Source organism: Sciurus vulgaris (genome assembly GCF_902686455.1).
Source record: "Sciurus vulgaris genome assembly, chromosome: 3".
Classification (NCBI taxonomy): domain Eukaryota; kingdom Metazoa; phylum Chordata; class Mammalia; order Rodentia; family Sciuridae; genus Sciurus; species Sciurus vulgaris.
The window spans coordinates 155,484,453-155,603,275 of NC_136463.1; the positions used below are offsets into that span (position 1 = coordinate 155,484,453).

At 34.5% G+C, this 118,823-nt stretch overlaps 2 protein-coding genes and 1 pseudogene across 5 annotated transcripts; 1 reads left to right on the forward strand and 2 right to left on the reverse strand.

Annotated features, from left to right (window-relative positions):
* Positions 1 to 1,297: 1,297 nt before the first annotated feature.
* On the reverse strand, positions 1,298 to 30,487 carry WDR12 (WD repeat domain 12). 3 transcript variants are annotated; one of them, XM_079130684.1, is made up of 15 exons: positions 30,197 to 30,487; positions 29,519 to 29,775; positions 28,846 to 28,969; positions 25,345 to 25,439; positions 22,172 to 22,266; positions 21,253 to 21,359; positions 19,900 to 20,015; positions 19,215 to 19,369; positions 17,854 to 17,899; positions 10,997 to 11,082; positions 5,400 to 5,540; positions 5,182 to 5,287; positions 4,936 to 5,068; positions 2,908 to 2,980; positions 1,298 to 1,603 (listed from the first exon to the last, which is right to left on the reverse strand). In XM_079130684.1, the coding sequence occupies exons 3-15, from the start codon at positions 28,884 to 28,886 to the stop codon at positions 1,526 to 1,528; spliced, it is 1,272 nt and encodes a 423-aa protein (XP_078986810.1). In that variant the 5' UTR covers positions 28,887 to 28,969; positions 29,519 to 29,775; positions 30,197 to 30,487; the 3' UTR covers positions 1,298 to 1,525. The 3 variants fall into 3 exon arrangements, with proteins under 3 accessions (XP_078986810.1, XP_078986809.1, XP_078986808.1); XM_079130683.1 differs by having other exon boundaries at positions 29,519 to 30,487; XM_079130682.1 differs by lacking the exons at positions 29,519 to 29,775; positions 30,197 to 30,487 and adding an exon at positions 29,210 to 29,510.
* Positions 5,567 to 91,464, forward strand: CARF (calcium responsive transcription factor). Its single transcript, XM_079130596.1, is given in 18 exon segments — positions 5,567 to 6,443; positions 33,197 to 33,363; positions 46,156 to 46,274; positions 51,986 to 52,106; positions 52,601 to 52,828; positions 56,823 to 56,943; positions 57,964 to 58,093; positions 58,981 to 59,065; positions 66,968 to 67,157; positions 71,921 to 72,041; positions 75,063 to 75,206; positions 77,095 to 77,328; positions 79,916 to 80,078; positions 81,054 to 81,117; positions 85,587 to 85,717; positions 86,086 to 86,455; positions 88,157 to 88,238; positions 88,240 to 91,464. Coding segments are annotated over 15 exon segments (2,175 nt in total). The 5' UTR covers positions 5,567 to 6,443; positions 33,197 to 33,363; positions 46,156 to 46,274; positions 51,986 to 52,028; the 3' UTR covers positions 88,274 to 91,464.
* A 23,711-nt stretch (positions 91,465 to 115,175) lies between these two features.
* On the reverse strand, positions 115,176 to 118,460 carry LOC306658146 (pre-mRNA-splicing regulator WTAP-like; annotated as a pseudogene). The gene is made up of 2 exons: positions 118,007 to 118,460; positions 115,176 to 116,321 (listed from the first exon to the last, which is right to left on the reverse strand). The product of its transcript is annotated as a pre-mRNA-splicing regulator WTAP-like (transcript).
* Between the last annotated feature and the right edge of the window lie 363 nt (positions 118,461 to 118,823).

The following is a 118,823-nucleotide window of genomic DNA, read 5'->3' on the forward strand; positions in this document are numbered from 1 at the left end:
AGTTATATAAATGCCATTTCCTTTTCCATTATGTCTGATAAACAGGCCTCTTTACCTATATTTTAACCACCGAGTATAAACATACTACATTTGATCAGCCCAGGTTGGGTGAATTAAGACAGACATGTAGAGTAACTGCCCCTTAAGGCTCAGAGACCATCGAAAATAGAACTATGAATTAATTTTTGTCTTCTCACAAAAATTATACATAGCTTAGAGACTGCAGATAAGAATGAGAAAAATGATGACTTTGTATGTGAATTTTCTGGCTGCCTTTATTCAGTCCCCCCCCCCCCCCGCCCCCATTAAAATACACAGTAAGAAATGATGTGATAACTGGAGCTCTAGCTCTTGGTCTGTATGAAATGAGGACCATATTCTAAGGGTGAAGGGAGCTAGGGTCCCTAAGGAAGGCGGAACAAAACCACTATTAAAAGCCCTGCACGGGCTGCAGATATAGCTCACCTGGCAGAGTGCTTGCCTCAAAAGCACAAGGCCCTGGTTCAAATCCCCAGCACTACCAAAAAAAAAAAAAAAAAAAAAAAAGCCCTGCACTTCCTCTGGACTTCAACATAGAAGAAAATCAAACACCTAACTAGTTCAATCCACTATTAATTTGGCTCTCAACTGCAGCCAAATACACCTGTTGTTTCCCAGGTTTCATTTGAAATACACTGAATTACAGTCTGATAATGAGACCAAACTGATTTTCCATACACTAAAAGGTTGTAAGTTTGAGGTCTCTGTTCGAGGAATGCCAATCCATTAAAGACTGAAGTCATATTTTAAAAAGACATTTGTATCTGATATATAACATATGCATAAAGATAAATGCTAATGTTATAAAGTTTGCAGAATGTTTATGTAATACCAACCAAAAGACTTTGTCTGGAGAACATATTCTTATTTTTACCTGAAGATAGGTTAGGGAAAGAAGAGATTCCTGGTTACCCTGAAATCTGTATGCAATTTCTAAAGGATCTGACATATCTTTAATATGAAGTACTTCATCTAAAATAACTCAATGAATTCTTAATAAATTGGCAACATCTACATTTTTTAATGTTCCAAATACATAGTCTTATTTTCTTATAGACACTACTTGTTTTACCAAAAGGAAATTGAATTTCCATTTCTCTTCCTGTAACATTTTCTATTAGTCTTTCTAGATGCTTTTTAAAAAAAAAAATCTAAAGAACCCAAGCTTCACCAACAGAAATAAAAGTACTCTACTTCTAATATATTCTTTTATAGTATTTTAAAAGCAAATATTAATTCAAATCAATGCCTTTAAAAAGAAGTTTAAAAATCTCAGTTTAATTTCTATAGTCTGTAGGGTAGAGAATACAAGTCACATTTTATTTTATACACACAAAATGAAAACAAAGTAATCTGTTAGCTTTTATGAAGGGTAGAAATCTTGTGTAAACCTTAATTTAAAAGACTGCATCTTCATCAACATAATCTGATGGTTCTCTACCGACTTCATTTATAGAAAGTCTCTATATCAAGTCATCATTCACTTTCATGCCCCCACGTGGGAAGAGGTAGGGGAATATCTGTAGGAATACAATTTATTGTCTGCACCTCCACTTAGAAGTAGCTGTATAGAGAGAGAGAGACAGAGAGATACATAAGTAAACACAATTATTTCATTAATAGCTAAGCTTAAATACTAATAATTTGATTACAAAAGGAATTACAGATGAGCAGTTAACTTACATTGAACATTAGCACTTATGGAGACCAATTACAGAATATTTCACTACAGTTTGGGTTGAGCACCCCTAATCCAAAATAGGGCTGGGGAGGTACTTCAGAGAAGAGTGTATATAGGAGGCCCTGGGTTCAGTCCCCAGTACTAAAGCAAAAATCTACACTTCAAAATACTCTAAAATTCTTGTTTTGAGCATCAAAATGATGCCACAGGTGGAAAATTCTACACCTGATCTCATGTGATGGGTCAGGACAAAGCAGATATACCAAAAAACATTATATAAAATTATCTTCAGGCAACATGTATGATTAATGTATACATGAAATAAAAAGGAATTCTGTGTTTAGACTGTGTCCCATCTCCAGGATACCTCAGTTGTGTGTTAATATCCCAAAATCTGAAAAAAATCTGAACTCTGAAATGCTTTTGATCCCAGGAATTTCAGATAAGTGATACTCAACCACAATTACAAGACATTAAAACATCAAAAGTGATAATTTGAATTTGTTGAGGCATATTGTACTTTCTATGAAGTTTTTTCTAAGATATATAATAAAACAGTTTTAAGACTGATATAGCTTTCCTTTCTTAAGAAAACCAAAAGTTTTTAAAGGACAGTGCATTTATTGTTTGCAAATGAATATTGCAAATTATTCAAGTTGCCCTAGGACCTGTATTTAGAAAGAATTCTTAGGCAATAAGAGTTTATGTATATACATACAAAAAAAAAATGGTAATTCTTCAAACATTTTATAGTTCATATTTATTACATATGATTTTTGTGACTGGGAAATACTGTGATCCAATCAGTCTAAAGTAGTGAATTTACAGATTTAAAATCTTTCATTAAGATAGCTCAGTGGTAGAGCACTTGGCTAGCCTGTGTGAGGCACTGGGTTCCATCGTCAGCACCACATAAAAATAAATAAATAAAATGAAGGTACTGTGTCTATCTACAACCAAAAAAATATAAAAGATACTCATGAGAGAAAAATAATTGCTTCAAAATTTCAAATTTTACTATACTATTATCAGAAGACAAATTAGATTCTTGAGATGTGAGATTTTTATTATAGAGCAGAGATTATAAAAATGATACACATTGAAACTAATAACTTTTATAAACACAAATACCATGTTTATTCTATTAATATATTTTCCTCTTCACCAAGTAACTAATAAATTCTTACCCCTGTGTCTGTCCAGTCTACACTTAGAACCTTATCTTCATGAGCAGCCAGATCATAGAGAGGAGCCTTACAACTAAAAGATGAAAATATTAACATGTTATATAAATATTCACAAGATCAAAACAAACATTTATGAATAATCATTTACACTTTTCTGAAAATTTTATAGGATTTACCATCTTTGCCCTAAAAACCATTTAATCTTAAAATTCTGAGTCTTTTTTTTTAAATATTTTTTTTTTAGTTGTTGATGGACCTTTATTTATTTTATGTAGTGCTGAGGATGGAACCCATTGCCTCACACATGCTAGTCAAGCGCGCTACCACTGAGCCACAAGCCCAGCCCCAAATTCTGAGTCTTGACTCAACCATTTCTACTATTTTTCCTATATCATCAGCAGACTACAGATTTATTACAACAAATACATTCAGGAAAATCTTATTTAGTTTTAAAGATTTACTCATAATTAGGCCATTTTTGCACTTCTTTTCTTTTATCCCCAAATCATGGCTTTGTATATACCCTTTATCTAATCTTTTCTACCCCAATAACTATATTTATATTTTTAGCCCAAACTTTTCCCTGGAACTACATATGTTTATCCAATTGCCTGACAGCTGGATGGGCACAAGAAATTTAAAACAACAAATCAAAACTTCTGATTTTCCCTCACAAATCAGTTTTCTATCCTTTCCCACCATGGTGAAGTGGCACCATCAATCACCTAGGCAGAATCCTGATTCCAGTCTCCATATTGAATCTGTAAGATAATACAACATATACCTAGTACCCAGTTATTTATCTGTAATGTTGCCGCCACAGTCCAAGTCACAATTACCTGTGTTTTGAATTACAATAGCTTCTCTGTTTTCATTCTTGCTCCCGTGCTCAAAACCCTCCAAAGCCTTCCAATCACATTTAGAATAAAACCCAAACTCATTACCATGTTTTACTAGGTCCTGTTTGATGTAACCATTAGCTGCTTCATGTCCTGCCACTCTCCTCTTTGCTCACTCTATTCCATCAACACTGGCCTTCTTGCTATTTTGCCAACATGCCAAGATTCTTCCACCTTATCTGTTGTTCCCTCTGCTGTGATGTGTGCATGGTTCATACCTTCCCACTATATGTTCACTACTGCAGTATCACATAGGGGCCTTCCCCCACGAAGTGTTCCTTTACTCAGCTTCACTTTCTTCGTAGTACTTACTACTATTACCAGAAATTATGTTACTGGGGTTGGGGCTGTAGCCCAGTGGCAGAGCCTTGTTTAGCATGTGTGAGACACTGGGTTTGATCCTTAGCACCACGTAAAAATAAACAAAATAAAGCCATTCTGTCATCTACAACTACAAAAAAAAATTTTTAAAAAAGAAAAGAATTTATGCTGTTATATAAAATGTCAATTAAAATGAATATAATATCTTCTGAATATTAATATGTCATGTACCATAAGATCATATTACAGTATATTACAAAGCAGATTTAAGGTCAACAACAACACACGAACAGGTATTTAGTTAATGCATCTTTTCTACTTGTAAATATATGTAAATGAGTCCTGTATGCATTTTGGGGGGGCACTGAATATACATTATTATAACAACACTAGCCTATAAGTAAAGAAATATATCTTTAATATATAATTATCTTTATATTTTAATTTAATTTTCTATTAACATAATTTATATTAAGGTTAAAGATCATCTTCTGAACTATTTTTTCCTGTTTTATAACAAAGTCAGATAGATTTTATAAACTCTGATTTTTGTTTGCTTATTTGATAAAAGATAAAGTAACATGGCATTAGTTTTTTTCAGAATGTAAAAAACAACATACTAACATGAATAAAATTCCTTTGATTCTGCTTTTTTGAAATATCAGTATTTTTGAATATTAGGTAGTATAACCAAGAACATTTTTGTAACCCTTCCAACTTTGGATAATCATTTCAGTATTCACTCAGTGTTTTTTATTTTATAACAGTAATTGATATCTTTGTTTTATAGAGCATAAAGAGGATTTACCTTCTTGTATCCCACAGCTTGACAATGTTATCTAAAGAGCCTGAAATCAGTTGCTGTTCATGAGTAGGAGACCACTTTACTGCTGTGACCCAGCCTGTATGTGAGGTCAAGGACAGCAACACCAAGGAACCATCTGAACCAAGAAAAAAGATAACAAATACTAGAGAAGTAGGCAGAAAAAAACCTAAAAAATATTTGGAGAATTTTTTTTTTTTTAAACACCTCCCAGTAGTTTATACAACTCACCTTTAGTTCGGGGATCCCACAGTCTGATATGCCTATCTGTGCTTCCAGAAGCTAAACGTTTACAAAGTGGAGAATAGGAAATACAGTTAAACACTTTATTTCCTGTCTGAAAAGGAAAAAGAAAAGAACATTTAACTATGGTAGGTTAAAAGTAATCATTTCTATAAGTTTATCACTTAGAAGATCAAAGTTAATCAGGGAAGTACTGAAATTCTTACCAAAGTTGACTTAAGACTGCCAGACTCAACATCCCATATTCTAATTGTGTGGTCCCAAGATGCACTGCAGATTTCTTCAGCATCTGACCAGAGTACTGAGGAAATTGCTTCTGTATGGCCAGAGAGGGTCACCATGGGAGTCTAGAAATGGAAAACCCCCCCCCACAAAAAAGGGAAAAGCATTTTCATTTCAGAGTAATCAGAACAATAATAGTAGTTATTAACTTCCAATGGTATATGCTAGGTATTTTTGCCAGGAGTTTTAGCTTTGATATCCTGCTCTATTTCTTCTTATAACAATCCTCTAAAATGGATATATCTATTTTTATCTTATACATGAACACACTGAAGCTGAGAGAACTTGCCCAACATTATACAGTTTATAAGTGGTGGACTTGAGTTTAAATCCAAATATCACTCCTAAGTTTCTTGTCTTTCTACTATATTCTGACTCTTTTTAAAAAATTTTTTTAGATGTTGACAGACTTTTATTTTATTCATTTATTTATATGTGTGCTGAGAATCAAACCCAGTGCCTCATACATGCTAGGCAAGTGCTCTACCACTGAGCCACAACCCCAACCCTATATTCTGACTCTTCCTCATCTGTTCTACTTTTCATTTTAATCAGTAGTAATATTAACACTAATTTAACTTTCCCAATGGATAAACATCATATTAAAGTCCAGTCCCCAGATGGCCTTGGACTGACCCAGTCTCTTTCCTCTCTTCTACGCGTGTAGTTCTCAGAATAACTGTAGAATATGCTGGGAATGTAACATCCTGAGATAGGGATGGACTGACCGGAACAGCCTGGGCTCAGTTCCAGCCCCCCCAGAAACAGGATGTCCTTCAAAGCATTGCCCAGTAGGTCTCATGACCTGTGGGTATAAACCCCAAGTGTTGCTGCTTTTTGGGATTCCTCAGCTGTGGTGAAAGTGGTGCATATAGTCAAGACTCCATTCACCCCAGGCAGCTTTCTTGAGCCTTGGGAGATTGACTTGCAGTGGATTGTAGGCTTCTGTTGGCCCTTGCTGCTTCTCTGTAAGTGATAAAATCTATTTCATGTAACTTGTTGCATGTGAATCTGTTCTGTATCACTGGACTCATGCAATCAGTAAAACAGCAGTGGATAGAAGCGTTTAGACTCTTATTCCCTGCAGTTAGCATAGTGATGATCTTTACTGTCCTCCATGCAGTGTGTGAGGGGGATTCTCTGTTGGGATCAGTTATTAGTGAACCTGCTTCAGTTAATGAAATAAGTTTTCAGGCCAGACAGATCTAGGTTTGAGTTGAGGTGCTACCAATTTCTACATGACTTCTCTAGATAAATTAATCTCAAAACATTCTTGGCACTCCATTTCCTCAGCATCTTTAATTTTGTTTGTTTGTTTGTTTGTTTTGCTTGTTTGGTAGCAGGGACTGAACCCAGGTCTGCTTAACCACTGAGCCAAATCCCCATCCCTTTTTATTTTTTATTTTGAGACAGGGTCTCGCTAAGTTGCTTAGAACCTTACTAAATTGCTGAGGCTGGCCTTGAACTTGCGATTCTACTGCCTCAGCCTGGGATTAGAGGCATGCACACCATACCCGGAATTCCTATTGTTTAATCTTTAAAAAATGTCTGTCCACAACTCATTTATTAGTATTCCAAAATCTCTAATGTCTTTTCCAAATTAAAACCCCCAAACTACGTATAGTGCCTATAAGGAACATGTAAGAGAGAGAAAAAGAATTCTGGAGTAGGAGGCAGTCAGTCGACTTTTGTCACTGTCACAGTTAAATTTCTTAAATATAACCTCATCTAAAACTGGAAAGGTTACGCTAGATCAGGGAATAGACTTTATAAGTAACGTGCCAGCAAGTAAATATTTTAGACTTTGCCAGCCACATGCAATTTCTACTGCCTATTTTTATTTGTTTTTATAATCCCTTAAAATTATAAAACCACTTTTATAGTCTATAATATAAAATGAAGTATTCATGATGTAAAAAATAAGCCCAAATTGGTTGTTTGGCTGTGTTTGTCAATTCCTGAACCAATGATACAAATATTGCTTTTCTGCCTCTAAAATTTTCCTGAATGAAGTAAAGAAACCTGATAAGGAAGTAGGAATAGAACAACTTCTGATGTGATTTTTCAAACAAACAAAAAGGTAGAAGAGAGGTAATCAGAAGCTTATAGAATAGAAAATGACAAGGTAGAAAGAAACAACAGGTAAACTTATATGAATAAACTCCCATTTTTAGGTGGTAACTCAAGAGAAAGGAAAACTTACGTTCACATAGAAAACTGAACATAAAAAATATCATATTATGTTTTATTCATAACTGCCTACCTGGAAAACAACCCAACTATCCTTCAACTTGGGAATGATTAAAACAACTATGGTATATCCATACAACAGAATCCTACTCCACATCTAAAAGGGACAACCCACTGATACCTTCAACAATATGGGCGAGTCTCATATACTAAATGGGGAAAAGGGTTGATGTATTACACTGTTATTCTACTTATGTGACATTCTGGAAAAATAAAATTGTAAGAACAGAGAACAGATCAATGGTTGTGAGGGTATGGAGGTGAGAACTACAAAGGGACAACATGAATTCTGCTGGATGAGAAACCCTTCTGTATCTTGGTTACATGCATTGCTCAAAAGCCAAGAGCTGGGTTAGGGTTGTAGCTCAGTGGTAGAGCACTTGCCTAGCACGTGTGAAGCACTGGGTTCAATCGTCAGCACTATAGAGAAAAAAAGCCAAGAGGTATAACCAAAAAGAGCACATTTTCTTTTCTCTCTGTAATTTTTTTAAAGAAGAAAAGTCAATATTGGCATTATTATTATAAACAAACTTAAGTGGAACAGTACAAGAGGAAAAGCTATTTTGAGAATTATAAAGGAAGAAACTTTATGTTAATATATGAAACAAATGACAGGTAAATGACTGGCAGCATTCATATTAATATAAGTCAGGTACTGGAACAGAATGCAGAGAGAAGGCGACTTCAATATATGTTGTATTCCCTTTTTTTAAAATCCAAACTTTTCTATAATTTCTAATTACAGCAACATTTTCACTGTAGTTAGCACTTCGAGCTTTTCTGGAATGACTTTGAGCAATAAATAATGCATGTATTTAAGCCCTATATAAAGCTAAATGAGAAATTGAATATACTATTGTTTCTCTCAAATGAACAATGGAAGCAATTTCATAAATGCATTCCCCTAAAAATAAAAGGCACTGAGTGATTAAAAATTCATGTAATACATACATTCAGCAAAGAACACGAATCTAGAATATATAAAGAACTCTTGCAAATTAAGAAAAGGATAGGCAATATACTTTTAAATGGGCCAAAATATGAATAGACATTTCACAATTAAATATCAAAGGGTTGGGGTTTAAATTAAGTTCAAATAGACACCACAAAAAATGGGTAAAATAATACACTTTTCAAAAAGTAAGTTAATGTGTAGCCAAGTGTAGAGGGTTGCACCTGGAGTCCTAGCTACTTTTAAAAAGTTAGTTAATGTATGTATATGTTACATGGTAAAATAGTCACGGCATTGACCATATCAAGTGCTAGCAGGGATGTAGAGTAACTTGAACTTTTATTTACTGCTAAATGAAGTGAAAAATTGATATAGCCCAACTTTTGACAGTATCTAACATTCAGAAAGCAAAACCTGTACATACCCTGTGTGACCCAGCAATTCTACTTCTGCAGAATGACCACACATGTAATCCTAAAGCCAAGTCTTAAAAACTTTCTCAGCAGACTTATTCATGGTAGTCCAAAACTGGAAACTAACTAAATGCCCATCAAAAGAAGATTTTAAAAATTGTGGTATATGAAATTTAAAAATAGGTAAAACTAAGATGGTATAGGTCAGAAGATTACCTTTGGGGGTCTACTGACTGTGAAGTAGACTAGAGGGAATTTTCTAGGTGCTTGGTAATTCTCCATATTTTGATTTGAGTAGTGATTACTTGGGTATATATCTTTGTAAAAATTAATTGAGGTGTACATTTAAACTATACACTTTACTATATGAATTGCAAACTTTAAAAAGAAAGGAAAAAAACCTACCTTTTCAATAAAGAATTTGTATAACTTAAGAAATCTTTAAAAAAAAATAAGAAATCTTTTTCTGCTCAGATACATTCTTTAGAGGTTTGATCAGAGAAATACATCAATAGAAATTACCACTGAATACACTATTTAATTGGTATGGCATTTCCAGCTTTAATTTGTCCTACAAGAGTAAGGAAGCTGAGTACTTGCCAGATCTTTCCTTTTGCAATTCAGCAGTGTACGTTTAAACGTATTAAGAAGTTCTTTATCACTACTTTCAATTGGAACCAGTGAGTTCATTGTTTATTGCATCTTAAGTGAGTTCGATGAATCATTTATGATCAACTTGATTCTCATTTTCAACAATTTTTAAAAATATTTTTTAGATGTTGATAGACTTTTATTTTATTCATTTATTTACATGTGGTGCTGAGAGTCGAACCAGTGCCTCATACATGCTAGTCAAGTGCTCTACCACTGAGTACAACCCCAGCCCCTCAACGGTTTTTTAAGGTATCTTATTAGTGACTACAGAACTAATGTGCAAATATGTGCTTGATTACTGCACATTCACTAAAACTGTTAGAAAATAAATGAAAAATGTTTTCCTAAGCCTTGCTCAGTATTTTCCTACTCGTTAAGCATATAAAAACAGATTAGGTCACACTGTGACAAATATCTTCATAATAAAATAAGATGAATTAAGAATCTGGATGAATAGTCAAACTCATGGAAGCAAGAGTAGACCTGTGACTGTCAGGGGCTGAAGTATAGGGGAAATTGGGAAAAGTTGGTCAAATGGTAAAAATGTTTAGTTATGAGGTGAACAAGTTCTACAGATCTAATGTACAGCAAGAGTGGTGATGGATGTGTTAATTTGATCATGATAATTATTACCCAGTGTGTGTGTATATATATTATATCTAATCATCATGTTATAGACCCTGAATATAGTCAATCTTTATTTTTCATTTAAATTTTCTTTTAAGTGAAACAAAATCTGGGTGAACTTTCTCAGTTCAATTTAATGGGATCTAAAAACTAAATGATAGAAGCAATTTCCAAATTAAACTCCTGGTTTCTAGTGAATTAGGAAATATGACTAGCAACCCTATTAAGAATTATATCCATAATATATTAAACAAATAATATTGAAGTCAGGTAATTAGTTGCTTCACTTAACTCTAGTGCAAGATTTAAAATCAAAAGATCCTAATTCAGAATGCACGATGAGATCAATTACAATAGCTCTACCAACCTGTAAGTCTAACTCAATGCTACAAAATTCCAAGATTCAGATAAATGTAGCATTAGTACAAGGTTTACAAAGAAAAATTTACAAATTTACTAAAAGAAAGCATAATTTTTTCGCCTACTGAAAGTAATCTCTTTTTTTCAGAAGGTCTGTAAATTGAAGAAGGTAAGACAAAAACAAATACAAATAAGAAAGACTATTAAATTTCCACATACTCATTAATACAAATCCAAGAAAGTACTGTCAAGTTCTAATACTTACCCTTGTTAGTCCCAATTGTTCTGTTTTCTGTTTCTTTCTTGGTCTATTTGTGGATTCCTCCATTTCATCTTCTTCATCTGTAAGGACTACATCAGAGAGAGTAAAATTTAATATTGGAAAAACTTTGTCAATATTAATTGCAAGCTGTCTGAAAGAATTTCTTGCATCTCTGAGTTTAGTTTTTGTATTATCTCAGTTCATTAGGAAAAGGATTTTTTATCATTTTGTGTTAACAGAAAATTATACATAAAAAACAATACCTAGATTACTAATATTCAAAAATAAGAAAGCAAAAAGTATATTAAAAAATGAAATTCTGCTATATCTTTTCCTTTTTTTTTTTTTTTTAATGTGGTGCTGGGAATTGAACCCAGGGCCTTGTGCACACAAGGCAAGCACTCTACCAGCTGAGCTATATCCCCAGCCCTCTGCTATATCTTTAAGATCACTATTATTAAAATAGATCACTTTACAATAGCTATGAAAAAGTGCTTACTATTAGTTCTAGGAGTTACAACTAGATTGTATTTACATTACATAGGGGGTACTAAGGTAAACAATGTTAAAATAGATACATTTCAACTATAATACACCAATTAAAAAAAATGTGGGGAAAAGGAAATACATTTCAGTCATGTTTATTCTCCTTGAATATTTCATTTTTTTAACAAAGAAAAATGATTCAGTTTTTTGTTTTTGTGGTGCTGGGGTCAAGCCCAGGGACTCACATGTGCTAGGAAAGTGCTCTACTACTGTGATACATTCCTAGCCCCAGACTTCTGTTGTTGTTTCAGTATATGTTATCTATTTATTTTTATTAGCGTATTATACATTACAGTTGGGTTCATCCAGATAAAATCATTCATGCATGCAATCTGATTTCATAATACCTTGTTTTACCTCCCATCCTCACTCCCTTCCTCTACATATTTATTTATTTATTTTGGTACCAGGGAATTGAACTCAGGGTGCTTAACCACTGAGCCATGTCATTAGTCCTTTTTATATTTTAGTGTGAGACAGGGTCTCACTGAGTTGCTTAGGGTCTCACTAAGTTGCTGAGGCTGGCTTTGAACTTGTGATCCTCCTGCCTCACCCTCCTGAGCCACTGGGATTACAAGCGTGTACCACCAAACCCAGCTTATTTTTGATTGGTTCTTTTTACTTACACATGAAATCTCCTGTGGTATATTTATATATGCACATAACCAGTTTCTAAGGAAGTCATTCTGCATTGCCTTCCATTTGCCATCCTTCCACTCTGCCTCTCAAACTCCTTCTACCTCACTACTGGTCTTCCTTATATCTTTATCATATTCTATCCTTCTCTCCTTCTTTCCTTTATTTTACTCTAGCTTCCATATATGAAAGAAAACATTTGACCTTTGAGTTTCTGAGTCTGGCTTATTTCACATAGTATGATGTTCTCCATTTCCATCCATTTACCAGCAAATGCCATTATTTCATTCTTCTTTATGGCTGAATAGAGCTCCATTCTATGTATATACCACAATTTCTTAATCCATTCATCTTTGATGGACATCTGGGTTGATTCCACAATTTAGCTACTGTGAACTGTGCTGGTATAAATATCAAGGTGGCTTTATCACTATAGTAAGCTGATTTTAGTTTTTGTTTGTTTTTATTTTGTTTTTTGGTACCAGAGATTGAACCCAGGAGCACTTAGCCACAACCTCAGCCCTTTTTATTTTGAGACAGGGTCTTGCCAAGTTGCTTAGGACCTCCCTAAATTGCTGAGGCTGGCCTCAAACTTGCAATCCTCCTGCCTCAGCCTCCGGAGTTGCTGGAATTACAGGCATGCACTACTGTACCCAGCTGATTTTAGTTTTGTTAGAAAAATATCAAGGAGTGGCAATATTTGGGTCATATGATGGTTGCATCCTAGTTTTTTTGAGGAATCTCCATACTGCTTTCCAGAGTGATTTACTAATCTGCAGCCCCACCAAGAAAGTACAGGTGTAAATTTTCCCCTTCCTTGCCAGCAGTTATTATTGTTTGTATTCTTGATCATTGCCATTCTGTGTAGAGTAAGATTAAATTTTAGTGGTTTTGATTTGCATTTCCCTGAATGCTAGAGATGTTGAACATAAATTTTTATTTGTTGGCCATTTGTTTTTATCTTTTGACAAGTTTCTGATGAGCTTTTTTTTTTTTTATGTTGATAAGACTTTTCTTTTATCCATCTATATACGGTGCTGAGAATTGAACCCAGTGCCTCACACATGCTAGGCCAGCGTTCTACCACTGAGCTACACACAATCCCAGCCCCTCTGATGAGTTCTTTCCCCCATTTATATTTTGGGTTATTTTTTTAAATTTTTTTTTTTTTTTGGTGTTGTTTCTTGTTGTTGTTTTTTTTTTTTTTTTTTAACATTCTGCATATTAATCCCCTGTTAGAAGAATAGCTGCCAAAGATTTTTCTCCCATTCTGTAGGCTCTTTATGCTCTTAATCATTTCCTTTGCTAAGCTAAGCAGAAACTTCTTAATTTGATGTCATCCCACTTATTGATTCCTGATTTCTTACACTTTGGGGGTCTTATTGAGGAAGTCAGTACCAGCACCTATAAGACAGAGTGTTGACCCTGTTTTCATTTAGCAGTTGTGAGATTTCTTAAATAATTCCTGAGTCTTTGATCCATTTTGATTTGACTTTTGTGCAGAGTGAGGAATAGGGATATAGTTTTATGTTTCAACACAGAACTATTCAGTTTTCCCAGCACCATTTGTTAAAAAGGCTGTCTTTTGGGGGTGATGGGAAGGAAAGACAATAGAATGAGACAAACATCACTACCCTATGTACATGTATGATTACACAAATGGTGTGACTCTACTTCATGTACAACCAGAGAAATGAAAGTTGTACTCCATTTGTGTACAATAAATCAAAAAATAATAATAAAAAGGCTGTCTTTTCTTCAATATATATTTTAGGCATCTTTGTCAATCATAAGATGGCTGTAAGTATGTGGGTTTGTCTCTATGCCTTCTATTCTGTTCCATTAGTATTCATGTCTAATTTGATGCAAATACCAGGCTATTTTTCAGGATTTTTTTCTACTTTGGTTGAGTCATTTATTATTCAAATATCATTGCTTGATATTATTTTTTCTACTGTTTTATTGGTGCATTATAGTTGCACATATTGCTGGTATTTGTTGTTACATATTCGTACATACATACAACAATTTGGTCAATATCACCATATACATATATACACACCATTTTTTCTTTATCCATTCAACTGCTGGACACCTAAGCTGGTTTCATAGTTTGGCTACTGTGAATTGTGCTGCTATAAACATGGGTATACATGTATCACTGTAGTAAGATGATTACAATTCTTCAGAATAATACCAAGGAGTATTTATCCTGGGTCATATGGTGGTTCCATTCCTAGTCTTTTGAGGAATCTCCATGCTTATTTCCATAGTGGTTATACTAATTTACAATCCCACCAACAGTGCAAAAGTATTTCTTTTTCTCCACATCCTCTGTAGTATTTATTATTGTTTGTATTTTTGATGACTGTCATTCTAACTGGTGTGAAATTTCACTGTAGTACTTATTTGTATTTCCTTAATTGCTAATAATGTTGAACATTTTTTCATGTATTTGTTGGCCATATGTATTTCTTTTTGAGAAGTGTCTGTTTAATCACTTGCCCATTTATTACGTGATGTTCTTTGGGGGGGTACAAAGTTTTTTGAGCTCTTCATATGTTATAGATATTAATCCTGTCAAAAGAGTAGCTAACAAGGCTGGAATCATGCCTCAGTGGTAGAGCACTTGCCTAGCGCATGTGAGGCACTGGGTTTGATTTTCAGCATGACATATAAATTAATTTTAAAAAAATATCTATCAACATCTAAAAAAATTTTTAAAAAGAATAGCTAGCAAAGATTTTCTCCCATTTTATAGGTTCTTTCTTCACATTCCTAATTGTTTCCTTTGCTGTGCAGAAACTTTTTAATTTGATGCTGTCCCATTTATTAACTATTGGCATTATTTGCTGAGTTTTAGGGGTCCTACTGAGAAAAGCACTGCCAGTGCCTAAAAGCTGGAGTGTTGAACCTACGTTTTCTTCTACGAATTACATAGACAGTCTAATTCCGAGCTCTCTGATCCATTTTGAGTTGATTTTTGTGCAGGGCAAGAGATAAGGGTCTAGTTTCATTCTTCTACATAGGGACCAGTTGTCCCAGCTCCATTTGTTAAAAAGGCTATCTTTTCTCCAGTGTATGTTTTTGGCATCTTTGTCAAGGATCAGATGACTGTAGATGTGTAGATGTGTGGGTTTGTCTGTCTTCTATTCTGTACCATGAGTCTGTTTTTGACAGTACCGTGCAGTTTTTGTTACTATAGCTCTGTAGTATAATTTGAAATCAGGTATTATGATGTCTCCAGCATTGCTTTTTTGGTTTAAAATTGCTTTGGCTCTTCGGAGTCTTCCATTCTTCCAAATGAATTTTTGGACTGTTTTTTTCTAGTTCTGTGAAGAATGTCAATCGTATTTTGATGGGGATTGCATTGAACATGTATATATATATATATATATTTAATATTTTAGCTGTAAATGGACATGATACCTTTGTTATTTATTTATTCATTTTTATGTGGTGCTGAGAACCCAGTGCCTCACACGTGCTAAGCAAGTGCTCTACCACTGAGCTACAACCCCAGCCCCCTGAATGTGTATATTGTATGCCATTTTAACAATATTAATTCTGTTTATCCACGAACATGGGAGGTCTTTCCATCTTCTGAGATTTTCTTCAATTTCTTTCTTCAGTGTTCTGTACTTGTCATTGCAGAGGTCTTTAACCTCCTCGGTTAGATTTATTCCTAGTTTTTGTTTTGTTTTGTTTTGAGGCTATCGTTCATGGAATTGTTTTCCTGATTTCTTTCTGAGGACATTTGTTGTTGGTATATAAGAAAGCTGTTAATATTGGTATGCTGTTTTTTTTAACCTGCTACTTTGCCAAGTTTATTTATTAACTATGGAAGTCTTTTGGTGGAATGTTTTGTATCTGCATAGGATCATATATGCAGAGTGATAATTTGACTTCTTCCTTTCCTATTTTTATCCCTTTTATCTCCTTCTATTGGGTAATTGCTCTGTCTAGAATTCCTAGCAATATAGTAAATAGGAGTGGTGAGAGTGGACACTCTTGTCCTAGATTTTAAAGGAAATACTTTTAGTTTTTCCTCCATTTACTATGAGGTTGACTTTGAGTTTTTCACACAGAGCCTTTCTGATGATTAGGTAGGTTTCTTCTATCCCTCGTTTCTTCAATGGTTTTATCATGAATGGGTGCTGAATTTTGTCAAAGGCTTCTGCATCTACTGAGATAACTGGTTTTTGTCCTTAATTCTGTTTATGTGATGAATTAGAGTTATTGAATTGTGTGTATTAAACCATCCTTGCATCTCTGGAATAAAATCAACTTGGTCGTGATGTACAGTCTTCTTAATATGGTGCTGAACATGATTTAACATATTTTATTAAGGAATTTTTGCATCTGAGTTCATCAGGGATATGTTTTCTTTCCTTCATGTTTCCTCATCTGATTTTGGAATGAGTCACTGGCTTCATCAAATGAATCTGGAAGTCCATCCCTTTATATTTCATGGAGTAATTTGTTGAGTACTGGCATTAGTTCCTCTTTAAAAGTTTGAGAGAATTCAGCTGAGAATCCATCTGGTCCTGGGCTTTTTTTGTTGGACACATATTTTTTGGTTTTTAAAAATCTTTATTATATATCATTTGGTTAGGTAGCACACCCAGATTGAAAACTACAGATTTTATTGTTGGTACTTTTATGAATATTAATTTGCTTTCCATAATGAGATTATAAACCCCTTAAAAGTAACACCTAACATATATCTCATTTATCTTGCTCTATCAAAAAATACTACAATGGGAAAAATTTCTAAACTAAACTGCTTTTCTCCTCAAATTTGTTTTCTTTAATCATTTTTATAAAATCAACTAAAATGGATTACCGCCTACTTATCTTATGCATAATTATTTCAAACTGGTTAAGTTTTTCTTGATTCCCTTCAACCCTGCTTTCTGGCCTGTAAGGAGGATATTGTACTGTAAAACATTAATTCCCTCAGAAGTAACAGATGTATTCTGGTACTTTGACCTGTGCAATTAATAGTTCTAACTACTAGGTTTTAAAATCCAAATATTTGTATATATGCTTTCTCCTTTTTCCTTCCCACCAGTATCTCTTATTACTATGAAGGCATCTTCTTCTAAGAGTCCTTCCTCCTCCTCCAATTGTTTCTTTTTATTTGTTTTCCAAGTAAGAATATTAACTGTGGTAAAATTTCATTGAAAAAAATTTGATAAAAAGTAAAACAGTTTAATTTCCTGTAACAGTAAAATGAGTCCAAAATCACTATTTTTTTTTTCTTCTTTTTTTGAAGTTCTGGAGATTAAACCCAAAGTCTTGCACATCGTAAGCAACACTCTATCAGAGCTACATCCCCAGCCCAGAAGTCTTTTGTAAATGACTCAAAGTCAGTCAAATTACTCAAAAGATATTTTTGTTTATTTGCAGGTTTCTGAACTATGAGAAGTAAGGTGATTATGTTCCCCTGCATCGTTGTTGATGCTTGGAGCAATTCAATCTCATCCAATAAATAAGGGTTAAAAAAAAAAAGGTCTTAAAACACAAAAGACATGTGTCACTATAATACACTCTTTTATACATATCCTAAAAAGCTCTGGTCTATGTTTAATGCAAAACATGGGTTTAAAAAGTCCTCCCACTGGAATTCTTAAAACATTTTTAATAAGTCAAAGTAATAGGAATATTTAATTTACCTGCAGACCAGATCTTTAGCATCTTATCCCAGGAGCCACTGCAAAACTGAACAGATAGATATGAGGGGGAAAAGCATGTGATAAAACTCATATTTACCCTGTTTTTTTCTGCTATTTAACTTTAAAACCTTTACTTTGCTTATCTAATCTCTGTAGTGCAGAAGCTTTGAAATCCTTTACCACCATGGTATCATTTGCCCAGTTTCCTAGTCTCCTGGGACCTGTATTCTCAATCTACACAGCAATCAAGGAAGCTGCCATTCTTATATGGCCCTGTGCTCTGGCAGTGTTTACTTAGATCAAGGTGAGCAACTGACCTACACTGTACCAGTTATTGTTCTTCCCTATTTAGAACCTTTAAAAACCCCTATGTTCCAAGAATAGAAGTTATTATTTCTCCACAGACAGACAGTATTTAGGATTACAAGACCTCAGAAATATTTACTGTCATGTGGAGAAAGCAATCTGACATAAGAGAAAATAAAGAATAAAGTTGACTTAAGAAGACAAGAGGGTGAGGGTGTGCTGGCCACATTCAGGCCTCCATTCCTGAGGCCGAAATGCATCATCACCCTCCCTACAATATGGTGGTTCATCTTTTGTTGGATGTAATAGTACAATACATCTTCTTTTAAGCCTACACTAGTTCAAGATGAGTTTCTGCCTCTTCTGGTCAAAAGTCAGTGTCTGATTAATTCACTTAAATTTCAACTCCACAACATGTAAACTTTCTGTATGGCTCAAAGGAAAAATCCAATCTTTACTTTTGAATATATCAAATTCCTCTGTTACTCTAACTGGCAAACATGGAAATACTCTTAAATCCAGAATACTTCAATGTGGCTTAGGAAAACTTTCAAATTTTAAAATGGTTTTTAAACCCTCATAAGTCAATAAAGTATTGCTTTCAGGTTTGTGTCCTTTTAAATAACATTTACCATTTTGCCATAATAAAGAGTACATCAGCATTAATAGTAAAACAAACTCTCTTAACATTAACCTTAATGTATGCTAAAGGACAGATTATCATTTTAGGAATTTTAAACTGATGACAGCATTTAGAGTAGTGACTAAAAATAAGCCAATTACTATGATTTAAAAATGTTAGATAAAGAAATTACTTGTTTACCTGATTTCTTTAGTATTTCACAGTTTATTTAAGGTTCTAACCCACAGCTACCCAGACTGGGGAAGAAATCTTTTATTGCATGCATATTTCCTTTGGGTTTAAAATCATATTCTTTAGCCACTGATTATTAGGAAAGTGTAACAATCGCAAGGAATTTATGTAGAGAAAAAAAGTTTAATAAGATGCTTAAATTCTACTTTAACAAAGTCCTAATAACATACTAGCTACTTACTTTAGTTCCTGAGCTATCAACATCTATAGAATCCACACTTCCAGCATGACCTCTGCAGCAGTGTAAGGCTTTCACTTTGTTTCTCTCTACATTCCACTCCCACAAGAGAATAGTCTGATCCATAGAGGCACTCAGTAGTAAGCAAGACAAACTATCTGAAGAAAAGAGAACACAAGAACAAGAAGCCAATTAGCACAAAATTTATACACATCATGTTCTTAAACTGAAAAATTCAAATTTTTTTGTGGATTTAAAAAATAAAAGCACAGGAGGCTTTTAAAAGAAAGTTAACAGGGTGCACACCTGTAATCCTAGTGACTTGGGAGACTAAGGCAGGAAGATAGCAAATTTGAGGCCAGTTTCAACAACTTAGTGAGACCCTGTCTCAAAATAAAAAATTGAAGGGGCTGGGAAGATAGCTGAGAGGTAAAGCACCTGGGTTTAATCCCTAGTACTGCAAAAATTAAAAAATAAATAAATAAATAAATTTTAAAAAAAAAGAAATCTAACATGGTGTAAAAGGAAAGAATCTTCAAAATTATAAGATCTGCAATTAACACACTCAATAAACGTGAAAATATACATTACCTAATATAATTTTAGAAAAGATTCACTGCCATCAATTTATGGTTTAAAATGTCCTTTTCTATCTAGTATTCTTCTTAGTTTAAGCAAAAATTCCTACCTTTTTTCACCCAGGCCACATCTTTTACAACGTCTGTATGTCCCACAATTGTCATTAATGACTTTCCTTCCAAGGACCAGATTCTAGAAGTCTTATCATAAGAACCAGTCAAGATCCTATGAAGAGGAAAAAGATCTGTGAAGCAAATAAAGAGGTTTTTTCAAGCCCTGAAAATAAATTATGTTTCTATGGCAACTACAAAGTAAACCATGGAGATTATACTTTTAAATGTTCTTTTAATATGAAGATTTCAAAATATATCAGATGTTACACTTGAGTTTTTCTGATCTACTAAAATAGTAACTGACTGGGCTGGGGTTGTGGCTCAGTGGTACAATGCTTGCCTAGCACACATGAGGCATTGGGTTCAATCACCAGCACATTAAAAAAAAAAAAAAAACTAAATAAAATAAAGGTATTGTGTCCATCTACAACTAAAAATAGTATATATATAGATTTTATATATATATATATATATATATATATATAATCTCATCTATATATATATGGTAACTGATGAACCGTAGATTTCACTTTTACTATTGTTGTAAATACTACAAATCCCAAGGAAACTATGCAAATTGCTTATAAAGCCTAATAATGCTCTGTAATTAACCACTGAAAACCATTAAAAAGAAAAACAGGGCTGGAGATGTAACTCAGTGGGAGAACATTTGCCTATCATGTATGAGGCCCTGGATTCAATTCCCAACACCATAAAAAAATAACAAAGCAAGAAAAAACATTTAAAGTAAAAGCCGTAAAAACATGGCTTTGTGTGCTAATTCCAGGGACTCATCTTTTTTTTTTTTTTTCTTTGATCCTCTATTTTATTTTATTTATTGGGACTCATCTTTAAAAAAAGTAAGCTCCTCCTATGATTCACTCTTGAGGTATTTTTCTACCGGTCAGTCCACTAGGGATTTGCTTTGAGCCATCCATATTTTCTTACTTGATTCTAGTCTACAGATTGTAGCCCTAAATTTGCAAGATCTGCATCCTCGTGGTAGTAGGCCAGGAGATCTGTGGCTATAAAAATTACTTTTCTTCTAAGAAATAAATTATATCCCTGGTCTTAAAAGCAACATACGCAAATCAAATAAATTAAATGCTTTAAGACATTTGACTTGTATAGAATACAAAGGTCACATTTTCAAAGAGAAAAGAAAAACCTGCCAATAAATACTAATTTTCTTTTTGAATACACTGAATGCAAAGATCTTTCTGTCTAGTGTGACCACTGATATAAAAAAATTACTCCAACAAAGAATAGGGAATTAGAAAAAACATTCATATAGTGGATTTGAAAAGACTTAAAGTGCATAAGAAGAGAGAACATTCATCTATCAATACCATTCCTCTGCTCCTTTAATTGAGCTGATCCAGTCATCATGGAACATGCATTGCTCTGGCTGAGGTGCAGTGTACTTCTCCACATATTCTAGTTCCACAACCTCTTCCTAGTCAGAGAGAAACCAGAAACCAGAAATCAATTGGTGGTTTGGTTTCAAAATATTAATATAAAGATAAAGGACCCCCCAACTTAATGTATCTTCTTTTATAACCCAGAAAATTTAGAACCACTGAAAAAGTCAAAACTTTACCAAACGGTGTACTAGGAATAATATTAAGAAATATTAATAGCCTTGGAAAATTCATGCTAAATCTGGTGGAAAAATATGAGAAAACCTCAAAATAAAAAAAATGATAAAAGCTTACCATTTAATTGGTAGAGTTCCTTTTTAGGCTACTGTAACAGTTCTAGAAATGGGCAGTGGTGATGGTAGAATATTGTGAATGAACTTGATGTTGCTAAATTATATACTTATATATTTTACCATAGTTTTTCAAATCACCACAAAAATTGTAAAAGCAATTATAAATTGTATATTTAATTATAAAAACAATACAAAGGAAAGTTTGAAAATGAGAAGGGGAGGAATCACAGTAACCTAACAGTCATAGTTTTTATATGTATATAATTATTTTGTATTGCTGTATAAGTATACATGTATTTGCTACTCCCTTTCTTGCCAGTTCTTCTTTCATAAATATGAAGAACATGTTAATTCACCTGCATTTTCTTGAATAAAATGTTCTTATAAGAGGTTTTCAAAATTGAATATATAGAAACTGAAGTTCTAATTTCTCAGAAGAAAACAATAATCAATCTTGTGTGTTGAAGATAGATTCAGACTGACTGATTCTACAAAGAGTTTATAAAATCTGATAATACTTTAAGCAAAATACAGAAGGTAGCAACTGAACTTACTGATGAGATGTTCTCCAGTTCCATGTGTTTGAACAAGGGCATTCGCAGAAACTGGCCCTTGATAAGGAAATCAAACTCCACATGTTTGTGGAACGCTAAAGAAAATACAGAATAAAATTATTAGCATTCTTAGGGTCTGCAGTGTTATTGGCAGAGGTATATGAGAACCCCTAAACAAAAAAGTACACATTAACCCATGGTGACCTTTCTCCAGAATTTCTCATAGCATATCAGACAAATATTATTTCAGTATACCATATTAATTTTTAAGAGCAGAAATACTTTGTTCTGTTGGTATAAGTCTTTTCTTACTATTGCCGGTGTAATTATTATTGTTTTTGTTGTTATTTTATTATTATTATTGGTACTAGGGATTGAACCTGGGGTGCTCAACCACTAAGCCATATCCCCAGTCCTTTATTTTGAGACTGGATCTCACTAAGTTGCTTAAGGCCTCGCTAGGTTGTTGAGACTGGCCTCAAACTTTTGATCCTCCTACTGCAGCCTCCTGAGCTGCTGGGATACATTTGTGTGCACCACGCCCGGGTGTTACTATGTTTGATGCTAAAGATTGACTTTAGGTTCTTGTGCTTACTAAGCACATTCTCTACCACTGAGCTGTTTTGATTTTTAGAAAACTTTCTATTCTGTGGAAATTTTAAACATATACAAAAGTAGAAATAACAATGAATCTCCACCACCCATTTTGATATCTACCAACTCACAGTCATCATACTCCTCCCTCTACTCCTTCACTGGTATAATTCAAAACCTCCTCCAAAATCACATCATTTCTTTGGTAAGTAGTTTATTATATATCTCTAAGATATAAAGACTTCAAAAAGTCACAATGTGAACAAATTAAACAATTATTCCTCCTAATTTCAAATACCCAATGTCCACATTTTAGAGAAGACTTTTTAAAATCAGCATCCAAAGTTCATACATTATTTTTTGTTAATATGTTTCTTAACAGCGCCCCTCCTTTATCTCCTTGCCATTTATTCAATGAAGAAAGTAAGCCACCTGTCTTTACCTACATTCTGGACTTGGTAAATTGCATCTTCAGGGTTTTGTTTAATGTGTTCCTCTATCACCTATGTAGCTGGTAACTAGTCAGACCTAAAGTTTGGTAAGATTTCCAGTTTCATTTTTTTAGCAAGATTATTCGTAGGCAGTGTTGTGTACTCCCACTGCATCATAACAGGATGCAAGTCACATTTAGTTCTGTCTCTTTTTAAGATGTTAGGAGCCACCTTTGGACTCAGATGATGTCAGTCGGATCTAATGCATCATAATGTTCCCTGTCAGCCATTAAGCTATTTAATGGTTGTAGCAGCCAATGGTAATCACACTTATATCAATTTTTTCACTTGGAGTTAGGAACTAGTAATCTAATTCTATCATTCTTTCTATACTTGTTAGCTATAATCCTTCTAAAAGAATTCCTTCATCAACTATTTGGCTTGCTATTTTAAAAAAAATATTAAATCTGAATCATTATTGCATCTTCAACTCAAGAGTAGTGACAGTTATTCAATTTATGCAAATTACGAATATTTAGTCTGTAAGTTTAGAAACTTATAAATCAGAATTGATATACATTCATAATGAAAGTAAAGAACAGGACCAACTGCAAATGCTATGCAAGGCCAGGTGTGATGGCACACTCTTTTTTTTTTTTTTTTTTTTAATAATTTTATTGTACTTATTTATTTTTATGTGGTGCTGAGGATTGCCAGTGCCTCACACATGCAAGGCAAGCACTTCGCCACTGAGCTATAACCCCAGCCCCTGATGGTATACTCTTGTAACCCCCATGACTTGGGAGGACAAGGCAGAAGGATGACAAGTATGAGGCCAGCCCCAGCATCTTGTCAAAACCCTGTCTCAAAAAATAAAAAGGGCTGGGGATGTAGCTCAGTGGTAGAGCATTCCTGAGTTTAATCCCCAATATTGCAATCAAGTAAACAAACAAACAAAAATGCTATGTGAGGATCTATGAATCAGAACTGTAGCTTACTAGCAATAAATATATTATAGGCCCTGCATATTCCCAACTTTAAAAAAGGCTATTCAAAAACATCATCTCAAATTTCAAAAAAGTTGTGGGACTACATGAAGATGAAGAAGGGGCAAATATCAGGCATTAATTTATAACTCTTTCCTATCATTTTTCCAATTAGGGCATTCCTCCAATAGAAGAGCTGCTTTGCAGCATTGGAAACACCTACATAAAATCATGCTTGCCTTTACATGGTAACTACTTTGACAAATTTTGCTTTTAAAGATCACGCTTCATATTATTTTTCCATTTTTTTATGCTTAGTTTTCTATTTTATGTACTGTTCCATTACTTTAAAAAAATTACAGGGACTGGGGATATAGCTCGGTCGGTAAAGTGCTTGCCTTGCAAGCACAAGGCCGTGGGTTCGAGTCCCAGCACCAAAAAAAAAAAAAAAAAAAAAAAAAAATTACAGAAAATTTCAAATATATACAAAAATGGAGAATAATAAGCCTTCACAGACTTATCATCCAGCTTCAACAATTATCAACTCATGGGCTGTCTTATTTCATCTATATTTTTATGCTCATTATGCAGTTTAATAATTTATTAGTAAATATATGCTTAGTACTTATCTTTAAAATGTTTAATATTCTTGCATGTTTATAAATTTGTTATATCCATTACCTTTTTATGAATTCTGAACATACACACATAAAATACTAGTATTAATACTGGCATTTTGTTATAAAACACTCACATACAGATACCTTTGTTTTGCTTTAAGGCTCAAGAGATGTGCAGCTTTGAGCTTCACTAGCAAGTAGGACCTAAGCACTGAGATGCTTGTTTTATGCCTATATAAAACACCCTCCATGTCACAGTCATAGTGCCTTGATTACCTCTATATCACAACCAGTATACAAAAATCTTTATTCTTAAATTAAAACCACCCTACCTCCATATTGACTTAAAAAGCAGATTAAAAAAATAATTTTTTTCTGAGTACTTTTCTTTCAAAGTATCATCCAGCAGGGACATCTGTATGTTACAATTTATATTACTGTTACAAAATTCATGTATTGAGTCAAATAAATAAAAATGTAATGTATCTTAGTGTAGCTATTGGCACTGTGCCCCCCTAACTTCTCAAAGCATATATACCCACCATTTTTGGCCTCCAGCAATTTATTGATGATGTTACTAAGGTCAGCAATTTCAGACGTGGCAGGAATTGAGAAGGGAACATCATCTACCACATATCTATAAAAAGGAAATGATATGTGAAAATCAAGTCTACAGATATTTTTATAGCAATTTTTATTCTAATTGGTTATACATGACAGTAGAATGCATTTTGACACATTGTACACAAATGGAGCACAACCTCTCATTCCTCTGGCTGTACATGGTGTAGATACCATTAAGTCTACAGATATTTTAACAAATGTGTTCTTATTCAACAAACATTTATTAGATAACTACTACACTGAGTAAACAAAATGAATTAAGATATGTCTGTTCTCAAGAGAGGTTAAAGTCTGGTAATCAAAAACAGTTTCGTAAGAACAATGCTATAAGTGATAATGGATGTAAAATGAGAGAATAAGAAGTGATAAGTCATTTCAATCAAAGAAAAGGAGTGGTGGTGCAAGGTCTGAAAGGATGACCAAAACAGATCATTCTCAGGCCACATCTAGAAAAGTGTTAATTTGCCAGGAGAGGGAGTAGGCAGGAAAAGCATGCAGGAAAGTAGGGAGAAGAGCAAAACAATAGCCAGGAATTGTTTCTATTTCAGAAAAGTATTTTGCTTTAGGTGGTGACGAAAGATAAGGCTAAAGAGATGTGCAGGGAATGCTTTATATGCTGTGTTTATGAAATAGTTTTTACTGTTTTGTGTAGGCAACACAGCACCACTGTAGCAGTACCAGTTACAGAATGTCATCAGAATTTTGTTTAGTTAGATCTTTCTGGATGTGCAATAGAAACTGGATTAGAGGAACACAAGAGAGGAAGCAGATTAGGAAACTTGTAAGAAAGAATGTGAGAAAATATTTGCAAATCATATCTGATAAGAAGTTTTTATCTGGAACATATTAAAAACTCACAACTCTGTAATAAAAAAGAAAATTGAATTTTTTAATTTATTTTTTAAAATAGATGTTTTCCAGAGAAAATATAAAAATGGCCAACAGACACAGAAAAGATGTTCACAGTTATCAGGAAAATGCACATCAAACCATGAGGAAATATCATATCATACTAGGGTACATGTAATGAGAAAACAGATAATAAAAAGTATTGGTGAAGGTGTGGAGAAACTGGAGCCCTCATACAAAGCAGGTTGTAATGTAAAATGATGTAGCTGCCTTGGAAAACAGTCTGGCAGTTCCTTAAAAAGTTAAATGTAAAATTACCACCTGACCCAGAGACTTTATTTCTAGGTGTATACCAACGAGAAATGAAAAATGTTCATATAAAAACTTAAGTTAATGTTCATATAACCACTATTCATAATAGTTAAAAGGTGGAAACAAGTGGACATGAATTTTAAAAAATGTGATATATCAATACAATGGTATATTATTTGGCCATAGGAAGGAATACATAATATAGCATGGATGAACCATGAAAACCACATAGTAAGTGAAAGAAGCCAGTCACAAACACCATATATTAGGTGAAGTATGTAGCTCAGTGGTAGAGCTCTTGCCTAACATTCTCTAGGTTTTGGGTTTAATCCCCAACACCTAAATAAGTAAGCAAATAAATTAATAATTCCATTTATACAAAACATCCAGAACAGACAAATCTACAGAAACAAATGGGTCAGTGGTTACCTAGGGGTAGGGAACAGGGGGTGAGGATAGCTAAAGGGTGATGAAAAATGTACTAACATTCACTGAGGTGATAGTTGCACAACTGCAAATACAATGCAGCTGGTCCTCCAAGTATCCTTTGAATAATAATAGCTATATAATTGTCATGTCCCAGAAAGCAGTTATTCCAAAAGGTACACAATGTAGAATTAAAATTTTTCCTTCTTCCTTTTACTTACTGTTTTGATCAATAAAAGTGTGGGGGAGGCATAGCATGATTCTCTTTCACACGTGCAAACACATGTACAGTGAGTATGAATTATATACAGATATGTATAATACTACTTCTCCCTCATTTTACTGACTAAAACGTATCAATTCAAAGGAAGAAGCAGAATTTTAATTTCTAAGTATTGTTGCCTTTTGGAAAATCTAAGAATGGGCAAAACACACATACCATATTTATTTCTTTGGTTAAAATACAGTGACCTATTATTTCTTACAACTTTGTGTGAATCAACAAAATCTCAATAAGAAATTCAATTAAAAAATACAGTGGCTATGCTAGTGCATTATCACATTCCTAGAAGTATTAAGGCTTAGTATATAAATTCATGTTCATCAATATAGACCATGAACAATATAAGAGGAGTGAAAATGATTTAACAAGTTAATTCATAAAAGATACAAACACTAAATCAAAGGTATAATCAATTCAAGTGGGAGGTTTCTAAATTATGCCTGACATGAGCTTAATACTATATATATATTTAATACTATATGTGTATATATATATATACACACGTGTGTGTGACATGTGTGTGTATATATACACACAAATTATCATTAGCACCAGAAAAATTTGACAAACATTGTTGACTCAGTCAACCCAAGAAGCTTAAGATTCATTTAAGGGACTTACAACATTAATAGAGCAATGTACACCACAGGGTACATAAACAGATTTCAAATAAGTTCTATGGATCTAGGAATGATTCGTAAAAATCTCTCTTCGTACACACACACACACACACACACACATATACACATTATTGGTAAACGTTTGTATATAAATGACATTTATACATAAGTACATTATATAAAAAGCATATAGCACACATACACACAATACACAAACTCAAATTTGTAACTGAACTGACTTCACACTCATCAAAAACCAGTTCTATCAACCCCTCTATTCAGAGAGTCACTTTCCATCCTGGTTTAGGAAAGCATTTTCTATCACCTACTTAAAAAGAAAAAGAAAAAAAAAGAACAGTAGAGGAAAGAGACCATGAGGAAGGGGTAAGGCAGGGAAAGGGGAAATACTGGGGAGTGATATTGGCCAAATTATATTTTTATCTTGTATGCGTGCAGGTATATGTAACAATAAATTCCACCATTAGGTGCCATTATAACACATCAATTAAAAATATAGAAAAAAAAGGAAGTTATGTTTTCAGAAGCTGTGAAACACCACTAAGCAGCCTTCATGTAACCACACGACCCCTTTGTTCACTGTTCAAATTACGCATATGGTGTGCATCATTCAGAAAGCAAACCCGAAGCCCTTCAGGCTCCCCCCACACAATTTAAAATATAAGAAGCCCAGGAAACTGAGCAGGAAGGAGGTGATCCTGAGACATCTCCGAGAGGTTCCTGAGAAAGCCTTGCAAGGCACCACTTCTAACTGGGGAAATATCGGGCTCAAGTTAGGAGAACAGCAGGAATAAAGTGTGTGTGTGGGGGGGGGTGCTGACAGCAAAGACAGTGACAATCAGGGAAAAACAAGAACACAAGGTCGAGCCTGGGGAAGAGAGAAAATACAGAGGGCTGGGCCGCTTACTTACTTCTTGTTGTCAGTGTAGAAGCGTGTCTGGAGCTGAGCCATGGCGCGGAGTACACGCAATACTTGCCCACAAAAATGTACGAAGGAGTTAGCAGTCCGAAAAGAGGTGCTCTTTAATGTCAACACTACAAAATGAGATGGTTACAATGAGTCTTCACAGGTAGGCGAGAACTGCGGTCCAAGCCTGGTTTCTGCTCTCTTCCCTTGGTGCGTCTCAGTAGAAGGCACCACGAGGTTCACCTTTCACACAGGCCCAGCCCGCAAACATCAACTACCTATTCCTAGATTTAAGGAATCACCGATTGGGGAAGTAGAGTCTTAAAGGCAGAGTGTCCCCTTGATCTTTTTTAGATTTCTTCCCATACCTTTAGGCTGTGATCGATTATGAAGCTCCAGAAAGGCCCAACTCAAATCTATTTTAAAAAATAAAATACTGTCGTTAGACCGGATACTTCAATCCCCAGGAAGCAGCGCGTCTCATACGCTGTGACCACTGGGAACTGTAGTCTTGTCACGCTACACTCAAGATCTCCTACTTGCATTAAATCCTCCCGAACTCCCGTCAGGTATTTATTAAACTTCCTCTCGTTGACTAAAGTCTTGTCAGGTTCCTTTTTTAAATGTATATTCTCAACCAGAACCTAACCCAACCCTGATTTTTCCTGCGTTCTCACCGCTAGGCTCGGGTTAGGCAGGGCGGAAATACGAGAAAAAGGACGTTCGGAAGGGAAACCCGCGACGGTGGCCGATAGTTGTCTCACCGCATGGGACCGCACTGCGCCTCCCAGAGAGGTGCGCCTGCGCATTGTGCTGGTCTCCATGGCGGGGCCTCGGAGCCAAGACGAGGTTGAGTAGACTCGTTTTGAATTTTCTCCCCTCTGCTCCAGCGGACTTCCCTCCTCGCCTTGCGGGGCTCCCGGCAGCGGCAGGGCTGGGGAAACAGAGGTTTGGCAGTGTCATCTGCGCCGACGGACCGGACGCTACCTCCCAACCCCCATTTCTACCTCCTCGCGTCACCTCCTGACCCGCCCGGGCTAGTAGCAACTGCCGGCCCCCGCCCCTGTCGCAGCCCGGCACTGACGGCGCCCATCACGCTCTTCTTCGGGGCTTCTCCGGGCCCTCCTGGCAAGGCCCACTACCACCGGCCCGGGAGGGGGCTCGCGGGCCCGGGGAGGCAGGCTGGAGAAGGAGGTGGTTAGGTGTCTTGAGAAGGGTTGCAGAGCCCAAAAAACGAGCCACCACCGCGAAAGACCCGCACCCCTCTGGCGGGAGCGCCCAGCTGTGGTCCCCCACGCTGCCTCGCGCCCGGCTTTTAAGCGTCTCCCCTCCCCAGTTTCTCAGCCCCTTTATACCTTGAGTTTAGAAGAGGAAAAGCGTCCGCCCACACCTTCTTTCCCCCGCCGGCTTTTTGACTTTCTTTTGTTGTTGTTTTGAAATTACCCAAAGCCTTGTGGTCGCAATGGTCCCAATAATTACTCTAGTTCAATATAGTTGTTTTTCTGAGGGAGGATGGATGGAGATAATACTCTCTCGATCCCAAAGTCGCTTTTTAAGGCGTTCGCAAGCAAAGCTTCAAGAGGGGGTCTTCAAGAGAGAACAGTTTAGAATCAGGCAGAACTGGATTGCAAAATTTGTGGGCGGAACGGTATGTGTGCAGGTGAAGAAAACTAAAGCTTTCCTGTTTTACGTTTCTTAAAGATGTATTATGATTAAGTAGACGCCTAAGATTTAAATTAGCTGTAGGAAATGTAGGAGTGATTTAAACAATTGGAAGTGAAATACAATCATTTATTAGAGGGGAATGGCGATAAAAGCACAACTATTTTCGATTTACTCACTTTCAGAAAATGCGTACCCTGGAACGAGAATGCCTGGGTTGGATCCTGACTGGTACTTACTTAACCTCTTTGCCACACTTTGGTCAACTAAATAAATTAAGATGCCACATAAATTCTCAGTAAATATTATTATTTACCATCATATTATGAATTCAGGTTTAACCGGAAGCTTTGCCTATGTGAGTAAATGAGGGAGATGGCCACTTGGGTGGAGGAATAAAATGAGAAAAACTTCTGCAGAAGTACTAGAAAAACACTTGTCATGGTTGAGTTTGCTAACAGAAGTGTGGCCCTTTAAATGTGAGTCATTGTAATGATGAGGATTTACAAATTAAATAAGTTGGGGTATCTGACACTTGAAACACTTTTTTAATTGAAATCTTAACTTTGATATTTATTGTTAATATCATTAGTTAAAAATAACTTTTGGAAATGTATAAATAGGTTAATAAATTTAACTGTCAATGTGAAATTTAGCAAATTAAGATAATACCTGAGTCAATATAATTTGTGCTTAATTTGAATAGAAAAATATGGGGAAGATAGAGAATCTTAATACAGAATATGCTTAAGAAAATAAGACTCAGTTTGCAAAGTGGAAGTCTTGAATCAGTGAAGTACTTATTTCATTTGAGACCTTTTAAAGAAAAATTAGTTAAGTTTTCCAAAATAGCTGAACACCCATATGGTGTTTTGGTTTTTTTTTTTTTCAAGCAGTGACTTAAGTGTCATGTTTGATGTCCCCTCCTAACAGTACCTAACATAGCTAATGCCTTTTACTTTGAATGTATTTCTTAAATTTAATTAAGAATATAACGGCAAGTTTTTTTGTTTTTGTTTTTTGATAACCAATGGCAAGCTTTTGTTCAAAATAATTTCCTATGGAATTCATTTTCTGTGGTCCTCAGAAACACAGATTGCTATCTGGAGAACCATATCTTGGAAAATATATATATATATTTTTTTTTCTTTTCTTTCCTGCTTATGTGTGTGGAGGGTTCCCTACTTGGTCCATAGAATTAAAAGAAATTCTAAAACTTCAAGTGGCTTCCTTCTTCAGTTATCCTGTTTGAGGGTTTATTCTCAGATTGTTGTTTTTAACAGATAAATTTATTTTTAATTTTTTTGGCACTGGGGATTGAACCCAGAGATGTTTTACCACTGATCCATATTCCTCACCCTTTTTATTTTTTCAATTTTGAAACAAGGTCTCACTAAGTTGCTTAGGGCCTTGCTAAGTTGCTGAGGCTGGCTTTGAACTTGTGATCCTCTTGCCTCAGCCTCCTGGGTTGCTGGGATCACAGGTATGCACCACTGTGCCCAGCCTAACGAATTTTAATACAGAAAACTATGGCGAAATTCAACAACATAATTAAATGATAAGACCGTTTTTTGAGAAATTACACCTGAAAAATTAAAGTTTAGAACAAATAGAATTGCTGTTGAACAAAGTAAAAAATTGGTATCCTAAGTTTGATCCTTTAAAGATATGAATAAGTATAGCCTAAATAGTATCTTTTCATCTACTGTGCATTCACTATGAAAACAATAAAAATGCCTTTTTCCCCATAAATAAAAACAATGAAGCACTAATTTTAGTTTTTTTCTAATTGTTGCTTTTTTGTTTTTTTGTTTTGTTTTGTTTTGTTTTGTTTTCTGATACTGAGGATTTCACCTCTGGGGTGGTTTACCATTGACCTACATCCCCAGACCTTTTTATTTTTTATTTTGAGACAGGATCTCATTAAGTTGCTTAGGGCCTGGAGAAGTTGCTGAACCTGGCTTTGAACTTGAAATCCTCCTGCCTCAGCCTCCTGAGTCACTGGGATTACATGTACTACCACATCTTTATTTTTGATATAAGATAAATCTACTTTCATAATGTGATATGATAGCATTCTAGATAGCAGTTTGCCAGAAAAAAATGGATACCTTACTGTTTTCTGAAGTCTGATTATTAACAATAATTTTTTCTTTGTCTGATCCAAATGCTTCTTAAGATATAAATTTAGAGGGACTGAGATGTGGCTCAGTGGTAAATCACTTGCCTACTAGCATGTATGAGGCTTTGGGTTAGATCCCCAAAAGAAAGCAAAAAGAAAGAAGTTTATCAGTACTAGGATTGGGAGGTGGAACAGAGGGGAACTTTTAAAGTTTCTTTTGGCTGGAAAAGATAACCTGTTAGAAAATGTCTTCATTGAGGAAAAAGAGTTACTACAAAGGTCTTTGTTTCATTTGTTGCTATAGAATGTGAGAGTTGAAGTAAAACCATAGTTTGAATTCTTAATTTTAGATAAGGAAACAGGCATTGAGAGTTTAAATCACCTACTCCAAGACATGTAATTATCTGTAAAGGTAGTCTAGTCTTTAGTTCTCTTCAACTGAGTCAATTGAAGGTTCTACCAATTGAGGCCAGTAGTAGCTACTTTTTTAATAAAACCTGCATGATGAAATCTAATAGTTTTATTCATGTATAGGAAAATAAAATGTACATTGAATAATTTCTCCTTACAGATAAAATGCTGCTGTGAAGACACAGTTATAACTTTCACATAAATGAAGCTACAGCTATTATTATTTAGTGCCTCCAAAAAGGAAGAACTTTGTGAACATGGAAGGGCACTTCTGGGGATAGCAGAATGCTTGAGGCCTGGAATTTAAACTTGAGCCACTGCCTGAAGGTAATCATTTTATTTTTCACTTAAGTGAAAGAAACAGCTGTATAACTTAACTATTATTTATTACATATTAATGAAAAAGTCAAATTATATTTTGTTACAAGCAATTGTTCTATTTATGGTTACCAGTTGGAAAAGAACATTTTATAGTTAATGTTATTAGTATCTATGTCTTAAAAACTTTACATTGAGTTAATTGGGAATTAGTGATAATAACTTATAGCATGTACTGACGAGAATAGATGGGAAAATTGGGTATTTTAAATCATTCTGCAGTTGTCAGGACTGTAGAAAATAATAGAAATTGTTGGAAGAAATGAGAAGGAATAACACTTTTCACTACAAATTATTTTTCTAAAAGGGTATTCATAAATTTAAAGCTGCTTTTAATCTCCATTTCAACAATGGGTTAGGTTAGTATTCATATTTAAACCCATTTTTTTAAATATAGAAATTACTTTAAATAGAATTTTCCTTCTGTAACCATGAAAAGTTTTTTTTTAACAATAGTTGCATTTTGCATTCCTATAATAAACAAGTTATCTTTCTTTCATTGGCAAAATCCTAATCTGGGCAAAGTTCTGAAAAAATGGTTGGTTCACAATCTTCCTCTGTCAACATCACCACCCCTTTACTAGTGTACTTACATAGTGTGTTCATACTTCCTTCAGTCTTCACATTTAGTTCAGTACTGTTCCCTCAGAGTTCTCCCAGCCTGTAATGTAATTGCTTCCTTATCTCCAAATTAAACTCTTCACTCCCTCAGCATAGTTGTTTCTAACTCATCTTATAGGAAGAAAGCTTTTCTATAAATTTACACAAATTTATTAATGGCTAATACTCTTTCTAGAGTATTTATTTTTAATAGAAAATGTATATTAATTCCAATACAAGTTTTATTAATGAAATGTCAGTTAAAAAAAAAATAAAAGTGGAAAAACATTTTTGACGGACTAGCTATGGGATGGGGTACCTATAAAAAAGAGTATGCTTTTGCAGTTCTTTTCCCTAAGCTGTTTACAGTTTTTACAACTCCTTCCCAAACTCCATTTCTGAATCTATTGTGCAGAATATTTTCTGTGGCTATAGTTAAACCTCTTGCTTTTGGATGAGATCAGAGATCCTTAGATTAGTTGCAGGAGATCTTTTTGTGTGTTAAGAACTGCCTCTAATAAATTTTAACCAGGAAAATTTGAGAATAAAAATGAACAGAGTTTGGGCTGGGGCTATAGCTCAGTGGCAGAGCGCTTGCCTAGTATGTGTGAGGCACTGGGTTCAATTCTCAGCACCACATAGAAATAAACAAAATAAAGGCATTCTGTCCATCTACAACGATAAAATTTTTTTAAATGAACAATGTATTTTAACATCTTAACCTATCAAAAAATGACTTAAACCTATGGATTTTTGACTAATAAAGAAGGTAGGTGCTTTGTTACCACAAAAGAGTTCCTTTTGTGAAAGAGATATCAAGTTTGGGATTAAACTACACATATAGTTTGAGTTCTTGCAAATTGGAGCAAGTAACTGAATCACAGAATTTTTTTTAATGGTTTAAATAAAATGATAAAGGTAAAACACTTTTAGTATAGTGCCTTATTATGGATATCTTCTAAAAGAGCAGTGAGCCTCGATAAAATGAAAATAATATGTCCTCCATCATAGAATAGTAGAATGGTAATAATTCTAGCTAATAGTTATTAAGCATAGAAACATTCAGTAAACATTAAACTACTTTATAGCTAAGATAATTAAATTATTGTTGACCTATCACACTAGTGTTTATGTTAAAAAATCAAAATAAAGAGCTCCCTAGAATATTAAGAAATTTTTAACCCTAATGTCATCATGTTTAGATAGTGAATGTCAATATATTCAATTTATTTTAGAAAGTTTGTTTCCAAATTGTATACTAGACAATTTACTTTAGAATGTTAAATTGTATTCCTGACAAATATTTCAGTTTTAATAAGTCCTTCAATAGGACTTTATTTTCAGTTGAATCTAACTTTGTAAAAGTTTTCTCTTCAGATAGGGCTCTTTGTTTTTCTGCTCAGTGCACATTAGAAGACAATAAATAAATAATTAAATAAAATATCAGGATATTAGGATAGTCAACTATTAGAGACAAAAATCTTAGAACTGGCTGGAATCTTAAAGATCACCCATACTGAATTATGATTTTAAACTGAAATTGAAGTTCAGAGAAGTTAATAACTTGAATTTTTTTTCATTAAATGCAGGTCAATTCTATGTTCATTCTGTACTACATTTAATGAGATGTATGAATTTTTAAAATTAAGCAGTAATAATTCAAGAGAGCTTATTGGTCATCTAAAACTATAAAATTTTTACAGTTTTTCAATGATATAGGATATATTAGAAATATATTTAGAAACTTCATACTAAGACCAGTTTTTTTGTTTTTTGTTTTTCATATTGGGGATTTAACCTTGGGGCACTCTACCACTGAGCTATATCCCCAGCCCTTTTTATTATTTTATTTTGAGACAGGGTCTCACTAAGTTGCTTAGTGGGCCTTGCTAAGTTGCTGAAGCTAGCGTCTAACTTATGATCCTCCTGTTTTAGCTTCCTGAGTCACTGGGATTACAGGCGAATGCCATTGAGTTTTAATTACATCAATGAAATGACTAGAATTTTTACCCTCAAAAACCAATGGATTTATTTAGTCCAGATAGGTGTGTATTCATATGTAGTTAAAAAAATAAAAATAAACATTTATTGAGTACTGACAATGTGTTGGGTTTTTTGCCATGCCCTTTACATACATTATTTAATGTTCATAACAGCCCTATGAAGTGGATATAATATTATTCCTAGTTTGCAAATGAGAAAACTAAAGCTCAAAATGATTACCTAGCTTGACAACTAAGTATAAAACTGAAATTCAGACCTATATCAAATGACTACAAAATACACAGATCTGTGCAGTTTTACTGACTGAGCCTTTCAGTAAAATACTTTCTGACTTGTTTGTTTTTAAGATGGTGTCTCTCTATTTTTCTCAGTCTGTCCTTGAACTTGTGGGCTCTAGGGATCCTTCTGCCTTCTGCCTCAGCTTCCAGAGTAGGTAGAACTGTAGATCTGTGCTTCCATGCCTGGCTTCTTTCTGTTTTTATTTCAAATTTTAGCAAAAAAAAAAAAAATATATATATATATATATATATATTTTTTTTTTTTTTTTGCGCATACTTGAACTCCAGTATTGTCCAGAGTGAGTGTGGTAACTTAATCATATATTTCAAGATAACTTTAGAGTTTATATACTATGATTTGCTATTGACCTTATTTCACGATTACTCTGATTTAGAAAAATTGAACAAATAATAAAACCCCATTTCCCGTCCCACCCTAACACACAGCTTCCCTATTATTAACATCTTGCATTAATATGTCACATTTCTTAAAATTAATGAACAATATTGATATATTATTATGAATGAAAGTCTCTAGTTTACATTAAGGTTCACTCTGTTGGACAGTTTTGTGTATTTTGATAAATACATGATATCATGTATTCACCATTATGGTATCATCACCATAGAAGTCCCCTGTGCTTCACCTATTCATACATCTTCCTTCCCTTTATACACCCAAAAATCTCTGCCAACCACTGATCTATTACAGTGTCTATAGTTTTGCTTTTTCTAGAATGTTATATATTTGGAACCATAATGATATGCAGCCTTTTCAAATTGACTTCTTTCATGTAGGAATAGAAATGGGCATTGAAGTTTTCTTTATGTCTTTTTGTGATTTGATACTTCATTTGTTTTTGTTTTTTGGTGGTGCTAGGGATAGAACCTAGGGCTTTCCACATGGTAGGCAGGAACACCCCCAGCCCTGTCATCCCCGTGACTCAGGAGGCTGAGACAGGAGGATCTCAAGTTCAAAGCCAGCCTCAACAAAAGCGAAGTGCTAAGCAACTCTGATCCTATCTCTAAATCAAATACAAACTAGGGCTTGGGGTCTGGCTCAGTGGTCAATTGCCCCTGATTTCAATCCCTGGTACCCACCCCTGCAAAAAAAAGACAAATTCCATGGGCTAGAGATATAGCTCAGTGGTAAAGTACTAACTCACATACACAAGGTGTTGGATTCTATTCCCAGCACAAGAAAAATGTTATTAGACGACAGCTCATATCTTCTTCTTCTTCTTCTTTTTTTTTCTTTTTTTTTTGTACCAGGTATTGAACTCAGAGCCATTTAACCACTGAACCTCATCCCCAGCCTTTTAAAACTATTTTATTTAGAGAAAGGGTTTCGCTAAGTTGCTGAGACTGACTTTGAGTTTATGACACTCCTGCCTCAGCTTCCTGAGCCATTGGGATGACAGGTGTGTGCCACCACACCTAGCTACACCTCATATCTAAACCATAACATTATTCTGTGGCTCCCAAAAGCTTATGCCCACCTCACAATGCAAAATGCATTTGGTTCATTTCCAAAAGTCCTTATAGTCTTAACAGTTCAAGCTTTGCCTGAAAGTCCAAGTCTCTTCTGTGATTCAAGGCAAACTCTCAGTATGAGCCCCTGTAAAAATCAATATCCAGTATGTAAAAGCACAAAAAAGTAAACATTTCCATTCCACATGGGAGAAATGGGGGCATAGATAGATGGGACCAACAACAGAAACAAGTCCTGTGGCTCCACATCCAGAATCTGGGACTCATAGCATCATGTTCTCTCCAAAGGGCTTGTGTTGCCCCTCTCTCATGGCCTTGCTGGTTGCAACCTTCATGACCTCTCTTGTGGCTGTTTCTGCTGAATTCCTGCAACATTTCTTGGCATCTCTTAATCTTGGGGGTCTCAACTTCAGCTTTGGCTTCTTTTTCACTTCTTCACATATCACACACTCAGGAGCAACCCATTTGGACTCCAACCCTGCTACACTATGTTTTGCCTTTCAGGTCTTCCTTTGAAATCTTGGTGGAACACTCCATGGGCCCTATCTCCAGCATCCTTCAGTCTTGCAAAACCAGCATCATGTTGACACCAAGGTTTGCTGCCATCTTGAGCAGTAGCCAAGTCTCCTGGGACAATGGCATCAGCAGCTTTTGAGTGCCTGGGTGTCTAAGCATAGTGAAAAGACTTCCTACACCCCAACACCTCAGAAACCAGGAGCCCCTATGGTCTTTTCTCAAAGGAATTTTTACTTTTATACCTTTGAGCCTGAGTTGGGTGTGGTCTTGCCAATTCCTAAGATGTCTTCAAGACATTTATTGTTTCTGGGTAAAGTATTCAGCATCTTTTTAGGAGATGCAATGTCTTTAACAACCACAAATCATTTAGCTCTAGTTTTACTTGTACTTTTCTGGCCAAATGTCAAATTTTTCAAAGCTTTTTGCTCTGTTTTCTGCTTCTGATCATCACAAACTTGGCTAAAAGCTTCCAGTAATATCCATGCCACTGTCTAACTACTGTGCTGCCTTGAAATTTCCTCCACAGATTAATTAGTCCATTATCTTTTAATTTGAGCCTCATAGAAAGTCTTAGGGTATGTGTAAAATGTAGACAACTTCTTAGTCATAATGTAATACAAATGACCTTTTGTCCAAATTCTAATAGAGTCTTTCTCCTCTGAACTCTCATGAACCCAGTCTTTACTGTCCACAGTCACATTGGCATTCTGGTTTTCAGAGCTCCCACCAGAATAGCCCATTAAACTCTTCTTACACTATTCTAAAACTTTTCATGCTTGCATCTCTAAATTTTTCAAAATTCTTCCCACAAACTCCAAAGGCTCCAAAAACTTTCATATGGTCAGGTTAGTCCTAACAGCAACCCCACTTCTTGATAGTTTCTGTTTTAGTCAGATGTTTCATTGCTATGACCAAAAGACTTAACATGAACAATTAAAGGAAGAAATGTTTATTTGGCTCATGGTTTCGGAGGTCTTAGTCCACAGACAGCCAACTACAAAGCTTTGGGCCTGAGATGAGGCAGAACATTATGGGAGAAGAGCATGGCAGAGGAAGGCAGCTCAGGAGATGGCCATCAGGAAGCAGAGAGAGCTCTGCTCACCAGGGACAAAATATGAACCCCCAAAGCATGCCTACAGTGGTCTACTTTCTCCACCTATACCCTCCCTGTCGACAGTTACCACCCAGTTAATTCATATCAATGAATCTAGTCCACTGATTAGGTTAAGGCTCTCATAACCCTATTATTTCACTTCTGAAAATTCTTTCATATCTAACACATGAGCTTTTGGGGAACATCTTATATCTAAACCATAACAACATTTAGGTCTATGATTAATTTTTTTTTTGAAAGACTGCCCTTTCTCCACTGAATGCCTTTGCTCCTTTGTCAAAAATCAATTGAGAATATTATCATGAATCTTTATTGGAGTCTTTATTCTGTTCCATTGATCTATTAATCTATTTTTTTAACTTTTAAAAAATACTGTTCTAATTGGTTATATATGACAATGGAATGCATTTTGACACATCATACATAAATGGAGAACAACTTTTCATTCTTCTGGTCGTACATGATCATATATATATATATATACACATAGGGTAATAATGTCTGATTGACCTAGTTTTTTTTTTTTTAATAATATATTGTCTTGATTACCATAGGTTTGTATAAGTCTAGTCTTAAAGTTGGGTTGTGTCAGTCTTATGACTTTGTTCTTTATTTTGTTGGCTATTCCGTATCTTTTTCATTTTTATATAAACTTTAGAACCATTTTGTTAATAAGCCCAATATAAATGTATTTTTTAAATTTTTTTATTCTTTTAGTTATACATGACAGGATGTATTTTGACATATATACGCGGTGTGTTGCGGTTTTTTACTTCAAATACCAAATTTCATTACTGATACATAAGAAAGCGATTAATGTGTGTGAAAATTTGTTATAATTACTTTTTAGTTCTTGGAGTTTTTTTGTTGTTATTGTTCTTTGATGTTTTCTTCAAAGACAAGTATGTCATTTATGAATAAAGATGGTTGTATATCTTTTTTCTCAATCTGTATATCTTTTATTTCCCTTTTGATTGCATTATCTAAGACTTCCAATATGTTGCTGAATAGGAGTGTTAAGAGAACATCCTGCATCCTCTTTCCCATCTTAGGGGGAAAGCATTTAGTTTCTCACCACTCAGTATGAGGTTAAATACAGGTTTTTGTCTATGTGCATTATCAAGTCAAGAAAGTTCCCCTCTGTTTCTAGATGGTTGAATTTTGGTCCTGAATGGGGGAATTGGATTTCATCAAATGCTTTTTCAGAATCTATTGATGTGATCAAATGGTTTTATTGATGAGATGCTTAATGTGATTCTGATGTCTGTTGATATGATGAATTACATTAATTTATTTTCACATGTTAACCAACCTTTCATACCTTGAATAAATCCCAATTGGTCATAATGAATGATTTTTTTGTACATTATTAGATCTGACTGGCTCATATTCTGTTAATGAATTTTGTAGCTGTTCATGAGTGGTATTGATCTGTAGTTTTCCTAATATCTGTATGTGGTTCGATATTAGGGTAAAGCTGGTCTCATGGAATTAATTACTAAATGTTCTGTTTCTATTTTCTTGAGGAGATGTAGAGAATTGGTACATTTCTCCTTTAAATGCTTGGTGGAATTCATCAGTGAAACCTTCTGGACCTGGTGCATTCTATTTTGGAAGGTTATTAATTGTTGATTCATTTTCTTTTATACATGTAGTTCTATTCAGATTATCTATTTCTTTTAGTATGCATTTGTTATTGACTTGATTGCTTTGTTTTAACATTTAAACATTTCATTCTAATAGGGCATGTGGCTTATTGTAAAGTCATATGCTGAGATTTCTACTCTTTATAGCTATAAAAACTTATTCTCTTATCTAAATCGAGTTCTCTCTTAAAAGTATGACTTTATTTTTATAAAACTATCCTAGAATTCTTAAAAGATTTGTGATTGTTTTGAATTTTAAACAAATTTATGATGGCAAATCATATAGTCACCAGCTTAATTAACCTAGTAAATTTTTCATATGGTCTGACTACCTCTACTTTTTTGAAAAGAATTCATGAAGCTCCTGTTTTATTTAATTGAGCTTTAACATTTCATATGTCCCAATATTTTGCCACATCAATAATAAAGTAAGGGCTGGGGAGATAGCTCAGCCGGTAGAGAGCTTGCTTTGCAAGCACAAAGCCCTGAGTTCGATCCCCAGTACCGAAAAAAAAAAAAAAAAAAAAAAAAAAATAATAATAATAATAATAATAAAGTAAAATCTTGTTAACTGTTAGTGGTCTAAATTGATTTTTTTATTTTTTTTTATTTTTTTTTTTTTTTGTTACTGGAGCTTGAACTTAGGGGTACTTAACCACTGAGTGACACACCTCCTGCCCTTTTTTTATAATTTATTTAGAAACAGGACCTTGCTAAGTTGTTTAGGGCCTCCATAAGTTGCTGAGGCTGACTGAACTCGTGATCCTCTTGCCTCAGCCTGTGGAACTGCTGGGATTACAGGCATATGTATGCCATGAGAGCTGACCTAAATTGAATTTTTTGAAGCTCTTTAATTCCAAAAAAACTGTTAGATTTATGGAAGCACCTCAGTAAATCTGAAGAAACTAATTACCCAGTGGTTTTTTAAAGTACTTTAAAAGGGCTGGGGTTGTGGCTCAGTGGTAGAGCACTTGCCTAGCATGTGTTCTGCACTGGGTTCAATTCTCAGCACCACATATAAACAAATGAATAAAATAAAAATCTATCAGCATCTAAAAAAAATTGTAAAGTCATTTAAAAAAATAAATAAACTACTTTAAAGTAAATCTCTATATACAGGTCAGTGTCTTGAATTTTTCATATGTTGACATTAGTTAATCAGCAAGCATAAGTACGTATTCACTTGTTCTTTGACATCTGGAATTAAATCTAATTTTTAAAAATTCAAAATATAGGTATAAATATATATAAAACATGGAACCGGGTTATGTGGCTCAATTGTAACATGCTTGCCTACTACATAGGAGGCCCTGGGTTTGATCCCCAGCCCTGGAAAAAAAGATAAAATAAAATATACAGAATATAAATTTTACCTAGCAGAGACTTTGGTTGTCTTAGTCTTCCTCATATCCCCTGCATATAGAATAGTACTTGTCATTTAGGTGCTGAGTATGAACTTATTGAATTAATTAATATCTGCATATAAAATATGTTTAAAGAAAATCTAGAATAATATGCAAAATTTAATAGTAGTGTTTTCTGTAAAATTATAAGTGACTTTAAATTTTTTCCTTTTGTTTTTTCTTTTTCTCTTTTGTAATACTGGGGCTTGAACCTACAGGTGCTGTACCATATCTGCATCCCTGGTTCTTTTTATTTTATTTTGAGACAGGGTCTTGCAAAGTTTTCCATTCTAGGCTCAAACTTGGATCCTCCTGCCTCAGCCTATGGGAATTAACTGTTAGAATTGCAGGCATGCATCACCATGCCCAGCTGTGACTTTAACTTTCTAAGTTGCTTCACTAACACATTGCTTTTGTAATGACAGAAAAAGAATAAAATAATAAAAATTTATTGAAAAAAAATTTCCTAATCGTTTCCTTTTGGTGAATGAGGGAAAGGTAGCTAAGAACATTAACCTCATTTTTTGATATTAATAAACTTCAGCTTTTCTTGTAGCACAATTACTTCATATTTGAACTAATAAACTCTACTGTTTTTAGCTCTGATTTTTAAAATTTTTCACTCCAGTCCCTACTACTTAACATATCCTGGGTAATTAGGATTGACACTGTTGTTTACTTTAGAAGTAATTTTTACTGATTATTTAAAAATCAGTGGTTTTTTTGTTTATGTTTTTTGCCTTTACCAAGTTATGCCTTCTAGACCTATTTTTAGTTTTTTTTAGAAAAGTCTTCATATATGTATACTTTAAATTCTCTGATAATTAGTTAAAATTGTAATGGCTACATCATTTGATATGTCACGACTAACTTTTTAAAAAACAGCCAAAATAACTGTCAAAAGAGGGTGCACTGATTATATTACCACCACTAACGTATGGGTTTCAATGGCTCCATGTCCTTGTGAACATTTAATATTCTGGGTTCTTTTAATTTTAGACATTCCAATAAGTGTGTAGTGGCATCTCATTGTGATTTTAGTTTCCATTCCCCTAATGATTAATACTGATTAGCATCTTTTGGTGTACTTATTTTGTTAGCTGTGTATCTTTAGTGAAGTGCCTTTTGAGGAGGGAGGGTGTCTCATTATTGAGTCCTAAGTGTTCTATAGAGTTTGACTACAAGACCTTTGTCAGGTATATATTGTGTAAATAATTTTTCCTATTTATAATAAGAGTTTTTAATATTAATAAAGTCTAATTTGTAGGTTTTTATTTTTTGTATGCTTTTCGTTTCACACTGAATCATCTTTGCCAAACCCAAGTTCGTAAAGATTTTCCCTTACGTTTCCATCTATAAGTTTTATAACCTATGATTAATTTTAAGTTAATTTTTTTTGTACTGTAACCCAGGGGCACTTTACTCCTGAGCCTCAGTCCCGGTCCTTTTTATTTTTTTCTTTTGAGATAGGGTCTTGCAAAGTTACTAAGATCTCATTTAATTGCTGAGGCTGGCCTTGAACCTGGAACCTCCCTGGCTCCTGCTGAGTTGCTGGGATTACAGGCAAGCACCACCATGCCTGACTTAAGTTAATTTTTTATGTTGTGTGAGGTGTAAAAGTTGAAGTTTTTGTTTTGCATATACTTACTTAATTTTAGCACCATTTCTTGAGAAGAATGTCTTTTCTCTTGATTGCTTTGGTCCTTTGGTCAAAAAGCAATTGACCAGATTATACTTTTTTTTTTTTTTTTTTTTTTTTTTTGGTATTGGGAATTGAACTCAGGAGCACTCAATCATTGAGCCACATCCCCAGCCTTTTGTTATATTTTACTTAGAGGACAGGGTCTTGCTGAGTTGCTTAGTGCCTCCCTTTTGCTGAGACTAGCTTTAAACTCTCAATCCTTCTGCCTCAGCCTCCCCAATCACTGGGATTACAGGCATGTGCCACCACACCTGGCCAGATTATACTTTTTATGCCATTGTACTCTTTCAGGCAGTTGGTATTATGCTTTGTTGATACGGAGTTCTAGTATAAATGTTTTCTCTGTATTGGATTATGTTTTGGCCTATATTCCATAACAAACAATTTATTATCAGAAAATGTGTCTATTAGGAAATTATAAAGTGAAGTAGTCCTTTAATTGTTTTCTTTTTCTTCAGACTGTTTTGCTCTAAAGGAGCTCAGCTATACTTCTCTGTTCTAGATTGGTTTGTAATTCTGAAAAAGAAAAAAATACTTTCTATCAATGGTCTCATGTTTTCAGGATTTTTTTTTTTGGGGGGGGGGGTACTGAGGATTAAACCCAGGGGCACTTAACCACTGAGCCACATCCCTAGCCCTTTTTGTATTTTATTTAGAGACAGGGTCTTGATAAGTTATTTAAGGGCCTCACTAACTTGCTGAGACTAAATTTGAGCTAGCAATCCTCCTGCCTTAGCCCCTGAGATTACAGACTTGTGCCACTGTGCCCAGTTTAGTAGGATCTTTAACATGCAAATTCATTAAAACTTCTTTTCATTATTTTGACATTGAATTTTATCAAACGAATTTTAACCTTAGCTAGTTGAGATGATTATGGTTTTCTCCTCTTAAGCTGTTAATGTGATGATGCCATTTATAGATTTTCTACTTATCTCTTTTGCAGTTCTGGGAAAATTCCAGTGCTCATGATACATGTTAGTATTTCTGGAATGCACATTTTCCACATTTTTACAGCTTTGGAATTAACATAATTTATAACTAGTGGTATTTTATAATCTCTGTTGGCCAAAGAACAGGTTCTGCTATGTCTTTGCCCATCCAAAAGCATCCGTATCAAAACTTAAAAGTAGGCTGGGGATATAGCTTAGTTGGTAGAGTGCTTGCCTTGCATGCACAAGGCTCTGAGTTCAATTCCCAGCACCATGCGCGCGCGCACACACACACACACACACACACACACACACACACACACACAGATGGGCTAGGACTATAGCTCAATGGTAGGGTACTTGCCTTACACATGTGAGGTAATGGTTCTATCCTCAGCACCACATTAAAAAAAAAATAAAGGTTTTGTATCCATCTGCAACTAAAAATTGAAAGTGATGGAATGCTCTTTCAACCCTTGAAATCTAACCACTATCAGAATGGGTTTTGGAAGGGAAGGGAAGGCAGTTAGCCAGGTTTCATCAATACTTCCAAAGCTGGATTAAAAAATAGATTTGTTCTGCATAATTGCAAAGCCATCCTAAGAGCTCAGTTTTTGTGTTTTTTCCCTTTGTGAGATTATTTAAAGATAGGATTAAGAAAAAAGTTGAATACCAGTGATCGAATTGAAGTGATTCCAAGAATCAGATTCTGAATGCAAAGGGAAACCTTAGATGTATTTTGCATGTATTTCCCTCTTTATATAGTTATATGCACTATATAGTTATAATAGTTGCAGTAGTTTTATATGCTAAAAATGTTTAAATTTAAAGACCCTTTCAATAATTATGAAGTAAAATGTCAAGTGATAAGAAAGTATGTATCCTTATTTGTTTCTCATCTCTTTTCTTTCTTAATGGTACATAAAATAATGGTGCACTTATATTCAATGGCATCTTAGAGTTGATGTAATACAATATTTTTATTTTACAATGCTGAGATTTTGTTTGGATTGTTATGTGTTTATGATCATTTTAAAATGGATTTTATTTCTATTCAGGTATGGTGAGGCCAACAGAACAGGAGTTGATTGCCTTTGAAAAGATTGTTTATTACTCAGAGCTTCCAAGAGGAGAGGAACATGCCATACCATACAGGGCCACACAAAACAACACTAAGGTTGGTAGCAGTTAGAAAGGGTGGGGGACTGTGAAAAAAACCTTTATTGTGGTTTTCAGGAAAAAGAATGGGCAAAAAAGGGCAAGCTGACTAGTTAGGTTTAATATTGGCTAGTTTGAATAATTTCATTAGACTCAGGTGTATTGGCTATCCCTTCTTGTCTGATACCTGGCCCTTGGATAATTAGGGCAGGGAAGTAGTGTCCCAAAGGGTGAGTGCCCCATAAAGGAAGTTGAGCTGGGTATTTGTGTCTGGATTAGTTAGTTTGCATAGGAAGGGCAAGTTTATAGGAGAGTCTAGAAATTGGTTATTCCTGGAGAAGTTCTTCCATAATTGCAAGGTCATAGATGTCAGAGCATCAGATGTAGAAACTAGAAAACATAGTGCATGTAACAATTAAAATTGTTCTATAAATTTTCTTCCTCGTACTGTTCTTGTCAATTTTGACATGTAGGTTATATTGTCCTATTAGAATAAGTTTGGAGTAATCTCTTTTTTAAAAATATTAAAGAGTATTCATAGGATTGGAATTTAAAAAAAAACAGTTTTTAAAAACTTACTTAAAATGTCTTGTCTTGGTATTTTTTTGTGGCAACATTTTTCACATTCAGTTTCTTTAATGTATATGGGACTATTCAGCCATTAAAATTCTTCCAGAATTTGTTTTGGTAAGTTATTTTTTCTAGGAATTTATCCATGATATCCTCATCTTTTGTAGTTAGTTCCTTTTTTTATTCCTGACATTTTTTGTCTTTCTTTTTTCTCTCCCTGCAGAGAATCAACCTGTGGCATTACTGGCTCTTTTATTGTGCCTATATGGTCTGTTTCATTGAATATCTCTCTTTAATATAGTCTTTCTTTTTATGTGTCTGCATTTGTTGTAATTTTTTTTTTTTTTTTTTTTGCAGTGCTGGGGATTGAACCCAGGGCCTTGTGCTTGCGAGGCAGGCACTCTACCAACTGAGCTATATCCCCAGCCCCATTTGTTGTATTTTTAACCTTAAAAGTTGATCACTCAGTTCATTGTCTCCCCCCACCCAGAAGATTTTATTTTATTTTATTTTGGGGGGGGGGTACTGGGGATTGAACTCAGGGGCACTCAACCACTGAGCCACCTCCCCAGCCCTATTTTGCATTTTATTTAGAGACAGGGTCTCACTGAGTTACTTAGTGCCTTGCTTTTGCTGAGGCTGGCTTTGAACTTGAGATCCTCCTGCCTCAGCCTCCCAAGCCGGATGACAGCATGCACCACCATACCTGGCTAAATTTTTATTTTGTAGTTGACAAAAATTATATTTATTTATGGTACAGCATGATGTTTGCATATATGTATAAATTGTTGAATGGTTAAATTGAGCTAGTTAACATATATGTTATCTTATATAATTCTCTTTGTGTGTGAGTGTGTGTGCGTGCGTGTGTGTGTGTGTGTGTGTGTGTGTGTGTGTGTGTGTGGTCCTGGGGATAGTAACCAGGGCCTTGTACATGCTAGGCAGTTGCTATACCACTGAGCCACATCTTGAGCCCAACTTACTTGTGTATGTGTGTGTGTGTGTGTGTGTGTGTGTGTGTGTGTGGGCTAAGATCACCACAAATCTAGTTTGCAGCAACTTTCAAATATTAAAATTTATTGTTACTAATTATAACCATTGTGATATACAATATAGATCTCTTAAACCTATTCATCCTGTATACTGAAATTTTCTTTTCTTTTTTTTTTTTCCTAAAAGAAGGGTTTAATTCTATAAATTTCCCTTGAAATTTTACATTTGTTGTATCCAACAGTGTTTTTAAATTATTTTATCTAATTTATTTGTTTTTATATGGTGCTAAGGACCAAATCCAGTGCCTCACACATGCTAGCAAGCACTTTGCCACTGAACTACAGCCTTAGCCCTCCAACAAGTTTTGATACATGGTGTTTTCATTATGATTCCAATCTAGTATTTGAAGTTCCTTATGAGTTTCAGAGAAGCATGTTCTTTATTTGTCAGGAAAGGAGTTTTAAGTATGTCAAATCAATCAAGCTTGTCCTGTTTCTTTATTTTCATGTTTTTTGTTTGTTTAAATTGAGGTAGTTATAATGAAACCTTGTGCTTTGACAGAGCATTTGTCTATTTGGCCCTAAATTCTATTCTTTTTTAAAATGTTTTTAAAGGAAAATTTAAAAATATACAGAAGTAGGAACAAACCAATGCCTGTTAGTCATATATCAGTTTTGTTTGTTTTTGTGGCACTGGATATTGAACTCTCAGGGGTGCTCTACTACTGAGCTACATCCCCAGCCCTTTTTTTTTATTTTTTATTTTTTATTTTTAGTCAGCTAAGTATCCCAGGCTGGCCTTGAGCTTGCAATCCTCCTTCTTCAACTTCCCAAGTTGCTGGAATTACATTGTATGCCACTGTGCCTGGTTCTCATTTATCACCTTTAACAATTATTGTTGTATGATGGTCTTGTTTTGTTTATACTCTTATATTTTAACCACTTTCTCTGACCTTGATATTCTTTGAAACAAATCCTGGACATCATAACATGATGTAATTTTATCCATAAATATTAACCTTACCATATCATCATTTATATACTTTAAAAACACAGCAAAAATTACTTAATATTATCAAATATCTAGTTCATATTTATATTTTCCAGATTGTCATACATACACATATATATAATATGTGTATATTTTTGGTACTATCTACATATACTTATAACAATACATGCCTATAGATAGATAGATATCAAATGTGTGTATATATATGTATAATATATGAGGCTATCCTAGTACATATGAAGTGGCATCTTACTAATGACACCAATCATTTTTTCATGTGCTTGTTGGCCATTCCAATATGGTTTATCACATTCTTTGAAGAAATATATTTGCCTTTTTTTTTTTTTTTTTTTTTTTTGTGGTACTAGGGATTGAACCCAGGGGCTTACTACCTCCAAGCTACATCTCTATATCCCTTTTTTTTGTTCTGTTTTTTTCCCCCTCTCAAATCAGGGCCTCACTTAGTTTCCCAGGCTGGCCTCAAACTTGCAGTCCTCCTGCCTTAGCCTCCTGAGTTGCTGGGAATACAGGATGCGCCATCACCTGCATCCCTTTGCCTGTTGCCCATTTTTAAATTGGGTTGTTTGGGATTTTTTTCTAAGAGTTGTATGGTATTAGCTCTTACAGTTATTTATATTTAGTTTTCCTGGCACTATTTATTTAAGAGAGTGTCTTTTTCCATTGAATGCTTTTAGTACCTTGTCAAAAATCATTTAATCATCAATATAAGCATGTGTGGACTCTCAGTCCTATTCCATTGTTTTATGTTATCCTTATGTTAGTACCATGTTTTTTGTTTGTTTGTTTGCCATGCTTTTGATCAAACCCAGGACCTCAGGTGCTAGGCAAGTGCTTTACCACTGAGCTACTCCCCCTACTCTAAAATTTTTATTTATTTTTATTTTTGTAGCCCTGCATTCTTGATTATTGTAGCTTAGTAGTAGATTTTGAAATCTGAAAATAGTCTTCTTTTTCAGGATTGTCTGGTTATTTAGTTCTTGCAATTGCGTATAAATTTTAAGATCGACTTTTCCATTACCTTACAGAAAACCTAGAGTTTTAATAGGGATTACATTGAATCTATAGATCACTTTGAGTAGTATTGCCAGTGTAATGATATTATCTTCCAATCCATAAACACAGTATTACTTCCCATTTATTTAGGTCTTCTTTAATTATTTTCATCAATGTTTTCTAATTTCAATGTATAAGCACTTAATCTCCTTGGCTAATTTCATTCCTGAGTATTTTATTTTTGTTGATTCCTAAAGCTTTTGCTTTCCTTTTTTTTGACAAACAACAGAGTAGACAGCCACAAAATATTTTAAGTCAACTTTTTGTGTTTTTTGTTTGGTTGGTTGGTTGTTTGATTTTGGTGCCAGGGATTGAACCCAGGGGTGCTTACCACAGAGATACATCCCTTTTAATATTTTATTTTGACACTGTCACAGAGTTGCATGGGGCCTCACTAAATTGCTGAGCCTGGCTTTGAACTTGTGATCCTCCTGCCTCACCCTCTTGAGTCACTGGAATTACAGATGTTTTATAACAAATGAATCTTCTACAAGTGTCTAATCTGCCATATTTCCTTTAGCAGAAGTCTCATTTTACTTTTTAATCCTCTTTGAAAAAATTTTATTCTTGAGTAATATAGTATATGAAATTTTTAAAAGAGCAGAAAGATATTTTTAAAATGCTCTTCTGTAGCCCGAGAAGTAACTACAGATTATTCTGGAATTTTTATAATAAGTTAGATCAAGATGTAAGTGATTATTTAAAATTCTAAAGGGAGGACGAAGGATATGGCTCAGTGATAGAATACTTGCCTAGTGTGTGTGAGGACTTAGGTTCAATCCCTGGTACCAAAAAATAAAATAAAATCCTAAGTAGAAGCAATTTAAAGATATTCACAGCTATATATAAAATTAGAACTGGTTTTATAACCTTACAAAATCATCTCAATTGAAAATCGCTAGGTCTAAATGACTCAAAAGTATTTCATGGGCTGGGGTTGTGATTCGATCATAGAGCGCTTACCTAGCATGTGTGAGGCACTGGGTTCGATCCTCAGCACCAAATAAATAAATAAATAAAAAATAAAATTATTTTTAAAAAGGAAACATCTTGAGAAAAAGTATTTTGTATGAATATTTCTTCATTTTCCAAGGTTTGCCAAGCTAATATTAAGTTGTATGATTATATTGTAATGGTAAGAATTGTGTTCAGTAGTACCTTCTTACCTGCGTATTCATTTTCCATGGTTTCAGTTACCTAGTCAATATTGGTCTGACAATATTAAATGGAAAATTCCAGAAATAAACAATTCATAAGATTTAAATAACTTTTATTACAAGATACTGTTTGTTTGAAGCAGTCTTGATTTGTTGCCTAAGCTATCTTCAAACTCATGATCTAGGAAGATCATTCCTCAGTCTCCCAAGTAGTTGAGATTGCAGATGGAGCCACCATACCTAGCTGAGGATGTTGTCATAATTGTCTATTTTATTATGAGTTATGTTAATGTCTTCCTGTGCCTAGTACATAAATTGTTATCCTGGGTGTGTATGAATAGGGAAAAAAAACATAGCCTCTATGAGTTTGGTACTATCTGAGGTTATAGGCATCCACAGGAGTATTTGGAATATATTCCCCATGGATAAGGGGAGACTTCTGTATACCTAATCCCTATCTATACAGCCCCCTGAGTAGCTGGGATTATAGGCATGTGCCACCACACCTGGCTCAGACATCTTTTCTAAAATTATATAATGTGACAATAGGACATATCCAATTCATTAAGTTAAAAACCTTTATTTGCATAAATCATTCTGAAGTGAGTAATTTAGAATTATTTGTAAGGGTATAAGAACCCTGTTACAGAAAAGCAATTTTAATAAGCCAGTATTGGGATGTAATTAAGAACAGGATGAGGGAACTACAAAATCCTAATCTTTACTCTATATCGAATGTATTATAGACAGAATGCCTTGGCAAGTCATTTAACAAAAACTTTGTCTTTATGATACTCATTGTAGAAATGATTTTACCTAAAGTGTATAAGGTACCACAGTAGGGTAAATGAGAGATTTGTTTAAGATAAAAAAATTCCATAAAAATGTTAAATACTCAGTTGATCATGTATTTAAACTCTTTCAGCTACTAAACAGTAGGAGAAAATGGAATTGAGTGTGATGCCAGCATGGAACAGTCTAATGATTCATTAAGAGTCAACTGTAATGATGATGAAGCGTCAAAAACAGATGCTGAGGAATTTGAGGTAGATATTCAGCTGGGAACTTTTTTTTCATTCTCAGAAAAAACAAGATGCCATTCATTAAACAACTTTTCATGCTTAAGGAAAAGTTACTATATTTAATGATTTACGAATTTGAATATTTACCCACATATTATGTCATACAATTAATTTTATAAAGCTTAAAGTGATGCTTAAACATATTCATAAAAGTTTATGTGCAAGGAAAAATCTGTATATTTAATTATATTTTATCTTAGAATATATTCTCACGGTCAATTTTATTTTAATACAATTTATGTTAATAAAATTGAGATATATAAAATAAAATTTAAAAATTCACTTGAGAAATACCTTGTGTAAATTAAAAACTCTTGCAAAAGAAAAATGAATAATTGCCTGAAAAAATAAGTTACCATTTTTATTATATACATTCTTCTTTTTAAAAAATAGTAATCATATATTTTACAGTGACTAAAGTGTTTTGTTTTGTTTTCTTTTCTTTTTCTTTGCAAAAGCATCTAACCTGTATGGACTCTAGGGATTCTTCTTTTGGACAAAATGATACTCCTACAGTTTTACCCATTTCTGCTCCTCAAGCAAATAATTCACTCATTTCACAGAATATACCAGGGCCCCTAACTCAGACACAGACTCTTTCTGCAGAGCAGTTCCATCTAGTGGACCAAAATGGACAATCTGTTCCATATGAACTTCATTCATTGGGGGATTCTAATGCACAAATGGTGAGTGTTTTTTATAAATAATCAGTTTTATGCTATTCAGCAAAATGTATTAATCTTACTAGATAACCTTGTTTTCTTAACACTGTTAACTTATATTGTGTATTTGTGTAGTAATGACTTTTTTTTTTTTTTTTTTTTTTGTACTGGGGATTTAATCCAGGGTGCTTACCCCTGAGATATATCCCGAGCCTTTTTTTTTTTTTTTAATTTGAAACAGAGTCTGGCTAAGTTGCTTAGGGCCTAAGTTGCTGAGGTGGGCCTTGAATTTGCAATCCTCCTGTCTGAGTCCTATCTCAGAGTCTTGGGATTATAGGCATGCACCACTGCACCCAACTGTTAATTTAATTTTTATGTAAGGATTTTAAAAGCTTTTGTTTCAGGACTACAAATAGTATTTAGTCAGTCCTTTTCAGCCTCTTAAACCTGGGTACACTGGTGCTTTGAGCTAAGTTGGAAATGCAGCATTGTCTGTAACTAGTTCTTAACTATCCAAATTTACACATAACTTACATTTTTCTCAATATAGTCATTAGAGTGAACTCAGTTATTGATTTATCAACATCTCATTCATTCATTTACATGCCACATGCTGGTATCTCTCTTAAGGAAAAAGCAATGGAGCTACCATTGGTATACTGGGAATTAGACCTATCCTTCCTGATGTTTGTAGGTAGAAATGTGTTGCATGAATCATAATGCTTACAAATGAAAAAGATGAGAATGCTGATATAAACTGTTAGCTAAAAGTATTTTTGACCAAATTCCATAATTTAAGTAATTGAAATAAAAATTATTGAGAAAACTTGTTACTCTGTTTAGTAAGAATATATATACATAACACTATGAAGAATAATGTCTCATTTGTTTGCCAGAATTTTCCATATCTTCTCCAATGTACCTTTATTACTTTTATAATAAGATTTTGTTGTTGTTGTTGTTATTACTGGGGATTGAACTCAGAGGGGCTTAACCATTGAGCCACATCCCCAGCCCTTTTTTAAAAAAATATTTTATTTAGAGACAGAGTTTCACTGAGTTGCTTAGGGCCTCGCCAAGTTGCTGAGGCTAAACTCTTGATCCTCCTGCCTCAGCTTCCTGTGCCACCACACTTGGCAAGAATTATTTTTAAAAGCATAATAACTTCAATTATATATTATACCACAGGGAAACATTTTACCAAGATTTAATCCTTGTTTCGTTTCCTAGAGTGTTCTAGAGTTTATGACATTTTTCTTCTTTCTGATTCTGCTAAATTATTTAGATTGTTGAGTGGAGAGTAATTGGTGGAGATGTACCAAAGTGTAGAGGAGACTTTTTTTTTCTTCCTCCTAGTACTAGAGATTGAACCTGGGGCCAGGTGCATGTTAGGCAAGTGCTTTAGCACTTTGGCACTGGACTTCTCTAGTCTAAGAAGTCCTTTTTCTATCTGTTTAGGCTTGATATATTTCTGGGCCTGTGCCTGGACTGAAAGGGGTAAGCTTCTGTAACCATACTAGATCACCAGCAGAGGTTAAGATACAACAAATAATTTATATGTGAAACAATGGCATTTTAATTTTTCATGTCCAGAATATCAAAAAGTGATATTCTGGGAAACTTAGTGGAGCTTTATGGGATTTTTTTGTTTGTTTGTTTTTTTATTTATTTTATTTATGTATTTTTTATTTATTTAGTTTTTTGAGACAGGATCTTGCTATATTGCTCAGTTTAGTCTGGAACTGGTGGGCTCAAAGAATTCTGCCTCAGTCTCCCAAGTAACTGGGACCGCAGGCATACATACTGTAGCACCTGGATTTTTAATAAATTTTATTTTTTAGAGCAGTTTTAGGTTCACAGTCAAATTAAGCTAAAGAGACAGAGATTTCTGCATAAATAGCCCCTGCCCTCACATATGTATAGTCTCTCTCATTACCAACATCTCCCATCAAGTGGAACTTTTTGAAAGAAATAGAATTTTTTTCCAATATGATTTTTTTTTATGTAGAAGCTATCATGGAACTTGTAAAGATTCTGTGGTGAATGACTGTGCAATAGATGAGATTTTGGAGTAAAGTAGGGTTGATATTTTGAGTTTATTGGAAACACAAAGAGACCATTAAGTATAAGACTACTTAGCTAAGGTTAATATTTTTATTAATTTTATTTATTTTTATGGTGTGCCTCAAATAGAATATATTGCTACAGATGACTTTTCAATATCGTTTGTTTTCATAGTAAAGATGAAATATAATTAGCTATTTTTAATTAGGAAAGTAATGTCATCACCATTGTCAAATACATGAATTGAAAATAATTTTTTTAGGTGCCAGGTGGAATAAGCAAAAGAGTGGGAAAATGAAGGTAACTTCCACTGTGCTTGGGAAACAGTTTCAAAATTAATGTCTGTGGTTGTTTCATAGATGTCTTAACAAAATTTTCATATGATTAAATAAATTATAAAAAATACATGTTTAATTTTATTTTAAATAGTGCTTAATTTGATTAAAATAGTACAACATTTTTATTTTCTAATAATGAAGAAAGTCATATTTTTCAAAGGTATCAATCTTGTAAGGGGAAAATTTTTTAAACAATATTATTCTTGCCTTTTAAGTTCAGCAGGATTTTTTATGTTGTTTTTGCTACCAAATTTTGAGAGGCAGTACAGAGTAGTGGTTTATAAGGAGTCAGATTGCTTGGATATGAAATTTAACTTGCTTCTAAAAGTTTAGCTTACTAAATTGTTCTGCATAATCTTACATGCATTATGTAACCACCGTATGATAGTTTCCTCATTTATTAAAGGTATATACTTCATATATATGTGATGAGGATTGAAGGAGGTAATTTACATATCTAAGGTCCTGTCACTTAGTACGAACTCAACAAATATAAGCAGTTGTTATCATCAAAGTTTACAATTGCTTTCTCATGTTGAAGTAATAAGAGGTATGGCAAGATATTTTTATTTCAAGAAATGTGATAAACACTGGGGGAAGGATAATTTCTGGGACAAGTTTATGATTTTGTTTAAAGTATTCTACTTTGCTGAAGTTTTCCCCTCCTGATTAATTTTTTTTCTTATTTAAATTCACATATTTTTCAAATGACTCTTTTAAAGTTGGAATGCAGTCTCCATCAAACATCAAACATGTTCTCATGTTCTGCATAATAACAAGTAAATCTAGGAGAATGGGTTTGAATGATTTAAGAGTTACCTGCAAAAGAGAGGTCAGAAGACTGAGTAGAGCAGTAAAACTGTGCCAATGGGGGCCAGTATTAGGTAATTAAGTTTATATGTAGTTCAAAAATGTATTTTCAGTAGCATATTGGAATAAGCTGTATTTTCAAATGGTAGACTGCAAGTGTTTTTCTTCAATTTCACGTGCCTTTTTGGTTGATACTCCTCTAAATTTGAGACAGTGGATTCAATTGTTAAATTAAAAAAAGTACAATAAATTCCTATTGGGCACTCCATTGTATTCTTTATGGACTAAGACAGGTGTATAAGTGCAGAGATACAAAAATAAATCTTGGTTAGTTAAATATCTAACAATTTAACCGTTTTAAACTAATGAAAATGATTTAAAATATAAGACAGATAATGGCCACACAAATATGTCAAACACGAATGGATAATACAGTAAGTAGCAAAACATAAATGTGTTAAGTCCAATCAGACCTTTTTCAGATTACTAGGTAATTAGACCTCATGCATGCACTATAATGATTAAGACCATAGGTAGTTAAAAACAAGCTGTTGGGTCAAACTGCCTGTTTTGAATCCTAGCTTTGAAACTGCCTGTTTTGAATCCTAGCTTCACTACTTATCAGTTATGAGAACTTGAAAAAGATTTTATGTCTCAAGGTTTTCATTTGTAAAATGGGGGAAATAGTATCTATCATAGGGGTAGTTATGTGTTTTAATAATTTACTTAACTAATCATTCTGTTAAACCACTGTAGGCATATGCATTTGTTTTTGTTTGTTTGTTTGTTTGTTTAATGCTTCCAAGATGATCGTTGCTAGCTCATCAGAAAATGGACAGGTGCTTCGTGTAATTCCACCTTCCCAGTCAGGAATGGCACAAGTGATTATACCTCAGGGGCAGCTTGTGGATGTAAATAGTCCTCAGGGTAAGTAGTAATGGGAGATAAGGGATTTGAGAATGTTTTGAGGAACAAATATATATTATACTAAATCACCTTATAAAAGTCAGTGTTAACATTGATCTCTTTAGGTAAGATTATGAACTGAATAATTAGAAAAAAATTTCTCAGCCCAAATAAATTTCAAGTTCATTTTTCAACTCCTGTCTAGGTTAGCTGTCTATTTCATATTGGAATTCTATGAAGCTGGTTGACTCCTGCTTCCTCCCAAATGACCAGTGAGCATAAAATAAATTTTTCTTAATTATAATAATGGTAATAATAACAGCAACAATAACAAGAATATAGTGCTTAGCTACAAGAAGATTTTTACATTTGCATTTTCATAATATTTTGTTAGTTATGTGAGTCATTACTTTTTTTTAGCTATGATTTTTTTATCCTCTTTCCTTTATTCCTTCAAATTCAGAAAGGAGAATCATGCTCCCCATTTATTTTTACATATTCTTTCTATATGTTTGATAATATCCCTGTTTGTTCTCTTCTTTTTGTTTCCCACTCTTTTCTATTTGAATCTCTTTTCTAATATCATAGCTACATTGTTTTGTTACTCCTTCCTATCTAATGATATAAGGTAGATATGTTTACCTTCATTTTATGATTGTCTGTCTTTGTTAACAGTCATTAAATGTTAAGGAAAAAACATAGTTTGCAGAAAGCATTATAAACACAATATACAAGAAAGTTTTGCATTTTCTTAGTATATTGTAAAACTCTTTAATATAACAATTTCTACCACTTTTATATCCTAGATGTTTGACATAAGTTCCAAAAACTCAATTGTAAAATTTCAGTAGTCAGTTTTACAAGTTAAATGTAAATAGGTTTATCAGAGACATTCTCAATAAAGCATTTTAAGTTTTGTTATCTTTAGTTTCAGAGCAATTCTTTCTTTTCCTATTACAAATATTTAAATTCTAGGTAGGTACAGTCTCATAATATTATTAAAGATACTGATGTCACTTTTTTCTTGTTCTTTTTATTAAGATGTCTCTGAAGAGAAACCCAGTGACAGAAACTTACCAGCTATAAGAGTGGACATTACAGCTGACAACACCAGTAGTTACATTCTTCATCCACACACATCCCTTGGATTGCCCAAAAAGTCAGCAAGCAGGTAAGTCAGTGAGAAAGAGGAGCTCATCTTTTGATATCACCATGGAAATCTTTTTTAAAAAATTATCATATCTGAAACTGGCTGACAGTAGAAAAGATCAGAAGTTCCAAAAAAAAGAAACTCTCATTAAATGTTTCTAATTATTTTTATGGCTTCTTGCAAAGAACAAGTCTACTCTAGAAGCTATAAATGTCAAAAGTACTACTTTTCCTCAGTGACACTTACCTGCTATCTTTCAAAGTAATATGCAAGTGTCTAATAGAGTTTGAAGATATATCCATTATAGATCCTAAACATTTTTAATGGTTTCATCCCATTTTTATGTATGTGATTCCTCTCTGCCAAAGTTTACAGTTTTTTGCTAACTTCTCTTTCATTTTTTTTTACCTTAACACTTTATAATTTAGAAAAATATTTAAAGTATATTATTATGTATCTAAATTCTTTTAATTGTTCTATGAAAGTGTTTTTGAAGTAAGACAATATTTATGACAATCTTAGAGCTTACATACTATTACTCTATACAAGTCACCTGAAGATGTTTTATTAGCTTATTTTTGATAATTGGAAAATAATCATATAATAAGAGTACAAAATAAGATTTGGAAGAGATAAGAAATAATTAAATTTGAGGAGACTACAGGTACAAAGAACAAACTTTGGCCTTTCAGTTGAAAAAATAGCAATTACTAAAGAAAATGATAATTAATAAGCCATTTAATCAATCTGTAGTTATAATTTTTTATTGATAATCTCAATATATTGTTTTGACACTAAAAAGAGGAAGAAATTAAATGTGTTTTGGGTGTGTGGGTGTGGGTGTGTGTGTGTGTGTGTGTGTGTGTGTGTGTGTTTCTATGTTTATATGTATTCTTTCCCTATTCCAGAATGCTTGAAGAACCTTTATTGGCTCCTCTTCAGTCACTTTCTTCTAACACACCTATATGGGCCTGCCGTCTTAGGAGCTGTGAGGTGAGTTAAAAATAACCCTTACCCAGAAATTTTTTTTTTTAAGTTTATACTCCATTTTTATTTCCACTGGTATGAATGTTTTTCTCCAATATGACAGAAAATTCTGTATTTCTCCTAGCATGAACTCCATGTACATTTTTTAAAATTTATTTTTATTGTAAACAAATGGGATACATGTTGTTTCTGTTTGCACATGGAGTGATGGTACAGCATACCATTTGCGTGATCATATATTTCCATAGGGTAATAATGTTTAACTCATTCTGTTATTTTTTTCCTTCCCCCCCACCCCTCCCACCACCTCTTTTCCCTCTATATAGTCCCTCCTTCCTCCATTCTTGCCCTCCTCCCCCCCATTATGTATCATCATCCGCTTATCAGAAAGATCATTCATCCTTCGGTTTTTTGATTTGGCTTATCTCACTTAGCATGATATTCTCCAGTTTCATCCATTTGCCTGCAAATGCCATAATTTTATTATTCTTCATGACTGAGTAATATTCCATTGTGTATATATACCACAGTTTCTTTATCCATTCATCAATTGAAGGACATCTAGGTTGGTTCCACAATCTGGCTATGGTGAATTGAGCAGCTATGAACATTGACGTGGCTGTATCTCTGTAGTATGCTGATTTTAAGTCCTTTGGGTATAGGCGGAGGAGTGGGATAGCTGGGTCAAATGGTAGGTCCATTCCAAGTTTTCTAAGGAATCTCCACACTGCTTTCCAGAGTGGCTGCACTAATTTGCAGCCCCACCAGCAATGTATGAGTGTACCTTTTTCCCCACATCCTCTCCAACACCTTTTGTTGCTTGTATTCTTGATAATCGCCATTCTAATTGGGGTGAGATGGAATCTTAGTGTAGTTTTGATCTGCATTTCTCTTATTACTAAAGATGGTGAACATTTTCTCATATGTTTGTTGATTGCTTGTAGATCTTCTGTGAAGTGTCTGTTCATATCCTTAGCCCTTTTGTTGATTGGGTTATTTGTATTCTTGGTGTAGAGTTTTTTGAGTTCTTTATAGATTCTGGAAATTAGTGCTCTATCTGAAGTATGAGTGGCAAAGATTTTCTCTCACTCTGTAGGCTCTCTCTTCGCATTACTGATAGTTTCCTTTGCTGAGAGAAAGCTATTTAGTTTGAATCTATCCCAGTTATTGATTCTTGCTTTTATTTCTTGTGCTATGGGAGTCCTGTTAAGGAACTCTGATCCTAAGCCAACAAGTTGAAGATTTAGACCTACTTTTTCTTCTATAAGATGCAGGGTCTCTGGTCTGATTTCAAGGTCCTTGATCCATTGTGAGTTGATTTTTGTGCAGGGCAAAAGATAGGGATTTACTCTCATTCTCTTGCATATGGACTTCCAGTTTTCCCAGCACCATTTGTTGAAGAGGCTATCTTTTCTCCATTGCATATTTTTGGCACCTTTGTCTAGTATGAGAAAATTGTATTTATTTGGGTTTGTGTCCATGTCCTCTATTCTGTACCATTGATCTACCTGTCTATTTTGGTGCCAATACCATGCCGTTTTTGTTACTATTGCTTTGTAGTAGAGTTGAAGATCTGGTATTACGATATCCCTGTTTCATTCTTCCTGCTAAGGATTGCTTTAGCTATTCTGGGTTTCTTATTCTTCCAGATGAATTTCATGATTGCTTGCTCTATTTCTGTAAGGTACGTCATTGGGATTTTAATTGGAATTGCATTGAATCTGTATAGCACTTTTGGTAGTATGGCCATTTTGACTATTAATTCTGCCTATCCAAGAACATGGGAGATCTTTCCATCTTCTAAGGTCTTCCTCAATTTCTTTCTTCAATGTTTTGTAGTTTTCATTGTAGAGATATTTTACCTCTTTGGTTAGATTGATTCCCAAGTTTTGTTTTTTTTTTTTTTTTTTTTGAGGCTATTGCAAATGGAGCTGTTTTCCTCATTTCCCTTTCAGATGTTTCGTCGCTTGCGTATAAAAATGCTTTAGATTTATGCGTGTTGATTTTATAGCCTGCTATTTTGCTGAATTCATTGATGAGGTCTAGAAGTTTTCTGGAGGAGTTTTTTGGATCCTCTAAATATAGCATCATTTCATCAGCAAATAGTGACAGCTTAAGTTCCTCTTTTCCTATTCATATCCCTTTAATTTCTTTAGTCTGTCTAATTGCTCTGGCTAGAGTTTCGAGGACAATGTTGAATAGAAGTGGTGAAAGAGGACATCTCTGTCTTGTTCCCGCTTTTAAAGGGAATGGTTTCAGTTTTTCTCCATTAAGAATGATGTTGGCCATTGTAAAGAGCCTTTACAATGTATAGGTATGTTCCTACTATCCCTATTTTTTCTAGTGTTTTGAGCATGAAGGGGTGTTGTATTTTGTCGAACACTTTTTCTGTGTCAATTGATATAACCATATGATTCTTATCCTTAAGTCTATTGACGTGATGCATTACATTTATTGATTTATGGACATTAAACCATCCTTGCATTCCAGGGATGAACCCCACTTGATCATGGTGTATGATTTTCTTAATATATTTTTGGATACGATTTGCCAATATTTTGTTAAGGATCTTTGCATCTATATTTATCAAGGATATTGGTCTAAAATTTTCTTTCCTTGATGTGTCTTTTCCTGGTTTGGGTATGAGGGTGATATTAGGTTCATAGAATGAGTTTGGTAGGGTACCCTCCTTTTCTATTTCCTGGAATACTTTGAGAAGTATTGGAATGAGTTCTTTGAAGGTCTTGTAGAACTCGGCTGAGAATCCATCTGATCCTGGGCTTTTCTTGGATGGGAGGTTTTTAATGGCTTCTTCTATTTCATTGCTTGATATTGATCTGTTTAAATTGCGTATGTCCTCCTGGTTCAGTTTGGGAAGAGCATATGTCTCTAGAAATTTGTCAGTGTCTTCGGTACTTTCTATTTTGTTGGAATACAGATTTTCAAAGTAGCTTCTCATTATGTTCTGTATCTCAGTGGTGTCCGTCGTGATATTTCCTTTTTCATCACGAATTTTAGTCATTTGAGTTTTCTCTCTCCTTCTCTTTTTTAGTGTGGCTAAGGGTTTGTCTATTTTGTTTACTTTCTCAAAGAACCACCTTTTTGTTTTGTCAATTTTTTGAATTGTTTCTTTTGTTTCAATTTCATTGATTTCAGCTCTGATTTTAATTATCCTGTCTTCTACTACTTTTGCTGTTATTCTGTTCTTCTTTTTCTAGGGCTTTGACCTGTAATGTTAGGTCATTTAGTTGTTGACTTTTCATTCTTTCCTGGAATGTGCTCCATGCAATGAATTTTCCCCTTAGTACTGCTTTCATAGTGTCCCAGAGATTTTGATATGTTGCATCATCGTTCTCATTGACCTCTTAAGAATTTTTTATCTCCTCCCTGATGTTTTCTGTTATCCATGTTTCATTCAATAGCATATTATTTAGTCTCCAGGTGTTGGAGTAATTTCTGTTCTTTATTTTGTCATTGATTTCTACTCTCAGTCCATTATGATCTGATAGAACACAAGGCAGTATCTCTATTTTTTTGCATTTCCTAAGGGCTGCTTTGGGGCAAAACATATGGTCTATTTTTGAGAAGGTTCCATGTGCTGCTGAGAAAAAGTGAATCCGCTCGTTGATGGATGGAATATTCTATATATGTCTTATTAAGTCTAGGTTATCGATTGTGTTATTGAGTTTTGTGGTTTCTTTAGTTGGTTTTTGTTTGGAAGATCTATCTAGTGGTGACAGCGGTGCATTAAAGTCACCCAGAATTATTGTGTTGTGGTCTATTTGATTCCTGAAATTGAGAAGGATTTGTTTGATGTACAGGGATGCACCATTGTTTGGGGCATAAATATTTACTATGATTACGTCTTCCTAATGTATGGTTCCCTTAAGCAGTATGAAATGTCCTTCTTTATCCCTTCTGACTAACTTTGGCTTGAACTCCACTTTATCTGATATGAGGATGGAAACCACCACTTTTTTACTGAGTCCATGTGCGTGGTAGGTTTTTTCCCATTCTTTCACCTTTAGTCTGTGGATGTCTTCTTCTATGAGATGAGTCTCTTGCAGGCAGCATATTGTTGGGTCTTTCTTTTTAATCCATTCTGCCAGTCTGTGTCTTTTGATTGATGAGTTTAGGCCATTAACGTTCAGGTTTATTATTGAGATATGATTTGTATTCCCAGTCATTTGGGTTTATTTTTGGTTTTTAAGTTGGCTTGGTTTCTCCTTTGAGTGATTTTTCTCTAAAGTAGTTCCTCTCTTTGCTGACCTACATTGTTGTTTTTCATATCGTCCTCATGGAATATTTTGTTGAGAACATTCTGTAATGCAGGCTTTCTATTTGTAAATTCTTTTAACATTTGTTTACCATGGAAGGATTTTATTTAATCTTCAAATCTGAAGGTTAGTTTTGCTGGGTATAGGATTCTTGGTTGGCAACCATGTTCTTTCAGAGCTTGAAATATGTTGTTCCAGGCCCTTCTAGCTTTTAGAGTCTGGGTTGAGAAGTCAGCTGCTATCCATATTGGTCTCCCCCTAAATGTAATCTGATGCTTTTCTCTCGCAGCCTTCAAAATTCTATCTTTATTTTGAATGTTAGGCATTTTCCTTATACTGTGCCTTGGTGTGGATCTGTTGTGATTCTGTGCATTTGGTGTTCTGTAAGCCTCTTGTATTCAATTTTCCATTTCATTCTTCAGGTTTAGGAAATTTTCTGCTATTATTTCATTAAATAGGTTGTTCATTCCTTTGGTTTGTATCTCTGTGCCTTCCTCAATCCCAATAATTCTTAAATTTGGTCTTTTCATGATGTCCCATAGTTCTTGGAGATTCTATTCATGATTTCTTACCATCTTCTCTGTTTGGGCAACTTTGTTTTCAAGATTTAATATTTTGTTTTCATTGTCTGAGGTTCTGTCTTCCAAGTGGTCTAGTCTTTTGGTGATGCTTTCCATTGAGTTTTTTATTTGGTTTATTGTTTCCTTCATTTCAAGGATTTTCATTTGGTTTTTTTTTTTTTTTTTTTTTTTTGAGAATCTCTATCTCTTTGTTGAAAGGATCTTTTGCTTCCTGCAGTTGCTCTTTCAGCTCATTGGGTATTATCGTTCATTGCCTGCATTTGCTCTCTTATCTCATCCTTTGCTTCACAAATCATCTTAATCATGTATAATCTGAAGTCCTTTTCTGACATTTCTTCTAACATACTGTCATTGGATTCTATTACTATAGAATCTAGATTTGTTTGGATCATTTTCTTCCCTTGTTTTTTCATGTTGTTCATGTATCTTCCCTTCTAGCAGTGCAGATCTAGGGTATTGCAGATTTCCCCCTATAGCCTTATAGTGGCCCTATAGGTTTTCAAAACCTTTTCTGTAAGTGGAGATCAATATTAGCAGTGCCCAAATCAGACACTATGCAATCCTAGACCAAATAGCCCCTGACAATGAGCTTCAAGCCTCCAGCAGGCATCTCAGTATGGGATTTGCCCCACCTAAAGATTGGAGCTCCGGGCTTCCAGGATTATCCAAGATGGCCGCTCTGGCTTCAAAATATGTTGGCAAATGGGGAGCTGCAGCTCAGGGTGTGGACGTGGTTAGCTGGAGGTCCTGGAGGCGGGATGTGGTTGGTCAGATAGGGGTCCTGGAGGGGTCAGGTGTGTTTGGTTGGTTGCAGGATCCTGGAGGCCTGGTGCAATCAGTCGGTCTGGAGTCCCGGTGATAGGGCACAGTCAGTTGGTCTGGGGGTCCTGGCGGCAGGGAGCAGTCGATGTAAGGGCCCCAGAGGCAGGGAGTAATCGGTCAGGCTGAGAGTTCCTGGAGACAGGGCTCAGTCAGTCTGGCCAGGGGTCCTATGGGGCCTGGCTGTTGTCTCAAAATGGTGGCAGCCACGTGTAATCAAACCTGCAGGTATTGTAAGAGTGAACTTCCAGGTAACAGCAGGCAGCTGGTGTTCCACTGGCGGTCAGTGATCAGTTTCCCTTACCCAGAATTATTTAACTGTTTATTTATCACAATTCATCCCAAAGTGCCCACTTTTGAGTACAACTTATAAAGCTGTATTTGTTTAACCTTGTCTTTGTTTATGTTAAATCTGATCTCATCCATTCTCTTATCCTTTGGAAATTTTAGCTTTGCAAAGCAAAGGTCATATAAATCCCTTCATACTTCACTGTTGTTCTTTTTGCAACTCTCTTTACCTGTCTTCAATAAAACTTCACTATCATTTTTCTCTATTTTAAATTTTTGGACCATTCCTTTACTTTCCTTGCTTGTACTTATTCCTGTTCATATTCTTGCTAGAAATTCTTCAAGGTTTACTTTGGCCTTCTTTTCTTTTTTTTACATTTTATTTCTTGGAGAGCTTATCTATTTTAATGACTTTCAACTCTTTATAAAATGATTCCTAAACCTGTCACCAGTTCCTTAATTCTTGCTCTTGTTTCAGATCTCTGGCTTCTTAATTGAAGCTATATTTGAATTTTACCTCAAGTTTACTATATCCCAAACTGATATCATCTACAGTACCATTACTAGCTCCACTTTATAAATTCTCTGTTTAATGATAAATAACATTTCTTTTTTTAATGTATTTTTAGTGTAGATGAACACAATGCCTTTATTTTATTTATTTATTTTTATGTGGTGCTGATGATCGAACCCAGTGCCTCACACGTGCTAGGTAGGTGTTCTACCACACTGAGCCACAACCCCAGCCTTGATAAATAGCATGTCTTAGACATTCAAGTTTGAAGTTTTATTCCAGTGTCTTCCTTGATTCTTTTAAAAGCTTTTCCTTCAGAGATCCACACCCCCCCAACCCCCCACCCCGCTTCTTCCATAGACATTTGTTATTTTGTACTTACAGTTAGAGCCTCCCCGCTAATCTCCTGACTCTTCCATTTCTGGTCTTTAATTGTGTATTTTTCCAAAACGACTTATTTTAAAATATTGCTTTCATTGTCTTTTCTCACCCATAAGGTCAAACAGGAATTTATCTCAGAGAAGGATCTTCATAAAAAGAATATTGAGCTGTGTGTGGATGTAGCTTAGTGGTAGAGCCCTTGCCTAGCATCCTTGAGGACCTGGGTTTTGATCCTTGACACCACAAAAATAAAAATAAACAAAAAATAAAAAGAATTCTGATATAATGAAAAAAATTATTTTATAACTTTTTTTTTTTTTTTTTGCAAACTCAGGGCCTTGTGATTGCAAGGCAAGCACTCTACCAGCTGAGCTATCTCCCAGCCCTTGTAACATTTTTATAGGAAATACAATCACAATTTTTATAGATAGATCCATAGTATCACAATTTTTATAGATAGATTCATAGTATCATTTCAAAATTAATCTCAGTTAAAAGAAGCCCCCCAGATTGTGGTTATAACTCAGTGGTGGAGTGCTTGCCTCACATGTGTAAGGCAGTGGGTTTGATCTTCAGTACCACATAAAAATAAATAAAATAGAGGTATTGTGTCCATCTGCAACTAAAAATAATTTAAAAAAAAAAAAAGAGCCCCATAAGAAATTAGTACTTTGTGGCTAGTTTTATGCTGATCTGGATTTTATCCAATAGAATTTTAAATATCTGGATGAATGGACTCATTACATGTTCTTCAAGCTGTTTTCTCTCAATAGTATTTCTCTCAAACAAGATTTTGTAAAGATAGTGTGGCAGTGGATGTGGCATTATATTCCATAACACTGTACCCGAAGAATATCCATTTTATATACTAGTTGAATTCAAATCAGACCCACTAGTTGACTAGTGACAAGACTAGTGATCTGAGGGCACAAAAGACATTCTCTTATGAAAACAGATGACAACCATCTTAGACAACCATCTCATTAAATTTATCATGCAGTAAAGCATATTTGCTAATAATTTTTTATTTAATTTCTACCACTTGCAGAAAATTGGAGATTCATACCGTGGCTACTGTGTAAGTGAGACTGAGTTAGAAAGTATCCTAACATTTCACAAGCAGCAAACACAGAGTGTTTGGGGAACCCGCCAGTCTCCAAGCCCAGCCAAGCCTGCTACACGTTTGATGTGGAAATCCCAATATGTCCCATATGATGGAATTCCATTTGTCAATGCAGGTACTTGTTAGAATAATTATTTTAAATGATTCGGCAGCAGCTATAGTCCATTGTGATAATGTGATTTTCCTCTGGTGATACAATTTCATTTTGGTAGGTGACAAATGAATGTTAATTGATGAAAATGTACATTAAACTAAAAAAATTTATATTAAATATAACCAATTACTTTATGTCATAAAATTCCATTTTAATAAATCAGGTGAAGAGGTGATGCTTCCTTTATATGCTTTTAAATAGAAAATAAAAATATTGATATTCTGAGTAGACCTTTTTAATAAAATATAAAACATATTTAATTATTTTAAATATGATTATCTGCTGTGGTCCCCGCCTCCAATCCAGATATTCTTTTCTTTCTTTCTTTCTGTTCTTTTTTTTCCTCCAGGGATTGAACCCTGGGGCTCTTAATCACTGAACCACATCCTCAGCCCTTTTTATATTTTATTTAGAGGAGAAGGGTCTCACTAAGTTGCTTAGAGTCTTACTGAGTTGCTGAGGCTGACTTTGAACTCGAGATTCTCCAGCTTTAGCTTCCTGACCCACTGAGATTACAGGCATGTGCCACTGTGCCCGGCTTCCTTCTTTCTTAATTTGTCTTTTAGGACAGATTTATATTCATTTTATATAGCTTGTAGCTATGGAATTACTGTATAGGATTAGTATATAGTCTGGAGTTAATATGTAGAATTCTGATGTTAAAATTCTCAAGCATTTGGTGTGTTACAGTATTCTCAGATGCTGTGTAGTTTACTAAGGTAGTAGAGTTTCAAGCAGTCTCCGTTTATCTACCTTAGGACTAGTCACACTCCAAAGAACCTAAAAATAAGTGGTTTAATGCAGGATTCTGGGAGCACTAATATAATTGGAAAAGTTGCAGTCTTTTCCTGGATCTCTGAGATTAATAGCAAACATTTAAGTCTGGGCTATAGCTTAGTGATCCAGCACTTACCTAGCATGCATGAGACCCTGGGTTCTATCCCTAGCACTTAACAAAAAAGAAGTATCTCTATGAAGGTAAGATAAAAATAACTGTTTTTGCCTGGATTTCATCAGTATTATATCAAAGAAATGCAGCGTTAAAAATGAACCTGAAGTGTCTCAGGGCATAGCTCAGTTGTAGAGTGCTTGCCTAGCACTCATGAAGCCTTGGGTTTCATCCTTAGCACTGCAAAACAGAAACAAAAACAACTTGAAGTCCTGCAGTTTTCCTTTTTCCTTCCCTAGTTTTAATCCCCTTAACTCTTCCTAGGTAGCCATTACATGAATTTTGTTATCTTTTCAATTTAAGTGTTTATACTTTATTTGTAATTATAATAACAAATTTTATCTAAAAATATAGAGAAACTATAGTTTTGTAAAATTTTCACTCACCCCTGTGTTTTGAGATCTATCCATATTTATGCTTATAGATCCTATTTAATACAATTTAACTAAAATGTATAATATTCTAGCATATGACTGTTTTTCCATTAACTATCATTTAGGTTGTTTTTAGCTTTTTTTTTTTTTTTTTTCTTTTTCTTTGGTACCAAGGATTGAACTCAGGGGCTCTCAACCACTGAGCCACATTCCTGGCCCTATTTTGTGTTTTTCATATAGAGACAGGCCCTCAATGAGTTGTTTAGTGCTTCACTTTTACTGAGGCTGACTTTGAACTTGCGATCTCCTGTCTCAGCCTCCTGAGTCTCTGGGATTACAGGCATACACCACCATGCTCGACTCAACTTTTTGCTATTATAAAGTATGCTGTCGTTAAAATTCCATAATATATGTCTTTTGATGAAAAGTAAATTAGTTTTTGGAGTACATGCCTTAAAGTGGAATGACTGGTATGTCCTTTTCATCTTTGCAAGATTATCTCCAATTGCTTTCTGAAATTACTCTTCTCTGAAACATTTTGTGCCCAATTTATTTCAAAATTCTGCATTTTTGGAATGTAACAAGCTAATGTTATAGAACACTCCTTGCAAATATCCTATAGAAAACATCACATAATCAAATAGTAACTCCTTAAAGATAATCACTATAAGTGGACTAAGAACTATAACATAGTTTAGATCAGGTTTTGCAGCCAAGTAAGTTCCAAAAAACTCTGTTTTCTGAGCTTTTTATATTTTCTCATAACTAATTTTCACTCCTGTCAGAGATGTATGAAAATTTTCCTTTCCCACATTTAGTCCATGACTTCTTATTGCCAGACTTTAAAAAATATTTATATTATGGAACTTTTCATATGTGTGTTAAAGTAGAAATAATGATATAAGAAATCCCAAGACTCCATGTAGTAGTGGTACATATCTGGAATCCCAGCTATGTGGGAGACTGAGGCAGGAGGATCATGTTTGAGACCAGCCTGGGCAACTCAGCAAGACCCTTCAAAAATAGAAGGAAAAATAAAAAGATCTAGGGACTGCAGTTCAGTGATAAAACATTTGCCTAGCATGTACCAGGCCTTGGGTTCAATATCTAGTACTGGGTGTGGAGGGAAAGGATGAAGAAAAAGAAGAAACCCCAAAACTCTGGGTATCCATTATGTAGCTTCAACTATCAGCATATGGTCAGCCTTATTTCATCTGTACTCACTTCTTTATTTCCCCAGATGGTTTTTTTCCAGATATTATATCATCTGTAATTACTAAAGCATATAGTGTGTTATAAAGTATATATTGCTAAGAGATAAGATCTTTTTATGTAAATACATATATATCTGTGTATGTTTATAACTATATAAAATACATATGACAGTTTGTTGTCATACTTTAAAAGAATTTACACTGGGACCGGGGCTGCTGCTCCTTGGCAGAGCACTTGTGTAACTTGGGTGAGTACTGAATTTGATCCCTGGCACCACATAAAAATAAAACAAATAAAATAAAGACAGGCTGTCCATCTATAACTAAACAAAAAAAAATTAACACTAATTTCTTAATGTTATAAAATGTTCATTGTTTACATTTTCTCACTTATCTCAGTTCCTACCCCCCATAGGTTTGTTCAAAATTCTGATCCAAACAAGGTCCAAAGATTGCATTTGGCTAATATGTCTTTCTCTTAAATTTCTTTTCATGTAAAGATTTCTTTTCCCCCAGGTAGTTTGGTCTGTAGAGATAGCTGTATTCTGGATTTTGCGGTTTCTATCTCTGTGGTGTAGTTTAACATGTCCTTTTATCTCCCATATTTTTATAAACTGTTAGATTTAGAGCCTTGATTAAATGCAGGTTTGGTTTTTGCAAGAATACCTCATAGGTGTGCTATGTACTTTATAAAACTACCCATGTGGCTATATTTGTGTCCTTCAGACTAATCAGTGAATTATTTTGGAGTATTGTTAAACATTATTATTTTTGAGGGTCAGAGAAATGTGAGACAGTATTTTACCATTATTTTAGTGTGCATTTCCTTATTTATTAGTTAAGTTGAACATCTTTTATTTGTATATTTACTGCCCCTTCCTTCCTTCCTTCCTTCCTTCCTTCCTTCCTTCCTTCCTTCCTTCCTTTCTTTCTTTTTCTTTCTTTTTTACTGTCTTCCTTTCTTTCTTTCTTAACTGCCTATTCACAGCCTTTGCCCAGTTTTCTATTCGGTTATTTCTTTAGTTTTTTAAAAAGCTTTTTGGTTCTTTATATTCCTCATCAAAATTCTTTGTTAAATGTATTATAAAGTGGAGTTTCTCAATCTGTTAACCTTTTTCTTTTATCTTTATGGTGTCTCATTAATAAGTTGTAAATTTAACATCAGCTTTATCACTGACTTTTATTTTATATTTTTGACAGTTTGCTATATCCTATAGTAGAATGGATATTCAACTTAAACTCTTAAGCTGTATAGTTTTTATATATATTTATTTGTATTATCTATCTCTATGTAACAAATTATCCCAAACTTGGTGGCTGAAAACTACAAACATTTATTCTCTCACAGTTTCTGAGGGTCAGAAATCCAAGAGTAACTTAGCAAGGTGTTAACTTCCTCAGGTTTTCTCACAAGATTGAAATTAAAGTGTTGGCTGGAGCTGCAGTCCTCTTAACAGCTTGACTGGGGAAGGATCTGCTTCCAGCAGTCTCACTTATGTGGGGTTCTTGGCAGGCCTCATTTCTTGCCACATGGGTTTTTCCACAGTGCTCCCTCATCACATTGCAAGTGATTTCACCCAGAGAGAGCAATCCAAGCAGAAGCCCAAGAATGTACCCAAAATGGAAGTACAGTCTTTTTATATAACCTAATATCAAAAATAACATCCTGTCCCTTCTGCCATATTTTCTAGAAGTAAGTTGATAAGTCCAGCTCATACTCAGGGGGAAGAGATTACACAAGGCAATGAATCCTAGGAGGCAGGAATCCCTGGGGCATCTTAGAGACTGCTTACTACACTAGTCTAACAACCAAATAAAAAGAAGAAAATAAGTAATTATAAAAGGAAATAAAATTTTTAAGTGATATATTTATTAACCAAATGTAGCATTTGCTAATTTATAAAGTGGTACATTTTATTATTACTAAAAATGATGTGTCTAAGTTATCAGTAGACATTCAGTAAATGTGATGTTTGTCAATTTTCCTTACCATAATTATGGTACATTTGCTAAATCTTACAATAAACTTTTAAATTTGTGTTCATACATCTTAGTAAGACATACTGATGTTTTCTTTCCATTAACTTGTGTAATTAAAAATATAGATTTTAACATGTTCTCACTGTTATAATCTAGTGTCTAGAATAGACACTTGAATTACTATCAATAGTTGGTTTTGGCCCACAGGGAGTAGAGCTGTGGTAATGGAATGTCAGTATGGGCCAAGAAGGAAAGGTTTCCAATTAAAAAAAATCAGTGAACAGGAAAGCAGGTCATGTCAGCTCTACAAAGCTACTTGTCCAGCCAGGTAAGCTTTATTTTCTTTTATTTGTTTCTCACTAAGTTCTTATTTTTTAATTGCAAATATGGGCATATTTACTAAGTTTAAACAATACCAAATGATATACAGTGAATCCTAAGTTCTCTTTCACTTCAGCTCCCTGTGTCCCTCTGTAAGGCCAATTTGTAAAGTCATCTTACAAAGGTATTTTGTGTGTGTGTATCTCACCTTTATCCCCATAAATGTTTTATTCCCTTAAAGTTGGGTAACAGTGTAACTTCTTCACCACTATGAATTCACATTGATTTATTTATAATCTGAAAGCCTGTAGTTGTATCTAGTGCACAGATATCATGCTACATACCAATATGAATGTAATGACATGTACTAACTATACACTTTGCTTTTAATCATTCCTAGTATATCTCAAAGCTTACTCTATACCTGTATAAAAGAATATTCTCTTTTTTAATGCTATATAATATTTCATTTGTTGATGTATTATTTAATTAATCCTCTAATGATGAACATATATGCTATGAAAAATATTCTTTATTATTGTATACAAATCTACAGTTAAACATTGTACATATTTGCATATTTGTACACATTTATCAATAGGTTAAATTCCTAGAAATGAAATTGCTGGAGCAAAGTTATATTATTTTAAAATGTTGACAAATATTGCAAAGGTGCTTTTTAAAGAGATTTTACTAATACATTCACACCAGCAATGTATGAAATCAACATCATAAGCTTTAGATAGTATATGAGTACAGGGTAGTCATTGCTGTAGGTGAGAATGAAAAATATGAACCAGTGAAAGATTTTTACTAATGTTTTCCTTTCAGACATTGTAAGTATTTAAAATTATTAGCAAAGTAAAATGTAAAAGATAATATGAGCTGGATACAGTGGCATGTGCCTGTAATCCTAGCTACTTGCAAGATTGAAGTGGGAGAATCACTTGAGCACAGGAGTTCTAGGCCAGCCTGGGCAACATAGCAATATCCTGTGTCAAACAGAATAAGACAAATGATAATGCGTAATGGTTGGCCTTAGTTAATCTTTGAAACATTACGTTTTAGCGTCACATCTCATAAACTTCAGCATTCTAGGAAGTTTTAAAACCCCAATCGGAGGCTTCTCATATTTAATTTCATGTTAACTTTATGCAATGTTTAAGCCTGACTATGAGATAAAACTTTCAACTGCTTTTTAAATATAAGCAGTTCAAAAACTTAAGGTATAATTTGGAAGAAAACCTGTAGATGTAAATAACTATTTTTATTCTCCATCATTCTACAAGTACTTTTAGGGTACCTACTCTGTGCCGAGAAACTACTTTGGGTGTCAGAAGAAGGGAGATCAAAAGAGGAATAGATTTTACTTAATCTCACACAACCTAAAGTATTATTGGTAGAACAGGAAACAAACCGTTAAAAGAACATGATAATATGAAATGTGTGGTTGCCTTATAGCTTCTCAGAAAAGTAATCTATCCATGCAGACTAATAGCAGGAAAGAAAATGCAGTCTAACCTGGATGCTGAAGTTTAGATTGAATTTTGTTAGAATTAGAGGGAAGATATTGTAGTCTATGAAAACCACATAAGTAAAGGTATGGGAGAATTGCTATTCCATAGTGGAGGAGGACAGGACATTGAGAAGATGAACTTTAAAGGAGAAGAAATTTTATATTTTAAATAATAGACTAGGTAAATAAATTAGAATTATTCAGAATGACTTCATTGTTGCCAAGAAATTTATACTGGAGGAATAAAAATGTGAAGAACTTAAAAAACTTTACACCAAAAATACAAAGAACACAATCAATAAATTGGCTAAGGAACTGGGCAGACACTTCTCAGAAGAAGATGATATACAGGTGATTAACAAATATATGAAAAAAGTGCTCATCATCTCTAGTAATTAGAGAAATGCAAATTAAAACCACCCTAAGATTTCATCTAACTCCAATTAGAATGGCTATTATCAAGAACACAAGCAATAGTAAGTGTTGGCATGGAGAGGGGAAAAGGACACACTCATACATTGCTGATTTAGTTGCAAATTCGTGCAGCCACTCTGGAAAGTAGTATGGAGATTCCTCAGTAAACTTGGAATGGACCCACCATTTGACCCAGCTGTCCCACTCCTTGGTTTATACCCAAAGGACTTAAAATCAGCATACTACAGTGACATAGCCACATCAATGTTCATTGCTGCTCAATTCACAATAACTAGATTGTGGAACCAACCTAGATGCCCTTCAGTTGGTGAATGGATAAAGAAACTGTGCACAGTGGAGTATTACTCAGCCATAAAGAAGAATAAAATTATGGCATTTGCTGGTAAATGGATGGAGTTGGAGAAGATCTTGCTAAGTGAAATAAGCCAAGCCCAAAAAACCAAAGGCCGAATATTTTCTCTGATAAGTGAATGATGATACATAATGAGGGGAGAGGTGCAAGAGAATGGAAGAACTTTGGATGATGTAGAGGAAAATTGGGTTGGAGGGGGTGGGGAAAGGAAAGATAGTAGACTGAGACAGACATTATTACCCTATGTGCATGTATGATTATATGAATGGTGTGAATCTATGTTGTGTACAACCATAGAAATGAAAAGTTGTACCCCAGTTGTGTACAATGAATCAAAATGCAGTCTGAAAAAGTAAAAAAAAAAAAAAAAAAAAGAATTATTGAGGTACTGATGTAGCAAATGAATATAAAGAAAAGACTGGAGACAGCAGCACATAAGAAGGTCATTAAAGCAATCCAGGCATGAGGTAATTACAGCTTCCAAGGGAATTGAGAAGAGGCAAATCCAGAAAATAATCTAAAAGTACTTTGTTATTTTTACTCAAGTCATAATTTTTGTTAATTTGCTAAGTATCATGCACTTAGAATGTGGCCTTTCATAAACCTCTTGATACTTTCTAGATAAGTTGAACTGTCTCTAAACTTAAATGTTTAAACTCTTTTAAAGTTAGATTTTCTTGTGATTGTAATATAATGAAACTGATTTTTCTTTATCTTAAATAAAGGATTTACATTAAAAAAGTACAGAAGTTTCCTGAATATAGAGTACCTACAGACCCAAAAATTGACAAGAAAATAATCAGAATGGAACAGGAAAAAGCTTTTAATATGCTAAAGAAGAACTTGGTAGATGCTGGTGGTGTTCTTAGGTATAACATTTATATAATTCTTTTATTTACTAATTAATTAGCTCCATTTCCAAGAATTATTTTATAAGAGAAATTATAATGTTTTTCACTTATTTCATTAAGAAATGACTTGAGGGCTGGGGGTATAGCCCAGTGGTAGAGCACTTGCTTAGAATGCACAAGGCTACTCAAAAAAAAAAAAAAAAAAAAAAAAAAAGAATTAAAGAAAAATAGTTTTATAAGGAAGATATCTCATTTTCCTTGTATAGTTTACTATAGATAATTGTAGATATTTTGAACCAAAGAATTATACTATACATCACACATTATATATAATACCATCATAGAAGTTTATTTCCCAAAATAACAAATACATATTCAGTAATACGTTTTATTATATCTTTAGTTTTTTTGTTTCAGATACTTATTAGGAGTAGAACTTGTAACCACTTGTATCCACCTTTGATTAGTCTGGCAACCAGAAATGAATTCTAAACCTAAATATAGAAGTTCCATTTTATCTTCAGATTTTAAATAGGAAGAAATAATAGCTTTCTTGCTTACTTTCCTTTATGTGTCAGTATAGGTAATACATAATGAGATTAAGTGTAGGGAAAATGTTTTTTGTGTGAACTTAATTCTTTTTTTTTTCCTGCAATGCTGGAGATCAAACCCAGAGCTTCATGTATGCTAGGCAGGTACTCTACTACTGAGCTACACTTCCAAACTCTTGTGTGATCTTTAATAAAATCTTTCAGGTGTATGTAAAATGAAATGAATCAATAGTTAGATCCTTCAAGTTGGAGAACATTGTATGTAACTTAGACTCCATTTTATTTAATGTCAGAATATAAAAAGTTTGTACAAAAATATCAATTAAAACAGTATCCTACCAAATCAACTAATGTCCTAGCAACTATTTTTGTACTGCTGTCCAATAGACCTATATTCAACAGTTAGTTGATTTTCTTGCTTATGGGGCAGGAGGGCTGGGAATGTTATAGACGTAGTATATTGAGCTCCTATGGGGAAAGATTCTTCCATAGAATTCAATCTTGATAGACTCTGAATTATAATCCACTCTGGTTGATAGGTAGTAGATAAGTCACAGAAATGTAATATGGGACAAAGGTTTGATGAATGGGAAAATACACAGTCTTAAGAATGATGATTTAGGGACTGGAGTTGTGACTCAGTGGTAGAGTGCTTGCCTGGCATGTGTGAGGCCCTGGGTTTGATAATTAGCACCACATATAAATAAATAAAATAAAAGATCCACTGACAACTAAAAAATTTTTTTTGAAAAACTAAAAAATGTTTTTAAAAAGAATGATGATTTACAATGTTGTCTCTGTATTTTGGGGTAAATTTTGCTTAATATGAAATTTACAATATCCTTTTCATGTATTCTTAAACCCTGCATCACTATCATAGTGAAAGTCTGTAGAGGTTTATATAGATTTTTATTTAATTGGGTCTGAAAGCAATCTTGGAAGAGTTAAGCAGAGGTCATTTTAAATTATATTCAATATGAGCCAAGCACAGTGACACATGCCTATAATCCCAGTGACTCAGGAGATTGAGACAGGAGGATGGCAAGTTCAAGGCCAACCTCAGCAACTTAGCAAGGCCCTAAGCAACTTTGTGAGACCCTATTTCAAAATAAAATCTTTTTAAAAAGGAACGGGGATGTAGTCCAGTTGTAAAGTGCCCCTGGGTTCAAGCCCCAGTCTCCCCAGAACTTTATTCAGTATGGCATAATCATATATAATTTTTCTAAGATTATTCCTTCTCCTGATGAGTTTTAGGTTTTCTTCTTGATGAGTATTAACCTAATTATGACTCCTGCTTTTATCTAATGAATAATTTTAATATTTAAATTTAATAATTTAAAATACTTTCTTGTCAGGTGGTATGTACAGTTACCTACACAGCAAGCTCATCAGTATCATGAATTAGAGACTTCCTGCCTCCCTTTGTCACCTTCCCCTTTTCCTGTGTCTTCTATTGAAGAAGAGGAAACTGCAGTTAGAGATGAAAATTGTGCATTGCCATCACGTCTACATCCCCAAGTAGCCCATAAAATTCAAGAATTGGTATCACAGGGAATAGAACAAGTATATGCAGTAAGGAAACAGCTCAGGTACAGTAGACACAAATGGTTCTTTTACATTTTTCATTTTTGCTTGTTTTAAATAATATATTTAGGATTATAGATATTTTCCCAGGTATCTGCTATTTGAGTAAATAAGAATTAGAGCTTATTAGCTTATTAAAATAATCTTAATTATGAACTAATTATTTTCCAACTAATGTTTGGCAAGCCATGGTTAATATGGCTTATTATATTTGGTAAATTGGACTGTTCCTTTTTTTAGATACTTTGATCTATATTATATTTTTTAAATGGATCAGTAGTATGGATCTCATGATACTGAACACATTTTTACTTTTATCATCACATAAACAATATAATTAAGCAATATCGATGGTGCAGTTCAATCAGCCAATCAATCAATGTAACTTAAACTTTGTAAATAGTCAGTCCTCTGTATTCCTGGATTCCACCTCCAAATATTAAACCAATCGCAGGTGGAAAATACTTGGGGGGTGGGTTCCAGAAAGTTCCAAAAAGCAAAACTTGAATTTTCTCCACACAATAAATCCATGAGAATGATGTGCAGTCACTCCCTGCTGTGGTCTCCCACCATTTAGTACCTCTTTTTGTAGCATCCCTGGTCCAGTCTCACTGCATCCTCTGTAGTTAGACCACAGCTGTTGTGCACTGAACTTGTGCAGATTTTGTTTTCTTTGCAAATTGGACTATTTCAAAATGATATATGAATTGAATTATATTATACATTTAGAAAAAAAAAAACTTTTATAGAACCAAAGATTTTAAAACCTAGACCAGGATATTTATTTCAAACTATTTGAAATGCATTTATATCTTATTACAATAAAAAATTCGGATAGTTCTTTAGCTAATGAAATTTTATTTGTCTTTTATAGTATTCTGGTCTAATTTTATTGATATTCAAAAGTAATTTACTTAATTATTGCAGAAGACATGTTTGGGTAACCCTAAGATGGCGGCTGGCGTTGAGCCAAGAGGTGGCGCATAGTTAGTGTTTAACACGGAGTAATCTACTTTTGCCTGATTGATTGATGTCTCCTCTGTGCTAGTGGTCAATAGATGTTCCTCATTCTTAATAGGTGCTGTGGTGCAAGCTCCAACCATGCTACTTAATCCTAAGCTGATTGGCTGCCTTAGGTATATAAGACACACACCTATAGGAAGCACCATCATACAAGCAGCACCTCTGATAGATCGCAGAAGGCAGATGGCAGATTACAGATCACAGATCGCAGCGTGCGGGAAGCACACACTTCTAGCATGCACCTTTAGGACACAGGATGTAGGATGCACCTTTAAGAAGAAGCAGCAGGACTCTAAGAAGATATAGATCTCTGAAGGCGTAGCCTCTCCGTTAAGCAAAGATTCTCTCTTTTAAGCAAAGACTCTCTCTTATGCAAAGCTTTTCTCTCTCCTCTCAAAGCCTCACTTCCTCTATAAACTAGTAGAATTAAGCAAACAAGCAATAAAGCAGTGCACTAAAGAGAAATATAGTAGAAGTAGCTCAGTTTCCAGTCCACCTCCAATAAATACCCGCGCAATTGTTTCTGCAGGCGGTAACAATATCCGCACGACTGTTGCCGCGGGCGGCGACAAATTATTATATTAACATTATTATTATAGTGGACATTTTAATTTACCTAGTTATTATCTTGAATATAACAATCTTTAGAACAAAGCCAAAATTTGGTAAAGACATCCACTACTTACTAAACCTAGGCAAGAAACATATTTCAGACTATTTGAAATGAGGTTCATTAAGAACAGTCAAATAGGACTGGGATTGTAGCTCAGTAGTGGAGTGCTTGCCTTGCACATGTGAGGCACTGGGTTCCATCCTTAGCACCACATACCATGAAGCAAATAAAGGTATTTTGTCCATCTACAACTAAAATTATTTTTTAAAAAGTAGTCTGATAATACAACCCTACAATTTGCCCCGTTGCATATAATTATTGTTCAAAGCATGTGTACATTAAACTTTATGATTTATTTTGTGTATTTTTATAAATTATATAGCAATGCTGCTTTCCATTCTCTTTTGCTTGTAAAATTTGAGCATATGATACTTCACATATTAATTGATGCCTTTGAAAGCAGTATAAAATGATGTTTATGCATATAATTTGGATATAGACCCAAACACTCTTACTTACTAGGTAGGTGTATCACTTTGGGCAATTTATTTAACTTCTGCATCTTCACTTCCCTCATCTTTAAAATAGGAATGAAACCATACCTATGTCATAGGATTATAGTAAAAGTTAAAGGAAATACTTAGTTAATACTATGCTTGACACAATAAGCTTTTAAAAGTGTCATTCATAATCTGAAAATAATGGTTCCTTTAAATTCAATTCATAAAATTGTCAAAGCTCACTTTGATGTGTATAGGTGTTTAACCAATGAAAATTTAATTTGGTGCTTTCTAGGATTTAATGTATGGAAACAAATTAAAGTGGGAAAATATAAATGACTATAGAGCTGTAAATTATACTTTACAGAATTTTATGCTAAAAGAGAACTTTTCTCTCTTAATCTACAAGTATTACTAAATAGTTTATATTCTTGTTCTATTTTATATTCTCCACAGAAAATTTGTTGAAAGAGAACTGTTCAAACCTGATGAGGTACCTGAAAGACATAATTTATCTTTTTTTCCAACTGTAAATGATATAAAAAATCACATCCATGAGGTACAGAAATCCTTGAGAAATGGAGATATGGTATATAACTCAGAGATTATTCCAGCAACGGTATGATCACATCCACAATCTTTGTTTTATGAGAAAACCTTTCTCAGCTTCTCTAGTATTTGTCCTAATAGAGATGGCTACTATTGGACCATCTGAATGACTATGATATGGGAAACAGTAGTGGCATGTTTTTTTATTAAAATGTAAACCATAGACCATCAGGTGATGACTGCAATTTTTTTAAAATTATTGTCACAAGGAAAAGAAATGATGGATTTCCGAATAGTAATCTTCACTTTAAAATCAAATTTCTCCGTAGAAATTATTTTGTACTTATTTATTTAGTAAACTTTTATTGAATTAATTCCCCCCCACTTTCTATTTATTTGTTTATTTATTTTGAGACCAGTCTCACTAAATGTTGCCCTAGCTGGTCTAGAACTCCTAAGCTGAAGTGATCCTTCTGCCTCAGCCTCCCAAGTGCTGGGACTGCAGGTATACAAAACTACAGTCAACTCCCTCATTTTAAAAAAATAATGATCAAAATTAAGTAGTTGGGACTTGATTGCATAAAGTGATGATGTTAGTTCTATATACCACATGTGAATATCAATTGTACTTCATAGTTTAAAACTATAGTTTCCCCAAATACTAGTAATTTCTAAGAAAATTTTATCATAATTACCGAGAAACTACTAATTACTATGCAGGCAACAACTATGGCATTAAAATCTGAGAAGCATCCTTTGTTCTTCTAACTTTCCAAATTCAGCAGCTGAACATATACAGAACTTTTGATTATTCTATCCATTGCTCAGGAAATAAAACAGATTTGCTATACAAATTATTGCTGTCCAAACTTGAGAACCTAATGTATTTGAATAGTATACTTGTGCTTTGAGCATATGAACAAGTAGAGTAATAGAATAAAACACAAATATAGTTTGACAATAAAATATGATAGTTGTATGAATTATTTAAATTTTTTTCATTATTACTACTTTATTTTCATTGAAATAAATGTTCCCATTTCAGCTTCAGTGGACTACAGATAGTGGGAATATTCTCAGAGAGACTGTGACAGTTACGTTTGCAGAAGGTACGTTATCTTGAATTCCTTTAAAATATAAAATTAAACCATGTAAAAACTGGAAGGAACTTAAGATAGTATATGATCAAATTTAATAGATAAGAAATCCATGACCCAAAAGAGCAAGAGCAATTCTGTGGGATATATCAAAATATCTCCAGCTATTTAAATTTCCCTGATATTTAATATTTATGCGTCTTTTTTTAAATATTCTTTTTTAGTTGTTGATGGACCTTTGTTTATTTATTTTTATGTGGTGCTGAGGATCAAACCCACCGTCTCACATATGCTAGGCAAGTGCTCTACCACTGAGCTACAACTCCAGCCCCAACATTTATGCTTCTTTGTGACTGAAAATTAAGCTGATTACTAGCATAGTGAACTAGAAGGCTGGATAAATCCAATAGTAATAACTTTAAGATACTTTGATATGGGAACTAATATTCATTTTATATGGTTTTCTTTTTCTCATATGTTCTTACTCCTCTGGTCTTTAAATAGTGTAAGCCTATTTCAACCTTTTTGCATGTGTCTGTCTTCCAGAAATGTTTTTCTTCTGCATGGCAAACCCTCTTTATTATTAAAATAATCTCCAGTTTTAAGTGCTCCCTTAACTTCACTTTATATTAAAGGAGCTACTCATTCTTTTATATTTACCTCTGCGTTTAACATGGAAACCTGTGGTTTACATATCTGTATTCACACAACTTGAACTCTTCAGAGGCAAGAATTTTATTTTATTCAAATTAACATAACTGTTGTTTAGGATAATGCCTGCTAAAAAGTTAATACCTAAATAAATGCTTTAGAATCAGTTAATGAAAAACTACATATGTATAGTATTTTTTATTCTACTTATTAACCTTTCCCTACAGAATGGCTTTGAGGGCTAGGGTTGTAGCTCAGTGGTTGAGTTCTTGCCTAGCACATGTGATGCCCTAGGTTTGATCCTTAGCACCACATAAAAGTAAATAAATAAAATAAAGGTATTGTGTCCATCTATAACTAAAAATATATTTAAATAAAAAGAATGGTTTTGAAATTGTTTAGCATTATTTATTTATTCTTTATATATTTAAATCATTGTGCTAAGTGCCAGACATAAAAAAGATAGGTAAATTTCATACTTAATGAAACTTAAAGTTTATCAAGAGAAAAAGAACATTAAACAAATATATTCTAATTAATTACAGTTATGAAAAGTACCATGGAAGAGTTGTGCAAAATTATGTGGGACTAGTGATAGAGACAGAACAGAAAGTAGGGAATGATACTTGAAAATGTCACTTTTAAGAACTAAAGAATAAATAGGAGTTTGCCAATCAAAGTAATTACATTTGTGAAAACCAATCAAGAAAGAGCTTTGTCACATTTAAGAAACTTAAGAAGACTGGTGTGGGTATAATGTTAGAGTTAAAACTGGATAAGCAAAACAGGTTTAGGAAGCCTGTATAGGATGAAAATGTATAGACTCTAGCTGTTTGTACATACACTAGAAATAGACAAATTTAGGATGAAAATGTATAGTAAAATGTATAAACTCTAGCTGTACATACACTAGAAATAGACAAATTTGAGAGTTATTTTAAAAGTAGAATTTAAAGATCATGGTTATCGATTGAATAGTTGGGGAGACAATAAAGTTAGAAAGATTCTAAGATGACCTCTGAATTTGTACCATGAGCAGTTGATTGATGATAGGATTTACTGAGTTCAGCAACACTGGCAAAAGGATAGGGTATTGATGAGGAAAGGGGAGAGAAAAAGGTAATACATCAGATTTGGACACTTGAGTATTGAAGCCATTTCAGTAGAGTGGATCAGGAGGAAGCCGTATTAGAGTGATTGAGGAATGAATGGAAGATAAGTGAAGGAGTAGAGATAATTTGAACCACTTTTTCAAGAATTTTCTATAAAGAGCATATGGGTTGAGGAAAGGTATTTTTAAGAGACTTGAAGAGATAATGAAGATGGTAGAATGGTAAGTTGAGGAAATTTCTCTCTTTTGGCTTCTCTTTTTAAGTATGAGTGAGGGTAGGAATTAGGAAAGGCCTCAGCAAGGATGGTGTGAGTTTGAGGGAAATGGATATAAGAAATCATTCTGAATAGAGAGTAAGATACAGGTGAAGGTCTAGTTGAAGTTGGTATCAGTAGTAGAAGTGAGTTTTTTTTTCAGTGGCAATCAGCTTCCCACACATAGGCATAGGAAACCATTTTTGTCCAGAGTTAGAGTTTTAGCAGCAGAATATAACAAAAGGCAAGGGAGTTTAGGATACTTGTAAGAGAAACTGGAATTATATACCATGGACTCTAAGCTGGATAATGAAAGAATCTTATTAAGGAAAAATAATGAACCTGAAGAAAATTCAGGAACTAGAGTCACATAAGGTTGAAGAATTATAGCAAGGGTTGGGGCTGTCACTCAGAGGCAGAGTGCTTGCCTAGCATGTGTGAGACACTGGGTTCAATCCTAAGCACTGCATAAAAATAAACAAAAGTGTTCTGTCCATCTACAAATACAAAAAATTTAAAAAATAAAAAAGAATTGTTGTAGCAAAGTACCTGTGTAAAACGCCTAGAAGAATTAAGATTTTGTTCAGAGAATGAGATATCTAAATTTGAGATTTTAGAGGTAGAATAGTCTCTTCACTAAAGGTACAATTAGAGGCAGAATAGTATCATACTAAAGGACAGGTGCAGCAGACTAAAGGACTTTAGAAATGAAGAAGGCAATAAATATGAGAGAGCTCTTTAATCTTCTGAACAGTCCTCTGAAGAAGTATTGATTACATTGATTCTATATATGAGGAAACTGAAGTTTACAAACCGAGTTTTGTAGTATGTTGATGGTCATCCAGAAAAGCCAGAACTTAAATTCATCCTTGTCTTGATACCAGGACCAGTTTTTAAATTTCTGAGTTGTAGATGGGTGTGGTGGTGCATACCTGTAATCCTGAAGACTCAGGAATCCAAGGCAAAAGGATCAAAAGTTGCCAGCCTGGGCAACTTAGCAAGACCCTGTCTCAAAAAATAAGGGCTAGAAGGTAGCTCAGTGATAAAGTACCTCTGGATTTAATCCCCAGTACCACCAAGAAAAAAAAAAAATCTATTATGGAAGCCCTAAAATTGTGGGGATTTTATTATTGTTATTCTCATTTGCTTGTTTGTTTGTTTGAGACAGGGTATTACTAAGTTGCTCAGACTGGCCTCAAACTTGCTATCCACCTGCCTCAGCTTTCTGTAGCTGGGATTACAGATGTAAAATTGTTTTTGATTGATTTAAGGAGATGAATACCTTTGAGTTAACATAATAAGAACTACATGAAAGGGCTAGGGCTGTAGCTCAGTGATAACAGGCCCTGGGTTCAATCCCAGCACCTCAGAAATAAATAAATTAGATATGAGAATGACTCAAATTCCATAAGGACCAATTACCTTTAAAATTAAGATAATAAGAGAAGTTTTTACTTCTATTCCCTTATTCCAAAATGAGTTATGGATTAAGAAATTTAATACTGTTATTGAGGACCAATGCCAGGCATTGTCCTAAGTTTTAGGACTACAGAAGATGAATGAAATTTGGTCTTTGTAACTGAGAAGCTACATATGTAGAAAACTTAAGGTGTAGTCTAGCATTATAGCATGAAGAATGGACTAGATCAGAGTTACAGATACAGAGTCTTTAAAAAGGAAAAAATATATTCCCAGATCCCATACCAGATCTATTGAATTAAAATTAATGGAGGTTAAGGTCTGGGGTATAAGGCCATGGGTTCAAACCCCACCACTAGGAAAAGGAATGGAGAATGAACCTAGGTATTTTAGACAGCTTTTTCATGTGACCAAAAGACCTGACAAGAACAATTTTAGAGGAGAAGTTTATTTGGCACTCAGGGTTCAAGAAGTCTCAATCCATAGACAGCCAACTCAGTTGCTCTGGGCCCAAGATGAGGAAGTGGAGGAGGAAAGCAGCTCAAGACAGCACAGTCAGTAAGTAGAGAAAGCTTCACTTGCCAGGGACAAAATATAAACCCCAAAGGCATGCCTACAGTGACCTACCTCCTGTAGCCATACCCTACCGGCCTACACTTACCACCCTATTAATCCATATGTAAATTAATGTACTGATTAGATTAAGGCTCTCATAACCCAATCATTTCACTTCTAAATTTTCTTGCATTGTCTCACACCAGAGCTTTTGGGTGATATCTTGTATCTAAACCATAATACTAGGAATATGTACTTTTAAATTTTTCCTTAGAGATTCTGATGATCTGCCTGGTTCTGGAAATATTGGGCTGACTGACTTTTTCTTTTTTCTTTCTTTCTTTTTTTGATGATAATGATTTCTTAAAGTCTTTTGCAAACCCTTGATCTTGTTTGCTATTCTACTTCTGATAGAAAGGGTTGTAATAGAGTGTAGTATCCTAAGAGCCATAAAAATAATTTTTTAATAGTTTGTATTTTATATAATTTAGGAAATTCACCAGGAGAATCAGTTACTACCAAAGTGGAAGCAAATCAGGCAGGGACTTCCTTGTCTCCAGAACCAACCCACTTGCTCTCCTCACTTTCCTCATTTCAGCCCAAAATATTTACACAATTACAGGTCAGTATCCAGTAAGATAACCAAATTTGGGGCTGTTCTTCTTTCTCCATGTCTCTTCTTCTAGTGATTTTAGAAAATTGTTATAGCATTAAAATGATCAGATATTTCTTCATTATTAATTTCCTTACCTCTTTGTATTTTAATATGATAATTCAAATAATATCCTTTCAAAAAAGGTTAAAGCAGACTATGAATGAAGTCAAATTTAGTTGTATTAATTTTCTCTTGTTTCTATTCTTTTTTAATATTTGTTAGTAACTATTTGCTTGTATTTTGTTTCAGTTTTTGTCAAAAGAGTAGTATATCATATGAAAATATTATACATTATAAATTCAAATATTTTGATATAAATCTTTTCTATTTAAAAGGGTTTGCAATTACAACCAAGATTTACCTCTCCTGATGGATCACCAGCTTTGGTATCAGTAAATAACCAACCCTCCTCCAGTCCATCAAGACTTTTGGATTCAGTAGAAAGTACTGTAATGAATAGTAATTCTCTACTGCTTGGTCAAAGTCATAACCTTCAAACAGATACATGCCTAACCCAAAATAGTAGTACTGCCTCTACCATGGGTAATCTCCCAGAACCAGATCAAAATCTAGTTGCAGTGGATCAGCTGGTGGAAGTTGGAGATATTGAAGAGACAGGGAATCTGGAAGGAAGCATCCATAGGATTCTCTTGCGAGACATGCAGACCATTCCAATCCGGATTATAGACAACCACCCAGCTCTTAGTAAGTTAAAATCAACTTATGATGTTACTTTTTGTCTTTATGCACTATCATTATTATATCATACTACACACTATCTTTTCTACCCAGTGGATTTATAATATTTTATAACTGGAGCAAAAGTATGAGAGAGAAGAGGGAATATTTCATTAGCATGAGTTTGAGAGCTTATAAACTTATAATTTTGTTCTTCTCCTTATTTCTAGTTATTTAATCCCATTGAAATTCGTATTCCCTAATTAACTTTTTTCCCCATGGAAAATCTCTTGATGTGAAATCAGAAAATTGTTTTAGAATGCTTTAAAACATTGATAAAAACAGATAAAATATTATCATTAAAACTATTTTAGTGCATAGCTTTTGGGAAAAAAGGATTTATGTACACAAAGAAAAATGGAGTAAAGTTTGCAGATACAAAGGTTAAAATGAATATTTTGAATTACAAAGTTAAATGTTCTAGGTTCTGTGGAAGGTGAAAGGGAACTAATAAAACTTGGGCACTTGGGTTTAGTCTAGGACCTTGTTATCTTCACTTTATTACTAACCAAGTTGACATAGTAGTAAACTTTTAACTTCTACTTGACCTAACTACGTCACTTCATTTCATACGAATTGTTCTGGACCAGTCACTTTTGTGGTCAACAATATGCAGTTTGTTTTGAAGAGCAAAAATCTTCAAAGAAATTATTCTTGGAACATATATTTTCCCTCCATCTCAATCCTCATTCTTCTGGGTAAAAAAAACTGTGACATAGTTCCTTTCAGAAACAGTTGGCATCTTTTAGATTTGTTGAAAGCATTACTTTCAAAAATTTATTCAGAGAGCTGTGGCAGTTGTAACTGCTGAGTAACTTAAGTAGATGTGAAGAAAAAGAAGTATATATGAATGCTTCATGAAAAGTTAGAGGTCTCTCCATTCCACAGATGAGAAAACCAGTGCTCAGGTAGGTGAGTAATTGCCTAAAGTGCACATCTACTAAGTGACAGAGCAAGGATTTGAACCCAGATCCGTCTTGTCTTTCAAAGCTTTCTTCCATTCAAATATGCTTCCTTCCTCTGTGTTGTGCCACAGTATTTCTGGGAGTACTGATCCAGATTACTTTAAAGGAGACCCTCTTTGGATCCAAATTTGCATGATTTATCAAGTTAGATCACAATCTGAGGGACTGTTTCACCTAGATATCAGTTCTTGGAATCACTCAAATCCATCCCATACTAGTTCTCTATGTCTCTGGCTAAACTCCAATATATCTCCTTGTGAAGACAAGAATTAGGTATTTTCAGCATGGTTCTCTGAGCAAATATTGCCCCTTTAACCTGTATTTCCTAATAGCAACTGAAAAGCCAATATTTTTGAGAAAGAGATTTGAAAATTTGATGTTAGACATTCCATCACCACTTAATCAGTACTGCTGTTTGTATGCTACCTTTAGATTAACTTGGTTATAAGTGCTTTCAAATCAGAATGATAAATGGATTATGAAATGTTTCAGATAAACACATAGTTCACATAGCTAAGTCAGAGTTGTCATTTAAGATGTGGCACTGAGTGTTCAAATATACTAACTTTTTCTCAATTGCAGCTTGGTTCTTTTTCCAAACTACTGCTTTTTGTTTTTCTTCTAAATTGATATAATTCTAAAGATTCCAGTGTCATAAAGTATATTAACCCTTTGGATTTTTCTTTTATGTTTCGTTTTAAAGTTGAAGAAAACCCAGAAGGTACTATTTCTATGAAACAAGTTAAACAAGAACCCAAAGAACCAACATTGTCCTTGGAAACAAAAAAAATTGGACTGTAAGAAATTATCTGCTACATAAATTTTTGAAGCTTTTCAGAATTTGCAACTCTGGTGACTTCTGATGTCTTAGAAAAGAAGATGAATATTGTCAAAGCACAGCATTGTAATAACTGAACTGAAGACTGATGAGCAGCTTTGATTTAAAACTGATATTTTTGTTGCCAAGTCTATATTTTAACCTACTTTAAGAGATATTTTGCTCTTATTTTGTGTAATTCTTATGCTTTTTGGTTATCTAATAAGTCAGTATTTCAAAAGATTGTCAGAACTTACCCATAGTAATTTAGTCGAAACATGAACACTTATCTAACTTATTTCTGGAAATATCCAGTTTGATTTATGTAACACAAAAAAGAACAACAAAACAGTAGATGAGTGTATGTTCATATATGTATGTCATGAATTTTAAAGTTGTAAAGAAATTTAACAGGTGAGAGAATATTTGTAGTCTGTATTATTTGAAAAGATAAAGCAATAGATTTTATATAATAACACAAAGCCCAGCAATCACGTCTGTGAAAACCACACAGTTACATTTTAGCTTCTTCCCTTTTAATTTTGTACTTTTAACTATAAACCAATAGCATGTTAATGGTCATCTAGTAGAAATTTAAATGACTTGGTATGTACTGAGAATTTTAACTTGAATTAATCAGAGAAGCAACAGAAATCAGTATATGTTGCATGAACTTACACTATGTTGTAGGTAAAACAGTATTAATGGGTAAAAAGATGAAGAAATTGAGAATTTGGAAAGAATAATAGAATTTCTTGGTGTTTACAAATAATTTAGGAAATTTTTTGTTGATAGCAGAGGTTTTCATTTTTGTTTTTGTTTCTTCCCCCTTTAATTTGAAGATTCAGTTTGGGTTAGAAAAGAACTTAAGTTATATTTAGATTGTTCTAAGGCTGGAGCTCTTACTGAATCAATAGTATTAGAATTCAAAGTATTTTGGGATAAGTTGTTTTAGTTTAAAATTTAGTTCCTATTTAAAACTTTAAAATATCTGATCTGGTATATTTGCTTGTTAAGTATATTTACTTCGAATACCAAATAAGTATTAATCAGTATATTCATTATAAACAACTGTTTTCCGGAAGATTAGCAAAGTAGAAATGGTACCCGTAACTATCAAGAAATCAAGCTCTAGACAGGTACATTGGCACATGCCAGTAATTCCAGCAACTCAAGGCTGAGGCAGGAGAATTGCAAGTTTGGAGCTAGCCTCAGCAATTTAGCAAGGCCCTAAGCAACGTAGTGAAACCCTGTCTCAAAATAAAAAATTTTAAAACAAACTGGGGATTTGACTCAGTAGTTAAGTACCCCTGTGTTCAAGTCCTGGTGCCAAAAAAAAAAAATCAACTCTAAAGGCTTTGTTTCTCCAAAGATCATATGTGAGCATATTTTAAATTTTATTTTTTAAAAAATAAGAATTTCAAGTGGATATAAATGTTTTATATTCAAAGCATGCACAATATAATATGAAAGTTAACCTTAATACTTTACATAAATATGTCACTTTTGGCTTTTCTAAGTCCAGTCTCTCATTCTTAACTTACTTTGTTTCGGGTACATGACATGTATCTAAATATAAAGCTCTGATGTATTAGAAATAGGTAGAATTCTAAAATTGCTTACTTTTTAGATTTATATCCTATTCAATATAAAATTTATTATTTATATCCTATTTAAAGCAAAGTTAATATTTAGTTATATGTACGATTTTAATAAGAATTGCTTTTCTTTTCTTAAGAATTGAAAATATTTTATGTCAGCATTTGTAGAAGTAGGCTGCTAAATTTGATTATGTTATGCAAAGTTAAACAGAATCTTAGTTACCTCAAACCCACATCTGTTAGTGTATGTGTACTTAAATGAATAAGTTCAAACATATTTATGGTTTAGTGTTGCACAATAGGTAACATTCTTTTCACTTGTTATTTCTACTTTTTATGGAAAGTTTTTCAAGATTTTAAGTAATAGATCTTTTTCTTCCTATAATGATAAATGTGTATTATTAAATATTTCACCCATTGAACTATATCATATTCTTTTGGAGACATTCCTTTCTTTTTTGATGTTGCCTTGCTAAAGAGAAATGCTTGTTAAGATACAAACTCTGATCAGTTACCTGTGAGGATGAGAGAGATGTCAGAGGATTCCAACTTTGGTCCTTGATCAAAAACAAAACATAGTTAAAATATAATTCTCTTATTTCATTCTGTGTGATTGTCTCTTCTGATAATGTTTTTTTTTTTATGAGAATAGAAAGTAACAGTGCATCCTTCCCACGACAAACAAGAAACAAAACAACCCTACAAAAACCAAGAGAGTGAAGAAAAGTTTAAATTACTAATTGTATACTCTTTGGGGTTTTAGGTAGAAACTGGAACTATGAGTATTTTCATGTAAGTATTTTAATGAGTGGCTCTTCAAAAGTGATTTCTGAGAAAATTTAAAAATTCATTTATCGTCTAAATGCATGTTTAATCACAACATGTTAGTATTTTGTTCTAGGGTGCTTGGCATCACGTTTTGAAAACAGTTTACATATTTTAAACATCTAATTATTTTTTTAATTCACAGGGTATTAAGTACAAATATGTAAAATTTTCATTATCTATATTTGGCATTCTCCTAACAGCTCTACAGCAAAGTTTGATGTATGTTCTTTCATGTCAGTTTTACAAGATGTAATATTGTAGTAAGGAGTCAGACATTCAAATTAAACAGTTAGAATCTCACAATTACAACTCGTTTCTTCATTGTAGTTTTCGTGTTCCAAGCCTCCAAGTGAACTTTATATATACTCCAATAAATTATAGATAAATACAGCCATGGTAGACTTTTCCCTCAACAGCAATTATCTGTGTAAGCAGTTAGTATAATTAAAAAGAAAAAAAAAAAACAGTTTGAACATCTTATGCAAGGTCACTATTTTCCTAAAAGCCACAAAAGTAATGGAAAAGAGATTTTGGGATCCGGTTTTGAATTATTAGAGTTTCTAATTTTGAAGCCCGCCAGGTCGTGTTTCATCTTCTTTATATCCTATCAAAAAATACACTTAATCACGTGGATATGAAAAAGATGTTTCCTTTGTGCCAGATTTTAAAAGAGGTTAAAATGTGTGTATATATATTGTAATGATGTATAATGTCCTTGTTATAATGTAATTTTTTCATTAAAAAAGTCCTGTGTTGTTTTTCTTACACTTGTTGTTGTTTTTTTTTTTTTTTTTTTTTAATATGCTTTTCCTGGAGATAGTGGTAGTTTGTTTATCTTAAATAAGATGCTGAATGAACACTTTAATACCTGAGAATTTTGACTAAAGATTTATGTGCAATTTGGAACCTGAAAGTTTTTAAGCCTAATTACCAATATCTTCTATTTACATTTGGGGATGTACATGCATTTAGTACTCTGTAACTCAGTCAAGCATCAACATTTTAAAACAATGTGCGTAACATGGTGTAATTCTTTTTTCCTCTACCTCTACCACTGACATCATGGTGCCAAAATACATACAGCATTATGCATTAGGAATGATAATAGATATGATAAGAAGAGAAGGGATCATTAATTATTCCCCCACTTGCTTTCCCCACCTCCTTTATTCCATTCTATTCCTGGTTTTCAGAACCATAGAAAATCTTAATCTCTCCAGAGAGAAACTGAATTGGCTGTTGCCCATCAGCTAGTTTAGGCTTCAGACATCTAAAATGGTGTGTACTGTTTTGATATCTGAACACCTGTAACTCAACCATCAGCACAAAACCTTAGTATACCTTTACCAGATACATTGTAGCTGTGAATTTCATTGTTATATAGTACAAGTTTTCATTGCTGACCAAATCATTAAAACTTTAGAAATAAAATCATAATCTAAGAAAAAAAAGTTAATGAATGCTAAAGGGATTCCTAAGAAAAACAAGGAAATTGTATGGTTAATATGGAAAACCTTTCAGAATGTGATCTAGTTATAAGAATAATAAAAGCCAGAGGACAGAATGGGAATCATATAGCAGGAGGGATTTTATTCTTAAATATATTTATTATAGTATAATTTAATAACAGAAAAAACTACATATATTCAAAATACATAGCTTAAATTTTGATATGTTTACAGCTGTGAAACCATCACCATAATCAAGATAATGAACATATCCACCATCCCCTAAAGTTTTCTTGTACCTCTTGATAATACATCCTCTCTCCTCCTTACCCTGATGTGACCCTGCCATCCCCAGAAAACCACTCTTCTGCTAGAGATCAGTGCGTTATAAATGAAATTGTAGTATGAACCCTTTCTGGTTTGTATTTTCTCACTTAGTGAAGTTATTTTGTGATTCATGTGTATTGTAGTGTATATAAATAGTTCATTCATTTCATTGCTAAGTCGTATTGCATTGTATAACGATACCATAATATACTTACTCATTCATGTGACTGAACATTTGGGTTGTTATAGACTATTACAAATAAAGCTGCTGTGAACGTTTGTGTACAAGTCTTTATATGTACTTATGCTTTCATTTCTCTTACATAAATACCTAGTGGTGGAATGACTGGATCATATAGTAGGTATTTATTTAACTTTTTAAAAAAAAATCTTTTCTAGTTGTCAATGGATCTTTAATTGATTTATTTATATTCAGTGCTGAGAATTGAACCCAGTGCCTCACATATGCTAGGCAAGTGCGCTACCACTGAGCCACAACCTCAGTCCTTTTTTTGACTTTTTAAGAAACTGCCAATTAGTAGGTATGGTGGTACACAACTGTAATCCTTGTGATACAGGAGGCTGTGGCAGGAGGATTACAAGTTTAGGGTCAGTCTCAGCAACTTATTGAGACCCTAAGCAACTTAGCAAGACTCTGTCTCATAACAAAAAAACACTGGTTCATTGGTCAAGTACCCCTGGGTTCAACACTTGATACAAAAAAAGAAAAAGAAAAAGAAAAGAAACTGCCAATTGATTTTGCTACAGCAATTATATAATTTTTACATTCCTACCAGAAGTGGGTTAGAAATCTCCATATCCTATCCAACACTTGCTATGGATAGTATTGTAGGTTTTAGAGATTCTAAATGTGATTTTAATGTCCATTTCTCTAATGACTAATACAATTGAGCATTCTTTTATGTTTTACTTGCCATCTGTATCTTTACATTTTCCTTAGTGAGATATCTTTGTCTTTTATCCATTTTTTATTGGATTATTTCTCTTATTGGTGTGTGTGTATGTTTTGCTGATGATTGAACTCAAGGCTTCATGCATGCTAGGCTAATGCTGTACCATTGAGCCACACCCACCACCTGGTTTTTCTTACTGAATTTTGTGGAGGTTTTTTGTTTGTTTAATTTTTTTCAGTTGTAGATGGATACAATGCTTATTTTTTTTTATTTTTATTTTTATTTTTTTATGTAATGCTGAGGGTTACACATGCTAGGCAAGCGCTCCACCACTAAGCTACCACCCAGCCCTCTTACTGAATTTTGAAAGTTTAAAAAAGCATATTGTAAGCCAGGCACAGTAGCACACATCTTTAATCCCAGCAACTCAGAAGGCTGAGGCAGGAGGATTGCAAGTTGGAAACCAACCTCTACAATTTAGAGACCCTATCTCAAAAAATAAAAAGGGCTTGGAATATATCGCAGTGGTAGAGTACCCTGGGTTCAATCCTGGGGTGGAGGGTGGAGGGCGGGAAGCAGGGGTGGATTCGAATCCACTATCAGATACCTGATTTGCAAGTGTTTTCACTCTCTTGGTAGTATCTTTCTAAGGGCAAAGTTCCAAACTCTGATTAACTCTAATTATTTTCTTTATGTTTCATTCTTTTTTGTTGTATCTAAGAGATCATTGCTTAACCCAAGGTCCCAAAAATGTTTGATGTTTTCATCTAAGACCTAGATAACTTTAGATTTTATGTTTAAATCTATGAATTTTTTTAAAGAGACAGCATTTACCACCATACTTGGTTTCCTGATCCATTTTGAGTTAAAAGTTTTGTATACATAGTACAAGGTATATATCGAAGTTTGATTTCTTTATATATGAATAACCATTTGTTCCAACACAATTTTTTTTGTGCTGGAAAGATTGTACTTTCTCCACTGAATTGCATTTGTACCTTTGACAGAAATTCATTAATTCTTGTTAATGTGAGTCAGTTTCTGTACTGTTTCTCTCCCATTGATCTATTTATCTGTCTCAGTGGTTTTCAATCTGAGCAGTAGTTCTCAATCTTTTGCCCCTAGGGAACATATGACAAAGTCTGGAGACAGATTGAGTTGTTGTAGCTGGGGAGATACTCCTGTCTTCTGGTTGATAGAGTCAGACATGCTGCTGAACATCCTGCAATGTATAGAACAGCCCCCACAATAAAAAATTTGTCTGGCTCAAAATGTCAATAGTACTGACATTGAGAAACTACCTTAATGCAAAGACCTCATTCTTTTGATCACTGTAACTTTATAATGAGTCTTGAAGTCAAGTAGTATTAATCCTTGGCCTTTATTCTTCATTTTCAACTTTGTTCTGGCTATTCTAACTCCTTTGTATTATAGCTGTAAATTTTAGAATCACATTGTATATTTCTTAAAAAAAAAAAAAAGATGAAAACTGGGGATGTAGCAGAGAGATAAGAGTGCTTGCTAGCATGCACAAGGCCCCGGGTTTGGTCACTAGCACTGCAAACAAACAAAAAGCATGGTGAAATGTTGACTGGGATCATATAGAATGAATATATATGTGAGATAATTGAAATTTTAATAATCTTAATTTTTCTCTGCAGTGTTTTATAGTTTTGTGTATGTATTTTATGTATCTTGTCAGATTTATTTCTAAGTATAGGTAGTGTTTTTAATTTCAATTTCTGTTTATTGCTTTAGTATGTAGAAATGTAATGATTTTATATATTGATCTTATATCATGCAAGTTTGTTAAAGTTTGTTTTGGAAGATTCTACCATATTTTCCACATGAACAATCATGTTATTTTACATCTTTATTTCCCATCCAAATCCCTCTATTTTTTTTTCTCAATTGCTGCATGATTGGAACCCCAAGTATAGTTTTGATAGAAATGGTAAGAATAGACATCCTTGCCTTGGGGGAAAATTATTCATTCTTTCACTGTTAAGTATGAAGTTAATCATAGGATTTGCATATGTTTTTTATGACTAAGGAAGATTCCATCTAACTTAGTTTGCCAAGAATTTTTATTAGGAATGGATGTTTAATTTTTGTCAAGTTCTTTTTCTACATATATTGAGATGATCATTTAGTTTTAATTTTTTAGCAAAAACTTTGATTTAATTTCAAAGGGTCAGATAACCTTGCTTCCTTTACTTGTATTCCTGGAATAAGTCGTTTATGTGTATATACATACATACACATACATACATATATGTACATTTATAATAGTATATATGCATAGTTGGAAGAGTTGAATTCCATTTTCATTTAATGTTATGATTGATACATTTGGGGTTGAACTCTAGTATCTTAATTTATTTTCTCTTTTCCCATTTTCTCTTTGTTCCACTTCTTTTTCTGCTTTCTTTTGGTGTCATTGAGTTTTGTTTTGTTTTTAGATTTGGGATTGATCCTATATGCACTTTACGGTAAGTTACATCCCAAGTCCTTTTTATTTTATTTTGAGACTGGATTTCACTAGGTTTCTGAGAGTATTGCTAAATTGCTCAGGCTGGACTTCTGGTCCTCCTGCCTCAGCCTCTCAAGTCACTTTGCACTTTGTTTGCACTTTGTGAGCTTTTTAATGATTTATTTTTACCTCCTTTGTTGATATAATAGCTACAAATTGTTGTTTTGATTTTTTTGTTTTGATTTTTTAATACTTAAATATCTGAGTATACATCTTTGACATCATAGTATACTGTCAAGTACTATTGCACCATTGTACACACAGTATAAGAATCTTTTTCTTCCATTTTCCCCATTCTTAACCTTTGTGCTATTGTTACCATACATTTTATTTCTACATTTCTTATAAACCTCATGATACATTGTTATAATTTTATGCTTTGAATAGTCAATTATCTTGTAAAGAAAGTAATGAGGAAAAAATATTTATATTTACCCCATAGCCATCATTTCTGATGTTCTTCTCTCCATTGTATAGATCTGTGTTTCTGTTGTCATTTTTCCTTTTGATTAAAGAACTCATTTATCATTCTTTGATGTGTAGCTCTGTTTCTTATGAATTCTTTCAGGGTTACCATATCTTTAAAAGTCTTTATTTTGCCCTCTTTGTAACAGCAACGTTTTAATATGACTAGTGAACAACAAGTTTATATTATTCTCAAAACATGTCATTCAAACTCAATGTCTTTGAGTTCTTTCCCAAATATGAATTAAAATGACAAGGATAAAGAACTTGATAAGCCAGAAAATAACCATACCTAGAGATTTCTCTTTCAAAATCTTTGTGCATTCTACCACTATCTGTCTCCAATCTCTTTTTAATTCTATATAATTTATGCTTGATATGTTTAAAAGTCCAAATTATTACCAGATTATTAAACTTTTGTCTTGCATAATCACACAGAAGGATAAGAAGCATTTTGCTTCATTATGTGTGTGTTCTTACTGTGCTGATGGGTTTGAGAAGAAAAATCTATGTCTTCCTTGTATATATTTTTCTTTTTTCTTTTTTTTTTAATCTTTCCTTTTTTTATTGTAAACAAATGGGATACATGTTGTTTCTCTGTTTGTACATGGAGTAAAGGCATACCATTTATGTAATAAATTTACATAGGATAATGTTTCATTCATTCTGTTTCTTTTTCCCTACCCCCCACCCCTCTTTTCCCTCTATACAGTCCTTCCTTCCTCCGTTCTTGCTCCGCTCCCTAACCCTAACTCTAACCCTAACACTAACCCCTCCCATCCCCCATTATGTGTCATCATCCACTAATCAGCGAGATCATTCGTCCTTCCGTTTTTTGAGATTGGCTTATCTCACTTAGCATGATATTCTCCAATTTCATCCATTTGCCTGCAAATGCCATAATTTTATCATTCTTTATGGCTGAGTAATATTCCATTGTGTATATATATACACAATATACCACATATATTGTGTATATATATATACCACAGTTTCTTTATCATTCATCAATTGAAGGATATCTAGGGTGGTTCCACAATCTGGCTATGGTGAATTGAGCAGCTATGAACATTGATGTGGCTGTATCTCTGTAGTATGCTGATTTTAAGTTCTTTGGGTATAGGCCAAGGAGTGGGATAGCTGGGTCAAATGGTGGTTCCATTCCAAGCTTTCTGAGGAATCTCCGCACTGCTTTCCAGAGTGGCTGCACTAATTTGCAACCCCACCAGCAGTGTATGAGTGTACCTATTTCCCCACATCCTCGCCAACACCTGTTGTTGCTTGTATTCTTGATAATCGCCATTCTAATTGGGGTAAGATGGAATCTTAGGGTAGTTTTGATTTGCATTTCTCTTATTACTAGAGATGTTGAACATTTTTCCATATGTTTGTTGACTGCTTGTAGATCTTCTGTGAACTGTCTATTCATTTCCTCAGGCCATTTGTCGATTGGATTATTTGCATTCTTGGTGTAGAGTTTTTTGAGTTCTTTATAGAGTCTGGAGATTAGTGCTCTATCTGAAGTATGATTGGCAAAGATTTTCTCCCACTCTGTAGGCTCTTTCTTTGCATTGCTGATAGTTTCCTTTGCTGAGAGAAAGCTTTTTAGTTTGAATCTATCCCAGTGGTTGATTCTAGCTTTTATTTCTTGTGCTATGGGAGTCCTGTTAAGGAAGTCTGATCCTAAGTCAACAAGTTGAAAGCTTGGACCCACTTTTTCTTCTATAAGATGCAGGGTCTCTGGTCTGATTCCGAGGTCTTTGATCCATTTTGAGTTGAGTTTTGTGCAGGGTGAGAGATAGCAATTTACTTTCATTCTCTTGCATATGGATTTCCAGTTTTTCCTGCACCATTTGTTGAAGAGGCTATCTTTTCTCCATTGCATATTTTTGGAACCTTTGTCTAGTATGAGAAAATTGTATTTATTTGGGTTTGTGTCCATGTCCTCTATTCTGTACCATTGATCTATCTTTCTATTTTGGTACCAATACCATGCCGTTTTTGTTACTATTGCTTTGTAATAGAGTTGAAGATCTGGTATTGTGATACCCCCTGCTTCCCTCTTTCTGCTAAGGGTTGCTTTAGCTATTCTGGGTTTCTTATTCTTCCAGATGAATTTCATGATTGCTTGCTCTATTTCTGTAAGGTACACCATTGGGATTTTAATTGGAATTGCATTGAATCTGTATAGCACTTTTGGTAGTATGGCCATTTTGACAATATTAATTCTGCCTATCCAAGATCATGGGAGATCTTTCCATCTTCTAAGGTTTTCTTTAATTTCTTTCTTTAGTCTTCTGAAATTCTCATTGTAGAGCTCTTTCACCTCTTTTGTGAGATTGGTTCCCAAGTATTTTATTTTTTTCGATGCTATTGTGAATGGGGTAGTTTTCCTAATTATTCTTTCCAAAGATTCATCACTTACGTATAAAAATGCATTAATTTATGTGCATTGATCTTATATCCCACTACTTTACTGAATTCACTTATGAGTTCTAAAAGTTTTCTGGTGGAATTTCCTGATTCCTCTAAGTATATAATCATAACATCAGCAAATAAGGATAGTTTGAGTTCTTCTTTTCCTATTCGTATCCCTTTAATTTCTTTGGTTTGTCTAATTGCTCTGGCTAGAGTTTCAAGGACGATATTGAAAAAAAGTGGTGAAAGAGGGCATCCCTGCCTTGTTCCAGTTTTTAGGGGGAATGCTTTCAGTTTTTCACCATTTAGAATGATATTAGCCATGGGCTTAGCATAGATGGCCTTTACAATGTTAAGGAATGTTCCCACTATCCCTATTTTTTCTAGTGTTTTGAGCCTGAAGGGGTGCTGTATTTTATCAAATGCTTTTTCTGCATCTATTGAAATAATCATGTGATTCTTGACTTTAAGTCTATTGATATGGTGAATTACGTTTATTGATTTCCTGATGTTGAACCAACCTTGCATCCCTGGGATGAAACCCACTTGATCATGGTGCACTATCTTTTTAATATGTTTTTGTATGCGATTTGCTAAAATTTTGTTGAGAATTTTTGCATTGATGTTCATTAAGGATATTGGTCTGAAATTTTCTTTCCTCCATGTGTCTCTGTCTGGTTTAGGTATCAGGGTAATATTGGCTTCATAGAATGAGTTTGGGAGGGTTCCCTCCTCTTCTATTTCATGGAATACTTTGAGAAGTATTGGAATGAGCTCTTCTTTAAAGGTTTTGTAGAACTCGGCTGAGAACCCATCTGGTCCTGGACTTTTCTTTGTTGGTAGGCTTTTGATGACTTCTTCTATTTCATTACTTGAAATTGGTCTATTTCAATTGTGCATGTCCTCCTCGTTCAGTTTAGGCAATTCATATGTCTCTAGAAACTTGTCTTTGAAATTTTCTATTTTGTTGGAGTATAGATTTTCAAAATAGCTTCTAATTATGTTTTGTATTTCGATCCTGTCTGTTGTGATATTTCCTTGTTCATTCCGAATTTTAGTGATTTGAGTTTTCTCTCATCTTCTCTTTGTTAGTGTGGCTAAAGGTTTATTAATTTTGTTTATTTTTTCGAAGAACTAATTATTCAATTTTTTGCATTGTTTCTTTTGTTTCAATTTTGTTGATTTCAGCTCTGAGTTTAACTATTTCCTGTCTTCTACTAACTACTTTTGGTGTTGGTCTGTTCTTTTTCTAGGGCTTTGAGCTGTAGTGTTAGGTCATTTATTTGTTGAGTTTTACTCCTTTTATTGAATGCGCTCCATGAAATAAATTTTCCTCTAAGTACTTCTTTCATAGTGTCCCAGAGATTTTGATACGATGTTTCTTTTTTCTCATTTACCTCTAAGAATTTTTTAATTTCCTTCCTAATATCTTCTGTTATCCATTCATCATATAATAGCATATTGTTTAATCTCCAGGTGTTGGAGTAGTTTCTGTTTTTTACTCTTTCATTTATTTCTAACTTCAATCCATTATGATCTGATAGAATACATGCTAGTGTCTCTGTCTTCTTGTAATTGCTAACCTTAGCTTTGTTGCATAATATATGGTCTATTTTAGAGAAGGATCCATGTGCTGCTGAGAAGAAAGTATATTCGCTCTTGGTTGGATGGTATATTCTATAAATGTCTGTTAAGTCTAAATTATTGATTGTGTTATTGAGATCTATGGTTTCTTTGTTCAATTTTTTTTTGGAAGATCTGTCCAGTGGTGAGAGAGGCGTGTTAAAATCACCTAGTATTATTGTGTTATGGTCTATTTGGTTTCTGTATATATTTTTCATATTAACTATTTCATTTTAATTGCTTTCTTCTTCACCTTTTTATTAGTTAGCGTTGGTTTGACTTTGGTGGAGTAAAGTTTTATGTGAGTTTGGTTTGGTTTGGTTTGATCTTACACTTTTTTGTACCTTGATTTTTGTTCCTTTTATCACCCTTTCTAATTACCCCTTATTACTCTCTTTCACCCAAATAGCCAAAATTTCCTGTTCTCTCTTCCTTTCCTCTATTACTTTTATTTTTTCTCCTTTTTCTTTATAGATATCATCTGCTACCCATCTCCTGCATCTCTGTTCACTTTTTCAGTATTTCAGACATTCTCTTGCCTTCTTAACCTATTTTCTCTTCACTTAAGGAACTGTAATTCCACTATCTGACAGAATCATATAATAATTATGTATTTCCTGTACCATTCTTATTGTTGAAATTATTAATATAGTGGATGATGTACTAGACAACTGCTACTTAATATCTGATCTAGTTCATGGTTGTTTAGTGCTTTTAAATGCTGACCCCACCATTCCTCTGTGGGTCACCGTAGACACCAGACGTTTATTTAAAGGCTGTATGTTGGTGGCTTACATTATTGCTATTCCTTCCCACCCCCCACCCAATCACCCCCCGCTTCAAGAGGGGCTAGGAAGTAATGGGACTCTTCAAGTTCCCAAAGTAGAGATCCTGCAGCTGAGCAGCACTCACAACTCAGTCAAGTAAGAGTGAATCTCAGCCCACACACAAACTAGCCCCATGCAGGCCTCAACAATACTTCAACACACAGAATAAGGAAGACAACACCCCAAAACCAACAACCAGGTCCCAAGTAAGAACAACCAGAGTGGGTCCACAGTTCCTACTCCTGGAAATCTATTCATATACCGAAGACCAAATGATTTCTCTGATAAGTGCATGACAATATATAATGAGGTGGGTGGCGTGCGGAAGAGAAGAATGAAGGAACTTTGGATGGTGTGGAGGAAATTGGGGTGAGAGGGGGTGAGGGACAGAAAGATAGGAGAATGAAACAGTATTACCCTATGTATATGTATGATTACATGAATGGTGTGAATCTACATTGTGTACAACCATAGAAATGAAAAGTTTTACCCCATTTGTGTAGAATGAACCAAAATGCAGTCTGTAAAAATAAAGATTTTAATAAAAAAAATTCTTGTAGACAAAAAAAAAAAAAAAACCAGAAAAGTTCCAGAACAAAAAAGATATCTACACACAAAAAGACAGGCAGAAGAGAAGAGGAATCCATCTCTACTGATGCACAAGTCCAAGATCTCTGAAAACGCAAGGAAACAGGCAAACAAATTTCCTCCCAAAATTCACAATCCCCCAACAAAGGATCTTACGGATATGAAAGTGAATGCAATTCCAGAGAAAGACTATAAAAAACTGAGTACTAAAATGTTCAATTAACTAAAATGTCATCTAAAGAACAAATTAAAAGAGCAAATACAGATGATGAAAGAATATTTCAATAAAGACAATTATTGAAATCAGAACTCTTAGAAATAATGAATCAAATTAAAAATTCACTCAAAAGTATCACCAAGAAATTAAATTGTATACAAAGTAGAACATCAGACTTTGAAGACAGAGTTTCAGGCCTTGAAGACAGGGTGTATGAATTTGAATACTCAGTATACAACAAGGAAAAAAAATACAAGACCATGATCAAGGGCTGGGGTATGGCTCAGTGACGGAGTGCTTGCCTAGCACGTGTGAGGCCCTGGATTCAATCCTCAGCACCACACAAAAAAATAAATAATATACATGTATTGTGTCCATCTACCAAAACAAATTAATTAAAAAAATGAGCATGATTAAAATGTACAAGAACTTGGGCTAGGGTTGTGGCTAGAGCACTTGCCTGGCATGTGTAAGACACTAGGTTTGATCCTCAGCACCATGTAAAAATATATAAAAGTTATTATTTCCACCTACAACTAAAAAATAATTTTTAAAAAAATGTATAAGATCTCTGGGAAAGCATTAAGAGAACAAGCCTGAGAGTCACAGGGGTAGAAGAGAACATGGGAAAGAGAAGCTAAAGGCATTAAGAACATTTCAGTCAGTAGCAGAAAAATGTTCCCATATCAGAAATGAGATAGATGGGCTTGGGTTATGGCTCAGTGGTAGAATGCTTGCCTAGCATGTGTAAGGCATTGGATTCAATTCTCAGCACCATATATAAATAAATAAAGATCCATCAATGACTAAAAAAATTTTTAATAAAAGAAATGAGATAGACATCCACATACAGAATGCATATAGGATCCCAAATAGATAAGATCAAAACAGAACCTCTCCAAGACACATTATAATCAAAATGCCTAATAGAAAGTAAGGAAAGAATATTAACCGCTTCAAGAGAAAAACATCAGGTCACATTCAGAGGTCAATCAGTGTTTCACCTCTGACTTTTCAACTCAGTTCCTAAAATCAAGGAGGTCCTGAAATGAGATGTTCTAAGCTGTAAAAGAAAACAAATTGCCAGCTAATATTGCTGTATTCAGTAAAGCTATCAGAATCAATGAGGTGGCAAGGCTGGATGTTCATTGCTTATGCTGTTGTGCTTTTCCTTGGGTCAAGGGCTGAGGGTTGTTAAGTTCTACTTCTTTGTTTCTCACCAAACTGACAGCCATTATGGCCAGGAGCCAAAGTAGTTGTAGTAACTCCCAGCTTCCCTTCTCAGTGTTGCATGGGATATACTGGGGAGTACTGATATATGATATACTTCCAGAGTGGGACTACTGCAAAGTTCTAAATTGGAAGTTCAAGTAGGTGGGGTTTAGTCTTGGCTAACCTTCAGAACTGTGGTGGTGGGTATTTGGGATTCATTCCCCCATAAACTGTTGCTAGGCAGATGCCAATCGCTGAAAATCTCAGGGATCAGACCTAGAATGCTAGATACATCTGTCTGGCCAGTTTACTGGTATCTTTCCAGTTGTTCATATGGATCTCCACCAACAAAAGGAGTGCCCTCTTCTCTATCCAGAGTTTGGATCGCCCCAGGCACAATCCTCTCTGTGACTGTTTCAATCACTCTGGTCCAGGCACACTATGGACCCCACAATAATAAACTGCTGGGTCAAGCTGCAACTTCTTTTATGAGTTCCCAATCTACCCCTTCTGCTTGCTACTACTCTAGTACTTCAAAATGGTTCCCTCTGCCGCAGAGACTCTGGTTCCCAACATACTCTCCACCTGTGGGCCAAGTGATTTGGGTCACTTTTCACTCAAGAACTTTCTGTGGGGCATGGTGGGCATGCCTGTAATCCCAGCAGTTTAGGAGGCTAAGGCAGGAGAATCACAAATTCAAAGCCAGTTTGGGCAACTTAGTGAGGCCCTAAGCAACTTTTTATTTTTTATGTGTAGGAAAGCTACTGATTTTTATATGTTGATCCTGTGTCTTGCTACTTTTCTGGGTTTATCAGTTCTAAGAGATTTTTTGAACTCTCTAGGGTTTTCTACTCATAGAATCTCATAGTCTGTAAACAGGGATAATTTGACTTCCTCCTTTCCTATTTTTATCTCTTTTATTTTGTTCTCTTGTCTTATTGCTCTGGCCAATGTTTTCAGTACTATAGTGAATAAAAGTGGTGAGAGTGGATAGCTTATCTTGTTCATGATCAATTTAGAGGAAATGTTTTCAGGTTTTCCCTATTCAGCATGATATTGATTATGGGTTTGTCATATACAGTGTTTATTAAGGGATATTAAATTTTACAAAAGACTTTTTCTATATCTATTGAGATAATTATGTGATTTTTGTCCTTGATTCTATGTGGTATATTTATTGATTTGTATATGTTGAACCAACTTTGTATCCATGGACTGAAACCAACTTGATCTTGGTGTATTTTTTTATGTTGAATTTGACTTACTGTTTTGCAGTTATGTTCATCAAGGATATTGGTCTATAGTTTTGTCTATAGTTTTATTTTTGTTGATGTTTCATCAGGTACTGGTAGCAGGGTAATGCTGGATTTTTATAATGAATTTGGAAAAGTTCCTTTCCTTCCAATTTTTTTTAGATGTTGATAGACCTTCATTTTATTCATTTTATTTATATGTGGTGCTGAGAATCAAACCCAGTGTTCACACATGCTAGGCAAGCTCTCTACCACTGAGCCACAAACCCAACCTTCCTTTCAATTTTATGGAATAGTTTAAGAAGCATTGTATTAGGTCTTCTTTTTAAACATTTTTTTTTTTTTTTTAGTTGTAGATGAACACAATACCTTTGTTTTATTTATTTATTTTCATGTGGTGCTGAGGATTGAGCCCAGTGCCTCTCACATGCTAGGCAAGTGCTCTACCACTGAACCACAACCCCAGCCCAAGGTCTTTTTTTTAAAGTTTGATAAAATTTGGCAGTGAATCTGACTTCTCCGGGGCTTCTCTTTATTGGGAGATTTGTTATTACTGCTTCTATATCAATACTTATTATTGATCTATTTAGGATATATATATATATATATATATAAAATTTTACAAAAGACTTTTTCTATATCTATTGAGATGATTATGAAAATTGAAACAAGAGGAAATAGATATATCTTGTTTCAATTTTTAGCAGGGCATATGTGTTTAGAACTTTTTCCATTTCTTCTAAATTTTTCAATTTATCAGCATATTTTTTCAAAATAGTCCCTATAATCCTCTAAATTTCAGTAGTATCTATTATAATACCCCCTTTTCACCTCTTAATTTTATTTGGGTATTCTCTTTCTTTTCGTTAGTTTCAGTAAGGGTTTGTCGATTTGGTTTTTCTTTAAAAAAAAAAAACTTTGTTTCATTGGTTCTTCCATCTTGCTCTTTTAGCTTCTGTTTTATTTATTTCTGTTCTGATATTTATTACTTCTTTTCTTTTTCTTATTTTGGGTGTATGCTTGTGTTTTTGTTTTTTTTTTTTTAAGTGTAATTATTTTCTTTACTTAACCCAAGAATTTTTATAGAAAGTTTACATTTTTTTAACATTCATCAATTTTATTTTTTTTAATTTATTTTAATTAAAAATCATAAATTTACATAGGGCAATGTTGTTTGATTCATTCTGTTATTTTTTCCCCTTCCCCCCCACCCCTTGCACCCCTCTTTTCCCTCTATACAGTCATTCCTTCCTCCCTTCTTACCACCCTCCTTATCCCTAACCCTAAACCTAACCCTAACCCTACACTAACCCCTCCTACACCCCCTTATATGTCCTCATCCGCTTATCAGCAAGATCATTTGTCCTTTCGTTTTTTGAGATTGGCTTATCTCACTTAGCATGATATCCTCCAATTTCATCCATTTGCCTGCAAATGTCATAATTTTATCATTCTTCATGGCGGAGTAATATTCCATTGTATATATGTGCCACAGTTTCTTTATCCATTCATCAACTGAAGGGCATCTAGGTTGGTTCCACAATCTGGCTATAGTGAATTGAGCAGCTATGAACACTGATGTGGCTGTATCTCTGTAGTATGCTGATTTTAAGTCCTTTGGGTATAGGCCAAGGAGTGGGATAGCTGGGTCAAATGGTGGTTCCATTCCAAGCTTTCTGAGGAATCTCCGCACTGCTTTCCAGAGTGACTGCACTAATTCGCAACCCCACCAGCAATGTATGAGTGTACCTATTTCCCCACATCCTCGCCAACACCTTTTGTTGCTTGTGTTCTTGATAATCGCCATTCTAATTGGGGTGAGATGAAATCTTACGGTAGTTTTGATTTGCATTTCTCTTATTACTAGAGTTATTGAACATTTTTTCTTATATCTGTTGATTGCTTGTAATCTTCTGTGAAGTGTCTGTTCATTTCCTTAGCCCATTTGTTGATTGGATTATTTGTATTCTTGGTGTGGACTTTTTTGAGTTCTTTATAGAGTCTGGAAATTAGCGCTCTATCTGAAGTATGATGGGCAAAGATTTTCTCCCACTCTGTAGGCTCTTTCTTTGCATTGCTGATAGTTTCCTTTGCTGAGAGAAAGCTTTTTAGTTTGAATCTATCCCAGTGGTTGATTCTAGCTTTTATTTCTTGTGCTATGGGAGTCCTGTTAAGGAAGTCTGATCCTAAGCCAACAAGTTGAAAGATTGGACCTACTTTTTCTTCTATAAGATGCAGGGTCTCTGGTCTGATTTCGAGACCAGAATGGTCCTTGATCCATTTTGAGTTGAGTTTTGTGCAGGGTGAGAGATAGCAATTTACTTTCATTCTGTTGCATATGGATTTCCAGTTTTTCCTGCACCATTTGTTGAAGAGGCTATCCTTTCTCCATTGCATGTTTTTGGAACCTTTGTCTAGTATGAGAAAATTGTACTTATTTGGGTTTGTGTCCATGTTCTCTATTCTGTACCATTGATCTATCTTTCTATTTTGGTACCAATACCATGCCGTTTTTGTTACTTTTTTGCTTTGTAATAGAGTTGAAGATCTGGTATTGCGATACCCCCTGCTTCGCTCTTTCTACTGAGGATTGCTTTAGTTATTCTGGGTTTCTTATTCTTCCAGACGAATTTCATAATTGCTTGCTCTATTTCTGTAAGGTACACCATTGGGATTTTAATTGGAATTGCATTGAATTTGTATAACACTTTTGGTAGTATGGCCATTTTGACAATATTAATTCTGCCTATCCATAAACATGGGAGATCTTTCCATCTTCTAAGGTTTTCTTTAATTTCTTTCTTTAGTGTTCTGTAGTTCTCATTGTAGAGCTCTTTCACCTCTTTTGTGAGATTGATTCCCAAGTATTTTATTTTTTTCAATGTTATTGTGAATGGGGTAGTTTTCCTAATTTCTCTTTCTGAAGATTCATCACTTATGTATAAAAATGCATTGGATTTATGAGCATTGATCTTGTAACCTGCTACTTTACTGAATTCACTTATGAGTTCTAAGAGTTTTCTGGTGGAATTTCCAGGTTCCTCTAAATATATAATCATGTCATCAGCGAACAGGGATAGTTTGAGTTCCTCTTTTCCAATTTGTATCCCTTTAATTTCTTTGGTTTGTCCAATTGCTCTGGCTAGAGTCTCAAGAACGATATTGAATAGAAGTGGTGAAAGAGGGCATCCCTGTCTTGTTCCAGTTTTTAGGGGGAATGCTTTCAGTTTTTCACCATTTAGAATGATATTGGCCATGGGCTTAGCATAGATGGCCTTTACAATGTTAAGGAATGTTCCCACTACCCCAATTTTCTCTAGTTTTTTGAGCATGAAGGGATGCTATATTTTATCAAATGCTTTTTCTGCATCTATTGAGATAATCATGTGATTCTTAACTTTTAGTCTGTTGATATGGTGAATGACATTTATTGATTTCTTGATGTTGAACCAATCTTGCATCCCTGGGATAAAACCCACTTGATCGTGGTGCTCTATCTTTTTAATATATTTTTGTATGCGATTTGCTAAAATTTTGTTGAGAATTTTTGCATTGATGTTCATTAAGGATATTGGTCTGAAATTTTCTTTCCTCCATGTGTCTCTGGTTTAGGTATCAGGGTGATATTGGCTTCATAGAATGAGTTTGGGAGGGTTCCCTCCTCTTCTATTTTATGGAATACTTTGAGAAGTATTGGAATGAGCTCTTCTTTAAAGGTTTTGTAGAACTCGGCTGAGAACCCATCTGGTCCTGAACTTTTCTTTGTTGGTAGGCTTTTGATGACCTCTTCTATTTCATGGCTTGAAATTGATTTATTTAAGTTGTGTATGTCCTCCTTGTTCAGTTTAGATAATTCATATGTCTCTAGAAACTTGTTGATGTCTTCGAGGTTTTCTGTTTTGTTGGAGTATAGATTTTCAAAATAGCTTCTAATTATGTTTTGTATTTCGATCCTGTCTGTTGTGATATTTCCTTGTTCATTCCGAATTTTAGTAATTTGAGTTTTCTCCCTCTTTCTCTTTGTTAGTGTGGCTAAGGGTTTATCAATTTTGTTTATTTTTTCAAAGAACCAACTATTTATTTTGTTAATTTTTCCGATTGTTTCTTTTGTTTCAATTTCGTTGATTTCGGCTCTGATTTTAACTATTTCCTGTCTTCTACTACTTTTGGTGTTGGTTTGCTATTCTTTTTCTAGGGCTTTGAGCTGCAGTGTTAGGTCGTTTATTTGTTGATTTCTACTTCTTTTGTTGAATGCACCCCATGAAATAAATCTTCCTCTAGGTACTGCTTTCATAGTGTCCCAGAGATTTTGATATGATGTGTCTTTGTTCTTGTTTACTTCTAAGAATTTTTTTATTTCCCTCGTGATGTCTTCTGTTATCCATTCATCATATAATAGTGTATTATTTAATCTCCAGGTATTGGAGAAGTTTCTGTTTTTTATTCTGTCATTTATTTCTAATTTCAATCCATTATGATCTGATAGAGTACAAGGTAGTATCTCTATCTTCTTGTATTTGCTAACAGTAGCTTTGTGGCATAAAACATGGTCTATTTTAGAGAAGGATCCATGTGCTGCTGAGAAGAAAGTGTATTCATTCTTTGTTGGATGGTATATTCTATATAAGTCTGTTAAGTCTAAATTGTTGATTGTGTTATTGAGATCTATGGGTTCTTTATTCAATTTTTGTTTGGACGATCTATCCAGCGGTGAGAGAGGTGTGTTAAAATCGCCTATTATTATTGTGTTGTGGTCTATTTGATTTCTGGAATTGAGAAGGATTTGTTTGACGTACATGGATAAGCCAATGTTCGGGGCATAGATGTTTATGATTGTTATGTCTTGCTGATTTATGCTTCCCTTAAGCAGTATGTAATGTCCTTCTTTATCCCTTCTGACTAGTTTTGGCTTGAAGTCCACATTATCTGAAATGAGGATGGATACTCCAGCTTTTTTGCTGTGTCCGTGTGCATGGTATATTTTTCCCATCCTTTCACCTTTAGTCTATGGGTATCTCGTTCTATGAGATGAGTCTCTTGCAGGCAGCAAATTGTTGGATTTTTCTTTTTAATCCATTCTGCCAGTCTATGTCTTTTGATTGATGAATTCAGGCCATTAACATTCAGGGTAATTATTGTGATATGATTATGTATTCCCAGTCATTTGACTCATTTTTGTTTTTTGACATGATTTGGTTTCCCCTTTATTTGGCTATTCCTTTAGGCTAGTTCCTCCCGTTGCTGATTTGCATCGTTGTTTTTCATCGCTTCCTCATGGAATATTTTGCTGAGAATGTTCTGCAGTGCCGGCTTTCTTTTTGTAAATTCCTTTAGCTTTTGTTTATCATGGAAGGATCTTATTTCATCGTCAAATCTGAAAGTAAGTTTTGCTGGGTATAAGATTCTTGGTTGGCATCCATTTTCTTTCAGGGCTTGAAAAATGTTGTTCCAGGCCCTTCTAGCTTTTAGGGTCTGGATGGAAAAATCTGCTGATATTCTTATTGGTTTCCCCCTGAATGTAATTTGATTCTTTTCTCTCGCGGCCTTTAAAATTCTGTGTTTATTTTGTATGTTAGGTATTTTCATTATAATGTGCCTTGGTGTGGGTCTGTTGTAATTTTGTATGTTTGGAGTCCTATAAGCCTCTTGTACTTGGTTTTCCATTTCATTCTTCAGATTTGGGAAATTTTCTGATATTATTTCATTGAATAGTTTGTTCATTCCTTTGGTTTGTTTCTCTAAGCCTTCCTCAATCCCAACAATTCTTAAATTTGGCCTTTTCATGATATCCCATAATTCTTGTAGATTCTGTTCATGATTTCTTACTATCTTTTCTGTTTGGTCAACTTTGTTTTCAAGATTAAATATTTTGTCTTCAATATCTGAGGTCTGTCTTCCAGGTGTTCTGTCCTATTGGTTATGCTTTCTATGGAGTTTTTAACTTGGTTTATTGTTTCCTTCATTTCAAGGATTTCTGTTTGGTTTTTTTTCAGTATCTCTAACTCTTTAGTGAAATGATCTCTTGCTTCCCGTATTTACTCCTTTAACTGTTGATTGGTGTGATCATTTAATGCCTGCATTTGCTCTTTCATCTCCTCGTTATCTTCCCTGATTGTTTTAATTATGTACATTCTGAACTCCCTTTCTGACATTGGGTTTTATTGATATAGTATATAGGTTTGTTTGGAACATTTTCTTCCCTTGTTTTCTCATATTGGTCAGATGTCAGTGGGACTTTGTGATATTTCAGAATTCTTCTATTGGCTTATAGTGTCCCTGTAGATTTCCAGTGTATCACCTTCCTGCCTTCAGTAGCCTGAAATCTTGGAGTAACTTGATAATGCAGTGCTTCCAAGGGAAGCTTCCCCTAGTCCTCTACTGGTTCCAGGACTTGGAGCTGGCTCTGTGTGGAAAGGCTCTCACTGGGGGGCCTGCTCCGAGAAGCTAGCCTGGATAGGCACTTCCCGCCAGAGGGGCCCGGGCTGCGGGCTGCTTGGGGAAGTCCCTGGCTGCCCTGTCCTGGTCCCTGAAGCAACCTGCGGGCAGGAACTTGCTGCCCTTGTTCAGGGACTTGAAGCTTGGTTCTGTGCAGAAATGCTCTCACTGGGGGGCCTGCTCCGAGATGCTGGAGAATCTGGCCCTGTGGGAGGAGCCCACCGCTGGAGTGGGCAGGGCCACCTGAGGAGCACTCTTGCTGCTCTACCTTACTCTAATAAGCCACCCGAATCCGGGCCTGCCGCCCAGGCAGCCCTTCACCGCTTCACCGGGTGGGGGAGACTCACCCCGAGGCTCTATTTTAGTCCTAGTCTCTCAATGCCTCCCCTTCTTGAATCCTGGGTTCTGGAGCGACTGGAGATGCAGTCACCCTCTAGTCCGCCATCTTGGATCGCTATGCTTGTGTTTTAAGGCCTTGAACATACGCAAAATTCTTGAAGGGAGGAAGACAGTCAGTCATGAAGAGACCATGCATAGCAGTGCAGTCAGGAAACTGCAAGATTGGGAGATGCCTGCTGTGTTTAAGATTAACAAGAAAGCTAATGTGTCTGAATGGAGTAAGAGGTGAGAGCATACTGGCAAGGGGGATCACAGATATAATAAGGAGTCAGATTGTGTATGATTTTACAAGTCATTATAAAGGTTTTGGCTTATACTGAGTGGAAATGGGAAGCCATTGCTGAGTTTTGAGCACAGGAATGACATGTTTTGATTTATTTATTGAAAAATAAGCTTGCCTTGTATCAAAAAAAAAAGGTTTTATGGTTTATTCTTTCCCTCTATTAGATGATAAACTCTTCAGAGGCATGGATATTTGTCCTTTTTTGTTCATTGGTACATCACAGTGGTGGATGTTTAGAAAATATTTTTGAATGAATGGCCATTCACATGTAAGATTTTTCAAGTGACTATATAGAAAAGACACCTAAAGGAGATGGGAAGTTTGTTGAAGGGAGAGAATTGCCCAAGACATTTTTAATACAGGTAAAAGGGGAGGAATCTAGTTCCCAAGTAAAGAAAGGCCCATGGATACTTCATCTGTGGATAAATGACAAAAAAAATTCCATGGTTAAAGATGCAAGATTAAAGGTGAGTACAGGTGAGAGCTTGTGACACTTCTGAGTGCTTCAGTTTTCTTAGGAAAATAGGGAGTGTCTTTCAGTAAAAGTAAATGTGGGTGCAAGCGGGGAGAGGTCATGTGAGGTTGAGGAGAAAAGAGAAGGTATAAGATACCTAGAAGAGGAGTTAGGTTTGTGGCTCAGTGGTAGAACACTTGCCTTGCATGTGTGAGGGACTGGGTTCAAGCCTCAGGACCACATAAAAATAAATAAAAAAGGGTACTATATCTACAACTAAAAAATATTTTTAAAAGAATATGTCTAGAAGAGTAGGAGAGTGAATAGGAAAGTATATTAATACTTCCACTGGGTTTGAGGTTCACATTCGTAAATTGAAAATAAGATCAGTCAGCATGGATTGTGTGTTTTTCTCCAATCATGATTAACAGCAACTGAGGATTTACTATGAGGTAGGACTTTGCCCAGCCTGGCATGATGGCACACGCCTGTAATCCCAGTTACTCAGGAGTCTAAGCAATTTAGCTAAAACCTACCTCAAAAAATAAAAAAGGGCTGGGGATGTAGCTCAGTGGTAAAGTATCTCCTGAGTTCCATTCCTGGGAAAAACAAAACAAAACAAAGCAAAAAAACCTTTGCTTAATCTCTGTCTTGTCTTGTCCCCTGCTTTGAAACTAATCTTAAATTAGATCCAAAGGGGAAAAAAACTTGTAAATATTATGCCTCTGACTAACAGCTGTGAGACAGTGCTAAGACCATCAAGGTTAATATTTTTCCCTCACTGCAATAAGCAAAAAATTCAACAGGTTGCTTTATCAACAGGTTATTTTGGAAATATTTTAAAGAAGCCAGCATTTGATGATCTTATAGCTCCCATCAAATTCTGATCAAGACCTCCTAAGCACTCTACTTGGAAACTGGTTTTTTCTAAATTCATTTGAGTCTCCTGCAGGGTCTCTCTAATGACAATGATGAGGTAAGTTCAAATTGGGTTTGAACTTTGATTTTTTTATTTTTCAATGAACACTCCAAATTCTAACACTCCAAATTTTTCATTAGTGAGTACTACCTAGGAATAAAAATCGTTTTCTTTACAATAAAAACAGAATAAAAAGATGGTGGGTGTGGGGAAGAGAATGAGAAAATGTAGGTCAGGGGTACCAAGGTGAAGTTAATGTGAGATGAATAAATTTAGAGATCTAATGAACATGAGGACTATATAGTTAATAATATTATGTTTTATTATTGTTAATTTGCCAAAAGGGTAGATTTAGGTACTCTATCACAAAGAGAGAGAAAGAGAAGAAAAAGAAAGGTATGAGATGATGCCATGTTAATTTCCTTGACTGTAATTTCACTATGTGTATGTACATCAAAATAAGCATATAAAAACATCATATTGTATATTTTAAATATATACAATAAAAAAGAAATGCTTTCTTAGAATTCAGTAATTGGATTTTAAATTTGAAAAACTTTCATTTTGACAGAAATTTGCATTATTACTGACAGTACTACTGTTTATCTTTTTTCAAATAAATGAGATGCAGCTCAGAGCATGGGTTTTAACTGCAGAAGGTGATCAATAAATATTACATATTAATAATATTAACTATTTCTATTTGCTTCTATTTATATGGCATTGTCCCATGATTACAATTTCTTTTTTTTTTTTTTTTTTTTCTTTTGCGGTACTGGGGATCGAACTCCAGACCTTGTGCTTGGGAGGCAAGCACTCTACCAGCTGAGCTATCTCCCCAGCCCCCATGATTATAATTTCTATCGAATAATCATTTGGCCTGAGGAGGAGAGTTCACAGTTGAATAACAGATAAACTACCTGATTCCCTTTCTAGACTACCAAAAAACATAAATGACCAGTGCTTATGAGGTGAAGAAAGCAAGGAAGGAAGATCATCTTTGTCAATTTCATAGAATTGAGTCAAATCCAAATTAAATTTGGATGTTACAATAAATAAACCAATTTATCTGGTTCTTATTTCTTCATTTTGCATAGAATCTAGGATGGTTGTGGGCTTAGATTTTCAGGTTTCTCTTCAAAGTGACATCGTTTGTACAAACTTTTGTCTCAGGTCATATGTGAATATCTCATCAGAACTTTGCTTGCCCTTGTTTTATTTTGCCCTTGAAATTCTAGTTTTCATGGTTGGGGGGGGGCATTCCCCAAGATTCAACATACCCAATTTGACTGACTATTGTCAGACTAATGGGTTTATCTTCAGGGTAGGTCTATACTTTCTCTGAACTGGACTCATATCTCACATGTATTTAAACTTAAATCAAGATGTATATTCTTAACTTTCTAGATGATATAAGTATTTTGAATTAAAATGGTTACTTTGGGGAAATTTTGATATGAACTCTTAGGAGACAATTTGGAGCAAAAAAGAATCAATATCCCAAGTATCCAGTTGTATACATTTTAGGCAAGAGGAAATTTCCATAATACATTTAGATTATGACATTATCTCTGAAAGATTGCTTGACCAAGAGAAAAAATGTGAACTATTAAAACTATCTCTTTTAGATCCCTCAAAATCGCAATTTGAACATAATATTCTTTATCCTTCTATTCCTCTTTACTGTGTGTTCCTCCATTTCATTCTACCCCATCATCTGATTTTTCTCCCTTTCCTTTCAAAACTTCATGAGGAGATGGTCTTGTTGATTTAAAAGAGAAAGTACAGTTTCTTTAAGATGGAAGACACCTTCTCCTCTCATTTCCATACTTCAAATATTAGTAAGTCCTTACTTTTTATTTTTATTTTTAAGAGTTACAGTAAAATCTTTATTTAGGCTTGGTCAGTACAGGTAAGATATACTGGAGTCACAGAGCAATATGCATTAACAGGATACAACAGTTCATAAAAATTGAGTTAACTATGCACACTATTATCTATTACTATTAACTATTTAGGTGACTTAAACATTCAGTCACCTAAAGAGAAAAATGCACAGATGTATGGTGGAAAAAACTGTATCTAACACTGAAACTACTATAGGATTCCATCAACAAGTTCAACTTGTAGTGATAAAATCTATGGTACTGGGCAAACTTGGCAGTCATAAACCCACATCTACTCTAACAAGTCTGAATGGTGCGGCAGTATATAACAGCATGAGGAAGAATGCCCTTACACAGCACGGGTTCTAGAGACACAGATTTATACAGACATCATTGTGTTATACTTTAAGATTTCCATTTACAACTTCACATTAACTCATATAAAAATAACTTGACCCTACACAAAATGTCCTTTTAGCAACATTCAAAGTAATTAACTGTTACAATTTCCAAAGTGGCAGAGGTATTGAAGCAAGGAAAAAAAAAGGGGGGGGGGGGCTGGGAATCAAACAAAACAAAAACACTCCCATAAAAAGGCAAGTTGTGACAAAGTATGCATCAATTTTCTGGACAGTATCTTCTCCCAAATTAAATGACACTATAAAAATTTGCTGGAAAAATATTACAAAACTGAACCCTGCACATTTACACTTGAGTCCAAGCCATTCTGGACGTGGCGGGAACCCACAGTTCGGTTACCTTTCCCACTCACTGCTTTCTCCTCTTGAGGGTCATGATTGGAGTCTGTGTCATTTGAATGGTGTGTGAGAGAATTTTCACTGCCCATGGGAGAGTCTACACTCTCATACCCCTCACTGAGTTGGTTTACGTAACTACTACCTCCTCTGCCAGTTCCCTCCTCTGAGCTGTTGGAGGCCTTATTACTGTTCCCTGGAGAAGAAGGAAAGTCATCCTCTGTTGTGTTCCCCTGCCTGTGAAATCCAGACCCAGACGTCCTCTGACGGGAGGAGCTGCCATTGCTTGGTCCGTTTGCCAGACGACTGCAGTGTTTACTTGTGGCCTCTGCCTGTTCTACGGGTTCAGAAGATATAGTCCTGTTGGTACTTGGGGCTGAGGTTTGAGACTGCTGCTGCTGGTACTGGGCCAACTGCTGGTGTGTCTCCTTCAGTTGCTGCTGAAGAACTAGAATGGTACTCTGCATACCTTCTACTTCTTCGTCAAGTTGAATGATGAAGTCATTCAGTTCATCCTGACTGCTTTTAAGTTCCTCACTATATTTCTTCTGTAAAGCCAACTCTGCTTCAAGCTGTGCAATACGACCCTGGGACAGTTGCCTTCCAAGCTCTTGGTTTTCCTGGATAAGCATTCGACACTTCGCCATTAACTTTTTGCCTGTTTGGAATTGATTTGAATGATTAAGAGAGAACTTAAGTCAATCTTGTTAAAACTGCACTTAAACATTGGGACAAGCTGGAACATTTATCTTCCACTCATCTCAGACTCCATTATCACCAACCGAAAATTCAAATTGGTGACTTACACAATATTCTAATGAAAAAATTCACCTCCAGGACTGGATGGAAGCATGAAGAAAATAATGCCTCATTTATCTAAGTGATCAAATGAATTTGCTAGAAATGGTCACTATACCTTTTTTCAATTCACAAAATGTCTCAGTTAGGCCAGCCCATAGTTCCAACAAATTATGTCCCCAGTCTTCTGGCAGACACCCTGTGAGATTGTCCCACATTAATTTCTACTACAATATCCTGGAACAAAGTGTCAAAAAGTAACAATTTTCAAGTCTCCTTGTCTTTTATGATACCAGATGGAATAAAGTAGGTCTTTTAAAAATGAGATAGACTTTTCCTTCACTTTGAAGAGCACAGCAACAATTTTCCAAAATGAATCTGCTCTCCACAGCCCCCCAAAATTAAAATGTTAAGAATACAACAAAATCATAGTATTCCTTGAACTTAAAACAAACAAACAAACAAACAAACAAAACCCAAAAAGAACCCCAACTATTCCAAGGCACATTTAATTTAATATCAAGAGTGTAATACAAAAGGCCCAAATACAATGAAGGAACACATTCCATTAACACCAACAACAGTGCTCTTTTGACATGTGCCTGTTGAACGGGATGGGGTTTCATAAAGTTCACTACTGGAAAAAAACAATGCAGTGAGTCTCATCACAGCCAATATCCTTATATAATCTAGTTGTGAAATGAATGTTTATAATGCTTCAAACAGTTTAAACCTGAAGTTGGATACCACACCTTCATGTTTGTACAGTCCTCAGTTAAGATTGTCTAGATTTTTGCAACCAAAGAACAAACCATTGATGAAAACCGCATTGATTTAAGGCTCTGTTATGTGATATAGAGCCCTAAGCTTAATGGTTAGATATATGCACTACTTGTACAGACATCTGTTATTTGATTTTTTCGTGACTATTAAAGTTGGTTCTCAGCAAAAAAAAACCCTTTAAAGGCAAAATTGCCTCATTTGAGTTTTGACCCAGAAGTTCAACAACAATCACGAAGTCCACAGTCTTATTGGTAAAACTGATACACAGTGTCTCTAAGTCATTATGCTCAAGGTTAAGAGCGATGCATATTCCGTTTTTACATTTTACTGGAATTTTACATGTTCAATTCATGATTTTAAATCTCTAGGTTTTCAATCCTCCAAACTGTCTGAAGACACAGTGTGCCACAGACTTAAGACTTCTGTTTCTCCCTCTATTTTCTTCAAACAGAAATATTTCTCAAGTGTCTACACGTTCTAGAAGGGGAATTTTTCGGAGATGGCCTCTTCTTCAGAATAGTCAGGACATCAGGCCTCAGAAGCAAGGGGAAGGGGAAGAGAAAAAACCTGAAACAAGGTTCATCGGGTAAGTTTTACATTAACCATTACAAGCTGCACGGTATAAGAATGTGGCTTTTTTTTTTTTTTTTTTTTTTTTGGCTCAAAATGTCTGAGTCTTGGTGTGGAAACGAGTACTTGGTGTCCCACCACAGCTTTCTCCGTAGTGGGACTGTCAGGGAAGCCTTGACTGGGGAGTGTAATTTGTTTACCTATCAGGCGTAAACTTCCAGGCACTCAGTTCATTTTGGGCTTGTTCCAGTTTGTCTTTAGTCTGTTCCAGTTCGCCTTTCATTTTTAGGAAAAACAAGTTGATCGCTGGGTCTACCATTGTTGATCTCAGTTGGGCGACACTCGACTGCTGGGCTTGCTTGAGGTACTGAATCTGTGTAGTACACTCTTGCATCTCTTGTTCCTTGGTCCTAGTCCCATTACAAGGATGTTTTCCCTGCGTGCAGACTCCTGCTGCTGTTGCTTTAGTTTTTCTTCAACTCCCTTAAGCCTGTTACATCATTGAGTTAAGATCTGTGTACTTGCCCTCCAAAGCTTGAACATAAGCTTCATATTGTTTCCATCTTAGAATCAACTCATCTCGTGCCATAACTTTGAAGTCTGTTTCACTGGGTCGAACCTTTTTTGGAAGAGGTTCTTCGTTGGTCATCTTGAATCCTACCTCTCCAGGCCCCAGCCTTGCAGGTGCTGCCAGCCACAAGGACCAGGGCTGCACCGCCGCCAGCACCGCCGCGCTCCGATTCCTTACTTTTTCATTTTTAAAAAAAATTTTTTAAATTAAAAATCATAAATTTACATAGGGCAACGTTGTTTGATTCATTCTGTTATTTTTTCCCTTCCCCCCCACCCCTTACACCCCTCTTTTCCCTCTATACAGTCCTTCCTTCCTCCATTCTTACCACCCTCCTTATCCCTAACCCTAAACCTAACCCTAACCCTAACGCTAACCCCTCCTACGCCCCATTATATGTCCTCATCCGCTTATCAGCGAGATCATTCATCCTTCCGTTTTTTGAG

What these genes read in the sequence shown, in the direction of transcription:
- WDR12 (XM_079130684.1), bottom strand. Translation starts at nt 28,886, where the DNA reads ATGGCTCAGCTCCAGACACGCTTCTACACTGACAACAAGAA. An exon ending in AACTGGAGAACATCTCATCA is followed by an intron (nt 21,360 to 22,171) that starts GTAAGTTCAGTT and finishes CTCTCTGACTAG; the next exon opens with GAAGAGGTTGTGGAACTAGA. An exon ending in GTGGGATCCCCGAACTAAAG is followed by an intron (nt 5,069 to 5,181) that starts GTGAGTTGTATA and finishes TTCTTGGTTCAG; the next exon opens with ATGGTTCCTTGGTGTTGCTG.